Below are 113,377 nucleotides of genomic sequence, written 5' to 3' on the forward strand. Positions count from 1 at the left end.
CTGTAGGTTGGAGAGCACAGATAATTGCAATATGAACGTATTCTCGTCAAGTTGAGAGTACAGGAAGAAGAAAGCATAGGTGTTTAGGCTTGCTGAGAACATATTTTAGCATCTTTTTTTTTTTTCTTTTTAGTTAACTACCTCCTATAAAGGACCATTATATTTTTTCTGGGTTCCAATGCCAGAATATGTCTCTTCCATAGTTTGCCACATCAAAAATATTTAGTAAAAGCTAAAGCAAATATGGATAGCTAGGTATAGATAAAATAAGATTTTATAGGAGTTCCTGCTATGGCACAATGAGTTGAACACCTGGTGTTGCCATCGTGTGGCGTAGGTCTCAGCTGCAGCCCGGAATTGATCCTTGGCCTGAGAACTTCCATATGTCGTGGGGGTGGCCAAAAGAGAAAAAAAAAGATTTCATATATATATATGTATATATATATATATACATATATATACACACACACACACACACACACCTATATAAAGCAGCCCCAGATTATGTATGTTATAAGACTATATACATAAGATTTGTATATATAAACATATATTGTACATAAATAAGATATATATAAAAATTTTATATGACTATGATTTAGATTTAATAAGATTATATATCTTACATATATCTACCTATCTATCTTCTAACTGTTATGGAGTAAGGACAGAGAAGCAGTCATTACAATTGGGAGGGTATTAGAATAGTGATGGTATTGGGGAAGCCTACAGTTATCCTCGCCATGGGAATTATGTGCCATGAACTTCTTTAGTGGTCACTCTGGCTGCTGGGTAAAGAATAAGAGTATGGATAGAAGGGACTTCAGTCAAGAGTACAGGTTAGGGGAGTTCCCCTGTGGCACAGTGGGTTAAGAATCTGACCGCAGCTGCTTGGGTCGCTGCAGAGGCATGGGTTCCAGCCCCTCAATCCCTAGCCCAGTGCAGTAGGCTAAGGATCCAGCAGGGGGTAAAAAAAAAGAGTACAGGTTAGACCTGATGCCAGCAGGGACTAAAATGGGTGATGATGGGGGAGACAGTGCACACACCCTTTTTTGCCTAAACTGTATTTTTAGTGCCAGGAAGCATGACTGTTTCTGGAATTTTTTCCAGGGAACCAAAACCATGCTATGTAGGAGAGGCTTGGCATCTAAAAGCAGATCTTTTTTCAGGCATGCTCTCCTGGCTTAATGGAGAATGTCATAAGTAACAAAAAAGAAGCCATCCACTTTCCACTCGATGGATAGAACTGAAAAGCATAAGGACATTAAAGGAGGATCTTTCCAGAATTCATTGATAGATTTAAAAAAAAATTCAAAATGAATTAAGCTAGCACTCCTTAACTTCCTTTCATGTATTTATCATTGAATTTCCCACAAGTAAAATAGACTATAGTTCATTAAGGCATACCACTACATATTAATATCTTACCAGGAAAAATGGAGGACTTTTAATGGAAACTCAAGTCACGCAATGATAAATAAGTATTTCAGATGTAGTAGAGCTCCACGAAATGGTGTCTGAGTGGAGACGGATGAGGGTGTGGGTGTTCTTATAATCCAGGAGTGACTTGATGTCGATTTGTACAAGTGTGTTTTTTCCCTTAAGAGATGTGAAAATGGGATATTTACCTCCTTTGGGGATGAACCAAACAGCTGGCAGACCACACAGAGATAAAACCTTACATCACTTGGTTTTTTGTCTTCCAGAGAATTTCTTTATCAACTTTCATGGAATTTGGGAGCTTGCAGTAGAGGCAACTCATGAGTGTCCTTTCTTTGAAGAAGAGTGCCTACCTAATCTCTGATATTGGCAGATCCCTCGATAGAGAGAACAGAGGTAAGATGGTACTTCTCAGCAAGACCACCGGAATTTCCTCGAATCCTGTATTCAGCAAGGCATGGGCGTCTGGAAGCCCTCGCTGCCACTGGTGAGTGTTCTCTTGTGGTTCCTGATGGTGATTTAGAGCCCCACTGACCACAGCCTCCTTCCTCGTCGGCCCCATGCCAGGTACTCTAATTGCACCATCCCATTGAATCCTCCCAACTCTAGGAGGCTGGTATAATTTACATTGGTCCCATCATCCAGAGAAGGACACTGACTTTAGAGACATCAGTGACCCTCTCCAGGACTGGCCAGGACTTATACTTAAGCCCAAGCTCTTCCTGCTCTGCCGTTGCTGACCTCTCTACTTTGGGGGGTGAGTTATGCTTCATTTCCGAGGAAGCTCCGCTGATGGTTATTAGGATTAATGCATTTAATAATCCCTCTCTTGTGACTGTTGTCTCTGACCCCTTGGTACTAATTGCATAATTAAAGTTAATGAATGCTGATGATGGGCTATACATGTGACAAGCACAACTTACATATGCCCGTTATCATTACCCTGTTACATGTAATCTGGCACTGAAAGAATCCATTTGTTCAAGGATAAAAAAGAACATGAAAGCTGGTGAAGATGGGACTTGACTTTTCAGCCCCTCATGCAACACTGTGCTTTAGGATTTGGGAAGTGTTACATAAATGCCTGCATCACTAAACATCTTTTTGCTCTATCATTTCCTGGTTATTTCAGATGTTATGCCACGCTGAAGGTTTTAAACCTAATCATTAGAGTTTGTTTGCCTGAAAGCTCTAAGATGGTCTATTTAAAAGGCACTTCGGGAAGACTCATGCTATTTTACAATTAGTCCCTCCTGAAACTGAGCTCAGGAACTTCTCCCTAAACCCCATAAAAGGTTAGAATTTTATTTTAAATTTCAGTATGGAGAAAAGAATACATCCAAAGACTACTCCAGAGAGTGGTCCAACCCACCCCCTTCCGCCCCGACATTTAATGAGATAGGATTTACAAATTTAAATAAATACACATTTACGATGTATAACGTGACGTTTTGATAAACAGCTACATTGTGAAATGCTTAAGTGATCCAGTTTTGAAAATCAGAAAGATGGCATCAAAGACAGAAAGTTCTAGAGACTTTTTTGGGGCACGGCCTCCTTGTATGACAGGCAAGGGTGGTCACTATGATGAACAAAGTTTCATATCAGTGGTGTTGGTCGACTAACATTTAGTTTGTTCATCCTGCTGGATGTGAATTCAAGTTGAGTTTCAATCTTTCAAGTCCTTGAAGGTTCTTTTAACTCGTCTCCAAATGGGCCAGCTTGAGACAAGGAACAAGTAGTGTTAAATCTCTTCCTTGATGAGGATTATTTGATTCTGGAATGAGTGGCTAAGAGAGGCTGTGTAATGGTCTTTCCTAAAGAGTCTTTAGGAACAAACCTGAGACATCAAATCATGTAACTGAGGGTAACCCCGCAAAGCTGTGGCCAGTGTCTCCCCAGGGAAAGGGCGGCAAGGAGGGCAGACTGTGTGAGATACGCTGCCTTCAGGTCTGGGTGGCCTTGTGTTTGGCAGGCGCAGGGACACATTTCTCACATGATCTCCCTTTGACCTCTGGGGTTCCAGGCACCACTGAGCCTGCCCTGCGAGCGGCGTCAACCTGGCAGGACTGGATACTCAACCGGCCACGCAGCCACGGACGAAGTGTGGTTCCTCTGCCGCTACAACAGCCCTCCAGATTAGGATGAGATCTGAGCGGCTTTAGTTCCTCAGTGGAGCCCAGATTGGACTGACAGGACCTGTGTCTTCTAGCTCCACAACCCTCATCAGGTGCGCCTCGCCTAGAGCCCCGGGATCCAGGGAGGGCCGAGGCCTGGGCTGGGTGGGGCGCTGTGACTCGGCGCTGAGGGGGCGGAAGGAGCTTCACCCAACCCTGTCCCGGAAGTGACCTCCCGCCATCAGACACCTCGCTGGGTGGAAAGGCTCCTCACCCCTGCTTGGCAACCTGGGAGCCTCGCTCCCTTGGCGGTTTCGCTGTTTGAGGCACCTCTTCGTTTTCAGACTTTCAGGGCCTTCAGTGAGGATTGGGCACCAAGGAGGAGCTTCAGCGCCCTCACTCCGCCCACCCCTCACTCCACCCCTGCTTGCAGTGGAGGCTCTGGACAGGGCCAGCCGAGTGGGCCGGGGCCATCCTGAGGTGAGGGCCACACGGAGGTGAAAGGCCTTGGGTGGCGTGGCGCCATCTTGCTCTTGCTGTGGGAGCCCCTTGGACAGACCATCTCCCCTGGGCCTTCGTCTTCCTCAGCACCCCGGGAGGGAGGGTTGGCTGTGAGGGCCCTGGGGTGCCTCTGTGGGAAGCCTGGAGTTTTAAGGCCTCCATAAGGCAGCCATCACAAGCAGCGGGAGGTACTCTTTGAATCTTCTTCAGGAATTTTGAGAAATTTCCCAGCATCAACCTAAACCTCAGAAACAGATTTTGGAAGGAAATGACGGGGTCGCAGAGCCAGACACTCCCCTGGGCAGTTGGCTCCAGTTGGGCCTCCCTTAGCACAGTTGAGGTGGGGTGGAAAGCAAGAGACTACTCACCTTGAGTAGACTCAGCGTGGGCACACTGTGGGACTGCAGACTTTCTGATTTGGAACACCATGTCACAAGGGTAGCTTTTCAAAGGAGCTACTTGAGGGTTTTTTTTTTTAATATTAAAATTTTAATACTGTATCATTTCAGTGGTATTTTCAAATTGAAGTAGAATGGGGTTAAAATATTGTGTTAATTTCAGGTGTACACCACAGTGATTATTTTTTGCAGATTGTGTTCCACCATATATTATGACGAGATAATGGTATAATTGCTTTCCCCTTCCTCACTCCCCTTTGGTAACCACTAGTTTGTTTTCTATGTGCGTAAGTCTGATTCTCTTGTAAATAAGATCATTCCTATTATTTCTTTTCTTTTCTTTTTTTAATAATGATTTTTATTTGTTTCCCTGATAGCTGGTTTACAGTGTTTTGTCAATTTTCTATGTACAGCAAGGTGACCCAGTCACACATGCATATATACATCCTTTTTTCTCCCATTATCACGCTCCATCATAAGTGACTAGACATCGTTCCCAGTGCTACACAGCAGGATCTCCTTCTTATCCATTCCAAAGGCAATAGTTTGCATCTATGAACCCCAAATTTATTTTTTAGATTCCATATATATGTGATATCATATATTTATCTTTTTCTGTCTGACTTACTGCACTTAATATTGTAGCCTTAAGTCCTGCATGTTGTCACAAATGTCAGTATCTCATTCTTTTTAATGGCTGAGAAATATTCCTGTGTATATACTTACCACATCTTCTTAACCCAATCATTAGTTGATGGACATTTGCTTGCAGCCATGTCGTAACCATTGCAAATAATGGTGCCATAACGTTGGGGCGCATATATCCTTTCACACTAGTGGGGCATTTTTGTTTTTGTTTGGTTTTGAGTGCATTGGCTTTGGGGTGTGTCTGTGTGAGAGTGTATCAAAACTGAGACCAGAGAATGCCCGGTCAGACCAGAAAACGCTTTCTTGGAAAAGGGGCAATACCGACATGCAAGCAGAAGCTACATCTGTGGACTTAAAAAGCTGCAGTATATGTGACCGAAGCCTAGAAATAAACGCCCCTATAGCAGTAAGTAAAGAGGACACCATCAAAGTAAACGAAGTCAACAAAAACTAGGTCGACAACTCAGTTTGAGGAAAATCTTTTATGGTTGGTAGAACCACTTATGTTAAAACGGTTTGAGTTATGTAAATTGATGTTTCTGAAACCGTCCATCTTTTGAAGAACATAGTCAAGTTGGTTGAGAGAAGGAAGGGACTCTTGAAGTTTTGAATTCTCTTTTCTGTCCGGAAAAGAAAAGAAAGACCTGGTTGTAGGGGGGAGGGCTGCAGCTGTGGCTTTCAACTCTTCTATGAATTTAAAAATTGGAGTTTTTATTTAATAATTGGATCCGATGAACCTACTATATAGGTAGCTAATTTACTTAATGATTTTGCCAGCAGTCTGGTCCCCAGTTTTATTTTGTTACTGGCAAACACATACTGGCTTCATTCTATGTGTTCAAATTCTGCTTGTAAATACCGACATAGTTTTTGACTCTGAAAGTAAAACTACCATGAAGTCATGTGCTAGGGGTTTGAAAATGGGGCTATCCAAAAGGAAAAAAAAAATAAATCGCCATGAAATGTGATCAGGTCATAAACAGGTTAAAACAGGAATGCCCAGGTGCTGGTGTTGGCCAAGGTGGCGGCCGTGGCGAGGTTAGTGGCTAGCAAACTAGGGAAGTATGATAAAAGGTGCTAAGTGATTTGGAGGTTGTGAGCAAGTACGAGAAGCCAGGACTTTTAGGATTTCAAGAAATTTTGCTCTTTCTCAGGTGGAAGCAAAACCTCAAAGAGAAGAAAACAGAAAGCTGTGAAATCTGGCAAGGCTGGCAGAGAAAAAGAGAAGAAGAGAGAAAACTGAGAGGGCAAGGTATGTATCGTTTCCCTGCTGGTTGTCTGGGGTTGGTTCAGCAGCAGATCACTCATTTCTCTGACCACAGACATGAAGAAGGAATTTGAACACGAGAATAATTTTCATGATACCAATCAGGGAAATTTTGCATTATTATTTTTCAACCTATTTCTTTAAACAAAATGAAATAAGAGGATCAACTTTTTCATATAGTAGTCAGAAAGAGAAAGACAAATACCGTATGATATCACTTATATCTGAAATCTCATATACGGCGTGGATGAACCTTTCCACACAAAAGAAAATCATGGACTTGGAGAACAGAGTGTGGTTGCCAAGGGGGGGGAGGAGGGGTGGATGGGGAGTCTGGGGTTAATAGACGCAGACTATTGCCTTTGGAATGGATGAGCCATGAGATCCTGCTGTGTAGCACTGGGAATGATGTCTAGTCACTTACGATGGAGTGTGATAATGGGAGAAAATAGAATGTGTACATGCATGGGTAACGGGGTCACCATGCTGTACAGTAGAAAAAAATTGTATTGGGGAAATAACAATAAAAATAAATAAATAACTTTTTCATATAGTGACTACCCCTCGAAAGAATAGGATGTTACCTTTTTTTTTTTTTTTTTTTTTTCCCCATTTAAAATGGCAGATGAGGCTCCCGGAGTTCCAGTTGCTGGATGTTGGGAGAGCAGTGTGAGCAGGCAGGCTGGGATGGCCCAGGGGTCTGGATTGGGCAACTGGGATTATTTAACGTACAATTGAATTAAAACGAATAGGCCCTTTGCTTATACAGCACAGTGGCTTGAGGTGTGGTTCCCTCCAGGAGACCTTGGGTGGCGGGTGAGGTCAATGGGGGGGCTGTGTGTGAGGACCCACTGAAGGGCAGTTGGCTCTTCTCATCTTGGCTGGTTACTTTGCTTCTCTTTGGGGATCCTTGCCTTTATGAATGTGGCTATTTCTATCAGGAAGATACATTTTTAAACACTGCTGTGAAAGGTTTTCATAGGTAAATAGTATAGTATGCCCATACATTTCTCCTTGTTATTCTTGGTGGAAGCAACACCTGCTTCGGCCCTACTTCTTCTCTCTTATTTTGAAATTGGTTGCTTAACTCTGAATATCATGACAGAGGGAATTCTCAGGCTGAATATCCATCCCAGGCAGTGGTAGGACCGCTTAGTAGGTCTTCTCTCACCCAGGGCTACAGCTGTACAAAGGAGAAAATGTCGTTTTCTAAGTAATCACAAATTCCTCGTGTTTTTATAAAATGCTGCAGGCAAATGGGTAGCCAGTTTATTTTAATTACTCCAGAAGGCATTGGCAGTGATCACACGAGAAATAAATACTGCCAATTGAAGAGCTTGCTGTGGGAAAACAGTCTAATTGTGTCCGAGGTACATAGTGTCATTTCGCTTGTTTCTCTGCCTCTTCTCGAAGAAAAGGGAGGCTCGGGGTGTGGTCATACCGAGGATCCTTTCCTTGAATCTGCAGGGAAGAGTTGGAAGACATTTGACCCATGATTTTGAAAGTACATGGGCCAATGAGGCCAGGTTGGAGAGGCCTTTGGGCTTAGTGATGAGAAGGCCTGGGTACCAAGCCCCTCATCGATCAGTCATGACTCAGAGAGATACCCGCCTCTGAGCACAGGCTTGGTCCTTGCAGAGATGGGAGAGAACCGTACCCTTCCATCGGTCAACAGACTGAGCTGGAAATTAAGACCCAGAGTCGTCGAGGTTTTTGTGGACTCTTGGCATCTCTTTATGGCTCCAGCGTGGGAAAACTGAGTCCTGTCTATCTGCTCTAGTCCTCAGAACTGCTCTGTCTGTCTGTCTGTGACTTGTGCTCTGTCTGAATGTTGGTAGGCGGGAGCTGCATGTGACAAAGGCTCCCCCTGGGTTTGCAAGGTGATAATTCCAGAACGTCTCTTGAGAGACGAGAGCCACATCATTGTCGGGTTGTGTAGTAGAGCACATTAGACGCCTGTGAAGCCGTTCCCCCAGTTTAGACTCTGCAAGAAAACTTTACAGTTTCCCTTCGTCCTTTATCAAGAGGTGTGGATCTCTGTAAGAAACACTGCATAAATATTAAATTGACTTACTAATATTATTTATGGGAAATACTGTTCTTGTTGTTGGATACATATTTATGGAGTATATGTCCTGACCTGAGTCTTGCTAATATCCCACTAGGGAAGACTGCTTTGGATGAGTTTTTCCTCTGATTCTAACAATTAAGCACACTAAGTAACAGGTTGTTCTTTAATTATAGAGTGTGCGTGACCGCTAATAAATGTACCCCATGGTTTAACCGTACAAGTTATACCTCTAGGAGGGCAGGCAGCGTTTCATATGCTAATCCCTGACATCAAGGCACACTAGATACGACTCAATCAAGCTAATATTTAGCTTTGGAAATGAAAGCATAAATTCATCAACTTGATTAGTGTTCTCTCTGGGTTGATGTTTAATCATAATATATGTATGTGCATAAAGTCCCAAGATTTTTCCTTTTTGTTGTTAATTTTTGGCAATGTATGTTTTAGTTACTGCAATATTTGTTGAATTCACGAAGACTCTTGTTTTAAGGAGAAAGCCAAGAGGTGTTGAATTCCCAGTGTGTTTTCCTGCTGTTTTTTCTCCTTGTTAATGTGTGAGCCTTAGACTGGCCACAGAACTTCCCCTCCTTGATGGTATCTAAAGCTCCCAAGAGTGACCTTATGGGTTCGTGAGGTCAGAGCCTAGCACCATTTTACAGGTGCACAGAGAGGCCAGGTGACTTGCCTAAGGTCACACAGGTACTGCAGAGCTGGGACCTGATTCCCTGACTTTGAGAATCTTGTCGATGTCCACTTACATTTTTTTGACTTTTGTATTGAAGAGTATTTGATTTACAATACTATGTAAGTTTCAGGTGAACGACACAGTGATTTAATGTTTTTATGGACTATAGTCCATTTAAGGCTATTATAAAATATTAGCTGTATTCCTGTGTTGTACAATATACCCCACAGCTTTTTTTATTTGGTACATGGTAGTCTGTGCCTCTTCATGCCCTCACCCTTTCGTGCCCCCTTCTCCCTTCCAGGACCCCACTGATAACCACTAGTTTGTTCTCTATATCTGTGAGTCTGTTTTGTTTTGTTATCTTCACGAGTTTGTTGTGGTTTGAGATTCCTTGTATAAATGACATCTCACAGTATTTGTCTTTCTCTTCTGAGGTATGTCGCTAGCATAACACCCTCCGGGCGCAGGAGTGAGCAAACTTGTGCACGCTCTTTGCGAGAGAAGTCTCGGTTTCGTACAGCCTTCCTGTAAGTCCCGCTGGTTTTCCAAGCAGCTCAGGGGTCTTCCCAGTGTCCAGCCCCAGGACCGAGATGCCCATTATGTGATCAGAACTGCCCATTTCCCAGGGAGCATCTCTGAGCCCTAGATATGCCCCCTCCTCTTCTGGGTCCACTCCGAGGTCCCAACCTAATTGCTTCTTTTTCCTTCCTTCCTGACTCCATATGGATCTTTCTTTCTTTCTTTCTTTTCTTCCTTCCTTCCTTCCTTCCTTCCTTTCTTTCTTTCTTTCTTTCTTTCTTTCTTTCTTTCTTTCTTTCTTTCTTTCTTTCTTTGTCTTTTTAGGGCTGCATCCATGGCGTATGGTAGTTCCCAGGCCAAGGGTTAAATTGCAGCTGAGGCCACTGGCCTACACCACAGCCACAACAATGCGGGATCCAAGCCCCATCTGTGACCTAGACCACAGCTCACGGCAACGCCGGATCCTTAACCCACTGATTGAGGCCAGGAATCAAACCTGCATCTTTATGGACACCAGTCGGATTCGTTTCCGCTTTGCCACAATGGGAACTCCCATGCGGATATCTTTTCACAGCCTTGGTTGTAGAAGAGTCTTTCTGCCAGTCTCCGGTGTGTTTTTGGTGAGAATCGCTCCACACGTAGATGCATTTTTGATGTGTTCATGAGGGGAGGTGAGCTCATCATCTTCTTCCTCCACCATCTTGGTCTCCTTCTGTCTGATTTTCCACTAGTTTTGCAACCTCTCCTTGTTAAGCTACTTGATTAATAATATTTTTAAATGAAAGTTTTACTTTCTTTAAAAATTATTTTTCCATTGATTTTGTGGGGGGGGGGGGGCTACAACCCCATGCATGTGGAAATTCCCAGGCCAGGGATTGATCCTGTGCCATAGCAGTGACAACATCGAGTCTTTAACTGGTAGGCTGCCAGGGAACTCCTCAATGAATAATTTTTAAAATGTGGATTAAGCAAGGTTTTTTTGGTTTTTTTTTTTTTAACTTGCTATCATCTTCAGGTCTCCCATTTGGGAGAATGAACTTGCAAGACCGCTGTTTCTTCATGGAAAGCGATACATATATCCTTTAGCGTAGGCATCAGCTGTGAAAGCTTCATCATCCTCCCCAGGCTGGGTCAAGCAGACAGAACTTAGTCAAGGCTGTTTATTCTTCGCCTTCTCTAGTATCAACTCTGTTTGCCGATCTCAGGAAACCTAGGTTTGAGCTCTGCTGTGTGGCACGGACCACACAGCGCTTTGACACGAGAAACCTTAGAGTAATAGGCGGGAGTCTGACTGGGGAAGTGGCAGGGCCCCGCTGCACAAAGGGATTGGACTTGGGGGTGCAATTCCCAAACAAAGTCAATCCACGTCAAGAATCTGGAAACTCTCAGTGCGAGCTGTTTCATTCTTCTGTGCCTTCCGCGAGAAACGAGTTGGAACCTTTCGTGTAAAGTTACAACATATGTGATCACAGAAGGTATTTGAGGTGTATTGAGCGGGAGGATATTGCAGCTGTCAGGGAGGGCACTTGCAGGGCTTCCCTTTAATGTGGCTGTGTCTTACCCATCAGCGTTGAGGAAAGGGATTGCGGAGCTGGGAGGAGGGCGTCTGGCCTGGGCAAAGCCAGGTCAGCAGCAGGGATTCCAGGGAGAGCCCCGGAAGTGAGGTGGTCCATGGTTTTTCATTCAGGAAATGGAAGATTTCTTTGGGCCCTCTTCCTTCCTTCCTTTTTGTGGCACCCACAGAATTTGGAAGTTCCCAGGCCAGGGATCAAACTTGCGCTATGGCAGGGACAATGCCGGATCCACCAGGGAACTCCATTTTTTGTGTGGCCCGTCTTTCTAATTTGAGAACTGTGTAGCTAATAAATTGAGAACCCTTTTACTAAAGTGGTGTATATTTTTTGATATTTCGTGTGATATTGGCACATAAGATCACATGTTGATCTTAAATTATTTTTGCTGCTCGTGGGTTTTCCGTAGTGGATATGGCCCCTTTTGAAAAAATATTCACAGATTCTGGGAGACACTTTCCCTGATTTTTTTGGGGTAAGGCAGCCTAGGGTACACAGAACAGTGGAATCAGATTTTGGAAAACGGAAGGTTAAGTTGGGAAATTACCTTAAGTTAAGGGGGTTAAAATAAGTTAAGAGAAACCCTTAACTTCTAAAGGGCTTATTCCTTAGTTGAAAATTAGGGATCGGTTAGACTTGCCCTGGAAACAAAGTGTATTTACAGCAATTTCACAGCCACATTAAAGGGACTGGAAAGAAATCATCCGAAGTGGCAGTATTTGCCTCTGAGTGGTAGAATTGTTTGCCTTGCGTCTCCGTTCTATTTTGTAAATTTAGCACTCTCCAAAAGAGGACAAGGAAAATAAATTTCCTTTAAAAAATGAAATCAGTGAAAGAAACCAGAAACTTGGGAAATGATTAGACAAGTTCTCCAGAACTTTCCAAGGGGCTGCGTGGTGCTGAAAGGGCCCTGATCTCTTTAGGAAGTACTGTGGTTGGGCTCCAGGACCTTTGTCTCGAGTGATGCTCCAGCAGTGGGCACTCCCTCACTGCACACCTTTTGGGTCTGAGGCTGACAACTGTCCTGCTTTTTTCTGGGAAAGCCATCAGGCCCTCGGGCTGCCAGCTGCATTAGCTGTACCCAAAGGAGGCGGTGCATGCATTGTTTTACTGTGGATTGTCAGCTGCCTAAAGTGGCCCACCACAGCCTGGGGACAAAAGCTCTCCCTTCGGATTACGCTGCCAGGTTGGAGAGTGGCCCTTTCAAGGCTCTAAGGGGCCTCAAATAGGGGCTCTACTCAGCTGACCACCTTTATGCAAATCCCTCTTCTTTGTCCTAAGGGCCCCTTAACAGAGGCCCGCTAAGCCTTTCTGAGCAGATAGGCTTTGTGTGGGGCTGGCAGGGAGATCGCCCAGGTTAGGTTTTCTTAGGAAGAAAAGCGGATTGAACTGGTTGTGCAGAATGCTATTGTTGCTGATCAATTGAACACCGGCAAAAAATCTTCTTAGTTTCAAGATATTCTTGAGAAAGAACAAACGAGTCCTCAAATGGAACAGGCTGAAGTGGTGTAGCGTTCGGGGGCGCAGAGCCTGTTCGTTGACATTCTGCAAACTATCACACATCTTTATCAGTTTCCAGCTCTCTCCTGGTTTCCTTTCGGATCCTGGGCTTCCTCATATTGCCTTGGCATCCCGAGGCCATGCCCTTAGGGCACCCTGGTGATGAGTCTTGCCTCTGGTAGGGTAATGTACTCCCCACGCTGGCTCATCGGGACCTCCACGACCGCATCCGAGTGTCTCTCATGTCTCTGTGGTCGAATGAGTAACTCCTCTCCTGTACGGGGTGGGTTTTCTTCCTTCTTTCATTGATGCCTACCTGTGTAGAAGAACCTACAGCTGGTGAATTTTCTCTCCAAACTCTCGCATAGCCCACTTTGCCTTTGGGAAGGGACATCCTTGGTCTTGCTGCCTTCAGCCACTTCAGCCCCCACTGCCTCCGGGGGCTGTACCGCAGTATCACACCTGCCTCCGCATCATGTTTTGTCTCTTCTCATTTTATTTTATTTTAATTAATTAATTTATTTTTGCCTTTGAGGGTCACACCCGCAGCACAAGTTCCCAGGCTAGGGGTCAAATCAGAGCTCCAGCTGCCGGCCTATGCCACAGCCACGGCAACTCAGGATCCTTAACCCACTGAGCAAGGCCAGGGATCGAACCCGCATCCTAATAGATGCTAGTCAGATTTGTTTCCGCTGTGCCACAGTGTGGCCTCCCTCTTTGAGAGCATGCCCGAAATCCATCCCTTTCTTGAACTTTCTTCTGTTCCTTCTGCAGCATCTCCCTCCTAAACTCAAGCCTTTCCTCAGCCTGTCTGCTGAAGCTCCTGGCCTCTTCGCGCTTCAAGTTGGTTTAACCGTATTAGTCACTTCTCGGAAATTTGCTGTAGTGCCCAGCTACTTTATACATTAAATGAGAATGGTAAGATCTTCAGTTGAGAGAACCCGGCCTGTTTGACCACATCAGTTTCCCCATTGGATTCTTACACTTTGCAGTATCCCAGCGTCTCAAGTTTTAGAGAATTATTTTGACACCTATGTAGCTCTTTGAAATAATTATTGTTTCTCTGTGGGTCTTTTAGCTTTAAGGGCTGATGACGACAGCAATAAAAATAGCCAGCACAGTGCCTGGCCCAGAGTAGATAACTGTTTGGGACATAACTAACTAACTAAATGAATAGAAGCACTTGAAATGGGCTGAAGACACCCAGGAGCCAGAGCCATAGGACTCAGTGTCCTGAAAACAGACTTCTTGCTTCCTTGGTAACTTTCTATGGCGTGCCAAGTCGAATGAACTTTAATAAATATAGACCCCCAGTGGCTAAAATACTGCAGTGTAGCGGGTAATACTTTCAAGTTTTTGACGCAAAGTCAGAATTTCTGTGCGTTTGTCTGTGTGAATCTTCCTGTTTAAAAAGTGCTGCTGTGAGGAGGTTCTTGTATAATTTCCTTTGGTCTGTCTCGCCAGTTGATTGATCCTCATGCAAATGAACCGAAACCAAAGCGAACTGACTTAGCAGATTCTTAATTAAATGGTTCACGAAGATCGCTCGCCGTCATAGTCCAGTGGGAGAGACTGACGAGGGCTCAGATAGTGGCCCCATGTCCTAGAAAGTGGCAAAGTGCCCCAAGAGGGTAGTGGACCATGAGCTCTAGAGGGTTCGGTGGGGGGAGGACTCTGAGGACAGCACGTGCGAGAGAGCATGCTGCGTGATTCTGGAAAAACCTGAGAACAGCGGTATCTTTTTGGACACACATTCCCATGTCAGACCTTCACATACCTTTGGGCCTCATAGATGCTGCAGACTATGTCTGGCAAACATCAGAAAGAGATTTGGGTATCGTGTAATTTGGCTTCAGTGTCTGTTAGTACCATCCAGATAGCGCAAGGCTTGTGTGCCGCCTGGAAGGCAGGCATGCTCCCTGCTGAATGCAAAGAAAATCCAGAACACTTGCTGGAAGACATGCACTTCTATGTCTATAAACCAAGTCAAGTCAAGGATTGCAAGTAAAAAGGTTTTTCTCTAACTGCACAAAAAGGAGAGTTTGTGTAGCGGCAGATCTTAGCGTCATCTCCAGGGCTTGCTTGTGTCAAGGCAACTGGACCAGTTAGCATCAGAAAGCTCAGGGCCTTTGGTCAAGTGGGCTGCCATTGTGATTGGAGGGGGCCGAAATTAGGGGAAGACTAAGGCTATTTGACTTCATGGAGAAGATGAGGGCAGTTTAAGAACATTGTTGGGCGAGGAGCAATCCCACTTTCTCCAGCCCATAGCGCTGCTCTGAGAACCGCAGCACTGTGTGGAAAAGTCAGTTCTAACCTGGGAGGTCTTGGTAGTTGACAAAGCTTCTCTTATCTTTATTTTACCTTTTTTTTTTTTTCACATATGGAGGTTTCCAGGCTAGGGGTCCATTCGGAGCTGTAGCCACTGGCCTACGCCAGAGCCACAGCAACGCAGGATCTGAGCTGCGACTGTGACCTACACCACAGCTCACAGCAATGCCAGATCCTCAACCCACTGAGCAAGGGCAGGGATTGAACCTGCATCCTCATGGATGCTAGTCAGATTTGTTTCTGCTGAGTCACGATGGAAACTCCTTATCTTTATTTTAAATGTGCAGTTAGAGGTTCCCATTGTGGCTCAGCAGTAAGGAACCTGACTAGTATTCATGAGGTTGCGGGTTCGATCCCTGGCCTTGCTCAGTGGGTTGAGGATCTGGCATTGCTGTGAGCTGTGGTGTAGGTCACAGACAGGGCTTGGATCCTGAATTGCTGTGGCTGTGGCGTAGGCCAGCAGCTACAGCTCTGATTCAACCCCTAGCTTGGGAGCCTCCGTGTGCCACAGGTGTGGCCCTAAAAAGCAAAACAAATTAAAAAAAATTGAAAAATAAATAGATGTGCAGTTTCATGATTATGGACTTCCCTTGTGTTCCTAGGAACACTATTTTTGATCTAGAAATATCTCTTTCTTCAAAGGTCAGCTGGATAGACTATCTGGTGTCCACAGACAGCACTCACCAGTTCCTTCAATTCTCATTCTTGGGTAAGAAAATGGCTTTTATCTCTTAGATTTTTCTTTTATTCTTACCTTTTATATTGTACTGTGTGCTTCTAACCTAATATGAAGTGAGAGTCCCCTGTAAGTGGTTGTGGGGGAATCTAAGTAATGAGCTGCATTTTAAAATTATAACATTAGCCCCTGAATTAGTCGATAATTCATCCAGTCAGGACATGCTTAGTTAGGAGTTCCCTGGTGGCTTAGTGGTTAAGGATCTAGTGTTGTCACTCCTAAAGCTTGGGTCACTGCTATGTTGCGGGCTCTATCCCTGGCCTGGGAACTTTCTCATGCCGCAGGCATGGCCGAAAAGGAAAAAAGGATATGATCAGTTAGTTAAAGCACAGGTCAAGATATAATATCAGAAGTTTCTGTTGTGGCACAGCGGTAACAACCCAACTGGTATCCATGAGGACTTGGGTTCGATCCCTGACCTCGTTCAGTGGGTTAAGGATCTGGTGTTGCCGTGAGTTGTGGGGTAGGCTGGCAGCTGCAGCTCTGATTCGACCCCTAGCCTGGGAACTTCCATAAGCCATGGGTGTGGCCCTAAAAAAAAAAAAGATGTTAACATCATTCAAGTAGTCACAATTAACGCGAGTGAATTGAATACACATAACGCTGTGTCACACAAATAATAAAAATATCTGTTTAGAGTTGTTGGCTTTTGCCAGCTATGGATGTAAAATGCAAATCATATTTTATTCTGCTTGGACCCTCCAAAGGTAGCACTCTACCCATGTCCCTGAGAGAATTATAAAACCAGGTGAAGGAAAGAAAAGATATCTTGGTTTTAATTGGAGATTTTCAATCAGTGATTGTGTGTGTGTGTGTGTGTGTGTGTGTGTGTGTGTGTGTGTGTAGGCATGCATGTAAACTCAATTGTAGAGCAAATGCAGAAGAACTGAACTTGAATGCTGGTTTTTGCATCTAATTTTATATTTCTCTAGGTGTATATATGATGGTATATTCTCATAAATGAAAAACAACCTGCATATTTCCTATGAACTGTGATGTATAAAATAAAACGTAACACATATTTATTGTAATGCCTGTAATTTGGTATTTAGGTTCTCTGGCAACCTTGATACTTGTCATGAAAATATGAACAGATCTGAAAAGTAGGTTTATAAATCTTCGGATGTAACAATGATATTCATTCTCACCTATTTCTCCCCAAGGGGGCATTTCCCCAAGGATACAGTTGGTCAGTTCCATAAATATCTTTGCAAAAACTGCCTGGGACTTAAAGGTCTCTCATGCCAAGTTGCTCATTTTATGACAGTATCTCAATAGATACATGGATTGTCCTGTGCACCCTTGAAATTCTATATACCAGGAATATTTCCTTGATATGGGAATTTCAATGTGATGAGACACCTGGTCAACAGAGTTTACCTTGTTTCTGGCTTCAGAGTTATTTAGATGTTGGAGATTAAGGTCATATTAATTTATGGTTCATATTGTTTGCAAAAAGAACATTACCCTACATAGCGAATTCTGAGAAACGTGTGTAACACTCAGTCATTGCACTTGCTCTTTTTTATGTTGGAAGAAAGGCTTCTGTTTTCCTTCTTTAAAAAAAAAAAACAACACAGCTTTATTGCTCCACCTGTACAAAAATCTGGAAGGCTTCACAAATTTGTGCCTCATCCTTGCAAAGGGCCATGCTAAGCTTCTCTGGATCATTCCGGTTTTAGAATGTGTGCTGCAGAAGCAAGCACTCCTTGTAACTGTTCTTTAAAACAAAAGGTGACCTGAGAGCGCTTTATCTATCGAGCTGTGTCCAACGCTATGGGCAGGCTGTGCCAGGGGTGTCTTGGGGAGCACCTGGAACTGAAACCAGTCAACCAGTTGAAAGCGACCTGTGTAGTTACCACATTCTTCTTCCCCTGGACCCTTTTCAACTTTGGGGGATCTCAGACTGGTATTTTTGGAGTTCCCTGGTGGCTTAGCAGGTTAAAGGATCTGGCACTGTTACTGCTGTGGCGTGGATTCCATTCCTGGCCCAGGAACTTCTGCGTGCCACAGGCACAGCCAAAAACAAAAACAGCAGAACAGACTGGTATTTTTATCCTGGAGCTCATTAAATGTTTATTGTTAGGTTTTCAAATTTTCCTTGCTGTCACTCCTAAGTGCAGATGCTTTTGGCCATTGAAGGTGCTTGCGGATGGGAGGGCAGGCATTGCAAAGACACGTTCCCAGTGACCCTGAACCCATGGAAAGCCCTGAGGGGTCTTGTCATGAAGAAAAAAAAATCTACTTCACTGTATTCTACTCAGCATTTTCCAAACGTACTCGCCCAAGGAACACTTCACTTTGTGTCTTCATTTTTTCAAGTTTTGTTGACATACAGTTGATCTATAATGCAGTGGTAACTTCTGCTGTACAACAAACAGGAACTCCTCACTTTTATTTTTGCTGCCTGCCTATTAACACCTTTGTGGCATTAGTGTTCTGCCGAGCAATGGCCTTTAGGAAAGTCTGGGCAACGCCAGATCCGAGCCGCGTCTGCGACCTACACCACAGTTCACGGCAACGCCAGATCCTTAACCCACTGAGCGAGACCAGGGATCGAACCCAAGTCCTCATGGATACCAGTTGGGTTCTTTACTGCTGTGCCATCCCGGGAACTCCCAAAGTCTGGGTTACTTGTATCAGGCTAGTTCATGTATGTGAGCACCAGCATCTCGCTTGGTTCTCTTGAACTCCCCAGGAATAAGATTTGCCAGCCATTCCTGAGCAAGAAGAATATCGGGAGTTCCCGTTGTGGCCCAGTGGGTGAAGAACTGACTAGTATCCATGAGGATGTGAGTTCGATCCCCAGCCTGGCTTGGCGAGTTAAGGATCCGGTGTTTGCTGTGGCTGTGGTGTAGGCCAGCAGCTGCAGCTCCGATTCGATCCCTAGCCTGGGAAACTCCATATGTCCAAGTGAGGCTGTAAAAAGAAGAAAAAAAAAAAAAAAAAGGAAGAATATCAGCAGTTAATTGCAACTCTCAGGTCAACAGGCTGTGAAGTTTGCATTGACTCAGGGTCCAGCAGGTGTGCAGGTAGCAGAAACTGCCCTTCTTTGCCATGGAGATGAGGACAGAAAACAGCACAGCCTCCCAAACCGAGACTGAGATTTGTTGACATAGTCCCTCTGCTCTTAGCAGCTGCTGCACGGGGACAATATTTGCTAGAGATCTTTCCCCTGTCCCTCTCCACTGAGTGGCTTTGAGAGGATGGGCCTTGGGGACTGAGTCCATGTCTCTGGAGAGAAGGTGCAGGGGGACCAGCATCACACCTGTGGCCAACAAGGAGGCTCCACCTCTTCCCACGAAGCTGGGAGGGTACGTGGCTTCAGAGAAGAGTTAAAGAATCATTTGCTGAGCCACAGACCAAGTCCAATTCCATGTTTCTGAGAACCCATCTTTTTCCACTGTAGAAAAGGGAGTTTGCCTATGGTTTGACAAATTAACTTTTCTTTAAAGAAACAGTAAAAAGTAATTTTCCCATACTGCAAAAATTGGAAATGCTTGGCTTCAAGTTTCAGTGAGTTTTCTTTTCAACAAATATGATTGGAATTCTATTTAATACGTAATTTTAACAAATTAGCATCTGTTCATACTGTATATAAAGTAGATCTAATGTGGACAGTTTCATACCAAATGTTTATCTTATGAACCAGTAAAAACTCGTAAATAGGGAGTTCCCTTGTGGCTCAGTGGCTTAAGAACCTGGTGGTGTTACCACAGCAGCTGGGGTTGCTGCTATGGCTCAGGTTTCATCCCTGGTCTGGGAACTTCCACATGCCAGGGGTTGGGCCAAAAAAAAAAAAAAAAACCTAAAAAACCAAAAACTTGTAAATAAAATTTGGAAGTTTAACATAAGCCTTTTATTTAGTTGAGGTGTATCTTGGTCATTTTTATAAAATCTAACGGAAGGAGACATAGAATTTACGGACCGGATGGACCCTGGCAGCCCGGAGGTAGCTCCAGATGCTCCTGCCTGTGGCCCAGCCTGTCCCTGCGCCCTGCAGATGCGGGACCAGTTCCCGGGATCCTGGAAGCCACGCCAAGCAGCGTGAGCATGCTCGGTTGGAACGCCTGCCTTCGAGCCTTCGGGCTTCCGGGACCACTAGGCCTGTGTGCACAGGGGCCACCTACCACCAGAGGCCTATCTGCTTAGGGCCAGTGCTTCCCTGAACTTAAAAAAAAATGAGCTTCTCTTTTCCTGGAATTTTGGAGGCTGTGCTTCAGTGCTTTACAGTTTTTATTGTAAAGTAACATTATGCAAGTCGGTTTTCCTCAGTGATGTGAAATTGAAGTTTCTATTGAAATGAGTCAAAATCGTTTTTCTTCAATAATGGTTTGCTCTCTGATCCGCTGCGGCAGTTTCAGGTCTACTTTCTTTCTTTTTTTTTTTTTCTTATATTCAGAGCGGATTTTATTTATTTTTTTAATAGTTCTTTTTTATTACTCAAATGAATTGATCACATCTGTAGCTGTATAATGATCACAACAATCTGATTTCACAGGATTTCCATCCCACAGCCCAAGCACATCCCCCCACCCCCAAACTGTCTCCTCCGGAGATCAGGTCTACTTTCTTTGTGGTTCTAAGACTGACAGTCTGAGCTTTCCATTAGTCAGGGAACCCTGAGCTTCACTGTGGCAGAGTTCAGGGGGCTGCCTTTGAGAGGAAGTATGATTGCTTTAGCCAGGTGCTCCCTCGCTGCTTGTAATATCCGATTCCAGCGTCTGTGCCTCTGTCTAGTCCTGTGTCCACTCTCTATTCCTCCTCTCAGCTTCTAGAGCACTTGTAGTTAGTTAGTTATCTGTTTACAGGTCTGATCTCTCAAAAGGCAGTCCATGTCAACTTATCCTTTAGCCCCCAGATTCTGCCATAGAGTCTACACTTAGAAAATGTCTCTCACACGTCAAATGAATAAATAGAATTTGACTTAACACACAGCTCTTCAGGAGAGATGTTATCTGATGAGACGGAGCTTACCTTTGCCTCCATAATTTAGGGTCCACTTTTTACATAAGAGCTACCTGGAAAAGAGACCCAGGATATTAGGAAGTAGATTTTTCCCCTGTTGACCTTTTTCCCTTTAACAAGTTCTCTTTTTTTTGTCTTTTTGCCATTTCTAGGGCCGCTCCCGTGGCACATGGAGGTTCCCAGGCTAGGGGTTGAATCGGAGCTGTAGCCACCGGCCTACGCCAGAGCCACAGCAACGCGGGATCCGAGCCGCGTCTGCAACCTACACCACAGCTCACGGCAACGCCGGATCCTTAACCCACTAAGCAAGGGCAGGGACCGAACCCAAAACCTCATGGTTCCTAGTCGGATTCGTTAACCACTGAGCCACGACAGGAACTCTAAGTTCTCTTTATTTCTTAACGTTGAACTTTCTTTCTTTCTTTTTGTCTTTTTAGGGCCACATCCTCCAAATATGGAAGTTCCCAGGCTAGGGGTCAAATCGGAGCTGCAGCTGCTGGCCTACACCACAGCCACAGCAGTGCCAGATCCTCAACCCACTGAGCCAGGGCCAGGATAGAACCTGCATCCACATGGACACTAGTTGGGTTTGTAACCCACAGAGCCACGGTGGGAACTCCTTCTTACCGTTATACTTTCTGAGTTTCTCATTTTTCATTTTTGATAAATTCTTAGGTCGATTCTCTTAGAGATGAACCAGTATTGGAAAGTGGGGACTAATTGATGAAAAGGGGAGAGGAAGAGAATAGGGTAGAGGCAGAGAGTGTCCATTGACCAAGCCTGTAAAGAGAGGCCGTGTACAGCCAGCTCTGTTAGCTCAGTTTTGCACATTGTTAGTGAGTGACCGAACTGGTACAGAGATGTGATGTGTCAAGGAAAGACCGAGACATTTTTCTCCTTCCATATCTGACTCTAGGAGAGGTCAAGAACTATTCTCAGCAACGTGTCCTTAGATATTGAAGGAGTTGAGTCTCGGCCTTGGTTTGAGTCCTTGAGCCGCTTGCATAATGACAGCAACAAGCACCCAAGGGGGTTCTGGGAGATCTCTTGGGTGGGAAATGGGGCTTGGAACCCATCATCTCCAAGGGCTGGAGGAAGGAGAGGGGGAAGGAATGAATGGAATGCACTTCGAGATTCTTACCACCTACAAAGCCTGAGTGCTGCTGCACTTCAGCCTTGATGCTGTCTAGATCACTCTTTGCTATAGACCAGAGATTCTCAAATACTCAAATCTTGTGTCTCACAAATCACTCTCAAGGGACTGGGCTCTCACCGGGATAGAAACCAAACTCCTCTGTTTTTCAGCAAAGGACACTGATGTGTTTAGACAGTTTGTCAGCATATTTATCATTTTTGGTGAGTTTCACGGACATGATCAGTTGCAGAAAGGTTACTGGACATAAATGTGGTCGCTACAGAACTTCAAAGTAATTTGTTGATGTAGGGCTAGGGAAGCAGAATTGGGAGAAACATGAGATGTTCGCGCTTATCCCTAGTCAGTTAGGAGGTCACAAGTGGAGAACGGAAGAGGGGAGGGTGCGAAGAGGGTAGGTGGGACACGTGACGTTTGCAGATGGGTAAAATGTGGAAAGAGGGCCAGTATGAAGCCGTGGAGCGAGAGTACGCTAATGAGTGAATGCACAGAACCTGCCGCCGACTCTCAGGGTAGCCTCTCTGGACCCCATTTTCCTCATGTGCAAACTGGGGAAGATAATAGAGCCTGGGATATAGGAAGTGCTTAATGTCATCTACTGTTATTCCTATGTTTCACTTGTATGAAAAGCCTTCCATCTTCCTACTGTTATAAAGCTAAATTCAACACATACGGTTGAATCAGAGCTCTAACCCAGGGGAGGGTTATTGCTTAAATATAAGAATAAGGCCCATCGTGGCTCAGGGGTTAACGAATCTGACTAGTATCCATGAGAACGCAGGTTCCTGGCCTCCCTCAGTGGGTTAAGGATCCAGCGTTGTCGTGAGCTGTGGTGTAGGTGGTTGCAGATGCAGCTCAGATCTGGTGTGGCTGTGGCTGTGGTAGAGGCTGGCAGCTGCAGCTCCAATTCGACCCCTAGCCTGGGAACCTCCTTATGCTGCAGATGGGGCCCTAAAAAGCAAAAAAAAAAAAAAAAAAAAAAAAAAAAAAAAAAAAAAAAAAAGAGTAACAATGAGAATGTCTTCACCTCCAAGGAACTCTTATAGCAAAAGGGGCCTGAGGATAGATTCCCAGCAAGTCACACCCTAGTGCCCTGGTGATTTCCAAGAGGAAGGATAGCAATATACTCTTGGTAACTAAATTGAAAAGTTTAAGGTATTTTTCAGTTGTACATTTTTGTTTGTTTGTTTGTTTGTTTTTATGGCCACACCCTCACCATATGGAAGTTCCCGGGCCAGGGATTGACTCTGAGCCACAGCTTCGACCTAGGCTGCAGCTGTGGCAACACCAGATCCTTAACCCACTGTGCCCAGGTTGGAGGTGGAACCTGCACCTCGGCAGCCACCTGAGCTGCTGCAGTTGGAACTCCACTGCACCACAGCAGGAACTCCAGACACAGACTGTTTTAACTTAATGGAATCCTTTTTTAATTGAGGAGTTAGAATGAATGGTCTAAATGCTTCCCCTTGTTGATGGTGAACTTTCCTAGAGCAGAGCCTATGTCAGCCTCGTCTCTGCAGATACATTGGGAATAGGAATAAGTACCCAGTGCTTTGTGTGTGTGGAGAATAATTCTGGGTACTTGAGGTATAGAAAGCAGAGTAAAAGTCCCCTGCCCCGAGGATGCCTACGTTTTAATACGCACAGGGCACAGTGACATGGGGATGGAAGGCAGCGTACCAGCCTCTCTGGATCCAGATCTCGGATGTGCCGCTTACTAGCTGGGTGCTCTCGGGCTCCGTTTCTGTGCCTCGGTTTTCTGAGATGCTGAGACGGTAACATTCGCATGTTGCCGCCTAAAGATGTTGCAAGAATCAGCTGAGTTACTTACTGTGGAGATCGGGGCCGCTCCGTTAAGTTTGGGACGGCGGAGGACCCAGGGGAGGGCTTTGGGAGGCGGGACAGGATCAGGCTGGCTGACAGGGGAGGATGGACTGGAGAGGGGCAGGAGTGGAGACGAACGAGGGGGAAGTGGCCGCAGGGCTTGAGGTGAAAGGGGCTGAACTTGAGGTCTGGCTTGGGAGATAGACTGGAGCAGTGGGGTGTGAGCCACGGTGCAGAGGCAGGATCCGCTGTCAGGCTGTGGATGCTGCTCACATGGGCCCAGACGGGGGCAGAGAAGGGAGAGAAGGGAGAAGGGCAGAGAAGGGAGCTTAGCAGCCTGCATTTGCAGGACTAGCTGGATGATGCTCGTACTGGGGAGTTTGGTCGGGCAACTGGGATTTTTCTCTGCTCATATCTTGGTAAAGATGAAGAATTTGACTTCCTGCTTCTTTAGAGAACGATCGCACAGTGGATGTGGAAGTTAATGCTGGAGAAGCCCTGTTGGTGCAGCCCAGGGAAAGAAATGTTGAGTTTGTTGAGAAATGAGGAAGGGGCAGGAGTGGACTTCAGGTTACCTCCCTGTTGTTGATCAGCCGAATTCCTAGGTGGCCTTGGGATTCTGGAGGACACGCCTGTGGCAGGGACACTCAGTTTGCCCATGGACGAGCATGCAGTTTACTTGGGAGTTTCATGTGCCACCCAGGCAAGGGCTGGAGAGCTCGGACGTGTCCCCTTTATTCATATGCTATCTTCTCCGTCGGGTGGGGTGGCCTCCAAAAGAATTTAGAGAGCTTTCAGGGTAATCACCCCGGAGTTTAAGAAGAGAGCGAGCAGGAGTAGCACAGCGAGGCAGGGAGCGCTCATCTTCCCTGACGTTTGAAAGGCAGTGCAGAAGGAGGTGGTGAAACAGTTGTGTAGACTCATTGGAATCCCAATTCTGGCCGTGTAGCCTCAGGCAACTACTTCAGCTGTAGTTTGAAAACATTCTTTTCAGCTTTATTGAGACATAATTGACACATAGCATTGTATAAACTTAAGCTGTACAGCCTAATGATTTGATATATGTATAGATTTGTGAAAAGAGGACCACAATAAATTCAGTTAATATCCATTACCTCTCATAGTTAAATTTTGTTTCCTTGTTATGAGAACTTTGAAGAGCTGCTTATTAGGCAGAGTGCCCATTGTGGGGCAGCGGAAATGAATCTGACTAGTATCCATGAGGATGCGGGTTCGATCCCTGGCCTAGATCTGTAGGCCGGGGATCTGGCATTGCTATGAACTGTGGCTATGGTGTAGGTTAGGTTGGCAGCTGTAGCTTGGATTCGACCCCTAGCCTGGGAACTTCCATATTCCACATGCGCAACCCTATAAAAGCAAATAACAAACAAACAAACAAACAAACAAAAAACCCAAATTAACCCCCTCCCCCCACAAAATCCCTACTTATTCGGCAGTTTTCAAACATCCAGTGCAGTATTACTCCTGTTGCCGCCCTGTACATCCCATCCCCAGAAGTAGGGTAGGCACTTGGGCATCCGTTATGTCAGAGAATCTTTGCAACAGCCCCGTGAGGTGGTGCTGTTATCATTCCCCTTTTACAGACGAGGACTCTCTGGCTCAGAGAGGTTAAATAACTTGCTCAAGTTCACATGGCAAGAAGCCCTGTAAGCATGTGTAACCATGTAACCACATGTTACCGTCTTGCCGTCTCACCTGGATGCCCTTTACTCAGGCTGTGTTTTCTGCTGTGGTGTTCTTCCGCCCGCCAGCTCAAGTCCTCCATGCCCATTACACAGCCATCTCCGATACCACCTGCTGTGACGCTTCTAGTCCAGCAGGGATTATTCCCTTGCATTGAATCAGTGGGTGCATGTAGATGTCTGTCCTGTCTGTATGCTGCCCAGGTACAGTGGGGACTGGGATGAAATGAATTCCTGACATTTCCAAATGGGCAGGACCATGGGAAGGTTTTATAGGAGATCCAGAGATGTAATTGGAATAAAACTAGGGTGAGGAATGCAATGGATTGCCAATCTCTTTCAGGGCCAGGGTCAGTCTGGATTGTACCATGTCGAATCGGGAAATATTCTGCCAGAATGGTGAAGGTTATACGAATCTTTTGCCTTTTCGTATTCCTTATTGCCTCAGGCTGAGAGAACATGCTGGACAGAATTCCCCAAAGTGCAAAACCAATAAGAGATGCACTTTTAGATCCGACTTTGTTTCTCTGAAGACCTGGGTTTGCCTCCCCCCCCCCCCAAACCTGTCTTAGGAACAGGATTAGCTGGGCGAGAGGTGCTCAGCAGCCTTTGGCTGCTCACCAGCATTTTGGCAGGTAAGACTCAGTGTTTCTCCATTTATTCCCTCTCCAAACATTTCTCCAGCCTGCGCTTTCTGCCAGGAACAGCCTGGGGTGCTGGGAATACAGACTCAGCAGTGGACACCATTGACTTGGCCTTGTCCTCAGAAGAGGCCATAACCTATGCAGAGAATGAGCCTCAGCTTTGGTCCAGTGAAGAGTGGGCATTTCCGCTGCGTAGGCGTGCGTGCCCTGTGCCGTCCAGTCATTTTCTTCATTGCTTGGCTTTTTGCCCACCACCTCACCCAGGCCAGCACCTGGGCCGAAAGAACTCATGTTTGAGAAAAGCGAAGGAGTCAGGAAGGCTGATTCTGGATCTCTTTTTGACTTTGCCACCTGCCTTTCTGGGCTTATTTGGCGTGGTACGTGGCACATACTACGTGGTCCACTCTAGGTTATTTCCAGTGTTGATTTTCTCCTTTGGAAAATTCCATTCCCTTAAGATGGATGAATAACTGATGAAATGTAATCTTATGAGCTTATAATTTTTGAAGAAGGTTGTGATCGAAAATAAATTGGAAAATTCCATTGACTTGGTTAATATGTTTTTGCATTTAAAGTCATTACTGTCTATGTGAGAATTTTAAATATTTCATTCTTTATTGCTGATTAAATATCTTTAATCAACCTTATATGAGTAAGAGAAGATGACTTCATTCAACTTAAAGGAAACCCCAGCATCCTATAGAGATTTGGAAGACCGCTTTTCTTGAGCAATTGTTTATTAAAAAAGAAAAATGTGTGTCTCTCTGTATAAAGAAAGAGTTGATCCCTGATAATACTCAGCAAATTTTATAACTACAAATATATGGTGGGTTGTCTTCCGCAATGTCATTTTAAATACTTTGAGGTTTTTACTTGAAAATAAACAAATAATGTAACCACTACATTCTGCTTCTCCTCAGACCCTCTCTGGTTTTCTTTCACATTCTGTATAAACATTGGAAATGATGTTTACATGAGTCAAACACTTTCTGGCCATTATTGCGTGGTGGAGGCCACAGGGGTTTCCTTCTCTCTGTCAGTCTGGCTGAACTGACTGATGGACTGGCAGGGCAGTGGGAGGGGAGTGCCGTTCTGGCTGCAGCTGAAATAGGACTGAATCTGCCAACATGCTCACCAGGCCTCCCAGGGACTGCCTGGGATTCAGGCAGCCCACAGAGGGGGCAGCTTTTCCCGTGGGTATAGAGCTCGTACTGGTTCACCTCAGCCTCTTGGGAGGTGGAAGGGTGAAGACAGGCTCGCTCGTGTTCTCTCTCTCTCTCCCCATGAAACAGAATGGTATTCCTGACTGTCTTTGGTATTATCAGAAACTCCTGGAGTCATTCTCAACTTGGTTGTGCCCAGGGACACCCCAACCTCCTCTTCTTCCATTGTCCTTTCTGCAGTACCCTTGCTCTTTGCTCTCCTCCAGTGCACTCCAGCCACTTGACAGCCGAATTGTTTTTGCTCCGTGAACCTCCCCCATCCCTGCCCACACCTTCTTTACTTGGTTAATCTTTACATTATGGTCCAACAAGTCAACTTCTTTTTCTGGCCAACATCCTTCGTACCTCTGACCATCCTTGGGGCCCAGAAAAACTCCAAGAAAGGATCAGTCTGACCATGCCCTCATCCCCATGCCTTCAGATGGGCCGCTGCCTGCTGCTGAAGAAAGTCAGGCTTCTGTGCAGCCAGGAGCCTCTGCAGAATCCTGTTCTTCCAGCTCATGTCGCTCCTGTGAGGATATCCATTAGGCATCCTGATGACCTGACTGTACCCAGACCCGAGACACCACTTGTCCATGACACATTAGGTTCACCAGCTGGCCCACTGCACAGTTCTCTCCTTCCTCCCCAACAATGGCATCAAGAAACCTCTCTGTATTGCCAAGTTTTTCTCATTGCTTCCTTCTCTTGAAAAGACTGCAGCTTCCTCACAACCTTTAGATTTTAAACTGCTATGTCGATCTCAATAGCTCTACCTATCTGAATTGAATGGCTACTGTGTCCCAGACATAGTGCCAGCCACTTTATGTATATTAACTTAATTCTTACAAAAACCTTGACATGTAGGTGTTATAATCCAGATTTTATAATTGAGATCATTGAGACTCACAAGAGTTAAAGAACTCACCAAAGGTCACACAATTATAAAGAGATAGAATAGGAATTTGAAGCCAGGTCCTGTTGATTCCAGAGCCCAGACTCTTCACTGTTCAACACTGGCTCTCCTCTTATTTTTTGAAAGATGTTTCTCAATTTTGAATCTCACACATACTAACTAGACAAACTTTAAAAATGCCAAAAAAGAGAGGACTCAAATCAATAAAATTAGAAATGAAAAAGGAGAAGTTACAGCAGACATCACAGAAATACAAAGGATCACAAGAGACTACTACAAGCAACTATATGCCAATAAAACAGACAACCTAGAGGAAATGGACGAATTCTTAGAAAAGGACAATCTTCCAAGACTAAACCAAGATGAAATAGAAAAGACGAATGGACCAATCACAAGTACTGAAATTGAAACCGTGATTAAAAACCTTCCAACAAACAAAAGTCCAGGACCAGATGGCTTCACAGGTGAATTCTATCAAACGTTTAGAGAAAAGCTAACATCTATCCTTTTGAATTTATTCCAAAAAATTGCAGAGGAAAGAACATTCCCAAACTCATTCTATGAGGCCACCATCACCCTGATACCAAAACCAAAGATACCACAAAAAAAAAGAAAATTACAAGACAATTTCACTGATGAACATAGATGCAAAAATCCTCAACAAAATACTAGCAAACCGCATCCAACTATACATTAAAAGGATCGTACATCATGATCAAGTGGGATTTATCCCAGGGATGCAAGGGTTCTTCAATATCTGCAAATCTATGAGTATGATACACCACATTAACAAACTGAAGAATAAAAACCACATGATCCTCTCAATAGACGCCAAAGAAGCCTTTGACAAAATCCAACACCCATTTCTGATAAGATCCCTTCAGAAAGTAGGCATAGAGGGAACCTACCTGAACATAATAAAGGCCATATATGACAAACCCACAGTGAACATCATTCTCAATGGTGAAAAGCTGAAAGAATTCCCCCTGAGATCAGGAACAAGACAGGGATGTCCACTCTCGCCACTACTCTTCAACATAGTTTTGGAAGTCCTAGCCACAGCAATCAGAGAAGCAAAAGAAATAAAAGGAATCCAGATTGGAAAGGAAGAAGTAGAACTATCACTATTTGCAGATGACATGATACTATATCTAGAGAATCCTAAAGACTCTACCGGAAAACTGTTAGAGCTCATCCATGAATTTGGCAAAGTCACAGGATAGAAAATTAAGACACAGAAATTGACTGCATTTCTATACATTAGCAATGAAAGATCAGAAAGAGAAATTAGGGAAGCAATCCCATTTACCATTGCATCCAAAAGAATAAAATACCTAAGAGTAAACCTACCTAAAAAGAAGAAAGACCTCTACTCTGAAAACTATAAGACTGTGATGAAAAAAATCAAAGATGACACAAATAGATGGAAAGACATACCATGCTCTTGGATTCGAAGAGTCAACATAATCAAAATGACTATACTACCCAAGGCAATCTACATATTCAATGCAATCCCTATCAAATTACCTAGGACACTTTTCACAGAACTCAAACAAAATATTTTAAAGTTTGTTTAGAAGCACAAAAGACCCAGAATAGCCAAAGACATCCTGAGAAAGAAAGATGGAGCTGGAGGAATCTGGCTTCCTGACTTCAGACTATACTACCAAGCAACAGTCATCAAAACTGTATGGTACTGGCACAAAGACAGAAATATAGATGAGTGGAACAGGATAGAAAGCCCAGAATTAAACCCATGCACCTCCAGTCATCTAATCTATGACAAAGGAGGCAAGACTATACAATGGAGAGAAGACAGCCTGTTCAATAAATGGTGCTGGAAAAACTGGACAGCCCCATGGAAAAGAATGAGATTAGAACACTCCCTAACACCATACACAAAAATAAACTCAAAATGGATTATAGACCTCGATGTAAGACCGGATACTATAAATCTCTTAGAGGAAAACATAGGCCAAACCCTCTCTGACATAAACGACAGCAACATCTTCTCAGATCCACCTTTTAGAGTAATGACAGTAAGAACAAAAATAAACAAATGGGCCTTAATTAAACTTAAAAGTTTCTGCACAGCCAAGGAAACCCTAAAAGAAATGAAAAGACAACCCACAGAATGGGAGAAAACATTTGCAAATGAATTGACTGACAAGGGATTAATCTCCAAAATTTATAAACACCTCCTACCACTCAACACCAAAAAAAACAAAAAACAAAAAACCAAACAACCCCATCAAAAAATGGACAGAAGATCTAAATAGACAGTTCTCCAAAGAAGACATACAGATGCCAAAAAACACATGAAAAGATGTTCAACATCACTCTTGATTAGAGAAATGCAAATCAAAACCACGATGAGGTACCACCTTACACCAGCCAGAATGGCCATCATTAAAATGTCTACAAACAATAAGTGCTAGAGAGGGTGTGGAGAAAAAGGAACACTAGTACACTGTTGGTGGGATTGTAAATTGGTGCAACCACTGTGGAAAACAGGATGGAGATTCCTCAGAAAACTAAAAATAGAACTACCATTTGATCCAGCAATCCCACTCCTGGGCATCTATCCAGAGAAAACCACGACTCGCAAAGACACATGTACTCAGATGCTCACTGCAGCACTATTTATAATAGCCAAAACATGGAAACAACCTAAATGTCCATCGACAGAGGAGTGGATCAAGATGTGGTACATATACACAATGGAATATTACTCAGCCATTAAGAGGAACAAAATACCAGCATTTTTAGCAACATGGATGGACCTAGAAATTATCATGCTGAATGAGTTAGCCATACAATGAGACACCAGCATTAAATGCTATCACTGACATGTGGAATCTTAAAAAAGGACAGAATGAATTTCTTTGCAGTACAGATGCTGACTCTCAGGCATTGAAAAACTTATGGTTTCCAAAGGAGACACTTTGAGGGGTGGGGGGATGCTCTGGGGTTGTGGGATGGAAATCCTATAAAACTGGATTGTGATGATCATTGTACAACTACAAATGCAATAAATTGAGTAATAAAAATAAATTAAAAAATTAAATAAAAAATGAAAAAAATAAAAATGCCAAAAAAATTTAACCTCCCAAAGTTCCATCACCCCAAGACACCTCTGGATGTTTCCCCCCCTACCCAGTCCTGTTCCCTATACAATATTTTATTTGTGAGTCTCAATGATCTCAAATGTAAAATCTGGATTGTAATACCTACTTGTCAAAGTTTTTGTAAGAATTAAGTTAATATACATAAAGTGGCTGACACTATGTCTTTTTCCAGTGGCCTCTGCATTGATTGAACACATGAAAAATCCACTGGGAAGTGTCAGAAAACCTGAGACTTTCCAGGAAATAAGCAATGTAGTCTTGGGAGGAAGGCTAAAGGGAGCTTGGACTCCTAGTCCTGGGCAAATGTTACTGTTTTTCTGACCTGAAGACTGCAACAAGTGTAGACATTTCACAAGGAACATCATTAAAATTGGACTTTATAAATCCTCGAGCAGAGCAGGCAGCCCTGAGATATGCAAGTAATTCCTTTCATCACAGCGTTGGAGTCTTTATTCTAAGCCTTTCCGCTGCCCTAGGTTTGCAGCGGGAGAAAGCCAAGCTCTTGCTACTCTGTTGCTCATCAGCCTGTTTTCTCCTTTCTCCAAGTGCAGAGTGTAACAACTCAGAGAGTCTTTAAAGCAGGCCAGGGATGAGCGAAGACTGAACACGCTGGCTTCCTGGAGTCCGGGAATACTTCTCAGGACGTGCTCACTTGGATTCTAACTGAGCATTAAGCCTTTAGTGTCATTTAGTCCTGAACTATTTGTCCTGGGAGGTGATGGCCCATGTGATGTGTGTCACCTAGAGCCCACACGGGACACCTACACAATGTTTCAAGGGCATTGGCAACAGAAGCTCAGATTTGATTAGCAAGTGACTTGTATCCAGAGAAGATTGATACAGAACCTCAACTGTGCGTGCAGCGATGTATTTGCTTCTGGCAGTTATGACACTGAGAAACTGAGTGAAGATTCCTTTGACTGTGGACCTTACCCCAGCTGAACACCGATGACTTCTGCCATCCTAATTGTCACACTAGAAAGTATCTGCATAAGTGATTCTCAATCTCGAAGAGCCAAGGATTAGTTGCAGAAATCAGTTTATCTTCTATTCTCATAATCCATCTATATTCAGTGTGTTTTCTTGTGAACTAAAATAAAATTATGTGTGTAGGTGCATGTGCATGTGTGTGCGTGCACACACATGCACACACACACACACACACACACACACACACACACACACACACACACACCAGAAAACTGAAAGTAGCCTTGCCTTCCCCCAAAGAAGAAATCTTTGCAAGCATCACCCTCGTGACCATTTGACCTCTGTTTTGTTCTGTTTTGTTTTTGCTTTTTTAAGGGCTGCGCCCGTGGCATATGGAAATTCCCAGGCTAGGGGTCAAATCAGAGCTACAGCTGCCAGCCTACACCACAGCCACAGCAACACCAGATCTGAGCTGCATCTGCGACCTACACCATAGCTCACGGCAGCGCTGGATCCCCAACCCACTGAACGAGAGGCCAGGGATCGAACCTGCATTCTCATGGATCCTAGTCAGGTTCGTTAACCACTGAGCCCTGAAGGGCACTCCCTGACCTTTGTATTATACTTAAGTAATACAATTGTCGAGATTTTGGAAAAAGGCACTCAGCACATTCTGCTATTCTGAATGAAATAATTATTATTTTGCATAGGAAGACTGGCTGCTTTTGGCCTGAGAACTTTTAATTAATTAACCATTTTCTTTTTTCAGTCTTTGCATGTTCTTTCCTGGGTGTAAGTTTCGAAGTCTTTTTTGTTGGGAAATGAATTACTAAGTGGAAAGGACTCAGTAATTAACAGGTGTCTGTGCCTACCTTTACTAAGGGAAAAGAAAGGTCCGCCGATATTTAGTGGGGTTTTTTTGGGGGGGCACACCCACAGCATGTGGAAGCTCCTGGGCCAGGGATTGAACCTGCACAACAGAAACAACCCAAGCCGCTGCGGTGACAATGCAGGATCCTTAACCCGCTGTGCCACAAGAGAACTCCTAGTGTGTGTATGTGTGTGTTTTAATAATAATTAACATTTATTTAGTGCTGGGCATTTACCACTGTGCCAGAGTAATTTGCACCCTCATTTAATTTTTACAACAAGCCTGTGAAATGATGGGTATTATTATTATCTCCATTTTACAGACAAGGAGATTGAAACTTCATTTAATTTGCACAAGGGCATGTAACTGATAAATGGTGGAGCCAAAATCGAATCCTGCCCCTTATACTTCATATAATCTGAGAATATATTTGGAGATTCTGGCAAGAGAATGGAATGGTATGTTTTGAATGTTTCCTCTGTGTAGAACCGGGTGTTGTGGGAAATATCAAAGATATATAAAACTTGGCTCCTGTGTCTGAATAGCTTTCAAGCAAATTTTGTTGCCCCAGTATACAGAAAGGGCTCTATTAAAACACACGCATTCCATGGTAGACATTTCAAAATTTTAATGCTTCTCTTGTCACAAGTTTCAATTTATGCGTGGGTCTGTTCCTAATGGGTCTCTTCGGTCCCATTATTCTCTACTTAGCTTTTACCCCATCATCCATTGACCTAAACACTAAATAGCTTTACAAGAAGGCTTGGTGGCTAGTTCTGACTTGTTGCTTTCCATGGGAATTTTGTAATCAACTTGTGAAGTTATATAGAAAACCAAACGAAAACAAAAAATCTGATGGCTTTTGATCAGTTACATTAATTTGTAGATTCGTTGGGGAGATTCTGACAAATTTACGAGATTGAGATATCCTGTCCTGGGATATGACATATCTTTCCATTTATTTAGATTGTCTTTTATATTCATCAGTAAACACAGTATTTTCTATGTAATGATTATACACATTTTTGTTAACTACTAAGCACAGTACAGTTTCTTTTCTATATGAAGAACATATAAATCTTAGGAAAATGAAAAAGTGATTTGAGTAATTATAAAGATATGACTTTTCTTGATGAAATATATAACACCATAAATATGCATAATGCAACTTTAATAAAGTACAATTAGATTATTGAAGTTGTGGGAATTAAAAATTAATATTCATTATCATTCCGTTAGAAATACTGTATAATTGTCCTTGTTTAAACCTTTTCCAAATGCTTCTTCTTTGACCCAGAAATTATTGAGAAGTAAGTTATTTAATTTCCAAGTATTTGAGGGATTTCCAGAGATTGATTGATTGATGGATGGATTATTGATTTCTAATTTCATTCTGTTTTGATCAGAGAACATAATCTGTATGATTTTAATGCTTTAAATTTTCTGAAACCGGTCTTATGGCCCAGTACATTTTGGTCCGTTATGACTGTTAAAGGTAGAATGAAAAAAAAAGGTGTGTTCTACAGTTGCTGGGCCCAGTGTTCTGTAAACCAATGGGGCCAAGTTCGTTGGCAGTGTAGCAAGTCTTCAATCTCCTTACTTATTTTCTCTTTACTTGCTCTGCTGATTCCTGATAGAGGGGTGTTTTAGCTCACCGGCTGTAAATGTAGGTTTCCTTGTGTCTTCTTTCAGTTCTTACTTTGTTTTGAAACTTTGTACTTAGGTGTATAACCTATTTAGGATTAATATGTCTTCCTGATGGACTCCTCTATCATGAAATATCTCTCTTTTTCTCTAGTAATATTAAGTCTTTGATATTCATTAGTCCTTCGAGCTTTATATCATTAGAGTTTCCCTTCTTTTACTTAGAAGCTGTCTGTGTCTTAATAATGAAAGCGAGCATCCTGTTGGTTTGCTCATCTTTTGTGCCCAGTTTTGACAACCCCAGGCTTTTGTGCCTTTAGTCCTTTGACAGTTAATGTAGTTATTAGTATGGTTAGGTTTAAGTCTGCCATCTTGCTGTATGTTTTCTATTTGTCTCATTTGATCTGTTGTCCTCTTTGTCTTTTTTATTTTTGCTTCCTTTTGGATGAAATGAGTAATTAGTATTCCATTTTATCTCTTTTGATTGATAATCTATACTTCGTGTGTGTTTTATTTGTAGCTCAGAGTTTCTATCTGGCATCCTTTTCCTTCTACCTTAAGGCCTTCCTTTGACATTTTTGGTAGTGCTGGTGTACTGGCCTTGACTTCTTCCAGATTTTGTTCATCTGAAGATGATTTTATTTTACCTTCAATTTCTTTGAAGGGTGTATTTTTGCTGGATATGGAATTCTAGGTTGCTTTTTGTCCCCTAACTTTTTTTTTCTTTTTTCTTTTTTATCTTTTTAGGGCCACACCTGCGATATGTGGAAGTTCCCAGGCTAGGGGTGAAATCGGAGCTGCAGCTGCTGGCCTACACCACAGCCATGGCAATGCCAGATCCAAGCCACATCTGCAACCTACACCACAGCTCACAGCAATGACAGATCCTTAACCCACTGAGCGAGGCCAGGGATTGAACCCGCATCCTCCTCTGTATTAAATGTGTCTTTTATTTGTCTGCTTTTAAGACTTTTCCCTTTGTAATTGATTTTCAGCAATCTGTTTATAATGTACCTTGGTAAGTTTTCCCCTGTGTTTATTTTCTTGGATTCATTGAGCTTCTTGAATATGTGAGTTTATATTTTTCATCTAGTATGGAAAAAATTGGCCACTACCCAAATATTACTTTTGCCTTCCCCTTCTAGGAATCAAGTTACATATATTTTAGATTGCCTGATATTATGCCATGCCAAAAACTCATTTTTTCAGTCTTTTTCCTCCACTCTGATGGATGAAACTCAAATGTCTTCCAACCATGTGTAAACTGTGATTTTTTTTTCTTTTTCAGCTGCACCCACGGCATTTGAAAATTCCCAGGCCAGGGACTGAATCCGAGCCATAGTTGCAACCTACACCACAGCTGAGGCAATGCTGGATCCTTAACCCACTGAGATTGTTATTTGAATTTACAGTATTTGTTCTTCCTGGTAGTTATTCTTTGACTGGTCTTGTACAGGCAAGCTTAGTATTTAGCCGAGGATTCAAGAGAACTGTATTCAGATTTCTGGAGGTACTTTTTTTCTTTTTCACAGCTGTTGTTGTTTTTTTTTTTTTTTTTTTTTTTTTGTATTCTGTTGCACAAATTCCTGCCATCTTGGCCTTTCTGAACTATTATTTCTATCTCCTATTTTTTTTTTTTGTCTTTTTGTCTTTTTGGAGCCTCATCCGCAGCATATGGACATTGCCAGGCTAGGGGTCGAATCAGAGCTGTACCTGCCGGCCTACACCACAGCCACAGCAACATGGGATCCAAGCCAAGTCTGCGACCTACACCACAGCTCGTGGCAATGCCGGATCCTTAACCCACTGAGCAAGGCCAGGGGTTGAACCCACATCCTCATGGTTCGTAGTCAGATTCGTTTCCCCTATGCCATGATGGGAACTCCCTATTTTTTATTGTGTCATTTTTGGTCCTATGTTTATTATTTCCTTGCTTCTCCTTTCTTTAGTTTTACTTTTTTTTTTTTTTTTTTTTTTTTTTTTTGCCACATCCATGGCATGCAGAAGTTCCAGGGCCAGGGATTGAACCCACACCACAGCAGTGACCCAAGCACAGCAGTGACAACCCTGGATCCTTAACTGGCTGAGCCATAAGGGAACTCAAGCTTTACTCTTATTTTTTACAAATTGTCTTGATGACTGCTTACTTAGCTCATTTTTTTTTTCTAGTAAGCATTTATGGGTATACATTCCTTGGTACTGCTTTAGCTGCATTTTACAGGTTTTAATATGTAGTATTACAGATCTTCAGTTCTGAATATTTTCTGATTTTCAAAGCTGTTTAGGAAATGTTGTCTCAGTATGGTCTCTGGGTGGGAAAAGACAGACAAACTACCTCGTTTCCTGGCATTATTGATGGCATGATTCTTTAAATGAAATTGTAGCCTCTGGGAGTCTGGGCTATACCTAGGGAGACGGTGGTGGGTTTTAGTTTCAATTCCCTGCTCAGATTCTCCTTCACCAAGAGGGCATTTAATGCCTAAGCTCCCTTGTTGCATAGTTGTGCTTTCCCATCTCCAGTGTTTGACCCCTGAGCTTTCTTTTACTTTCTCGAGAGCCTTTAGAAGCTGTTTGCTATATTTTAACTGTCCCTTCTTGTTTAACACACATGTATTTGAAAGTCATTGACATCTACCTGTAGGTTTTGACCTTGAGGTGATTTGTGAGTCTAATTATCCAATTCAAAGCAGAGAACTTTGGTGATTTCAAGGTCATTTTTATATGCCAAGGATTTCTGTGATGTCAACGGTAAATGCAGATTTTGCCTATTGTGGCATGATATTGTGGCCAAATATGGAGCTTTCAACCCACATCTTCTTTGTCTCCTTGTGTTCTTGAAATTAGTGGAACTTAAAGGAATCCAAGGGTATGGAGTTAAACCTACAAACACTTGACTTTTGGATTAAGCAGTGCAACTTCACAGAATGTTTTTTTAACTTTTTCAAATATATTCATTGGCAACGTTATTGTGACAAACATTCACTGGAGATCACACAATAAAGCGAGTCTTCAACATCTACAGAACCTATGGGAGGATTATTGGTACTTAATGAAATTCTGTCTTTAAAAGAAGTAGGCATTCCTTGAGGGAAAGGTGCTATGCAATTGAGAATTTTGATTAGCCTTATTGCTTTATGTGATTCATCATAGATTTGATTTTTAGTAAAATGTTGCTCTACTTTGATTTCAGGATCCTTTGTTACATCACTGAATAATGGATGAGGATGAGAAAGAAAAAGAGAAAAGGTATGAATTCATAACTGACTGATATTTCCGTCAAAGACCTCGCCCCTATCCTCTGTCCCCATTTCACGTCAAGCAAAATTTTACTTCCCCGGGGAGACCTGACTCACTCAGGGAAATTTGAGCTCTCTGGTGGGGGTTCCATAACCCCTAGCCCCAACTCTATTACAACACTTAGTACACTGCCTTTGTTACGTGACAGCTTCCCCCATCAAACTGTGTCCTCCATGCCTGGCACAGTGGTTGCCCAGAGTTGATACTAAATACATGATTTATATTCTCTGGTAGGTTGAAAAGCCTGTATGGGGGCCTTGGCTTGCCTGGAGTTTCAATTAATTTACATTTGAGAAGATAAATTGCCTTATTTTTCCATTCTAAGAATCTAAAGTAAATTCCAGTATACTGATCAAAAAGTTTTTGTCAGATTTTTCAGAACTGCTTTTTAAAAGGTTAAAAAAAATAAGATCTCGATTAGCATTTCAGTGCTCAGCCTTCTCTCTGAGAAGGAGCATTAGCTTTGAGGGAGCCTCTTGAGTAATTATAGATCATTTTGACACAGTTTTCTTCAATCAGAAGTACTCTTCTAAAAGCAGGTAAGAGTATACGGTGGAACAAAAGACCCACCGTTAAATTCAAATTATTTTGGATTTATTTTATAGAATTCATAGGCCATCATGCCAGACACTGTGTGGGCTTTGCTCCGGAAGACATGAAGACAGATTTGGTCCCAACCTACCTTCAAGGGCTTCACAGTCTAAGGGACACGAGATTGGCTTTCATTTCCTTGTTTTTATATTGACAGTTTTTGTTGTCCTGAGTTATCCAGGGACTAGATGTTTTGCTCAAATGTTGACATGAACATCTCCCTTCCTCCCCATCCACTGTTCCATCATCTGAATTCCCAGCCCTATTCTTACCATTAATCCTCTTGATTTTTTTTTTTTTTGTCAACTAGGGATGCATCAGAGGTATCTGAAAATAAAAAGAAGGAACACGTCAAGGCCTTCTTTGCAGGACTGCGTGCCTTGCTGCAAAGGCATGGCTACCCTGTAAAAGGAGACAGAGCGAAAACACAGAAAGAAGGTGTGGACTGAGCACCCTGCCTCAGCATTATAGCTTTTCATCTAGCCGTCAAATATCTTTGGGAGGGATTCATCTCCTGAAACACTTTCCAATACATAGATATTTCGTTTCTCTGTATTCATAAGTTTGTTGATGGTTGCTGCTGAAAATGTTATTGAGGTTCATGCAAAAGTGGAACAAGGAAATGGGAATTACTAGAAGTACACTGGACAATGATAATGTGCGTTCATGTCCGTACCTCAGACACTTGAAGGCACGTGGTAAATGTTGCTAAGGGAAACAGGGCCCCAAGGGTGTCAGACAGTACCTATAATACTTAAATAGGTTTAACTTAAAACATCTGAGCTGGTTCTGCCCATAAGCATGTGATCATGCAATAAATATCTCTTAACTTAAAAAAAATTTTTTTTCTTGACCTCATGATGCCTTCAGCTGTTGCCCTACCTCCATGACTCCCTCCCAGCAGAACTTCTCGAAATGATTGTATAAACCCTGTACCCACTTCCTCATGCCCCATTCTTTCCTCAACCCACTTCCCTGAGGCTGGCGCTCCTGCCACTCCAGGACAAGTCCTTTTGTCAGGAATAGCAGTGGCCTCCACATTGCTGACTTCTTTGGTCCTTTAACTGTCCTCATCATTCATGATAGTTCAGAAACACTGGGAAAATGACCACTCCCTCCTCCGTGAAGCATTTTTCTCTTGGTTTCCAGGGTAACTGCAGTCTGGTTTCTCTACTCACTCATTGGCCATTCTCTCTCTCTCTCTCTCTCTCTCTCTCTCTCTCTCTTTTTTGCATCCCCTCTTTCTCTTTCCAACTTCTAATCACTGACATCCCCCAGAGCTCAGTCCTAGGACCATTTCTCTCCTATATCTACTCATTTCCTAGGAAATCTCATCGAGTCCTTTCATTTGAAGTGCTCCCTAGTTGTCAATGCCCCCCACTTTTAAAATCTATCTGCAGCCTTGACCTCCTACCTAAGCTCCATACTTGAGAATCATACTCATTGTTCAATCAGCAAGAGAGTTTCCTATGTGACTTGTTCACTTGGTTACCTTATAGGAAAGGTAACATGGCCCTTAAGGAACTCTTCATTCCTCTCCACTCCATTGCTTCTCGCACCGTCAGCCCTGGTGCCCCCATTCTTCTAGCTGCTCAAGATAAAAATCTAGACGTCATTCTTGTGCCTTCCATTTCTGTCACCCCCTCACCCCATCCATCAGCAAATCCTTTTGGCTTTACCTCTAGTCTATATCCCCAATCCATTCACTGTGCCCATTACCATGGCCTTGGTGTACCAACGTAATACAGGCCACCACTATCTCTTCTTTTCGAAGAAGCTTTCCAACGAGACCCTCGCTTCCACTCTTGCTCCCCCATTTGAACTATTTTTCGCAAACAACCACAAGGATCTTTCAAAACACATGTCACTTTCCTGCTTAAAACACTTCCTGTTCTGCTTGGAACAGTGCTGACTCTCTCATGTTCCTTACCGTGAATGCTACCTCATCGGGTCCTGCCTGTCTCTCAGACCTCGCTTCTTCCTGCTCCATCCCTTGGTCACCCTGCAGTAGCCCCCTTGGCCTCCTATTATTTCAAATATGCCAAAGTCTTACCTGCCTCCTTTTTTACTTGCTGCTTCCTCTGCTTGGATGCTTTCTTTGCTCCCAGCTTTCCACATAGCTGTCTTCCTGTCCTTCCTTACCTTTTCAGGAAGGCTTTCCCTAAGCACCCAGTTGAAATTATTGTACTAAATGTATATCAAATGATCGCTTCTACTGTCTATGTGTTAGTTTTCTGTTTGTCTCCCCTACCAGTTTGTAAGGTACAAAAGGACAGTCACCTCATTTGTCCTGTTCGTGCTCTATCCTGAGCTTCTAAAACAGAGTTGGATAAATAGTAGGAGCCCAGGAAATGTTAGTTACATAAATGAATGAATGAGGTTTGGGTTCACAAGAGTTACTGAGACCCTGTTGTGAGTCAAGTATCATACTGGACACTGGGGCTTTAGTGAAGAATTGGATATGGTGCCATCCTGGAAGCAAAAATAAGAGCAAGTTCATGGGTAATGGTAAGGTAGAAAAGTCCTTTATGGTTGATTTATAAAATACATTGGTTTTACTTCTTGGAAATATGTGGACTCTCTTCTGTCTTTTCCATTTCTTTGCAGGGAGCATAGGAGATGAAAGTCACTAGGTGGAGCTGAAAGTCAATGGGGAAATGATCTCAGAAATCAGCCACAGGAGCGTGGCGTTTGGGGTGTTTCCCAAGTTTGAGGAGATGTGACCAGAATTAAGTTACCAGGCGGGGACAGTGGTCAGGAACACTAACTTTTTTGTCTTTTTAGGGCTGCACCCATGACATGGGGAGGTTCCCAGGCTAGGGGTCGAATTGAAGCTGCAGCTGTGGGCCTATACCACAGCTGCAGCAATGTGGAGTCTGAGCCGCATCTGTAACCTATGCCACAGCTCATGGCAATGCCAGATCCTTAACCCCCTGAGCGAGGCTAAGGATCAAACCCGAGTCCTCATGGATACTAGTCGGATTTGTTACCACTCAGCTATGATGGGAACTTCCAGGAACACTTATCTTGAGGCAGCTGTGCATTTGGTCTGGTTTGTTTTTCATAGTATCTCTACTTCGCATGTAGCTACACAGCCTCTCCTCATGCTCTCTTTAGTGAGGCTTCTCGGGTTTGTGTGCTCATGCTTGACCCCCTTCCTCTCTAAATCTACGCATAGGAAAGATCCTGAGACTCCTACCAGCCAAGAAAGCAAGCCCTTCTACTATAATTGTCCTTGTCAAGGGAGTTAGTGTTTTTAATACAGATCAAAGTTTTGGAGTTCCCGTCGTGGCGCAGTGGTTAACGAATCCGACTAGGAACCATGAGACTGCGGGTTCAGTCCCTGCCCTTGCTCAGTGGGTTAATGATCCGGCGTTGCCGTGAGCTGTGGTGTAGGTTGCAGATGCGGCTCGGATCCCTCGTTGCTGTGGCTCTGGTGTAGGCCAGTGGTTACAGCTCTGATTGGACCCCTAACCTGGGAACCTCCATATGCCACGTGAGCGGCCCAAGAAATAGCAAAAAGACAAAAAAAAAAAAAAAAAGGTTTTATGCCATGGATCTCTAACCTTTTTGTGAGGAGAAGAAACGAACTTGAATTAACATGCATTGCAATAACTGGAGATTGGAGGGCTGTGTTAGTGAGGTCCCTGGGTTAGTGAGGCGGGTGAGTAGGTGGAATTGGGGGAGGTGGAGAAGGGCAGAGGGTGACAGCAAAGGCTCTGAGTGAGCACAGGAGTTGAAACACTGCTCATTGGGGAAACTGGAAAACCTTGAAGGATAGTGAAGAGGTATGAGAGAGAAAACAGTGTCAACAGCCTTGGAGGAGTTACAAGATATGTTGGATTTTCTACCTAAAGGCTAAAAGCTTAATTAGATGAAACTAAGTCATGGAATTCCTTATTTTAGCCAGGGGTTGGGGAGATTTTAGGTGTCTGAATACACCTAGAGCACTTGACACAGCCCGTACCTTATCTGGCGTGTTAGGAGTACTGGGTTTGGGTAGAATTCAGAAGACTTAAACAAGTCAAGAAAAGGAAAGAAATAGGGTTGAAAATCGTCAAGTTGTTTAGAGAGGTCATGATGTGCATAGTAGAAATTGAGTTGGATGATCTTCAAGGTCCTTTTCAATTCCAATCATTTCTTTGTTTATGATACTTTATAAGCAATTAGTCTACATCAGGTCCTTCATTAGCACTCAACATTTTCTCCTGAGAGTCTGTTCTATACAATTAATTATAACTTTGGAAAATCTAATACCCATAAGCTAATCATTTTAATGTGACAATTTTTATCCTTTCTTCCTTTTTTTCTAAAAAGGCAAAGTCAATCCAGAAACTTCTAGAGAGATATCTAATTGGACTCCATCATTCCATAGCTATGAAGATTTCAACCGTATGACACTACACGTAAGAGGGATTTTGCTCTTTGATTACTTCATATGTAGAATACGTGTGATAAAAGATAAAGAATAGTGTTTCGCAAAGTGTGGCTAGGAGACCATGCAAATCAGAATCACCTAGGGAGCTTGGTAAAAACATAGATTCATGGGACCCACCTTAAAGTGTCTGAATCAGAATCTTGATCTTGGTAGGGCCAGGAACCTGCATTTCTAATAGGTTCCCAGATGTTTCTTATACCAAATGAATCCACTGATCTTGGGTAACAATAAAAATGTAGTCTTTGTATAGATTAGTGGCGAGTTAAGAAATTATCTGGTAGACTCATTCAACACAGATTTTCAGACTTTGCAGAATAAGCCTTTAAGCCGTTACTTTTTTTCTCAAGGACATGAGATGTCTATGGTTTCTATCTCCAGAGGAACTGGTAAGTTCCAGTGAGTTCAAAGGCCACAAACTAAGTCCGAATGATCATGGTCTTTTGAGTCAGACACACAGAGAGAATGCCCATCTCTGAGCTTTGATTTCTTTCTCTGTAAAATATCTCTGTTTCACAGAGTTGTGAGAATAAAGTGGACATGTGTAAAATATCTAGAACACTTTCTCCCTCTCTTCTCTGTGTCATTTAATTTCTCTTACTTGCCATTCACTACGTTGCCTTGTGCTACAGTCTGAGTCATTTCTTCAAGCTCTGTCTTCCAGTTCCAATATTCTTTCCAGCTATGTTCTAACTTGTTATTTAACCTACCTATTGAATTTTTATTTTGATGATATCATTTCCAGACATTTTGTTTGATTATGTTTCACATCTTCCTACTCAGTTATAATTCTCTTGTCATCATATTTTCAATACTCTTTTAAATTTATTTAAGCATAGTAAGCATGCTTAATTTTATATTCTATCTGTGATATTTCCAGTATCTGCAGTTTTTGAACCTGCTTCTGCATTTTATTATTTGTACTGCCTCTTGTCCATGATATTTCGTTTTTTCCTGTGTTTGTTAATCATTTATTATAAGCTCATGTTATTTGGAAATGTATATGCATGAATTCTTTGAGCCCTGGTTTTAGAAAATCAGAGCTGTAGGCTGGCAGCTGCAGCTTCAATTCAGCCTCTAGCCTGGGAACTTCCATATGCCTTGGATGCTGCCCTAAAACAAAAGAAAGAAAAAAGAAAATAAAGTCATTCTCCAGAGAAGATTCCAATTTCTTTTACTGGATATCTTGAGTCAGGACCATCTAAAAGTAAATAATAGGCTTGGGGTGTTGAGGGCTATGCAGGCAGTTTACGAATTCCAGCCTTGAATCTGTGTGAGTGTGGGCTTCTGTTTAGCAATTCCCAGAAGAGACTCATTTTCTTCTTCCCTTTTCTAGCCTGTGCTGAGGCTGAGGCAGGATGGGAGGATGCGAGTTTCCTGGCTCCCTTTGCTGGATAAGATCTTTCGATTTTGCCTGCTGAAAGTGTTACCCTTTGGGAGGCGTGGCTTTATGTCCGAGTCTCTGATTTCACCCCCACCTTGTACAGTCTCTGGCTTTGCTTTCTGTGCAGATATTCCCAAGGCACATGCAAGCTTTGATAGCTCCTTACTTCTGAATTCTCATGTTCTAGTCATTTCTGATATGACATTGTTTCCCTTACTTTACCATAAGCTTGGCCTGATTTTGAAATAGAAGTTTTTCTGTATTTTATTCATCATTTTAGGTGTTCTCTACCATGAGGCCTTTGTCTGGATATCTAATCCATTACATTGCAGGAAAGCGACGACAATATCCATATTTATAAATAGATGACTACACTAGCCACAAATGAAAATGCCCTCCAAAATATCCTCACTGTCTTTGAAATTAATTTTGAATTAAATATGAAACAACCTGCCCATGGAAATGAATCTTCCTAGCTTGTGTTGGAGAGTTCTATGTTAATTGGGTGTACGTTGAAATTTGTTTAAGTGACACATCATTTGATAAACATCTCCTGCTTAAGGTTAAGTAGATTCTGTGTAGGAGGCAGAATAATGGAATTTTAATTAAGTCTGTGCCTGCCTTATTGATATTTAAGGACCACAATACATTTTCGGGGTGCAATTACAATTATTTATGCATTTAGAAATAAAGCTATCATTTTATTATTGTTCCACTATTTAATTACATTATTATTTTCTCTTCATTAGTCATTAGATGGCTTTATGATAATAGTGAGCACAGATGGAGTGATAATTTACGTGGCTGAAAACATCTCATCTCTCCTTGGCCACCTACCAGTAAGTTATTCCACCTTTGGGGAAAGGATATTTGCTTTGTAGTTTGCGGGTTCATTATTTGTTTTCAGGAGAAGATGACTCACCAGAGAAGACATTCTCAATGTTGTCAAAACGTGCACCTATTCCATTGTCTGCTCCATTGGTTTCAGTTTTAAATCTATAAAAACAAACTCTGATATAAGGTAACAAAACACTATGTGTCTGTGTTGTGGTATGTGTGTATGTGAGAGAGAGAGAGAGAGAGAGAGAGTGTGTGGTTTGTGAACTGCCCCAAAGGTGATCTCTAAAGAGGATGCATGTAGCTGCTTTGCAAGGTAGCCCTCAGAAGATGATGTGTTTGATTTCACACGTTTCTTAAGTCCACCACATAATAATTAAACAATGAATATCATGATTTGGTCATACTGGCTCAGGGTATCCATTGCCAGGTCTGATTTGCTTTTTAATTCTTTATGTTGAAGAACAAACTCTGATCTCATTTAGACAAAAAATAGAAGTGATCATGTAATTTAACAATGTTATAAATATTGCTGGAGACACTTATACATGTGTTTATAGTCTGAGTCCCTGGTGTTTGAAATTGTCACTCATTCCTTAGCCCTATGGTGTTACTATATCCCTCGCAGAAAAGCTTTCTATATGTTCATAGCAACAGTAACTTAGAATACATGACTTCCTAAAATTATACTGGATCTTCAGGCTGTGCACCTACCAACTATATCACTTAACTATGAAAGCACTGCATACCTTTCCAATCCAGCTTATATTTATAGGATAACCAAACAGCTGAATAAAATACAAATGTTAGAGATATTGATTGGATTGGACTCTAGAGGGCTTATATCATAGAAGAATGGTTCTTCTTAAATGTAGATTAGAAGAAAGAATGCAGGAATATAATTCCTTACAGATTAAATTTTGTTATAGGGAAGACCAGAAAACTACCCAAGTTCTTACGGTATTAGATGTTGCCTAAACTGAATTGGTCATTGACTGAGACTGGTGATTTTTTGCTATCACCTGAGGATTTTTCACAGTGATGGTGTTAGTTATAATATTATCCTTGATTCTTTATGTATTTTGATTCAGAGATCCAAACTGAACCTAAGAGACTCAGCCTTCAACATTCGTGGTACCATCCCCCCGCCCCATACGCATACACAGTCACTCTACGGTAGAGGGGTCTGGGACATGGGTTTGAACCACTAATCTTAAACCATAGACTTGATAACCTGAGATTGGTGTACCTATAAATGAGACTATCACTATTACATCTGTACATAAACACTGAATAGGAATGAATTTATATATTCTTATAAAACAGAGTTGGAAAGGACTATACCTGAGGCAGATTCACACTTTTCCTCATTAAATCCTAACTCTTCTTAATTTTAACAATATGCAGTTTTTTCCCAGGCTTTGATTAAGAATATCATTTTACAAGTTACCTGTCTTATATTAACGCAGAGACCAAACCATTTCTAGAGTATCTGCCTGACTCCGGGAATCTACAATTTCATTAAAAATTAAGGCACCTCTGTCCATTGGGCAACTCTAAGCCAATAAGATGGCGGAGTGGAGAGATCTTTGTCTTTGGAGTCAAATAATCTAGAGATTAAAAGTTATTTTTGTCTTTTTAGAACTGCATCTGCAGCATATGGAGGTTCCCAGGCTAGGGGTCAAATAAGGGCTATAGCTGCCAGCCTACACCACAGCCACAGCAATGCAGGATCCTTAACCCACTGAGCGAGGCCAGGGATGGAACCCAGATCCTCATGGATGCTAGTCAGATTCATTACCTCTGAGCCATAACAGGAACTCTTTTTTTTTTTTTTTTTTTTAAGAAAGTGTATTTATTTATTTATTTTTGTCTTTTGTCTTTTTGTTGTTGTTGCTATTTCTTGGGCCGCTCCCGCGGCATATGGAGGTTCCCAGGCTAGGGGTCGAATCGGAGCTGTAGCCACCGGCCTATGCCAGAGCCACAGCAACGCGGGATCCGAGCCGCGTCTGCGACCTACACCACAGCTCACGGCAACGCCGGATCGTTAACCCACTGAGCAAGGGCAGGGACCGAACCTGCAACCTCATGGTTCCTAGTCGGATTCGTTAACCACTGCGCCACGACGGGAACTCCGGGAACTCTTATAGATTAAAATTTAACTTAACTCTCATGAGCTTTAGTTTCTCATTTGTCAGTGGGGGGAAAGCATTACTTAGAGTGCCCGGAGGTGGGCTATTACAAATGGTGGGGTTAGCGAAGGCCTGTCTGATAGGGTAACATTTGGACAGAGACATGGAGAGTGTATATGAGTCATGCAGGTAATTGGAGTGAGTGTGTTCCAAGCAGAAGCAAAAGCAGGAATATACTTGGTGTGAAAAGCTGTGGAAAGAGGCCACTGTGACTGGAGTACTGTGAGCAAAAAGAAAAGTAGTAGGAGGTGATGGAGTCAGAGCCACAACAGCCACCTTGTTTGGGGCCATTATAATGACTTTGCCTTTTCCTCTGAGATGGAAGGAAGCCGTTAGGGGTTTGGAGCAGGAAATGATCTGAATGTAAGTTTTATCAGGATCACTCTGGCTCTTGTATTAAGAATAGGCTATGGCGATAGGCATGGAAGTAGGGGGTCCACTCTGAAAGCTATTGCAGTAGACGGTGATTCTTGCATTAAGGTGGATGTGGAAGTAGTCAGTGTTTTGTAGGTGAAATAAGGTTTATTGATGGAGTGGATGTGTGGGAGGGGAGAAAAAGATGGCAAGAGTCCAAGTTATGATGTGATCAAACATACCATGACTAAAATGATGGCTATTATCATCATTATCATGCTATTAAACTTATGTTTGAAATCTACCATCACGTTTTGCCAATCATTGCTGTCCTTGAGAGTTCCTTCCTTTGGGAAAACTTGTAGTAACTTGTAGTAGTAACTTGTAGTTACTTAGTTACCAGCCCCTGTCTCAGAAGACTGCCTTCCTACTCACCCCTACTTCATCACCCCCCCACCAAATGCATATAATTGAGGAGTTCCCATTTTGGCTCAGCAGCTTAAGAACCCAACTAGTATCCATGAGGATTCAGGTTCAATCCCTGGCCTTGCTCAGTGGGTTAAAGGATCCAGTGTTGCAGAGAGCTGAGGTGTAGGTTGAAGACAAGGCTCAGATCTGGCATTGCTGTGGCTGTGATGTAGGCTGGCAGCTACAGCTCTGATTTGACCCTTAGGCTGGGAACTTCCATATGCCACAGTGTGGCTCTAAAAAGAAAAAAAGTATATAATTGTTCTCTTTTATAATTCTTGAACAAATTAAGCTTTTAAAATCCTCATTTCATCATGGACAGAGTTTCTCAGCATTGAGTTTTTAAGAGACTAGCAAATTTTCTGATAAGTGTGATGAGTTTTGCTCCATTCTCCCTTGTGAAGCTTATAGTATAGCAGAGAATCACTAGTAATGAGTCTTGTTTGATTCAGGATGCAATCCGAACCTCCTACAAAGGCTCATCCTTCCTGGCGCCCTATACAGTTGAACAGTTTTCTAATGCATGTTTAATGTGGATGTCTCTGCCAGAAAAAGATGCTGCTTGCCCGGATTCTCAGTAAATGTCAAGGAGTGGAGTAAATTCCTTTATTCTTTTTTTGGCAAGACTGAGGCTCACCTTACTAATATTTGTAGGACAACTAATAGGTATTTGCAGACTTGGCTTTTAAAAACCCTCCTTAATTTTTCACTGGTATTTATCCTTGCTTCATTAAGCTCTAAGTACCTTGATCTTTCTGCCTTGTGTAATAAGAAGAGCAAATGCCAAAGATTTACAAAAATAACATGGTGTTGATAATGGTTTCAGGTCTCTGCCCTTTAACTATAAAGCAGGGTCACTGGAATGATACTTCCATCCACTGTTTTTATTTGGTGGTCAGTTATAAGGCATTCATTGACACGCCCACCTTAAAGAATGTAGTTGATTAATAAGAAACTCATTGCCACTATTTCCATCCAGGCGAATGTATGTTATTTTAATGAAAGAACTGGTGAGTCTTAGCACCTTGTACCGTGCCTCTTGTTAGGGTATTCTTTTATACTTTGCATCATAATTGTGCATGTGCCGTCTCCCCTACTGAACAAAGAGTTCATTGAAATTAGAATGAATGTGTCAGTTTCATCTTTTTAAACTCTCATAAGTCTCAGAAAAATAATTATTTCCTGGAATGTCCAAAATGAAGAAACTGGCCCAGTAGCAAATCTGCTGCTCTTGGTGCCAGTTGGACTCAAGGTAGCCTTGGAGGAGTGGAAGCAACAGTGGATATGGACTTGGATGGAGCTGGGTGTGAATCTCATCTCTGAACTTGTGACCTGCCAACAATTGGACAAGCCTTAACTGCCTCATGAATACAATAGAGGAGATTTTTTCCTTTCATGGGGCATTAAGTGAGCTCATTTGTGAGAACGGATGTTACACAGGGTTCAGGCATGGAGCAGTTGTTAATCACATATTAGGTAAGTGAATGAATGAGTGGTCTCTACTGACCAGAGATAACTTAATTTGGTGCCTAAATTATATTTTATAATTAAACCCATGAAAGCATTTTTATTGAAAAAGTTAAGTTTAATGAAAATATCTGTTTCTTTTGGGAAGTCAGTTTCCTACTATGTGACTTTCATTGTCAAAATCTACTGCCTGTTAATTTCATGATTTCTTTGCTAAATTATGGTTATACTTCTGCCCTGAATTGAGCCAAGGTTTTTCTTGATTGAGACAGGATCCATCTGCCAACTTGAGCATTGGCCAACTCATAGCCTGGCTTCTACACATGGGCCATAAAAATATATTTCTAAATTTTGACTGTAGGTTATAAATATTAGTCAGATAATCATTTGAATTTGTGGTTCATCACCCAAAACCATTATTAAACTACAAAGAATACTTTATGATTTTGGTCTTATCACATTAAACACTCATCACTTAATGTCTGATATTCAGTTTTTTTATTGTGTCACCATGTTTCAACTACACGGTCTGATGTGATTCATTCATTCAGCTAATATTTAGTCTTTTTCTTTCTTTTTAGGGTCATGCTTGTGGCATATGGAAGTTCCCAGCCTACGGGTTGAGTCAGAGCTGCAGCTGCCAGCCTATCCCACAGCCACGGCAACGCCAGATCCGAGCCACATCTGTGATCTATGCTGCAGCTTGTGGCAACACCAGATCTTTAACTGAGTGAGGCCAGGGATTGAACCCACATCCTCATGGATACTAGTCAGGGTTTTAACCCAGTGAGCCACAATGGAAACTCCAATTAATATTTATTGAGTGCTCACCTGGGCCAAGCTGTGTTCTAGGTGTTGAGGATGTAGCAGTGAATAAGACAGTGAATAAGACAGCCAAGTTCTCTGTCTCTATCTTGAGGGAGATAGATAATAAACAGGTAAATGTATACATGTGGCTATGATGTCAGGTAATGATAAGTGGTATGGAAAAAAGGCAGGAAGAGAATGTCAGGGAATTGATGCTGTTTAATACATCACATGAGATCACTTATATGCGGAATCTAAAAAAAGCATACAAATGAACTTACATGCAGGACAGAAATAGACTCACAGACTTTGAAAACAAACTTATGGTGACCAAAGGGGACACGTGGCAGGGGGATGGATGGACTAGGGGTTTGGGACTGGCATAAGCACACTGAGGTCTATGGAATGGTTGGCCAGCAGGGACCTGCTGTATAGCACAAGGAACTCTACCCAGTGTTCTATGACAATCTATTGTGGGAAAAGAATCTGAAAGAGAATGGATGTGTATATATGTTTAACTGAATTACTTTCTTGTACAGTGGAAATTATCACAACCCTTGTAAATCAGCTGTACTTCAGTAAAACTTCAAAAAATGAAAAAAATACTTTTGAGTAGAGACTTGAATGAAGTAAGGCAGAAAGTCATTGCAAATATCTGGGAAAGAGTCTTCCAGTTTGAATGAAGAGCAAGTTCAAGGGCCCCAAAAATGACTGTTTGCTTGGTGTATTCGATCTTGAGCAAAGGGTTCAGTGTGCCTGGAATGCAGTGAGCAAGAGGGAGAGTGGGAGGGGCTAAGATCCATAGGCAGCAAAGAGCCAGAATATAGAGCCATCAAGGACATGGGAAGTACTTTGGCTTTTACTCTGAAAGACTTGCATAGCCATGGAAAATGTGGAGCAGAGGAATACCCTGATGTGACTTATATTTGAAATTGATCACTCTAGCTGCTCTGGAGAGGAGAGTGGAGTGGGACATAGGTATGGCGAAGATAGATCCAGGGAGACCAGTGGAAGCTCTTGGTAGTAATCCAGGATAGCAACGACAACTTAAACCAAGTAGTGACAAGTGGCTTGATTCTGTATGTATTTTGAAGGTAGAACCAACAGAGTTTGCTGATGGACTGGATTTGGGGCTTGAGAGAAAGAAAGGCAAGTCAAGGAAGACTGAGAGGAGACTGTTTGTGAGGGAAAATATCCAGTGCACTTTTTTGGATGTCCTAAAATTGAAATCCTATTAGATATCAAATTTAGTTCTCAAGGGGAATCCATGGAGAAGTCTGGACTGGAGACGAGAAGTTGGGCGTCATTTACAGTTAGATGGTATATTTGATGAGATGGGACTGGAAAAGACCACCTAGGGAGACAGGAGGGTAAGAGAAGAGGTCCAATGACCAGGCAGGCCCTGGGCACTCCAATGCCAGTTACCCAGTGAGAGGAGAAAGATCCACCGAAGAAAACTGTGCAGGAGTAGCATTTGAAGCAGAAGGATATCCATGTGTGTGCGGTGTCCTGGAAGCCAGGTAAGGCAAGTGTTTCAAGGACAAAGGAGCTATCAATGCCAAGATGTTAGGCAAGATGAGAGCTGAGAATTGATGATTGAACGTGGCAATGTGGAGGTTACTGGCAACCTTACAAAGGTAGAATGAGTAGGATACAAATCTGATTAGTATGACTTCAAGGGAGAGTGAGAGGTGAAGAAATGAGACAGCAGGCATAGTTCCTTTCAGGGATACTTGTTCTAAAGTGGACCAGAGAAGTAGTTAGAGCCAGAGGAGAGGATGCAGTGTCAAAGAAAGTTTTGAGTTTTTGGAATGTTGTGTTGTTTTGGCTTTTAAGATGACAGATGTTACACCATTTGCATGCTACGGGGAAGACCCAGCAGAAAGGGAAAGCCTGAAGATGGGGCGGGTAGGGGAAGAATTTCTAGAATGAGGTCCTAGAACAGTCGAGAGAGGATGAAAGACAGTGCGCTAGACTTAGGAAGAAGCTTATTCAGTACAGTAGGAGAGAAAGCAAGTCTCTGGCCACAGGGGCAGAAGGATTGGTGAATTTGGTGCAGGAAAATATTGACATTTCCTTTTCCCTTGGTTTTTTATTGAAATGAGAAATGACATCCCCAGCTGAATATGAGGAGGATGGCGGGGGTGGGTGGGTTTGCGGGTTTGAAGAAGGAGGGAGAGGCAAGAGATAGTCATGTCAAAGAGTAGGAGAGCGAATTGTCTAGGGACATGTGGAATGATTTCTAGGCAGAACTGAGTGCCCACAGAAAATAATACAGAGTGTGTGTGGTGGTGGTGGTGGTGGAGTTCCATAACACATTCAGTTGCTTGGGGAAGGTATAGGGCAGATGATGAGTTGAAATCAAGCAGAGCTGTGATTTTCCCCAGCAAATAAGAGCTCATGGCATTGATTAGAATGCTTGACTATAGAATCTGAACTGTAAGGAGGGATTTGATGAGTTAAAGGAGATCACGCACAGTGAGAATGGGTTGGGAATGGACTGGTGGTCTCAGTGGGTGGGATCATTTTTGGAAAGGTGGAGTACTTGCATGAGCACCCTGGAAAGGTTGGAGGTGATGGGCATAGAATGGGGTCATGTGAACTGGGACTTTTAGAAATCCAACCACCTCAGGATGCGGCTGAAGTGGGCAGATGATAAGCGTAATAGAGGTAGGGAGGGAGAGGAAGTGAATACAGTAGCACTTATAGCAAAACTTGTTCCCTCCTTCCTTCTTGAGGATGACATCATAGGTAAAAAATTATTAAGCCTTCTGCCTGATGAAGAGAAAAATGAAGTCTACCGAAAGATTGCTATCAAACTTCCTTTATCAATGTCAGGTACAGATTTTTTTTTCTAATAGTAAGTTCTTAGATTTTAAGAGACAGCTAACAATCACTCAGAGGAATGAGAAAGATATTAGAGCCTATATAACTGCTGATCATATGTTCATTTAACTTAATTTCACCAATTATATTTCTAGTGTTAAAAAAATCTATCCTCCATTAAATCTTGTTCTTTATCATGAACCTTGATTATTTCGGCTCCTGTATAATTGCATAATTATATAAATTATGTTCTAGCTGGTACACCCACTCTTCAGATACAGCATAGCTATATAAGTGCTAATGTTCATGGGAAGAAAATATTTTTGTAAAAAAATCTAGTCTAAGTAAGACAATGGCTATAGGAAATAATCCCACAGAATGTGGCTCACAAATGTAAACTTGTTTTGTATATTTTCTTTTAGTAGGAAAACATATTAATTTTTGCTGTCGTTTAAAAAGAGGAGATGCTGAGCATTATAGTCACCCTGCTTATGAATGTGTGAAATTCCTCCTGACTATAAAAGATATTTCTGATGGTAAGCAATTCAGTTTGTAATCCAACCTAGATGAAGTCCATGAGTTATGCAGCCCTTCATTGCTAATATAAATGCCCTTCTACAGTCAGCTCTCTCCAACTCTGATATCCCATGACCACATGTTTTGATTACAGATATGAACTAGACTTTAAAAAAATTCATAGCAAAATTTACAAGGTGGGATCATATGGCAACATGGTGGACTGAGCTGACAAGGATGGCTCTTTCCTTCTATGAAAACAAGGAAATTATTGTTAAAACATAACCTAGGAAGTTTAATACATAGCCAATTTTAAAAGAAAGGGAAATCTGTGGATGCCAGAAATTAAAACATAAACAATAAGACCCAGTAGTTACAGGGAACTGATTTTGTGGTGGCTTAAGTGAGTTTTAAATCATACCTTGGCTTCATTGGCTTGGATCAAACACTCATTCAATGGCCAACACAAAAGACCTAGAGAGTTAAAATGATCAGTAGAATTCTGTCCACTGTGTCTAAGGGGTCATGTCCTATGTATGTCCTAGTGTTGTTTGTGGTAGGAGGGAGCTGGAGACAGACTAGTTGTGCATTGTTAGGGAAATGGACAAGTAAAATTTTGGGAAATATACGATATGGAAAACTTTGTAATAGTTAAAAGCAAGGAAACCTAGATATACGTAGTACCGCATGGTTAGACCTTACTTTAATTGTTGATTGAAAAAACAGAGAGATAGAATCAGACCTCTAGCACAATGCTACTTTTGTATATTATAAAAACACAGAGCACATAAAACCAGACTGCATATTTTACAAGGTTATGTAGTAAAGGTGGTAGATGACTTTGAGTGCCTGTGGGTGGGAAAGGAACAGAGAGAAAAAATAAAAACAAGAGCGAGAATTTTATCTGTGTTCACAATAGACCATGAACTAAGAATATACTTAACTCAGTTCTTTGCCACTGAGGTCTAACGATATAACAAATGAATGAATGGGTAAACAAATAATGAAAATTTGTTGTCTGATAAAGCAGTGGCTGTCTGATATCTTTGTCACGTGCCTTGGAAACTAAAGATCAGATACCTTTAAAAAGACGTTAATTGACTACACACACACACAGATTACACACACATATTTGATACCCACATGGTCTATGTAAAGAATGGGAGCTAATTTTTTTTTTTTTTTGTGGAGACTAAATGTCCATTCGCAGAGTAAGAACAGAAGACTGAAAATCACCCTGAACTGACAATTATTTCTCAGTAATGACTTCATGTTTTGATGAAGACCAGGGTGGGGAAGGTGGCTGGGATGGAAGGGAAACAGGACAAATTGGTGGTTCGGAATTCGGAAAACTGTCAGTGGGCTGAAGAATGGCAGGTTGATGTGGCGGGTGCCAGCCTCTCTATTAGACAGTCACTTGTGTGTCTCTGCCCCCTTAGAGCCTTTGGCGCTCCTCCGCAGCTTCTTCCCCAGCCAGCCATCTTCTGCAGAGCTGCCTTTGGAGGATCGCTTTTATCTGGTGGGGACCGTTTGCATCCTCAGGGCTCAGATTCTACGGGTGAGTATGTTGTGTGTGTGGGCTACCGCATTGCTGCCACCTGGGCTCTCTGAAGGGACACATGAATGAGAAAAGCTCAGCTCCTGTGTTTCAGAAGGTGACCATCGGAGTGGAGATTTGGACACACCCCAAAGAGGCACACACTCATTTAGAGGTGGACTTCCTGTAATGGTATAGAGCCTACTGGGGCTGGCAGCTGGGAAATATTAAGAGAAGTGACCCTTTTGGCAGGTGGATAAAGGAAAGCTTCTGTCATGAGGTGGGTTGTGAGGCAGCCCTCCTGCCCATGCGCCCTTAACCTCCTAACAGAGAACTCACGGATCTGGTCTCTGCAAAGAGTAATCGGTCTTTGGAATTCATCTGTAAGATTCAGGCTAATGAATTATTCACTAAGCAACATACTTAGTAAGTACCTCCTGTGTACCAGGCACTGTGCTAGATGCTGGGGAAACAGCATTAGACAGGTGATATTGACATGTATCATGGAGGCAATAAAACAGAATTGTGTACACATGACTGGTGGGGGCAGGGCATTCAACACAAGGGTCGGGGAAGGTCTCTCTCCGATAACTTGTCTTTTGAACTGAGTCCCTGAATGATGGTAAGCTGCCACCCTTGATCAACGATGACCTGTAGCTTTTAGGCCTGAGCGGTGAATGGAAGTGCCACCAACTGACGAGCAAAACCCTGTGGCTTGGGCGGTGGGGGGGCCGCAGAGGCAACAGCAAAAACTCTGTGTTTTGGGCCATGTTAATATTGTAGTGACATTGTGACATACAGCACATTCAGCTGCCTTACAAGAGAGGGCCCTGGATCCAGCTCACATCCTTTCCCTGCATGACCTTACCCAAGTCACAGCTTTTAGCCTCAGTTTCTTTTTCTATAAATGGCGATCATAGCACCTCCTTTTGGGGCTGTCGTGAAGAGCAAGGAAGACAGCCCCTCCCAAATGGTAAGACTCAGTAAATGCGGGCCTTTACAGGCATCGTGGTCATTGTCATTCTTATCATGAGCATCATTACCATCCAGAGAGGGCAAAAGACCTGCTTTCACTTCTCCTCTCTGCTTTCAAATCTGGGCTTTAACTGACCACATTTCAGAAGCTGTGAAGGACGCTTTACCTTCAGTTTTAGACGAGTGATCTATGTCATGATTTTTCCACATTTAAGACAGTGGGAAAAGGGGCAGAGAGAAGGGCAACTGAAGGAACTTGCTTGGTCCAAGGGCACCCTCAGTATCCCTGTCTGGGCTTTGAGCTCCCATATCTGCTGTGAGAAGGCAGCTTTCCCATCTAGAGGGTCCCCTCCAAATCGCCTCCCTTCTCTGTGAAAAAGCAAAACCTCATGGCAGGGTCTCTATTTGTGATCTATGCCACTTTTTCTCTGGGTTTCTAGGATATTTGTTCCATATCCGTGCTCCTTTTAGAGAACAAATCTTGTGAGAACAGAGGGTTTTGGGGAGGAAGATATTTTTTTTCCCAGTGTGGCTGTGCAGCAGTGGAAGAGCCATGAACTTGAATTTAGCTTTGAATTTGAATGGATCTACTTTGATCCTGCATCTACTAGCTCTACATCTTTGACCACATCATCTGTCTCTAGTCTCCTCAGCTTTCACATCTGTAAAATCGAGTACCTTTCTCACACTGATAGACAGATGAGGTAGAGATGAGATGGCTTTCAATGCAGTACATCCTGTACACATGTCAGGTATTTTTACTATGTACATACATTTTAAGTATCTAAAATGCCAGTTTTTCTGCAGGAACTTTTCGCCATAAAGGAGGCGGGGAAAGATGGTCCACCTATGGTTTCAGATTCCCCTGAGGGTCATCTCTCTTCAGACCACAGGTGAGAGGCTAATGTTGACGTAAGTAATGGAGAAATAACACCTATGACTATTTTTTCCATCAAAATGAAAAAAAAAATTGACTCCAGATGAGCAATCTACTAGTTTTGAATTTCCTTTCCCAGCTGGTATAATTCATATTTTTCTAGCTGAATATAAACACAAGTGATTGGCTTTTTATAAAGAAAACAAGCAACCTTAACTGACATTTAATTACTTTCAAATTAAGACAATACATTTCATGTCGCAACAGAAGAAAGGGTGGGGGAAAAAAACTGTAACTGCAATGTATACATCTAAGGATAACCTGACCCCCTTGCTGTACAGTGGGAAAAAAAAAAAAAGACAAAAAAAAGACAAAAAAAAAAAGACAATACATTTACAAATACACTTGATTGCTCCTTCTTTCTTGAAACACTTTACGTGGTAGAAGAATAAATAAGCATCATGGTAACTGCTATTGTACAGGTGTCCCTTTTTTGTGTGAATCTAATCTATTCTTTCACATTTGTTTGTTAACAAATTTTCAGAGAACAAAGAGTCATTCCACTCTTTTGAGTGGGAAAAATAAAAATGCATTCCTAACCCATAGGACAATGCCAACTTGGGAGATATCATGAAAACCCTGAGTACACTCATTGAACAGTCTACCAAGAATCTTTGCAAAATAGAAATGATGTGTAATACTATCTAGTCATTTGCTAGTTGATAAACTCGTAGTAAGTACTAAACACAGAGTAAGCCATGAATCTAGACACCGCTCAGTGTAGAATATTGAGACTTGACTATGTTTTCCTTCTCCATTACAACGTATATGGCTGTGTAAATAAATAACAAAATAATACATTAAAAATGAGCACTACACGCCAGCAAGACTTAGCAAAATAAAACAAACAGGCTGAGTTTTTCAGAGGATTCTTCTGATTGCAGGCATGTTCGTGTGAGGTCTGGCAGGGTGAGGGACATGCAGGCTGTGGTCTCTGTTACTCTTTGGTGGTGGGAGGAGGTGAGGAAGAAGAAGCTGGTGAGGAGTGGAGTTAAACAGGAAATATCTGAGGTTCATCCTTGTCCAGATCTGAGGAACAGGGCAGAATTTTCCCTTCCTGGTAGGAGAGCTCAGAGAGTATTGGCTGAGAACTGTTATCTGAAGCTACACACAGAGAAACAGGACGAAAAACAGAGCTGGCGGACGGTGGCAGTCTTAGCCTTCCCTTTGCTTGGCCTTGTGCAACTCTTGCCAACACAACACTGCATTTGTAATTGTGTGTTGAATGTCGCAGGTTTGTTCATGCCACTATCACCCTCACTCGCTCCAGCAAGATTTTTATTTTATTTTTTGCAGAATCTCAAATTTCTTGTAAATCTTCACCCTTGTATCTCTTATATTTGTGGTTCTTAGGACTTCAGGACATGGGCATGGCCAAGCTTAAGACTAATAGCCTTTCAGTCCTCTTAATGGGCTTTTTTATTCCCAACTGTTCTTGTAGTTCATGCTGTTCTTGTAGTGCATGGACCTCTTAGGCTTGTCCATTTCCTTCATTAGTTCCTCCACTTTGTTTGAAGACCTTTTATTGACTAGCGTGGGAGAGAGGGTGTCTATAAAGCATGACATGTCTAAGCCACGTGAACTCAGAGACACTATTCGACCAGCATGTCTGAGATACAATAGCAGCAAACCACATCTTTTCACCCAGGAGCGCATGACTTAAACATAGCCTTGCATGCAGCCTGAAAGCAGATTTATTTGGTGGGTTTGGGTAATGAATTTTGTGTAAATTAGCAGATCATTATTCCAAATATTCAGAGAGTGAGAGTTCAGAGACTGAGGAGACCTGCATTTTATTTCTAAGTAGAGCTTAATTGGATGAAAAATGTTCTGATGCGGAAATGAACCAGCGATTACATCTATGCCGCTGATCTTCACACAAGATAAGAAAAGTGTTTTCTTAAGCCTTAAAATCATATCCTTTCTAATATAAAAGGAAATGATCATTACTGGATGCATGTGGTCTAGTTTTATACATTTTAGACTTCAGGAAAATATTCCTACTGTTTCTTCCAAAATTATGCAATAGATTGTTTAGCATGTAGATAGTAAGATGGAAAAGTGAGACTATAGGAAAGAACTGATGGATATGATGAAGAAAACTCTGTATCCTTCCAGCCCTCCTTCCCTCTCCTCCAACACCCTGGTCACTGTTCTGGTCCCAGCCATCTCAGCTCTCACATGATGGGTTGCTGGTGGACCTGGCTCATCCACTAGTCTGAGGACCTGTCAGCCTCACCCCTGTCTAGCACAGAGTTTGACATTGAGCAGGCAGAAATGGACGTCTGCTCAGGGACTGACTGATTCATTGATCCTATCGAAATGATAATCCATTCTGTGCCATGAGACCTCTCAAACTTGGCGCCGTATTGTTATAGATTGGTGACAGCCAGAATGGCTTTATTTTTCCATAGACTTATTCTTTGTCCTCAGAATATTTTCAAGTAACAAGAAGAAGAGATTCAGGCATTAGTCAGACATTAGTTTATAGGCACCCTGCATGGTTGTTGATAGTCTGGCTCCCACTTTATTGTCTGAGGGGTGGGGGTGGTTAAAGAAGTAACCAGGCACGAAGGTCATAGGGACCTAGAGCTCTGAGTGCTTTTGGAACTTCCTTTGGTAATTGTAAATGTTCTTTGCCAGTAGCATCCTCCTAAGAGGCTTGAAAGCTTTGTGGGCGCTTTTGAAAGAAACACAAAAGAGGGTAATTTAAAATGTTTACAAGAAAGGGTCTGTGTCTGCGTACGATGTCCTTGTATGTTTCAGATTTGAGGCTAAAGAACCTTTCATTTCAGGAGAGGGACTCAACAGCTGAGTTTTCCACTAGAGCTGCAGATGCCCTGGAGTGGGGGGTCTTGCTCGAATACAGAAAGAAGCAAGGAACATTTCAGAGTTGGCAAGGGGCAGGCACAGCACTGAATACTGTGTAGCCCTTTCTCATCTCCTTACTGCTGGGCTCAGGAAGCACTGTGCTCCTCTTTCAGTTTGTGTGTAGACATGAGACCTTAAGTTCTGTCATAGCATCATCTTCATATAAATGCATTCTGTACTTCATTCTTCACGATGGGATTTCATGTTTATCCACTCTCCACAAATTGATAAGGTAGATTTTAGATCCTAACTGTAGTGATGAGAAAATGCAGTCACTTACACTTTATCCAAAGTCTTGCAGATTGTCTTGGGTTCCTTCCTGTTAGGACGCTGGGTTTAGGAGCTGTGGCTGGTGTGGGATTGCAAGGAGAAAACTCAAGGAGTCTTTGGGAAGTACTTGATTGGGGATGTTTTTGAGAGAAAACTTTTCTTTAATTTCATCTTAAATTTAGAGGGAGGGAAGAATTAGTAGGGAAGGAGATTACACCGATGAGCCCTAATGCTTTTTACAAAGACAGCATCTTTTTACCCAAAAGTCGAGTAGACGACACTGGCGAATCCAATGCCCAGGGTTTTCAAGGGTTCTTATAGCTCTGACCTTTGCTGGAGGGGGGTCGCTGGGGAGACTGTACCTGTACCAAAAAGAATGTTCCTGGCTAGTTCCCCCTTCACCTTGTTGCAGTGAAGAGTTCTCTTGTACAAAGGTGTGAGAAGGATTTTGCAAAGATGTCCGATGGTGCTAATTAGGGAGGGTTGGTTGTATCAGACCGAGCTGACTTCATTCCTTGCAGCTGCCATTTGCTTTGGTTTCTCCACCACTAGATCCCTAGCTTGCCCAGTCTCATCACTCCAGCCCAGTAAAACTTAGTCATACAGCAAATATTTAGCACCTGCCATGTGGGTGTTTCTGTTCTGGGCTCTGGGGATACTTCACTGAACGAAAATCCGTATCTTCTTGGAGCTTCCATGTTCTAGTGGAGGAGAAAGAAAATCAAGTGATAGACCAGAGTAGGTTGGATGGTGAGGAGGGCCAAGGGAAAATATTTAAGCATTGAAGAGAGACAGGGAAGGTTGTAAGGGGAGGTTAAATTGTATTAGATTTTGCCATATGCAGTTGACATTTTCTTTTAGTTTACAAGATGGTGTGATAGTTCCTGTTGTGGCTCAGTGGGTTGGGGACCCAACATTGTCTCTTTAAGGACACATGTTTGATCCCTGGCCTCACTCAGTGGGTTAGGGATCTGGTGTTATCACAAGCTGTGGTGTAGGCAGGTCACAGATTGTGGCTCTGATCTAGTGTTGCTGTTGCTGTGGCTGTGGTGTAGGCTGGCAGCTGCAGCTCCGATTTGACCCCTAGCCTGGGAACTTCCACATGCCACAGGTGTGGCCCTAAAATAGCAAAAAAAAAAAAAATGATGAGTTACTGTCAATTTATGATGGATTTCTGATGGTTAATAGAATAGATATGGTGGCCAGCTAAGGGCTCAGCAAGAAGGTGACTTTATAGTTAAGCCTGAAAGGAATGGAGGAACAAGCCATGTGGATTTGGGAGGAAATATTGCAGATGGAAGGAAGAGCAGATGCAAAGTCTCTGGGGCAGAAGCAATGTCAAGTGTGTTTGAGGAGCCGGTGTGACTGGGGCAGGTTCAGGACGGGCTGACTGGTAGGAAAGGAGCTCAGAGAGGAATGGGAATTAGAACCCAACGAACTTGGGCATGGGGCCCTCTGGTCAAGACAGTGTGAGCGGCTGTGGGGGAAGAAGTGCGAGCAGGTCAGCCAGGCCCTGTGCTTATGGACTCCTGGAGGAGGCCATGCTGGCCTCGTCTGCCCTGACCCTGGCTCTTCAGTCCAGACTCCCTGCTCTTCTTCTGCAGGCTGCTTGGCTGATCCTGGTCCACACCACCTCCTGTCACTTTGGGCAAATACTGTGGAGGACTTGTGTGATGTAGTTACAACCAAACAGAAACAAAACCCTGGGAGTGGGATTTTGTAAGCTACAATATTTGTTATTTTTTTCTCTTAGTTTGGTCACTGCCAAGTTGTGTGATCTTGGAGATGCTTCATTACGTCTCATGCTCCTTAGCTATAAATAATAAGGATAATTACTGCAGAATATGTATGGCAATGAAATAAGGAAATGAGATCTATCTACCTTGACAAGTAAATGAAATCTATATGCTTTGTAAAATACTGTACAAAGTCAAGTTATTATCAGTTAGGAAGTACTTCCAAATATAGGATAGTTACAATTTAAAACTATCCTCAATTCTTACTGAGCTATAAAGACATTAAGTGCAAAGGGCTACCTGTGAAGCTGGTTTATGGACATGATTTGAAGTCTATGTCTGGTGATTTCTTCAACACTTTTATTTATTTTTCTATTCATTTAAGGTTGTTCTCCTTTTCTGGTTCAAGCCAGTACATTTTAAACCTCCATCTTTATGAGATGGTTCTGTCATGGTCCATGGACACAGGTTGGAAAAAGAATTTCCAGCATAGCAAGGTGAAGAGAAGAAAGATACTTCTGTCTTTCAACTTAATGCTTTTTGCGTTACCTTTTTAATTTTGTAATCCCAGAATATTCTTCACTTTAGTTCCATTAAACATTTTTTTTAACTTTTAAACCCTTTATTTGTATCTTGGCAGGAACTACCCTGTGTGTCTGTCTTTACTCACAACTGTTTATTTGTGGGGCCATGTGCTTTATCATTATTCTCTCCTTCTCTTCCCCTCCCTCCCACTTCTGCCCTGCCTGCCTTCTCTCCCATCTCCTCCTCTGCTCTCCTCCCCCTCCCCCTCTTTTCTCCCTTCTCTTCTTTCTCCCTCTCCCCTCCCCCGCCTCATTCATTCATTCATGATTTATTTTTTTTCATTTGTCTATTCAGTGGATTATGACATTTTGCTGTTATTACTTATTTAAATGCTCAAACTGTCCCGGACTAAATGAATGGCATCCCCTTCGATGTGTCTTTCTGATGATTTCCATCATTCTTGAAACATTTCTTCCTTTCTGGCGCTCTGTGATGTTATGGGTTCTGTTAATACTTTCTCCACCTTAGCAATGAAATCAGCTGGTTCTCTGAGACTTAGTCAAAGGGGAACCCTGGCTTCCTTAAGAGCAGCTGCTTAGAAACTGAGATCTGAATACTACTAGGTTCCTTCTTATTGATTTTCTTACTGCTTAAAGGTGTTTTCTTAAGTGGGAAACAAATACACATATACATAGGCATAAAAATTTATATCTACACTTATTTCCATATCTATATGTGTGTGTACCTTTGTGCATTTGTGTATATAAAATAATACAAGCCATGACCTCCTAGGGATACCTGCAAGCCTAAGCCAACACCATGAGGTTCATTCCAGTCTTCCCATTTCCACTTTGGCAACACTCTTCTCCACTTGTCAGAGGGGCCTGGCCCCATTATCCTCAATAGATTTACTTAGTTGCTCAAGTCTAGAATGCACGGAAAGTAGTTGTAGAGTTGCCAAGTCATGTTGTTGTGAAAAGCAAACCTCCTCAATTGAGTTCATATTATTTGCATATTTAAGGTCAAGTTTACATATAATGGACAGCACAGCTCTTAAGTATGTCATTCCTTGAGTTTTGACAAGTGCGTAAATCCACATGACCCACATTCTGATCCAGACCTCCAATACTTTCACCTCACTAGATAGCTCTTTTGTACCCCTTCCCTGTTATCCCCTCACCTAGAGGCAACCGCTGTTCTGATGTTTTTCACTAAAGGTTAAGTTTTCCTTTACTAGAACTTCATAAAAATGGAACCATATAATACATAGTCTGTTGAGTCCATTCTCTTAAACTCAATGTCTCTGACATCCAGCATGTTATGTGTATCAGTGGGTCATTCTCTTTTGCAGCTGAGGGGTATTCCATTCTAGTCCATGGATAGACCACAGTTCATTAGGCAGTTTCCTATCAATGAGCATTTATTTCTAGTTTGTGGTTAGTATGAGCAAAGCTGCAGTGAACCTTTTTTTTTAATGAGCGTTTTTGTGGACATATATTTTCATGTTCATTGTTTTTTATTATTATTTTTTTTAATAGTTATTTCCCCAATACGTTTTTTTCCTACTGTACAACATGGTGACCCAGGTACACGTACATGTACACATTCTATTTTCGCACGTTATCATGCTCCATCACAAGTGACTAGACATAGTTCCCGGTGCTACACAGCAGGATATATTTTCATTTTTAAACTATTACACATTTATTTGTTAAATTATAGAGTACAATTGATTTGTTTTCTCTTGGTGTAAAGTTCTATGGTTTTTAGTACATGCGTAAATTTGTGTAACCATGACCATAGTCAAGATAACAAACAGATCCGAAAAGTTCCTTGTGATGTCCCTTTATATTCAATTCTACCTCATCTCACCCCTGACCCCTGTCAACCACTGATTTTTTTCTGCATCTCTATAGTTTTGTCTTCCTGAGAATGTCATAGAAATACAGTCGTACAGTGTAAAATCTTTCAAAACTGCCTTCTTTCTGGAGTTCCTGCTGTGGTTCAGTAGGTTAAGGATCTGGCATTGCCGCTGCTGCCATGTAGGTTGCAGCTGTGGCTCTGATTCAGTCCCTGGCCCAGGAACTTCCATATGCCATGGGTGTGGCTGAAAAAGCAAAAAGAAAGCAAAAAAAGATTGGCTTTTTTCCCCCAGCATAATTCCATTGAGATACGTTGGAGTGGTTGCATGCATCAATAACTTTTTATTGTTCAGTTGCATTTCATTGTATGATGTCTCACGGTTTAGTTATTCACTTATTGAAGGACAACAGGGTTATTGCTGGGTTTGGAAGTTATTAATAAAACTGCTGTATACATTGGCGTACAAGTTTTTATGGCCATAAGTTTTCATTTCACTTCTCTAAGGTGTTGATTTATGGTTTTAATTTGCATTGCACTAATGACTGAAGATGTTGAGGGAGTTCCCCGGTGGCTCAACAGGGTAATGATCCAGTATTGTCACTGCTGTGGCTTGGGTTCAGTTCCTGGCCCAGGAACTTCTGCATGCCATAGGCACAGCCAAAAAAAAAAAAAATAGACATTAAGGATCTTTTCATTTTACTATTCAGATGTTTTGCCTATTTTAAAAATTATGCGGTTTTTTCTTATTATTGAGTTTTGAGAATTTTTTGTATATTCTGGATATAACTCCTTTGTCAATTATTTGATGTACAAGTCCTTTCTCCAAGCTGTGGCTTCTTTTTTCATTCTATTAACAGTGTCTTTGTGCAACAAAAGTTTTTAATTTTGAAGGAGAATAATTTTACCATTTTTTTTTCTTTGATGGATTCAGCTTTTGTTACCATGTCTAAGAATGCATAGCCAAAGAAAAAGTCACATAGATTTTCTCTTATTTTTTTCTAAACTTTTCAGAGTTCTGAGTTTTACATTTGTGTCTATGATCCATTTTTCATTTATGTTTTTATGAAGTGTGAATTTTAGATTGAAGTTCATATTTTTTAGCCTATGGGTATCCGATGGTTCCAAAATCATTTGTTGTAATACGATCTTGTTCTTCACCTGCTCAAAAGCTTTCAGTGGCTTCCCCTTGCTCTTAGAATAAAATCTACAATCCTGTTGTGTGATCTGTGAGGCATACTGCTCTTATGCCTGCCTAGTCCTGGAATCTAATTTTGGGCCACACTCCCTCTTATCTGTCCTTCTCCAGCTGTACTGGCCTCAGCCTGAAATACTCCTCTGCTATGTTGTCATGTGGTTGGCAGGATGTTCTCTCTTAGGTCCACTTTGGGCTCTATTCCCCTGGCACCCTGCCCTTTTACTTTGTCATGCTTTTTGCAATTTGTAAGTGTATAGTTATCTTTGGACTATGTGTTCATTGTCTGGATTCCCCATGAAACTGTAAACTGCATGAAACTGTGTTCTCAGGGTCCAGTACTGTGCCTGCCCTCACAAAACTCACTGCCTAGTGGAGGTGGACAAGTAAACCAGAAACTATAATAAAGCCACCATGCCACATAGATGCCCTGTAACCCTGTATACCTGTGTTCCTGTTTTCTGCATGGATTAAAATGCCTCTTCCCTTTCTACTCTGTGTGCTCACATCCCCCTCCCCATTTGGGAACCAGTTCCTTCCTCCTCTCAGAGGTCCTTCCTGCTGCCCACGTTGGAAGAGCTCTCCCCTCTCTGCTTTTTACCTTCCTATTGCCACTCTCCACTTTGCCTTGTGATCATAGGGACTGACTTAGCTCTTCAGCTAGAGAAGCAAAAGCTCCACATTGCATTCAGCTTATGTCGCTCTCAGTTCAGAAAGTAGCTCATCTTATTCAATTAACTCACTGTCTGAATTCTAGGAGACAAGTTGTGACTAGCTTATGCGTGGACCTTGCCACTAGAAGCTATGGGGTCTGACTTGTAGAATGAAAAAGGAAAAGAAGTCCATATTTAAAGCCATAGCTCATATCTGCACATCCAACACTTAGGCAAAGTAGCAAAGACACATAAGAAGTTATTTTTCTTTTAACATGTATTGGGACTTGACTGGTTTCTGTTGCTCCATTTCCACAACTGGCTCAGTAGTAGTCCTCTAAAAGTGACAGAAGAAACACACAGAATGTCACCTTTGAGAAATGAGTAAGAGGGGATTTTAAAGTAGGAAGATCGGGATGCCAAATAAAACATGGGCCATTTAGCAAAACCTTACCATGAACATATGTACCCAGGCCAGGCCCCTGGAACCACTGGCTGTATTAAAAAGAAGTTGGTCTCGCTCTGCTTTGAGATGTAGAAATGTGTGCATTTCCTTCCTTTGAAGTGCTACATCAGGGGAGTCCTTTTGACTGAAAAGTGATGAACTTTAATTTTAAAAAAAGTTTTTAGACCATTTTATGCTAGAGGACGTTTTTGATAATAGATCAGTATTTTTGATTATCAAATATTTGATAATATGAAAATAATGCTGTCTGAAAGTAACCATGGTAGCAGATGAACTACAAAAACACATCTGAGCTGTCAGTTCCAGTTCGTCAAATACTTGGAGAGTAGGACATACACCCTATGGGACGCTCTGAGGGAAGGCTTGGCCTAAAAGGCTTAGTAGCTAGTGGGAACAGAGCAAACTCTCTTTATATCTTACCACACAGTGCTGGTCTTAGTATAGTCTCTAGTCTGATTTATGAATTTCTCCTGGAATGAATTTTCCACAAATATATGATGGAGAACTGTGTAGCCTTGACATTCACTCTGCCCATGAATGTCTTTAGTGTTAGCAGCTGGCATCCAGGCTGGGTTCCAGGCATGTTCCAGTGACTCACCAACCAACACTATATGTTGCCTTCTCTACATTTGAAAAGGGGGCAGACCACAAAACACTAATCGGATTCTCAAGGTGCCTTCTTATTTGCTTAATATTTCTATGCTGTTCAGAAGAGGCCAATAACAGCAATATTCTTTTCAGGATGATAAAACCTTGAAAAAAAGTTTTTGTGGTTTTTGATGGCCTATGGTATTTTTTTTTTCATAGCAATAGGGTTTTTGTTTAATTGGTATTTATCTGCTTTCTTTTTATTCTTTGATCTCAGGGCACTTCTCATCATAGATTACTTGCCCTTTGAGGTACAGGGGACATCAGAGTAGTTTTACCATGTTTATGATTTGTATGTGCTTTCGAAGTGTTATGAATATCGTGCATTTCTTGTTTTTCCATTCTGGTGAGGAAATACCACCGAGTGCCATTAGATGTTTTTTGTGTGTTTGTGGAAAACTGGTGTAACCAAAAAGCACATTAGAGAAGTTCAAACTGGCCCTTTAGAGAGTGATGTTTTCTATGAAATAGATGGAGTAAAGCCTTTGGTGGAAATTTTCTCATTTGGATGCCATCCTTTGTAAAACATCGAAATACATGAGGGTTGGAGCATTTGAGTTTTATTTCTTTTTAGTTGTGTATGCATGGTGGTTGGAAGCCAAGTCTCTTAACATATAACTAAGATAAGGGTCGAGTTTTCTTAGCTATGTGATGAAGGTCATTACCTACCAAAATATTTTTAAAAGGAATTCCATATTTTAAGTAGTTGAAACTCAACATTTTGCTTTAAATCTTCATATTCTAATATGTAAAATCATCTGAACTATTTTATATAAGATCAGTTATATATCTGCCTAGATATATTAGCTGCAGGTATATCAATTATTTATCAGATTTATATCAGCCCACACAAACAGTATGATTTTGAAAGCCACAAGAATCCATGTCCATGGCTTGAGCAGGAAGAATGGAAGATGCTGTTGGGAAAGAAAGTACATTTGGTTTACAGACCCTACGTCATTGTCTACGGGTACCAGTCTGCTTTGCACTTTGCCCAGGGAGCAGTGCGGGATGTGACACTCAGAGTAGGGAATCTGAGAGAAGAACTCAGTATTTCTTAAGCCATCTTATTTCATTGTCTGCCTTTCTCCCAACCCTTGCACACGCGCAAACACACACACAGCCCAATCATTCCCCTCCTCTGTCCTTCTTGACCTTGGAGTAATGGATCAGAAAATGCATATTCTTTTTTCCAGAGCTTGAACCTGAAAACTGCCAGGGCCTTTAACATGAGATAGTCTGGAATTCAGACTATCCTATGTTAGGATACATAGGATAGTATGTAATATGTAGGATACATTTGTATGAGGTACAAAAATGATTAAAGGGAATCCCACAACAATTTCCTCAGTGGTTTTGACTAAAAGGGCAAAATGGCCATGACAGCTCTAAAGCAAGGGTATACCCCCATGACACAGGGTCCACTTGCTGGCTATAATACCCTGATAGATGCTATTACAGATGGTATTGATAGGTGGTCATCTGTTTGGGGGCGAGTTCTCTTCCTTTTCATATACAATAGGAAAAAAGGGAATCTGGTCATTAGGATGCCCAAGGGTAAGTGGGTTCACTCAATTCTAAGGCTTTGAAGCCTATACCGTCCAGTTTATCCCACAAAAGTGTGTCAGGGGCTTTATTGTTGAGTAGAACATCCAGAGGTTTTTCTTTAATCCTTTGTTCATTTCAGTTAATTTTAAAATTTTATTTTGCTGGGGAGGAAATTTTTAGACTCCTGACAACATTGGGCAGCCTCAAAATACCAATCAAAATCAGCCTTCCAGTCAGTTCTGAAGATTTTTGAGCTATCACAGTCCAACTTGTTTTTAAGGAAACTAAGTCTGGGTATTGCCAAGTTCTCCATCCTGGCCATTGATATTCTAAATTGCTTTTGGTCAGGTCAGTCCATTCAGCTAGAAATGTGCCTAAGGAAGGAGCAAGGGTGTTTCCTCCAGATGGGCTGGAGTCTCTGTAGGCAGCAGCAGGGTGCCTTCAAAATGCTTAGATAACTGGGACCCATTTCTTAGAGTGTTTTCCTCTCAAGAACAATTTTCCATCAGCTTAAAAAGCTTACAGCACAAATGGCTCAATTCAAACAGTTTACAAGCCAATCCAGCCAATCCTAAGGAAACAGCTTGGTCTTGGAGGAGCCAGGCTGAAGGCCTTTTCCTTTAACCAGCCTGCAGAAAACAGCCGTTTTAAAGGAACAGGCTGAAGGCCAAGCCTGCCTGGTGTTACTGCAGGGCCAGGGAAGGAGCACACATTTATAGGGAAAGGAAGCTGGAGGGCGCTGGGGAACAAAGAGGCCAGTGCTTGTCATTGGCTGGTCCTTGCCAGGAAAGAACAGCAGCCTTTCTTCTTCTTGTCGCACCCTGCTATCCCCACAGGGTGTGACAGCGCCGCCTTCTGCTCTCCCAACACAATGTAACTCAAGTTTCTGCTTATTAATTTTTTTATAGACCTTACACATTATTCACCTTATGGAGCCTCATCTTCCTCATCTGTAAAGTGGGGATAATGACAGGACACATCATTGAGTTATTTTAGGATCCAAAAGGATAATATATGTACGGTACCTACCACACAGTAGGAACTCAGTAAGTGATGGTACCTCCCCTGCCAGATGTGAGATTGGTGGTGGGTAGGGTGTACGGTTAGTTAGCAGTTGCCACATGATAAGTGAAAGTGATGATGGAACGCTCACTTCAAGTTACTGATTTTTCTGAACTGATCAAAGTCATCTCCTTTGCCTATCTGCCTTTGGATGAGGTTCCTGAAATAAACTAGTTCCATCTTCAGATAATGTAAGGCTGTTAGGATGATATTCTCCAATGATTTATTTATTGCAAGGTGTTATATTGAAAGAGGAGAAATGTTTTAAAAGTACAGTAGTTATTTTGTATTAGGAGGGATCAGTTTGTACATTCATTTGGGGTTATTCGTAAGAGTGCATCTTATGCAGTGTCCTGTCACCATAAACACCCCTCTTCCTCTCCTAAAGGAGAGTATTGGTCTACGTGATGTATAGCAATAGCAACTCTTTTTCTTTTTCTTCTTTGGCCACACCCATAGCACATGGAAGTTCCCGGGCCAGGGATTGAATCCGAGCCACAGCTGCAACCTACACCACAGCTGCAGCAATGTTGGGTTCTTAACCCATTGCACCAGGATGGGATCTCCAGCAATAGCAACTCTTGTGTGAACACTGGAGAGTCTGCCTCCTGGCTCTGAGGAACAAATGATAGCTCATGCAGAACTCATCCCCGAGGAACACATTTTCTGGGGGAGAGAATTCAAATCATTAAAGAACCTTTTTAAAGCAAAGTACACTATTCTACATCCCCAATCATATATTTCATTGGAGAAGAAACTTAGAGGCATATGGAGCCATGCAAGGGAGAAAGGCTAATGAGGGCATTGTCAGGATCATGTTGGACTGTAGAGATTACCAAAACACTTTTTCCAAATATTATTTTATCTTTACAAGCCCCTGACAAGATACGTAGTATGAGTCTCACTTTAACAGCAGGAGACTGGGGTTCAGGGAAGTTAAGAGACTTGCTCTAGGTCTCACAGCTAGGAAGTATCTGAGCTGAGGTTTGAACCAAGTGTGGGTGACCACACGTTCTCTCCATCTTCCATGGCAGCTCTGACATACCGGGCACAATGGTGGTGGCTGGGAAAGCAGGAGGCCATCACAGGCATGATCCCACTAGAGAGCATATTGACTCTTGGGGAGAGTTAGGCTCTGGAGATGCTAGTACCGGTGCAGTTGTCAGGGACGACCGAGATGTAGTTGGGCTTGAAGGAAAAAAGGATGCCCCCAACTTGACTCAAGATTTCACATTTCAGACAAGGAGAGGTACAGGGTTTCCTCTGTGGGCCTACAGACTAGCTTTGGTTAGGATAACCTTAAAAATTAGCTCCTTAAACTTTGGTCATAACCTGCAACCAAGAAGGGAAATCTGATTTTCCTTTCTTCCATCGCTTCAGATTAGATCATCTGAGCTGTAAGTTAAACAAGCAGAGACATTTAGGATTATATTTTTACTGTCATCAGTTTCCTGACTCTCTGCCACGACTATTCAAAACACACCTTAGTTTGTACTGCATTGACGTATGAAAGGACAGTATTCATTGGATGTCTTTTTCATATTTACAGTTTCATTTATATAGCAAGTAGAAGTCGATGCTTTTTGGAGCCAAGAACAACCTTCCATTAAAGTAATTCAGCAGTGTTGAGTACTTTACCAATGAATATCAAACCTTGGGAAAAGATTTAAAATGGAGAGAGGGCGAAAAACATTACGGGCCCAATTTCAGAGTAACATTTTGAAATTTTGCATAATGAGACGGAGGAACTTTTCTTTGTAAAATTAGAAAGTGTCCTTTTCATGTAAATACACGTAGGAAAGGGTTCTTTGACCATTTTCATTCTTTCTGAAAATTAACTGATGCAATTTGGAAAAGGAAGGTTCCATTTGTATCTGTTCTGATCCAGAGACCAGCAATGGATGTGACTGGTTAGGTATGAAAGACTCCTTAATGCTTTTCGTGAACAATGGATGTGTGTATTTGTTATTTGTACATTCTGATTTGAAGTCAGATATTTGCCATCTATTTTGACATATATAGAAGCATGAAATGTAAATTCATGGAAGAATTGGGAAAACTTTGCTTTTCTTTATATTTTTAATGTTCAAACCAATGGATTTAAAGCAAAACCTAAATGCATCACAATGTTTTGTTGTCAAATTTAGTGTCTTGTGAAGTAACTCCCACTGCATCCTTTGAATATAAAACTGTTGCGTGATGACAGAAATACTCCTTAATCTGTTCTGTTTAATACAGTAGCCAATACCACATACAGCTACTGAACAGTTAAAATGTGTGCTGTGAAATGAAGAATGAAATTTTAAATTGTATTCAATTTTGACTTAAATTGAGCCACATGTAGTTAGTGCTACCATATCAGACATTCATTCACATGCTGTTTATCTCAGGTATAAAGATGTTTACTATTCAGAAGTCAATATGGAGTCATTTAATTGCTTTTAAGGAACAGATGGAAGCCTCAGCTTGTCCTTGGAAATAATTGTGTCAAGCCACCTAGGCCTGGGGTGAGGGATGTGTGGATATTTTAATGAGTGGACTGGTCAGCTTGTTTGTTCCTTTATGTACTCAGCAAATATTCATGAATACACCTAGTAAGTGCTCTTCATTGTGGTAGGTGCTGAGGATACAAGAAGTTCAAAGGATACGCACTGCCATCAAGAAACTCACCAGGTAGCAAAGGCAGGCAGAAAATTCCAACAGACTTTCCTACAAAACGAAAGAGAGTTAAGAGAGAAAAGTCAAAGATACGTTGCAGGTTTTAGTCTTGAATGACCAGGTGGAGGGTAGAACTATTCACCAAGATAGGAGACACTGAAGGAAGTTGGGGGGTGAAGAGAAGGAAGAGGAGCTGGAAGCGGAGGAGTCTGTTTGGACCATGTTGAGTTGAGGCATCTGTTAGACATCCAGACTGCATGTCCTAAAGGCAGTTTGATCTATGGGTCTCCAGGTCAAGGAGAGGTTTTGAGATAGAGATGTTGGCATTGCCCCTTGTTGAAGCCAATGGACAAAATGCGGTTAGCAAGGGAGGTAAGAGAAAGAAAGAAGAGAATGTGAAGAACAATCTTGAAGAAATACCAACTCTTATTAACTAAGAAAACATTCTGTTAGACTAAGGCTTATAAATTTAGTTAAAGACAGAAAACACTGAAAATGTAAAGAATAACATTTTAGGAATATTATTTTTAAATAATGTAGGGTTAAATTTATAAGCAACTCTGTTTATGTCTAAGCTACTTGATGCTGAAAGTCTAAACAGTGAGAAACACCTGTTAGATATTTTGTAGCCCCATCGTGCACACAATGACTGAATTTTCAAGCTCATTAACTAGCTGTTTATTCTATTTAAATCAATACTTCCTAAATATTACTTTGATACCAAAATATGTTTCAAACTTTTCATAATTTTCTACCATTATAAATAAATGATAGAAGTAAAATGAAATTTTTGGCTGTGTCCTGTGAAATATAGAATGGAGAATTTTCAGGAGTTCCTGTCGTGACTCAGCAGAAACAAATCTGGCTAATATCCATGAGGACAGAGGTTCGATCCCTGGCCTCATTCAGTGGGTTAAGGATCCGGTGTTGCCCTAAGCTGTGGTGTAGTTCTCAGATGTGGCTCAGATCTGGTATTGTTGTGGCTGTGGTATAGGTGGGCAGCTGCAGCTACGATTCAACCCCTAGTCTGGCAACCTCCATATGCTGCATGTGCAGCCCTAAAAAGACAAAAAATAAAATAAAATAAAATAATGGAAAATTTCTCTCCATTGGATCAGTATTCACTTTTTGAAACCATGCAGAGTAATCCAGTTATTCTATTCATTTTCTCCAGGCACACCTTGGCGATATTGCAAATTTGGTTTTGTACCAATGCAGTAAAGAAAATAACACAATAAAGTGAATCACACAATTTTTTTGCATCCCCAGTGCATATAAAATTTATATTTACACTATACATCATAGTCTATTAAGTGTGCAATAGCATAACGTCTAAAGAGTAATGCACATATCTTAATTTAAAAATATTTTATTGCTAAAAAAATGCTAACCACCACCTGAGTCTTCAGTGAGTTGTAATTGTTTTGCTGGTGGAGGGTCTTGCCTTGATGTTGATGGCTGCTGACTGATTAGGGTAGTGGTTGTTGAAGGCTGGGGAGGCTGAGGCAATTTCTTAAAATAAGACAATGAAGTTTACCACTCTGATTGACTTTTCCTTTCATGAACAGTTTCTGTATAGCATGAATTGCTATTTCATAGCATTTTACCCACAGTACAACTTGTTTCAAAATTGGAGTCAGTCCTCTCAAACCCTGCTGCTGCTTTATCAACGAAGTTGATGTCATATTCTAAATCCCTTGCTGTCATTTCAACAATCTTCACAGCATCTTCACCAGGAGTAGATTCTGTCTCAAGGAACCACTTTCTTTGCTTATTTCTAAGAAGCAGGTCCTCCTCCATTGAAGTTTTATCATGAGGTTGCAGCAATTCAGTCAAATCCAAAGGCTCCACTCCCGATTTTAGTTTTCTGGCTGTTTCCACCACATCTGTAGTGGTTTCCTCCACTGAAGTTGTGAATCCCACAGAGTCATCCATGAGAGTTGGAATCAGCTTCTTCCAAACTCCTGTGAATGTTGATATTTTGACCTCTTCCCATGAATCACAAATGTTATTATTGGCATCTAGAATAGTGAATCCTTTCCAGAAGGTTTTTTATTTCCTTTGTCCAAATCCATCAGAGAAATCACTATGGCAGCCATAGCCTTATGAAATGTATTTCTTTTTTTGTTTTTGGAGTTGTTTTTTGTCTGTTTGTTTTTTGGCTACACCCATGGCATGCAGAAGTTCTAGGGCAAGGGATCAAACCCATACCACCACAGTGACCTGAGGCACAGAAGTGATGATGTTGGATCCTTAGTCCCTGGGCCATCAGGTATATTTTTTAAAAAATAAGACTTGAAAATCGAAGTGATTCCTTGAACCATGAGCTCCAGAATGGATGTTGTGTTGGCAGGCATCAAAACAACATGAACCTCATTGTACATCTCCGTCACAGCTCTTGGGTGACCAGGTGCATTGTCAATGGACAGTCATATTTTGAAAGGAATCTTTATTTCTGAGCAGTAGGTCAGAACAACTACACTGTTGTAGGTTTAAAATATTCAGTAAACCATGCTGTAAACAGATGTGCTATCATCCAGGCTTTTTTGTTCCCTTTAGAGAGCACAGGTAGAGTAGACTTAGCATCATTGTTAAGGGCTCTAGGATTTTCCAAATGGTAAATGAGCACTGGCTTCAATTTAAAGTCACCAGTTGCATTAGCTCCATCTTAGTGATCTCATATGATATTTGTCTTTTTCTGTCTGACTTACTTCAGTCAATATAATTTCTTGGTCAATACATGTTGCTGCAAATGGCATTATTTCATTTTGAGTAGTATTCCATTGTATATATGTACCCAATCTTTAGTCATTCATTTGTCGATGGACATTTAGGTTGCTTCCATGTCTTAGTTATTGTAAATAGAGCTGCAATGAATATAGGGATGCATGTATCTTTTTGAATTATGACTTCTCTGGATATAAGCCCAGGAGTGGGATTGCTGGGTCCCCAAACAAAAGAATCAACCTGTCTTTTGAAGCTTTGAAGCCAGGCATTGACCTCTCCTCTCTAGCTATCAAAGTCTTAGGTGGCATCTTCTTCCAATTTAAGTTTGTTTCATCTGCACTGAGAATCTGATCACTAATGATCTGAGCTAGATCTCCTGCATAACTTGCTGCAGATTCTACATCAGCCCTTGCTGCATGACCTTGCACTTTTATACTATGGAGATGGCTTCTTTCTTTAAACCTCATGAACGAAACTCTGCGAGCTTCAAAATTTTCTTCTGCCGCGTCCTCACTTTTCTCAGCCTTCATAGAACTGAAGAGTTAGAGCCTTGCTACGGGTTAGGCTCTGGATTAAGGGAATGTTGTGGCTGGTTTGATCTCCTATCCAGATCACTAACGCTTTCTCCACATCAGCAATGAGGCTGTTTCACTTGCCTACCATCTGTGTGTTCACTAGAGTGGCTCTTTTAATTTCCTTCAAAACCTTTTCTTTTGCACTCACAGCTTGGCTAATGGTTTGGTACAAGAGGTCTACCTTTTGGCCTGTCTCAGCTTTCAATATGCCGTCTTCTCCAAGCTTAACCATTTCTAGCTCTTGGTTTAAAGTGAGAGATGTGTGACTCTTCTTTCACTTGAATGTGTAGAGGCCATTGTAAGGTTATAAACTGTCCTAATTACAGTATGGCTGTATCTCAGGGAGTAGGGAGGCCCAAGATGAGAGAGAGAGAGAGCTGAGGAACAGCTGGTCAGTAGAGCAGTCATAACATACACAGCAGAGTTCCTGTTGAAGTTCAGGGGATTAAGAACCCCACTAGTATCCATGACGATGCAGGTTCAATCCCTGGTCTTGTTCATTGGTTAAAAGATCTGGCGTTGCCACAAGCTGTCTTGGATTCTGAGTTGGTCTGGGTGTGGTGTAAGCTGGCAGCTGTAGCTCTGATTCTGACTCGACTCCTAGCAGGTGCAGCCCTAAAGAAAAAAAAGAATATACACAGCATTTATCGATTAGGTTCATCCTCTTATTTGGGTATGGTTCATGGTACCCCAAAACAATGACAGTAGTAACATCAAAGATCTCTGATCACAGACCACCATAAAAAATATAATAATAATGAAAAACTTTCAAATATAATGAGAATTACCAAAATGAGACACAGAGACACGAAGTGAGCAAATGCTGATGGAAAAATGGCGTCAATAGACTTACTCAATGTGGGGTTGTCGCAAACCTTCAATTTGTAAAAAATGCAATATCTGTGAAGCGCAGTAAAGCAAAACACAGTAAAATGAAGTATGCCTGTAGCTTCTGAATGAATTGACAACACTTCACAATTATCATCTTGTCACCGTATTGCTAGTCTGAGGTCTTTCTTTTGATCATATCTGTAATTAGGCTCCAGTTTCTCATTTTGCAGGGCAATAAGGGCTTTTCTTGGCCTGCAAAAGAAAAACTCTTGAAAACAAAAATTATTTCCATAACAAATATTCTGTTGGTTACCAAACTGAACTTGGGTCCACTTGCCCATGCACAGCAAAGCCAGCCTACTGACACTGGGTTGTGGTGAAGGAAAGTATAACATTTACTGCAGGACACCAAGCAAGGAGAATGAGCATCTTATACTCAAAAGACCTGAACTCTCTCATGGCTTTCAGGGAAGGGTTTTTAAAGGCAGCATTTGGGGTTAGGGTTGCAGCTTGTGAACTTTCTTCTGATTGGTCGGTGGTGAGGTAACAGGGCAAAGCCTTGGGAATCTTTTTTTTTTTTTTTCCCTCTTCTTTTTCACCTGCACCTGCCATATTCGGAATTTCCTGGGCAAGAGATTGAATCAGAGCTACATCTGAGACCTACACCACAGCTGCAACAATGCTGAATCCTAACCCTACTGTGCTGGACCAGGAATCGAACTAGCAATGCCACAGAGACAAGCCAGATCATTAACCCACTGCGAGGCACAGCAAAAACTCCTGTTTGGGGAATCTTGACCATCAACCTTCTGGTTCCGACTAGTCTGAAGTCTTCCTACATGTTGTCAGCATGGAGTTACCTCCTCCACCTGGGTGGGGGTCTTAGTTTCTGCAGAATGACTCAAAGACATGCATCAGCTTGTTCTGTATCCCTGGAGAAGTAGGACTCTGTTTTATTGCTGGACTATTATCTAAACTCTCATTATTTCTCTTGCTTGACTGCTTTTCCTTTGTTTCTTTATTCCCTCACTTCCCTAATTAGTAACTGCTTGAGTCTACTCTTTGGAACTCAGGAGAAGCCTAGGAGACTAAAGCTTTTTTTTCTTTTTTTTACAAACAAGAAGTGAGAGACACGGAGTGGCTGTTGTACCTGTGAAGGCCCTGCAGGGAACTGCTCACTTTCAAATTATGAAATTTTTGAGGCTTAAAAAAATAATCTTAGTATTAAAAACAAGATGGTTATTCATTTATATTCTCTCTCTCTCCCACTTTTTCTTTCTCATCTTCCACTTATTCAATGAAAAGTCAGCTAGTATTTAGACTTGACTGTGCCATGAAGCTGCATTCTCACCCTGGGCATCAAAATTCTAATTTTGATAGACATTAATTGTTAATGATCCAGAGAAAGGAGAGTTTCTCTAATTATAGGAAACAAAATTAAATTTCACCTGAAGGCATTTTTATAATTGCAGTTGATTTAAAATTTAAGAACATTCACTCATACACCTTGGCTTCTTTTTTCAAAAAGAGGCATTGAGAGAGTTCCCGTTGTGGCTCAGTGGAAACAAATCTGAATCTAACGAGTATCCATGAGGATGTGGGTTCAATCTCTGGCTTCGCTCAGTGGGTTAAGGATCCGGTGTTGCCGTGAGCTGTGGTGTAGGTCGAAGACGTGGCTCAGATCCCACATTGCTGTGGCTGTGGTATAGGATGGCACCTGTAGCTCCAATTCAGCCCCTAGCCTGGGAACTTCTATGTGCTGCGGGTGCGGCCCTAAAAAGCAAAATAAATAAAAAATTTAAAAAAAGACAAAAAAAAAAAGGCATTGAGACCTGCAGCAAACTTCATTATAATGAGGGTCCAGATGACTTACTTTATAGATACGATGCAGAACAACTTTCTCTGTAGGAAAAGTGACACCTCAAAGGTTGATGATGTTATATATTAAGAAAAATAGGTTTTTTTCTTGTTTGAATTGTTAGAAAACAAACTTTAACTGAGTAAATTTGAAGATCTAATTGGCTCTATTACACAACTCATGAGTCGGGTATCATCCTGTCTAGCAACTAGAGTATTATTTTAAAGCCAGGACATCTTTTGTGGGGAAAGGTAATGGCAAGGGTTTTATCCTTCAGGTTGCCTCTTCTTTCTTTGGGGGACAGAGAGGGCCCATGTGACAAATGACCTCATTGGTGCTGATCAGGAAATTCCAGACTGGTTGATTAAGACTACATTTCTGGTGAAAGTCAGAACTGCAATGAAGTCAGGTATTAAATCTAGGTTTGGTATCATAGGCTTTAGCATGAGTGATGCCATTTGGGGCTCATGAATTTTCTAACAGAAACTTGTATTTCCTGTGTAATAGAGAACTTAGATTTAAATGGCAAGTGAGATGTGTTTACCATCTGTCTTTTCACCTATTTATAGAAGTGTCCAAGGCCAAAGAAGAAGTTCTAGAATGGGACTCCTGAATGCTGAACCTGATGGCCCTGCCTCAGAAGTACGTACATTAAGTACATAGAGTAAAAGCTCAGACCTTTATTCCCACAGTGTTGATTCTTTACCCTTCTAGGTTCTTGGCTGAGGTGCCCCTGTAATAAAAAAGACAGGATTTGCAGGGGAAAAACAAACAGAAGTTTAATAACATGTACCTCTCCTGTATACATGGGAGAGCCCCAGGAATGCTGAGGAACTCCCCAAAATGGGTCAAGCTATCCCCTTAAATACCCTTTTCAGCTAAAGATAAAAGATGTTGGGAGTGGGGTATCAGTTGTGGGGACACAGTAAGCAAGGGTAAGATTGTCATGCAGATTTAAGTCCTTGCCTTCTGCATTGATAAGAGTTTTTAGAAACTTCAAGTCATCCTTTTCTTCCTGATACAGAAAGGGAGACACCCTTACACATTTCTATAAATATAAATATTTCTTACAAAAGGGTAATTTCTGTTGGTTTTCAGAGCTTCTCCTGAAGCTGCTGTTTCTTAAAAATATCCAGCTCAAAATAATCCTTATGCCAAGGAGACGTATTTTGCGGAAACAAATTCTGCTTCCCGTAATTTACATAGAAAGGTGTTAATTTCAAGAAGTCTCCCATATGGGCAGATCATGTGAGCAGTGTTCCACAGTTGCCATTTTGTAGCCATTCCTTATTGGGAGCCAGTAATGGCCATGCTTAGAATGGTCCCTGTAGTAGCTTTAAAAAGAATTAAGCTGAGCTCAATGCCAGATACTGTTCAAGGTCTTTTTGATGTGTGAGTGTATTGCAAAATTAGAGGTTACTGACCTGCCTGCCAGTGGGCAGAATCCAGTTCCTAATTAATCTGGATTGTTCCCCCATCCTCTCCTTAAGCCATTGGATGTATCATCCAATTATCTATTCACAAGACGTTACTCTAAAGAATCCTACAGGGATACACATTAATAAAATATGAAACCTGGGTTCTGCTCTCAATGATCTAAATTCTAGCCTGGGAGACAAGATCAAAGTGCAAGAAAAATAGATATAGGTCAACAGAAAAAGCATCTTAGAAAGCCTTCCCAATGGATAGTCTTTCACCTTCCCTGCCACTCCGTGGGTACATGTAACATAGCTGTTAAGCTGTTTCACTGCCGTGATGATAGTACTACAGAGAGAAAAGATGACCTAGACATGAGAACAAAAGGGTTCAATTCCTGATTCTGCCACTTACCCATTGCGTGACCTGGGGACTCTCATTTTACCATGGAGAGCCTGGCTTTTGTTATCTGTAAAATGAGAGTGGTAATAGTCTCTGCCAGTCTACCTCATAAGGATATAGTAATGCTCAAAGGAAACTCGCTTATTAATAGATCATATTCCTGCAATAGAATGAAGCTTCTCTGAGAACAGGGGCTGTCTTGTTCATGAGCATATCACCAAATGTCTTGAACAAGGCTGGCCACACATAGTAGGTGCTCATAAATACTAGATGCATAAATGAACCTTGTATGTTCATGCACTCTATTTTTTTTATAGCTCTCTTCAAATATTTGGTAAAGGGATTTCAAGAGCAGTATCGATAGGTTGAATGTGTGGAATCTTACTTTGGTTTTCAGGCTTCCACGTGATTTTGCCTGAAAGGATCTGCATGTTCCTGGGGACTATGCAAACAGCAGGCTTTTTAGTATTTAAGTTCTTCTGTAACACGGAGACAGTGTGAACACATATTGTAATTATGATGTACTGATTTTTGGATTGTATTTTCCAGTTCTTGCTCTTTCAACAAGGTACTTCCATGTAGACAAAATTTTCTCCCTTCTGAAGACATACCTCTGCTTAACCTAACATTCTGTTCAAGACAGTGTGAAACAGTGAGGAAATTAGGTAGAAGAAGGTTAATTGAAACAGAGCAATGTTCTGTTTACACACACGCTAATTTCAGTTACACTAGGAAAGAGGCCAAGACATCCATATAGCTCTGGCCATTAGTCTGACATCTACAGTCAGTCAATAAATATTTACCCAAGAGCTGTAGTGTGCTGTGTGTTAAGAATCCAATCCTTCAATATAGTGTTTTGGGGAAAGTTGGATTAAAAAATTCTCACTTTATAAAATTTACAAAACCTAAGTAATTATAACATCTAAAGGTAAGTTGTTTTTTCTTTTTTTTTAAAGAAACTCATAATCTTATCACTGTGGTACAATGGCTCTTTAATTTTGCTTATTTCCATTCAGTCTCGGTCCACCATCACATCTATTTTTTACTTGTCATAATGATTCCAGCTTTCCTGGTATTCCATTCCCTTTGGCTTTCACTTATCACTAAATTCCTTCTTTCTACTGTCCCCAATTTAATCATTTCAGTAACTGTACAATATACTATGAAACTGGGGGATTTGTGTTTCCAGTTAGGATGGAGTGACAGGGACCAGATTGACTTCACTGCCCAAAACTAAAACAGAAAAAAATATATGAAATAACAGTTTTCAAGATAATGGAAATCAAGGCAATAAAGGACTGGGACTCTCAGGAGATGGAAAATGAATGAAGTAAGCGTTACCATCGCCGTAGCTTACTACCTAGTGGGTTTCCAGGCCATGTAGCTGAGAGGGAGAAAACACAGGGATCCCAGTGGAATTCCTGAGTTGAGGAGATTGGGGTGAGAGTACAGGTAGTCTAAGGGAGAGGGCGGCATGGGATCTTTGAGGGGAAAGAACCCCCCAATACCCTGCAAGGTAAAATTAACAATATTGGGCATTCAGTCAAAGATTACCAGATGCTCAAAAAAAGCGGTAATGTGTGACTCTTACTGGATAGAAAACCCAATCAATAGAAACTCACCCAGATCAAATGCAGATTTTAGAGTTAGTGGACAGGGATATTAACATATGTGTTACATATGTCCAAAATTTTAAGTGGAGATATAAAAGATGGGGAAAAATCTCAAATTGAAACTGGAGCAATGAAAACAGCACTGGTTGGAATTGATGGCAGATTAAACATTGCAGATTTAGTAAATTAGGGGGGTTTTAAGACAAAGCAGTAGAAATTCTCCAAAATTAAACCCAAGGGGAAAAAAGTTTAAAAAGAACAAGAAAAAAAGAATAGAGCATCAATTAGCTGTGGGCAACTCTTCAAGTGGCCAAATGTATGTGTCAGTGGAGTCTCTAAAATGTAGAGGGATGTACAGAAAAATATTTGAAATATTAATGGCCATAAAATTGTCCATACTTGATAAAAGCTATAAACCCAGAGATCCAAGGATCTCAACTAAACGTAAGCAAAAGAAACATGAAAAAAACCACACAAAGCATACACTGGCCCCTCCCAGTTCTGTCAGCTGTTACTATAGACAATGCTGTGTTCAAAAAAGCATGTTCTGTTGATAACAGCTGTTAACTGGCAAGGAGTTGAGAGCAAGGCAATGTGTTAAGAACAAAGTTCTTTCCACAAAGCCACCATTTGAATGGCAGTGTAGTTTTAAGTAGTAGCATTGATGCCAGTGCAAAGCAAATTCTTCCTAATTGACTCTGTCCCAAATATTTTATTTTGATGATGAGTTTAGGTGACTCATGTTGCCTGCTACTGACATTCTGGCATCTGTCCCTAGAGATCTATTGCTCCTGGACAGTGTTGCAGCACACAGGCATTTTGGCAAAATTTGAGCTTGTACATTATCAGGTTGCCTTTTCACTCAAATCCATTGTTCCTGGAGGTAGCAGGCAGTTCTTCAGAAGAAGCTGGCTTTGAGCATGTGCCAGGGGCTGGGTGGGGCAGGAGAACCATAGTATACATCAGACCTGGAAGCACTCTGCCCAAGCTGATTATGTATTAATGAAGAGGCAGGGCAAACAAGACTTAAGGACTGATCATGAAAGTATCTTCCATTGATTTTACAGCTACCGTGTGGTAGACACTTAATTGTGTTCATTCAACAGGTACTTAGGAAAGTGTCCAGAAAATAGTCTAAGAAGGTCAGTGGGTGCTTGACCCCCACGGTAACTCTCTGAGGCATTATTATTCCAATTTTACAGGAGGTAAATCTTGGATTCTTGTTATTGAGTAATTTGCCCAAAGTCACAGTATAAGTAGCAGAGCCAGGATTCAAACTGAGACCTGCCTGGTCTCAAAACCTGTGTTGCTTACTATGCAATGAAGCATCTACTTTCAAAATAAATCTCTTTATTTTCTTACATTGTCCTAGTCTTTGTTTTATGACTTCTCTTTCTTTATATTTCTGAACATTTTAAACATATTTATTTTGTAAACACTATTTTAGATTCATTTATTGATTCATTGAACACGTATTTATTCAACACCTTTGTAACATACACTGTTTCAGCGTGAGGGGAGCAGATATATCAGTTAGCAAAACTGAAAAAGTCTTGTTCTAGAGGAGCTTACATTCCAGTGGGAGGAGGCAGATGATAAACAAGATAAATATTTTAAATAAATCAATCATATATTGGAAGGCGAGGAGAGCTATTGGAAAAAAAAGTAGAGCAGGATGAGAAGGATTGGGAATCCAACAGATGGGAGAGTGCAGTGTTAAGTATGAGCAAAGATTGAAGGGAGGCGAGAAAGCTAGCCATGGGGATATCTGGGGGGAGATTGAAGAAGAGGGAAAACCAATGCAAGGCCTTGAGGTGGAAGTGTCCCTGGTTTAGAGGCATAGCTGGAACAGAGTGAGCAAAGGCAAGAGTAGGTTTGAATGAATGAAGTTGGAGATGTAATGGCAGCCGGGTCAAGTAGGGCGTTGGAAGCCATTGTATGGATTTGGGCTTTTACTCTAAATGAAATGGGAGCCACTGGAGAGTCACGAGTGGAAGAATGGCATAAAATGTTTGCTTTGTTAAAAGAGTCACTGTGTTGAGAATAGGCTGTGGGAGCAGAGGCAAGAGGGAAAGCTGGGAGCTCAATTAGGAGGTTATCTCAGCAAATCCAAGTGAGGAGTGGTGCTGATGGCTTGGACCAGGGGAGTAACAGTGGAAACTGTGAGAAGGGGTCATATTCTAGAGCCCTTTTTGAGGATAGAGCCCTTGGGTTTGCTGACATTGGATGAAGTATATGAGAAATAGAAAGAAGTTAGGGATGACTTTAAGGTGCTTGACCTGAGCAACTGGAAAGATGGTGTTGCGTTGACAGAGATGGAGGAAACTGGGAAAATTTTGCAGGCTTAAGGGTGTTTGCTGGGAGGTGTAATAACAGGGTCTCAGTTTTGAAAATGTTTGAGTTGCCTATTACATACTCAATTGGAAATGTCGAGCTAGACTGGAGGTAGGAATACGGGAACCATCATCGCTGAGTAGCATTGAGAACTTTGTCTAGATACTCATGCTGCAACAGAACAAAGGGTGGGGGAAAAATGTAATTGTAATGTATACATGTAAAGATAACTTGATCCCCTTGCTGTACAGTGGGAAAATTAAAAAAAAAAATAATAAATAAATAAAAAACATGGATTGTCTTAAAGCTACAAGTGTGGATGAGGTGACCAAGGGAGTAAGGTTTTTGGTTTGTTTTGTTGTTGTTGTTGTTGTTGTTGTTTGCTTTTTAGAGCTGCATCCACAGCATATGGACATTCCCAGGCTAGGGGTCAAATTGGAGCTGCAGCTGCTGGCCTACATTGCAGCTGCCGGCCTATACCACAGCTGCAGCAACGTCAGATCCAAGCTGTGTCATCACACAGCAATGCCAGATCCTTAACCTACTGAGCGAGGTCAGGGATCAAACCCTCGTCCTCAGGGATACTAGTTGGATTTGTAACCCTCTGAGCCACCATAGGTACTCCCTAAGGGAGTAAGTATTGATAAGAGATAAGAAGCAAGGACTAAGCCTGGGGCACCTGCAGAGTTAAAATTAGAGACAAGAGAAGGAATCAGCAGTGAATAAAAGTGAATCCAAAACTCCTCTTGAACTTGTTTATGGATTGCCTTCCTGTCCCCATGGACGCATGTTCATTTCATCTTTCTTTTCAGCTTCTAGCTGCCTTTCTTGAAAGACTGTCTTCAGGCCTTAGTCCTAAGTGCATATTAGACTCGTATCTTTCTACTTCCGAAATGGTTTCTTTGTTTTGTTTCTTTCCCAAGCCGATTACCATACCTGCCCATGACTCTGTCATTTTAAGATCATTTAAGCTCACTGCATTTACATTGATAGGTTAAAAATTATGAATGGGGAGTTCCAGTCGTGGCTCAGTGGTTAACAAATCAGACTAGGAACCATGAGGTTGTGGGTCTGATCCCTGGCCTCACTCAGTAGGTTAAGGATCCGGCGTTGCTATGAGCTGTGGTGCAGGTTGCAGACGCAGCGCGGATCCCACATTGCTGTGGCTGTGGTGTAGGCCAGCAGCTACAGCTCCGATTCAACCCCTAGCCTGGGAACCTCCATATGCCACCAGTGCGGCCCTAAAATGACAAAAACAAAATTAAAAATAAATAAATAAATAAAAATTGTGAATGGACAAAAATGGACCTCTTCATGCCCAAGTATATACGCTTATATTGAAAATCATCCAGAGAGCAAGGAGCTAGTGATTAAATTGATATATGGCTGTGATAAAAGCAGAAAGAAGACTGAGAGAGGTTGTGTCCCTTCTCAATGAATACACACCAGCAGAATTCTTTCTAAATTGTGAAAATATTGCCACATCCCCAGCAACATATTGCTTATTTGGAAGAGTACAAAACACAGTGTACGTGAACAGTAAAGTTGCCTAGTTTCCTGAAGTTGAAATGCTGGGATTTGATCTGGATGAGTATGCTCCAACAAACAGATTCCTGGAGGAAAAATCAGCATGGGTCTATGTCTTAATCCAGTCCCAAAGAAACAAATAAACAAGCAGACAATCTTTTGGCAGATGTAAGAGATTTCACTGATAAACCAGGTATTTAAATTTCATCTGAGCAGTGAGCCCCAAACTATGCAGAAAGGATCCAGTTGTTATGGAAATAGAAGTGGATCACTAAATTGGAATATAATATACATGGCTGAAAGCAGCAAATGCCTTAAATTGAGGTACCAGGGTTATGGAAAGGGGCGCTGTATGTCATTGGATTATAGCTCTCACTCTGCTCCCTACTTGCTGTATGACCTTCTTCTCTTTAGGTACTTTTGCTAATTATACTTTCAACTTTAATTTGCATAAAAACACGGAGTAGGGTTAAATGGCCCCCAGTTGTCCTTTCCTTTCTCTAAGCCTGGGCTGCATGTGCAGGACCTTTAGAAAAATGGCCCCATCAATGGGGATGCATTTCTCCTACAGCCTTCCCACCTCACTGCATCCTACCAGCATCCTACCAACACCTCTGTAATATATGTTTGCCACGGCCTTTGATAGGCACATGTTTTTCTTATGCTTGTGTTTTCAAAAGCACATCTACACTATGTTTCTTTTCTCTGTTTGGACATCAGATAGCATGTGGCACCCATAATCTTTGCTTGTTGTTATCCTCCAGCAATTTTTTTTTCCAAGTAGATGTTTCATGATGGCTTTGTGTTAGGTATTCGATTTATTGAAGCAATGTTGGAAATGATGTGAAATGCTTCGAAATTTGTGTTCTGCCCGTGTTTCCTGTTGTTTATGGATCCCTTTGTCTCCAAATGAAATGTCATCTTCTCCTTCCCCTTTGGAAATTTCTAGGATCAAGTTAACACAGTAGCAGTCGAGCAGTATGGACCACAAGAATCTGTTTATGTAATTAACATAGAGTCAGATACGGCTTATGACTCCTGTACATCTTCCTCGGAAAGCACGTCTAAATCTTCAGGTGGGTACATGTGGACATTTGGGTGGGGCCTATCAGAAGAAAAATAGTGGCTTATAGAGGAGTTACAGTTTTTCAAATGAAGATAGTGTTCTATTTTATAATGATGTGAAATTGTGAGAGTGAATTCTAACTTTCTTCATCTTCTGTACATTTTTTGAGATAATGATTTAAGAGCAATGAGAATGAATATCTCATGGATAGGTCAAGTGTTTGGAAGTTGTATTATTATCTTCCATTTATTTTTTTTAATTTTTAAGAGTTTTTATTGAAATATCATATGTGGAATCTAAAAAATGATACAAATGAATGTATTTACAAAACTAAAATAGACTCACAGACATAGAAAACAAAGGTTGGGATTAACACATACACACTACTATGTATAAAATGGGTAATCAACAAGGACCTACTTATAGCACAGGGAGCTCTAATCAGTATCTTGTAATAACCTATACTGGAAAAGAATCTAAAAAAGAACATATATGTGTGTGTTTATCTTAAATGTGTGCATATATAAATGAATCACTTTACTGTATACCTGAAACTAACACAACATTGTAAATCTCCCACATTTAATTTTCATCTAAGGATTGGTGCTAGATCTTAGTTCTTGGAGGAGTAGCCTCTTATCTTTTCATATTTATGTAGCCTTTTCTGCTATGGCATAACAAGTGCAGTCCAAAGAAACCTCTTGTTTTTAAAAACTGTACTATAAAAAGAATTGTTAGTAAAGGGCAAAGGATAGTCTCTCAAAAACAGTGGTATTTACTATAGAAATTTTGATATTAAATACATTTCATAAATATCATTGTATAAAAACACACAAGAGCAATTTAGCTTACACAGTAAAATCCACTCTTAGGGGTGTACAGTTCTTGACAAAGGCAAAGAGTTATATATCCACCACCACTCCCTGAATTCCTTTGTTCTGCCTCTTTGAACTCAAACTCTGTCCCCCATCCTCTGGCAACCACTGATCTGTATGTAGTCCATCTCTGGTTTCCATCTATCAGAATGTCATGTACATGGAGTTACACCATATCTAGCCTTTTTGGTCTGACTTTGTTAACAAAATGCATTTAAGATTCATACACGTGTGAATCGATGGTTCATCCCTTTTTTCTTGCTGAGAAGTACTGCATCTCATGAATGAGCCATGGTGGGTTTTTTTTTAATTAATTCATCTGATAAAGGACCTCTGGGTTATTTTCAAGTTTGGGGTGATCATAAATAAAGCTACTATGGGCATTTGCATAGAGGTTTTTGGTATGAATATAAATTTCTAACTCACTTGGGTAAATTCCTGGGAGTGGGACTACTGGGCCATATGGGAAGTGTGTGCTTTTTGGGGTCATTGAAGGAAAGTGAAGTCACAACACTTCCAAGAGGACTTCAAGCACTCCTAAAATCCCACATTCTGGGGAACTTAGTTTTTCAGAAGTGATTGATGAATAGGTTTGATTTGGCTTTATCAGTTGGAAAGTACCAAATTCCAGAAGGAGAGCCAAAAGAATTTTATAATGACAAGACACTTAACATGCATGTGTTGGGTGCCCACTTATGCTTGGGTGGGTGGAGGTAAAGTTAGACATTCCCTCCTTTTATTTCGTTTGGAAATGTGAACAGATTTTCAGTAATGTTCTAAATTATTCCTGATACCTGGCACATCTAATCCTTAACATGTAGTAAAAATGGACTCTCCTCTTTTTATAACTTATTACAGAAAATAAAGAGAGAAATCTGTGTAATCTGTTTGATAGTATTTTTGCTTTTTTTGATTATGAATTCCACTGTCCTTTCTTCCCCAGCTACGTCATCTTTGCAGAGCTTTGAATCTGATCCTGAGTTGGGACATGTGAATTATATGGATGAGGTGGAACAGACGGAGCATATGGACCAGATGTATGAAATGGAGGAGGTGGACCAGGTGGATGAGGGAGATGAGGAAGACCAGTATGTTCAAGAGGACGAAGAGGGCCAGGTGTACCAGGTGTTCCGGGATGAGCAGGCAGACCAGGTGTACCATCTGTACCATGACAAGCAAGATGACCGGGTGTACCAGGTGTACCAAGTGTACCAGGAGGACCAGGTGGACCAGGTGTACCTGGAGGACCAGGAGGACCAGAAGGACCAGGTGTACCAGTTGTACCAAGTGTACCAGGAGGACCAGGTGGACCAGGTGGACCTAGAGGACCAGGAGGACCAGAAGGACCAGGTGTACCTGGAAGACCAGGAGGACCAGGTGGACCAAGTATACCAGGAGGACCAGGAGGACCAGAAGGACCAGGTGTACCTGGAAGACCAGGAGGACCAGGAGGATCCAGAGGACCAGGTGGATTGGGTGTACCTGGAGGACCTGGAAGACCAGGAGGACCAGGAGGACCAGGTGGATCGGGTATACCTGGAGGACCAAGAGGACGAGGTGTACGTGGAGGACCAGGAGGACCAGGTGGATCGGGTATGCCTGGAGGACCTGGAGGACCAGGAGGACCAAGAGGACGAGGTGTACCTGGAGGACCAGGAGGACCAGGAGGATCGAGTGTACCTGGAGGACCAGGAGGACCAGATGGACCAGCAGGACCAGGAGGACCAAGTGTACCTGGAGGACCAGGAGGACCAGGTGTACCTGGAAGACCAGGAGGACCAAGTGTACCTGGAGGACCAGGAGGACCAGGTGTACCTGGAAGACCAGGAGGACCAGGTGTACCTGGAAGACCAGGAGGACCAGGTGTACCAGGAGGACCAAGAGGAGCAGGAGGACCAGGTGGCACAGGAGGACCAGGTGGCACAGGAGGACCAGGTGGAACAGGAGCCCCTCCTGTCCTCCAGCATGGCTGCTGACATCAGTGATGAGGTACTTCTGGGAGCCTTGCTCCGCATATTTGTCTGTACCACTAACCCTGCAAAGCCCCAAATTTCCACTCTTGTGCTCAGTTTCACTTTTAGCACACTCTGGTTTTTTAAACTGTATTGCCTTTTTTGTTGTACTAAATTTTCGGATGCAGCTGAGAATCCAGTGCCCTAACAAACAGGGAGATGGGAGTTTTTCTAGGTAGGACCAAGTCCTGTTCTCTTACTGTGACATATGCAAAGACACTTTGTGCTTGAGAGACAGTTTGAGCCAAATGGGAAGCTTAATTACTAAAAAAAAAAAAAAGGTGGCATTTTGAAGATCCATGCTCCGCATGGCTTGTGGGGGATGCTATCTTGTGAGAGGATGGCTGCCCTGCCTGCCCACACCAATACTTCCCCGCTGTGTGCTGGAGTCCCTGATGGAATCAGTCCTAGATTAAGTGCATTCCTTTCAGAATGTTAGATATACCCAACCTTCAACTGTCAGCACCAGTGTATGGTTCAAGGCCACATCAAAACAATTGGATGAACTTCTTTGTTGCTCTTCTACTCCTAAATTGGTATACATAGCACAGATTTTGGAGATCATCTCTTAGATTAGACAGGATTATTATAATCAGGATTGGCAGCCCAGATAATGAGTTTATGGTCTGTTAGGTGGAATTGTATGCATTAATCACCAAGCCTTAGGGAGTCTCTTCATTCCCAATGCCAAAGGCATCCTCTCCTAATGAGAGGAAATGGGCGCTAGATAACAGTTGTTTGAGATTGGCCTCAGGGGTGTGACCTTGGCACATCCCTGAGCCTCAGTTTCTCCACTTTGAAATGGTCTGCTTGCCTTGCAGGGAGTCTTAGACCACTATCAAGATTCTTTGAACTATTTAAAAGAAAAATTCTGTAGAAACACCTTTGTCTTTATGTCCCCGTATGCTGAAAACTTGTGGTTCCCCTTTCACTGCTGAGAGATTTTTCTTCTCTGCAGAGATCCAGCAGCTCAGGGCAGGCAGTTTTCTTGCTCCCTACAAGGAAGCCCTTCTAGAAGGATTAGGTTCCCTCCCTGCATTGTGAACCCCTCCTCCTCAACAGAAAGGTTTGAGCCAAGGCTTGGTGGCAGCTCCTCTGCCAGGGACAGCAGAGAAAGAGTCCTGCCTGGGTAAGGGACAACCTGCGAGCCTTGTCTCTTCGGGTCCTGAGTTGAGATTTTCTTTTGTCTAATGAATGCTTGCTTTCTTATAGGAAGATTATCTATCTATCTATCTACCTATCTATCTATCTATCTATCTATCTATCTATCTATCTATCTATCTATCTATATTACATAGTGAAAGAAGGACAGTGGGACAATTTTCAATGGATTAAAAATGACACATACAGTGTTTTATTCCAAGTGAGAAAAAAACCAACTTGCAAGTTTTCTCTCTCTCTCTTTAATAACTCAGCTACGTGCTTCCACTAATCCTAAAAGAGGTTGAAGGACCACAGTATGTCTTCTTTCTGTCTTTAGCAATTGCCATGTCCATGTACCTTTTTCTCAACATTAATATTGGGTTATGGCTCTCTCATCTTGTTAGACACTCACATTATCTAGCACCGGTCAAGGCAAGCAACAGTTGTTTCTAGGTCCCGCTCACAGCTTTGACAGATAGTTCTTTTCCAAGAATCTCGCGTCTTTACTGTCAACCGCAGCCAATCAGGTGAGAAGTGCTATCCACTTTCTTATTTCACTAAAATGTGTCCCTGCCTTTGGATGTTTTATTTTATTTCCTTCCAGTTTTGTTGAGATGCAGTTGACATAGAGTGCTGTAAAAGTTTAAGGTTTACAGTGTAAAGGTTTGATTTACTACATCATGAAATAATTACCAGATAAGTGTCGTCTCACACAGATATAAAATTAAGGAAATAGAAAAAAAAAGATTTCTTTGTGATAAGAACTCTTAGGATTTACTCTTTTAACAGCTTTCTTATATAACATACAGCAGTGTTAATTGCATGTCATGCTGTACATTGCATCCAATTCCCCCACTCCCCACCTCCTCCTGTGATAACCACAAATCTGGTCCCTTTTTCTACAAGTTTGTTTGTTTGTTTTGAATGTAATTGACTTACGAAGCTATGTCCAATTTCTTTCACCAGTGCCTTAGAGTTTTCTGAGTACAGGTCTTTAACCTTCTTGGGTAGGTTTCTTCTTAGATGTTTTATTTTATTTTTAAAATTAATTAATTAATTTATTGCTGGTGGGTGGACTAGGTCCTGACAGGGCAATCTGTGGGCTATGGTTGTCCTGGGGCTGGTATCTGCCTGCGGGTGGGCAGGGCTGGGGCCCTGGGGGTTTCAGGGCTAGTACCAGCCGCTGGAGGGTGGAGCTGAGTCCTGTGGCCTCTGGCTGCAGGGCCCTTGGGGCCTCTGAATTGATGTTGGCCTGCTGATGGACGGGGTGGGGGCCCAGGAGGTCCTGTGGCCAGTGCTGGCTCACTAGTGGGCACGTCCATGTCCTGAGCCCTCTGGTAGGTGGGGTCAGGTCCTGGGGTAGCTGGGAGCTCAAGTGATCCTAAGGCAGCCAATTTGCTGGTGGTTGGGGCCAGCATTCCCACCTGGCTATGTGCTTGGCCTGACGCATCCCAATACTGGTGCCAATAGGATGGTGGTCGGGGCAGGTCCTGGAGCCAGCAAGCTAGAGGGAGCATTCCAAAATGGCAGTTGCCAGCACCAGTTCCACGTGGCAGAATGAGCTCCCCTAAGTGGCTGACGCTAGCATCTATGTCCCATGGTGAGCTCCAGTCGCCTCCTGTCTCTCTGGAAGGCTTGCTAAGATCAGCCAGTGGGTCCAACCCAGGCTCCTTTCAAATGACCACTTCTGCTCTGCTCAGTGGGTCAGGAATACGGCGTTGCCGTGAGCTCTAGCGTAGGTCACGGATGCCACTCAGATCCTGCCTTGCTGTGGCTGTGGTGTAGGCCGGCAGCTGCAACTCCGATTCGACCTTTAGCCTGGGAACCTCCATAGGCGGTGGGTACGGCCCTCAAAAGAGGAGAGATCTGTGCGGTAGAATTTAGAGGACCTGGGGGCCCTGAGTGTGGACCATAAGCGATTCTTCCCCACGGCCATCACAGCTGCCACCGGCGATCGTAGCCTACCTCGAGAGACGAGAGATGGAGCTGATGAAGAAGTTCAGGGAGCAGCTGGAGGAGGAGAGTCAGATGCTTCAGGCTGACATCAAAACCCAGAGGGATGCACTGGAAATCTTGAAGGAGCAGCTTCAGGCCATGCAGGATTCCATGCTTCAGGTCAGACGCCAGTTCTGTGTAAGGGGCAGAAGGGAGGGGAGAAGGGGACCTGGACAGTCTTCAGGGCAGCCTGGGACATCTGGAGTCGTCTTCAGTAGGAACCTATGGCTTTGCCCCTTTTCTCTTGGCTGCATGAACCGAGAGGGGTCCAGCCGGGCTCTGGCCGTGGCTGATGTGGCTCATACAAAGCCAAGGCTTCCTGTGGCCTTGCCTGTAGGTAGGTCTTGCTCCCTGAGCAGTGCGTCTTGTGCCCTCAGGAAAGGTGTGGGCCCCGAATAAGACCTCGGTGACACTGAGTCCTTTCAAATGCAGGCGTCCACCTTGCGCCACGTCCGTAGCCCTGAGCTCCAGTCTTTGGAGCCAGTGGCCAAGAAACAACGCATCGAGCCAGTAGAGAGTTCTTTCTGGGATCTCAAGGAGGACATGTATTGTTGTGGTTCGTGTTCATCTGAGTCTTTCCAGTTCCCGGAGGAGCTTGAGGAGCCCTGTGACCTCTCTACCCAGGTATGGAAAAAGCCTGTTCTACCTGTGGAGCCGAAAGGGGATTTCATTTTCATGAAAATGTGGGCTCTCCTGTTTCTCCTGGGAGGGGGGTGCTGGCTACTCCCTTGCCTGCAGCTCATTTGCCCGGGAGAGAAGAAAATCCTGGCGACGCATGTGCACACGTACATGGATGCATGCTCTGGACTGCAGCTTCTCCCAGCCGGGAGCGTGGCTGCAAACCAAACAAGCAGACAGTCACCCAGACGGCCACACGCAGGGGGGCAGGCTTCCTGTCCTCTTCTGCTGTGGGAGAATGGAGAGGGTGTGGCTCTGGCAGACCCCGAGGTACTATTAGCTCTTTCCTTGTGATGCAGCTGCTCTTTCCGGAGGAGGACAAGTACCTGCAGCAGGAGGAAGAGCAGGTGGAGGACGAGAGGCTGCAGGAGCAGCCCCAGAAGCCTGATTTCATTGTGGACAACCAGACGCTGCAGATATGCCTGCCCGGCCAGACTGGCCTTTCTCTGGCCATGTTTGAAGATACACTGATGTTTATGCAGAACCAGCCCCCCGTTGTTGCTGCCCCTTTACCAACTGATGAAAACATCGCGGGCCAGGAAAACCGGAGTCCTGGGTAAGAAGCGCCTGGAATGGGAACAAGGGGGCTGAGGTCACTGCTTTCCCCTTGTGGCTGGACCCCGTGCCTGAAACCACAGGTCGCTTGCCCACAGGGTGCCACAAGTCCCCGCATTCAAAGCAGCGTGCCCCCACTCATCTTGAAATCGCCTGGCTTCCTGCACCCAAGCCCAGTGTCACCGCACAGGGTGTCGATAGGGAATATCCCCCCGCTGAATAACTCCTGGCTTCTAGCTTCCTGCTGCCACTTTACTGGGATCTTCCCAGTAGACCAGGCACAGGGCTCCCCATAGCACTGGTGATCCATATGGGGGAAGCAGGTGAGAGGAAGTTCCTAGGTTGCCATTGGACACCTAAAGAGCCAAGGACACGAAAGGACCAAGCCCTGGGAGGCGGTGTGAGCACATGAACACATTTTCTGCTCAGGGGGGCTGAGATCTTTGGTCCCAAATGCCAGAAAAAGAAGGCTCTGCTCAGCAATGAAGGGTGGCCTAGCACATACTTGGTGGCCAGTGACTTTGAATGAATGCCACTTCTCTGAGCAGGGCTCCCAGAACTTTCCAGATTTCCTTCGGGGCCTTCTTTTAGGACCAGTGACCTGACACGTGGGGCGGGTCAGTGCCAGGTTTTGAACTGGCCTGCTCATCAGAATCCACCCGAGGAAACAGGCCTTGCAGCCTCTCTCGGCCACTAGGTCCTTTAATGATGGAGGGCCAGTCACTGACTTCGGGGTGGGCTGAAGGGACCCGCACAAGGCCCCAGAGAGCACCATCGTGGCGGAACCAGGACTGTCCGAGTAATAGAAACAAAACTCACTTGATACAGGTGACTCTCTTTTCTCTGTGTTTGCATTTGCTTTACTTTGGCAAATTGAGACTCATTCAGGGGCCTTGAGCTCCTACCGATGAGCAGGACCGTGGCCCCTGGGCCCTCGTGTCTAGATCCATGTCACTGTCCCATGGCTCTTCCATTACAGTTTCCTTCCTGAGGACCAGCTGGGGCCCAGCCTGAGTCCACGGCCACTGTTGCCACACAGCCCCAGTTCGGAGACTCTCTCTTCTACCAGTTTTCCTCAGTCTCCCCCAAGTTCCGAATCCACCTTAACCACCGTGGAGACCCCCGAGGATGACACCCAACTGTGGCAACAGCCCCAAGATCTGCAGCATCACCTGTACCTCCGAGGGAGCGCTTGGCCCTCCGGAGAGGAAGCCACCTGGCAGGACCACATCACCTGGGCCCAGGTAGCCCCGTCCAGAGCACCCCTTCCCCCTACGCGCCATGCGTGAAACCCACACTTCAAAGCTCAAGCAAATCCGAGGGTGATTTACTCAAAGACGGTAGCGTGGCCCCTGGGAACCGCAAACTCCCAACCTTACAAAGGCTGTTGGCATTCTGACTTTAGAAATCCTAACAGGGCTTAACCTTTTTTCTTTCTTTCTTTCTTTCTTTTTTTTGTTTTTGTTTTTGTTTTTTTTTGGGGGGGGGGTCTTTTTAGGGCCACACCCACGGCATATGGAAGTTCCCAGGTTAGGGGTCGAATCGGAACTGCAGCTGCCAGTCTGTGCCACAGCCACAGTGACTCCAGATCTGAGCCATGTCTGCGACCTGCACCCCAGCTCACGGCAACGCCAGATCCTTAACCCCCTGAGCGAGGCCAAGGATTGAACCTGCATCCTCATGCATGCTGCTCAGATTCGTTTCCGCTGAGCCACGACAGGAATTCCTTAACCTCTTTTTATAAAACCTCACAACAAAGAGGAAAAAAAGTCAACTACGGCAGAATGAAGGAGTTTGTATGTCTTAAGTGGCTAAAGGTCTGATCCCTTTTTCACACACACACACATCTTGACCCGCTGGGCCGCTGGGCCGCCAGCCCTCCAGAAAGTTGACCCCTTTGAGGCACTGGCCTACATGAGGTCAGATGGTCGCTGGACGCTGGGGCTCAGTGACCAAGCCAGACTCTGCCAAGCCCCTTCCTCAAGCTGAGAGATACCCCAGGGCAGTGGGAAGGGGGGCTGGGGTGGCAGAAGGCGGCCCAGAGGGGACAATGCAGTGGAGCAGCCGAGGGTAGGATGGTGGCAGCGTGTCCCTGTCCACAAGACTCCGGGGCTCCCCACACCATTGTCTACACCGCCTGGACCCTCTCTCTTGCCAGGTCCCAGACGCTGGCAGCTTTCTTCCCAGAGCCCAGCGTGGCTCCTTCTGTTTCTCCCGCCTTCTCCTCAACCCCCTTGAGTTCCACCCTCAAAACCCCGCCCAAGGGGTCCCTCTTCCTCTAGCAGAAAAGACTCCCACAGCCCACTTTTTGTACCCTCATCTGTGCCACTGGCCCTCCTCCCCCGTCCACCACCCGGACTGGGTTGTTCCCTCTCCCTGTCACCTGGCTCAGGCGAGCCAGGTGGCGGCGAGTCAGGCTCAGTGTGGAAGTTGCTTCGTCGGAGCAGAGTGAGGGCAGAGCCCGAAGGTCGGGACAGGGGGAGGCTGTCCAAGGCCTCGGCTGCCCAGGGCCAGGCCCAGGACTCCGCACGCAGCCTTAGCGTTAAGACAAGCCTGGGAGAGCCCGGGCCTGCTTCTGCTGCTCTTTGAGCCAAGATGCTGTTGGCAGAGAGAGCAGGGATGAACCCCATCTTCCTGAGGGCTGGCCTCGAGCGGCACCTTGCAGGCTGCGGCTCCTAACACGTGCTTCCCAGCAGCCTGCTGATTTGAATGAAAGGGACCCCCCTACCATTGCCAGACGGGCCTGGGGACTCCAGCAAAGGACCCACCTTGTGCCCCTTTTTCCCAGCAGGTGCCCACGCCTGAGGCAGACGTCCAGAGCTCTCTGGATGGAGACACTGTCCAAGAACAAATCAGCTGCCTCATGTCTGTCGAGCAGGCCGACTTGGACGAGTAGCCGCACCAGCTGTGCTTTCATATCCAGCCTGGAGAGCAGAGGGGGAGGCGGGCTGAGGAGGCCCGCTTGGCCAGGGCTCACAGAGCTCCCTGGAGGCAGGGGTAGGGGGTGGGGTGGGTCCTTATTTCCTTTCCTGATAAGTTCTCTTTGTCATTGTTAGTGGAACACAACCTGTGTCTCAGAATCCCACAGGGGCAGCCCGGGGTTCCTGGGGGGTGGGTGTGCGACAGCCGCCAGGCCACAGCAGGAGACCGCTGTGCCCACCTGCCCCGACCAGCCTCGCACGCACCTCCTCCACCACTGGCGGGCTGGCTGCAGAGTCTGCTCGAGTTTGAATACCCTTTTTCTCTGCCAAGAAACATTCTCCAGCACTGTTAGCAGTCTCGTAAGAAGCCGTTCCCTCTGAAGCTGAGGAATTCCGAGGCCTTGGCCTTGGCCATCAAGACCTGCCCCTCCTCCGCAGGCTGTGCTGGGGAAACCCATGGGGAAGAGCAGGCCAACTGTGGGAAGCTGGAACTGGTTCAGCAGAGGCACTGCGTGCTAAAATAATCACAGCTCCACTGTCTAATAAAAATTGTTATTTACTACAAGTCTCCGCGAACTTATAACTGACTTTGTGGAGCCTAGAAATGGTCCCTGTCTTCCCACGTGGCCTTGTGCCCTGGCCCTCTGGGTAGCTGAGGCCCAACCCAGTGGTCCTGGGACCACCCACTCTGTGTAGACCATGCTCATGCCTCACGCATTCCCACCAGCCTGGTTGGGGAAGGACACGGTGCCCAGGTTGCTTTGCATGCAGGTTCCTTCTCCTTTCGGGCAGGTGTGCTCCCCGGTGGAAGAGTGATTTGCTCTCAGTTAAGCACCAAGGAGAGCATCTGCCCAGCTGTCTGCACAGTGGAGAGAAGCAGGGGTAGAGGGTGCTTGGGTAACCGAAGCCAAAGTCATCGTGCACCTTGAATGTCAGCCTTGGAGTTATGAGGCATTGCTGGAAGAAGACAAAGCCCCATGTACCCACAGGAGGAGCTTGGCATTCCTCAGGCAGCTTGATCTCTCCCAGGGGGCTAGGGACTGAATGGGTTCATGCTCAGTTCATATGTTAAAGCCCTGTGGCCCCCCTTCCTCTAACCTAGGGTGCGCCTGGGCCGGGATTGGTCTGATCTGGTCCAGCTTAGGCTGGCTTCACCATTCCCGGATTTCAGATGAGGATCCTGAGCTGGGGAGGCCTCGGGTCCCCAGACTCTGCCTCCAGCAACTGCTCATCTTCTGGCTTGGCCTGCAGGCCGGGTTGCCAGAGAGTCAGAGGGGCAGGTGCCTGGCCTGCTTTTTTCCAGGGATCCCTGCGGAAGGAGCTGCAAGGCACCCCATCTTCAGATGGGGGCGGCCAGGGCACAGGGGCTAAAAGCCCAGAACCAGTGTTTGCATGCGGGATGGTCTAGTCACGAGTTTCAACTCAAACCGTGCCCCTGCGCTCTCTTGGGCAGTTCTGGGCCCTCCTGGCCGAGACTTGGCTGCTCGGGCAGCCCAGCAGCTTTAACTGGGCTGAGCTGGTGCTCATCTTCTCCCTCGTTTTCCCAGGTGTGGGCTCTCCCCCTAGTCCCCCAGGTCCAGAGCCTCTCCTGACATTCGCAGCTCCAGAGAAAGTTGTCTGTTCTCAGGCCAAAGGCTGGCAGTAGCTCCGTGAGGGGGAGGGGCAGCTTTAGCAAAAGTGGGTGAGGCTTGCCCGGGCTCTGATCGTGAACTGAGGGGCGGGCTCTGTCCCAGCCTTGCCCAGGGCAGGAGGTAAGTCTGGCCATGACTTGTGTCAAGAAGACCGTCACGGGACAAGCGTCCAAGGCCACAGCCCCAAGTTTCACCAGGGATATCTTTGAATGGATTTTGCACCTGGAACTGCTCAGGACCAATGTTTTCTGTCCCTCCCAGCCTCACAGGCTGCACGCACAGCGCACCTGGGGCAAGCCACCTTGTCTCTACTCTCAGACTCTTCTGGGGTGTGGGAGACGGGCAGATCCCAGGGAAGGGGCCGGCAGGGAGAAGCCATGCAGAGGCAAAGCAAGCCCTGCTCCCAGGACGCCTGTCCCCAGCACCCCAGCCTCGGCCTCTCGGCTCTTCTTCCTGGGTAGCCCCAGAGAGGCAGCAGCCCTTGGCCTCAGGCCCTGAGCACAGCCACTCACATGCTTCTCCATGGCTTGGGACACAAGGGCTGCCTGTCCCCCGAGTTTTCTGACCTTGCTGTGTGCCTCTGCTGGGACAGCTGTGGCCTTGGCCTGAAGGGCAGAGGCACAGAGTGGCCAGGGCAAAAGTGGGTCCAAACACAGTTAGTCCAGGACCCCAGAGCCTGGCCTTCCTTCCCTCAGTGCGGCCACCAGCAGCCCCAAGGTTCCAAGAGGGCAGGCCCTCACCACAGTGGCCCAGAGCATTGTCACCTTACGTCACCCCACAAGCCCCGATGGTGGCTCGGTGAGGATTTGTTTCCCTCCTTTGTCACTGAGGGAGGACAGCAGCACAGCCTTGTCACTGAGCAAGACTTGGGCTGGACGTAATAGAATATTCTAGGCACAGACCTAACCGCTGAATATTCATGTGGTTTTTATGGCATCAAAAATTTATAAATGTTCCTAGTCTCAAATGACTTTGATAATAAGGAAGAGCGTTATTAAAACCCCAGCCCTGGTCCGTGATCTTCCTGGCCTGCATTCGCAGGACACAGCACAGCCCTGGCCAGCAATGAAGCTTCTGGGCCGTGAGCGTGTTCACCTCTGCCAAAAGCCCAGCGTGAGAGATGCCTCCCGCCTCAGGAGAGACCACAGCAAACGCCACCCCAGCTCTCAGAACAGGCTCTGAGCACCATACCAAACAGCCCCATTTCTTAGCAGATAAAATCCGAGTTCTCAGCCCAGCGTGGCCCAGCCGCACCCTTCCTCCACCAGCACACGGCCCTCCATTCTTCCTACATGCTGTCCCCAGCCTTGGGGGACCGCTGGGTTTGACACAAGCCCTGGCCTTCCTGCCTCATAGACTGGGCCCTCTTCTCTGTCCCCGGAGTGTCTCTGCCTCCCAGCTCTGCCTTTCCCACCCCCACTGTATCTTCCAGGCTGAGCAGGAGGACATCAGCCCATCTCTTTACAACCAAAGTCCTTCCAGCCTCTTCTTGGGCAAATTCCTAGCAATGGGGATGGCCAGGCTGTCCCTGGGGCCAAAAGGCAGCCCACTTTCCCAGCCCCGGGCCCCAGAAGGGGACTCAGAACCTGCAGTGGGGGCACCGCCCTGGCCTCTGAATTGCCACTTCCCCATGGGACCGGGGGGAGGTGCTTGGTGGGTGACAAGGCACTGCACTCAGGGTGGCACATCCCTCTGTGGCTCCCACCAGGCAGAAACCCTGTGGGGAGATGGGGAGATGGGGGAGGCATGCAGGGGGGATTGGCAGTGACAACTAAATGCCAAGAGATCCGAAACTCCTGGAGCCGTGGATGTTTCCTGCCCAGATGGAGGCCCCGACCCCGAAGGTCAAAGGGTAATTAACTGCACGGTCACCTTGTTGATGAAACAAAACCCTCAACCCCGTAGAATCAAAACATGTCAAAGGCATAGAGGCAAAGGTCAACAGACACCAAATTGCAGTATTTAGAATCTCGCATTCAAGTGTTTGTGTAATCTATTTAGAGGTTAGCCCACCAGCCTGGGGTGGGGGAGGAGGTAGGAGGGAGAGGGGCTGGAGGTTCAGCCCAAGTGGGGCAGTCATTGCAGCTGAGAACAGGACTCAGGGCTCCGGGTAAGAGCTCGGCTCACAGGGAGACTTACACCCAGAACCTTGGAGCCTGTGGTCCGCCGGAAAAGCCAGACTTTGTGATCAGAGGGGCGGGTGTGGACAATGGGGACCCGGAAGGAGATGGGGCCATCCAGTTTATACTGCTCTGCCATTCTCTCCCCTCATCCGTTTCCATCCAGGATGTGGTGCTGAGGAAGGCAAGACACTGAACTCTTCCGTTAGGCTTCTACTGGCCACCCACTCGTTCTGAAACCCTGGGAAAATCATTTTACCTCCACGTGCCTCTGCAGACTCGCTAGAACATAGGAGCAAGGATAAGAAGCCTGTTCAAATGGGGCCAGAACCAGGAGCCCTCCTGGATGAGGAATTGATGGAGGAATGAGCAAAAAACAGTCAGTCTGTGCCTTGGCAATCTGGCCCTGTGCTCCCCTTCTCAGCCTAAAGAAGACACGGAGGGACTGGTGGCTGGTCCCAGAGGAGGTGGACAACCCTGCAGAGACCACCGTCCCCTCCTTGTTGCCTTCACGCTCACCCCTCCAGTACCATTGGGTCCTTTCTACTCAACGTCCAAGCAGGCATCCTGGACGTCTGCCCACAGGGCGTCCCCAGGCACCCCAGTGTCAGCGCAGCCCAAGACAGGCCCTTCAGCATCTCGGGAAACCAACTCGCCTCTCACCGACAAGCACCTTTCTCCCTCAGTCGCCCGCGCCCACAGTCAGGCACCGGCCTTGACTCCTCCCTCTCCCCTGGGCTATCCTAGTGGGCATTGCTGTCTGTTTCCCCCACTAGCACACAGTAGGGGGGTGGGGAAGGTGTGACTAGATGAGAGAGTGAATGGACCAAGACATGACTGGATGGTCCGCCTGGTCCTGTGTTCCCAACGTGAGCCGGACACACAGGCGGCATCAGGGAAGACTTGTTGAGCCATGGGCTCTCGCCTCTCCTCCAGAAACTTCCCAGGTCTGCTTCAGCAAAGCAGCTTTGCAGGCCCTGGGCGTGTAGCTCTAGGCCCGCTCTAGGTTGGGGCCAGCGTGTGAATCTTTATGTCATGGTACGAATCTCAGCGGGGAGGTGCAATGGCTCCTCAGGGCCCACACCTTGGCTGGGCTTAATGGTAGCAGTTCTTGGTGCCCAAGGAGACCCAGGAACACAGAGAGTCTGTTTCCTGTGACCTGCTCAGAGCACAGGTCAGGTCTGCATGGAAGGAGGTTCCCTTATCTCTGTCTTCCGGCTCATGGTTTCTTCTGTTCCTGCCCCACACCCTCCACCACCAGCCTCTTGGTGATGCCTACAGTGGACTCCAGCTTTCGTAGGCAGCATCATTTACCCCCACGGCCAAGGGAGGCTGCGAGCAGGCAGGAGGGCCATGGAGCTCCAGCCATACTGCCCCCAAATTTCAGGTGGGGCTTGGGCTGACCCATTTCTTGTCGTCTCTTGCCCCCTGGTGTATGGTTGCAGTATTGCAGCTCTCCAGTGGCCTCCCTTGTGACCAATTCAATTAGTATTTCCTGAGCACCTACACTGGGCCAGACTCCATGGTGCACAGAATCCCCTTCTTAAGACTTCAGTCCAGCCCTGGGTCAGCTCCCTGGTACATGTCCCTTATCTACTCTCCAAGTGCCCTCAGAGTCATGATCCATCATATAATCATTCCTGTCCCTCATTCCCTCTTTCACAACTGGGCAAATCCCCAACTTTAATGAACCCAGCTATTTGTGCTCTGTATGCCTGCACTTAAGTATCTCTCTGTTGCCAGAAGGAATCACACAAGCTGGCAGATCATATACCCTTATCGATGTAGGATCTCCAGCCTCACCTGGTCACCCCTCACTGCTCAAAAGAACTTCTGTGTTTTGTGCTTTTCTGGTCCATTCTCAGAATGGTGATTGGCACTCTCTCCAAAGTCTCCATATCTTCCCACTTCCCTCCTGCTGGCCTTGCCCATATTCATTTTAGAAATTAGAACATACGGAATGGAAATGCTCTCATCACACCGTCACCAAGCAGATTAACCTGCCTTCCTCTATAACCAAGCTTTCCTCCTCTCCTCGAGCCAAAACAGTGGAAATCTCCCTTCACTCTTCTAGGGCTGATGCCAGCTCTGCCCTCTAGATCTCTTCCGTCCATCTGCCCTTCAGTCCAGCATCATTGGATCCCCTCCTTCTACTTTGACCAGTCTCCTCATCATGCAAACATTCTGTCCTAGTTTTCATCTAAAAAAAAAAAATCATCACTCAAGTCTCACATCCTTCCCCAAAAAGTGTCACATTGTTCTGCTCCATTTCAAAGTACTTGCCTTCAGGTACTGCTTTCAATTCCTCTCTCTTCCCAGTGTGGTCATCAACACACTTGAATCCAGGCTCAGCTCCTCCCTCTCCACTGAAATAGCTCCTCCCATGGTCGCCCATGAACTCCATGTCCTCAAGTTCCCCCCTCACCTCTCTGCCCTGGTGTTACACAGGCTCTCAGATGTGTTGATACACTAGACAGCCCTTCCTGTAAATGCTGCCTTCTTCTAGATTCTATGACCTCGCACTTCTGTTTCCACATCTACCACCTCACTGGCTGCTCCTTCTCACTCTTCCTTGCTGATTCATCTCCTGGGTCCAAAACTTGGGGCTTGGATTTTTCTTTATCTCCTTTCACAGCCTGGGTGATCGCACTGAGTCCCATAACTTTTATTTTAAATTAAAGTATGGTTGATTTACAATGTGCCAGTTTCTGCTGTACAGCCAAGTGTCGAGTCCCATAACTTTAAATCACGCCCACACACCTCACCCCACACCACCCCACATTTCTTTACAGAACTACACTCAGATGTGCCACAGCCCACGCTATACCCCTGAACTTAGCATTGGCTTTTCGAGTCTCATATATTAAAAAACTTTTGATACCCCCACAAGCCTGCCTGCCCCACAGCCTTTCCTCTTTCAGGAGATGGAAGCTCTCCTTCACCTAGTTCTCTAAGTCAGAAATCTGATGTTGTTGCCGGAACTTGGCCTCTGCTCACCAGTGCTGAATAGAAACTCAGAGACAAGAGTTTGGGGCCAAGGAGAAAATATAGCTTTATTGCTTTGCTAGGCAAAGGAGGGTCACAGCAGGCTAATGCCTCAAAGACTGTGACCCCCTTAGGAGAGATTGGGAGGTGATTTTATAGTTTGGGGAGTGAAAAATAGGGCTGCAGATAAGGATCTTGGTAGAGGCAAGCTGGCATTGTTTTCAAAGCTGGTGGTCAATGGTCTGGTGGGCTTCTTTCCAGAATAAAGAAGGCTTCACTAACACCTTCCATTGGTTGGGGGTTTCAGTTCTGTGGAAGGACTCAAAGATACTGTTCTGTATATTCCTTGAGGAGGAGCCAGGACCTGCCCCAAAGCTGCACTATTGTCTCTTGACGGCTCCTCCCTGGTCTCTGCATCCCCTCCCTGCCCTTTGGAAGTCAGGGCAGGTCTTGGAGGCTGAAGTTTATTCCCTAAAAACAAGAAACGGGGGACACAGCAAGGCTTGTGTGCCCAGGAGCCCCACAGGGTCCTTCCCGGTTTAAATTCCCCCTTTCCTTTGATACTCCTCAATCTTGAGGAGCTCTCATTTCGGATAAGCGATGTTAGTCATAAACTCAGCAGAGGAACTCAGTTTTAGGGGGACTTGGTTTTAAATCCTCATTTCTGGTTTAATGTTATGGGCTGAGTTGGGTCCTCCAAATATTCATGTGGGGAAGCCCTAACCCCCTGGGACCTCAGAATGTGGTCCTATTAGGAAATAGGGTCTTTGTAGACATATTAGTTAGGATGAGGTCACCCTGGGGTCGAGGGGGCTCCACATCCAATATGACCGCTGTTCTTACACAAGGGGAAATATCCATACGGACACACGCACACAGGGAGGACAGCGTGTGAAAATGTAGGCAGTGGTTGAGGTGATGTGTCTCCACGTCCCCAGAATCTAGGGCAGAGCAGAAACGAATCTGACTAGCATCCATGAGGATGCAAGTTCGATCCCTGACCTTGCTCCGTGGGTTAAGGATCCGGCGTTGCCGTGAGCTGTGGTATAGGCTGCAGGCTCAGATCTGGCATTGCTGTGGCTGTGGTGTAGGCCAGCACCTGCAGCTCTGATTCAACCCATAGCCTGGGAACCTCCATATGCCACAGGTGCGGTCCTAAAAAAAATTTTTTTTTCTCATTTAAACCACTGTTGTGAACTGAATCATGCCCCCCCCAATACATATATTAAAACCTTAACCCCCCAGTGTGACTGTATTTGGAGATGAGGTCTTTAGGGGAGTAATTAAGGTTGAATGAAGTCAGAAGTGTGGGGAATGGATCCAGTAGGACTGGGATCCTCATAAGAAGAGGAAAGAACACGGAGGATTCGTCTCACTGAGCTCACACAGAGGAAAGGCCATATGTGAGGACAGGTGTGACGAGAAGGTTGCCATCTGCAGGTAAGGAAGAGGGCCCTCGCCAAGAAGCAAATTTGCCAGCAACCTGATCTTGAATTTTCCAACCCCCAGAACTGTGAGAGAATAGATGTCTGATGTTCAAACCATCCAGTTTGTGGTACTAATGCACTTGGGATCAGCCTTAAGTATTTCCTTTGCCTAAACTCTCCATATGCACTCAGTACCCACACCTTGATGGCTCTAGCTCCATCTATTTGGAATCCATCTACTGCTCTTTATCTGAAACATTCCATGTCTCTCTGCTGTGCTTTCTTCACTAGTCTTCTTACTTCCATGCTTGCTCCTTACAGTCCATTCCCTATATCACTTCCAGAACGGTCTTTACAAAATAGAAAACGGATCATGTCACTTGCTTAAAACCCCCAATGCATTCCATTGCACTTTGAAAGCTTGTGAGCCCCTTGCAAAGTCCTCTAGGGCCCTGCATAGGTTGGCCCCTGCCCTCTTTTTGAACTCGTCTCCTCTCTGCCCTCAGCGCATGCTCACTATGCCCCAGCCACACTGGGCTCCCTTATGGCCCATGAATATCAAGCACTGCTGTGCCTTGAACCTCTGTACTTGCTACTGCTCCCGCCAGTAATGCTCATCCCCCAACACCTCCTTCCCTGGCTGACTCCCTCTCTCCCTTTAGGTCTCGGTTTAAATATCTCTTCCTCAGAGTGGAGGTTGCGATGGGAGTGGGATCTTTTTCTGTTGTATTTTCTAGCTGGGTATTGCTGCTTAATTAAAAAAAAAATCATTTTTTTTGTGTAAATTGTCTTGTATCCCTTACTCAAAAGATTGGTTAGCGAGTCATCTTTAGCTTTTCTACGAAGGTGACCATCGAATTTGTGATTAACGATACACCTTTGCAACACATCATTTTCAACGGGGATGCCTCTCTTTTCTTGTTGAATCTTACTACACTATTTTAAGTAAAATCCCCACCCTTGTCATAAACTCTCATAACAACACATATTACCTCAATGTGTACTTATATATTATTTTACTGAATACATGAGTAAGTAGATGGACTTAAACATTTTGAAGAAATAACTATTTAGCTTCTGCACATACTTCTGAACTATAAAGAAACAGGGTGGACAAGCATTACATTGAAAAAAAAAAAGAGTGGTGTTCCCATTGTAGCTCAGTGGAAATGAGCCCAACTAGTACCCTTGAGGACGCGGGTTTGATCCCTGGCCTCGCTCAGTGGGTTAAGGACCCGGTGTTGCCGTGAGCTGTGGTGTAGGTCACAGACGTGGCTCGGATCCCATCCCGTGTTGCTATGGCCCTGGTGTAGGCTGGCAGCTACAGCTCCGATCGGACTCCTAGCCTGGGAACCTCCATCTGCCACAGGTGCGGCCCTAAAAAGCAAGGGAAAAAAAGCAAAAAAAAGAAATAGATCCATATTTTCTTTCACATGAAAAGACCTTCAAAGGCAGAGAGATGCTAGGTAAAATCTGTCTTTAATCCATATCATCTCTAATTCACAAGGAGCACTCAGTGGCTATTTATTGAGCTGAATTAAGCTGAAAAATTAATAGAAGTCTAAAAGATAAAAATTAGACGACTCTTCACTGCACTGGCTACTTCCTACTCACTCTAAAGAATCACCAAAACTTAGCTTCTGGAGGTGGCCCCCAAATAATTCAGGCATGGATGAGCCAAAAAGACCAGCAGACCTGAGACTCCACCCTAACACCAGGTTCATAGGAGATGCTTGACAATCTTGGTCACTGGCTGATCTTCCTGCTCGTGTTTTTTTTAAAAAAGAGGCATATTTATATTTTAAAAAATATATTGATTTGCAGCATCATTTGCAATAATGAAAAAGAGAAAAAACCCCAGCCTTCAATTTCCTGAAGAATTAAGTACATTTTGAAAACCCATATAATGAAATAATTTGTATCCATTAAAAATACTGCAAATAAGTCACTTAATAAAACTCAATTTCCATTTCAGTTTAAAATAGCAAGTAGCGTTGAACTAGGAATAAAAGGATTCTTCAGATATATTAGGTGCATCTGAACCAGTGCTAAGTGAAACACCGCTATGCATCGTGAATCCTTACAGGTGTTGCCATGAAGGCCAAGAACTGGACATTGCAGTGGGATCAGAGCAAGAAATAAATAGAAGGCTTACTGGAAAGAAAGAGACACATTTATCATCCTTTGAAAAGAATATATGTATGTGACTGGGTCACTTTCCTCTACAGTAGCAAATTGACAGAACACAGTAAATCAACTATAATGGAAAAAATAAAAATCATTAAAAAATTCTACAATCACCTACTTGAATACCTGTAGATGAGTAAGAAAAATTTTAGTAAGGCAGATGGATACAAGATCATTTTACAAAAATCAGCACCTTTCTCATAAACCAGCAATAACTATCCAGAAAAAAAGACCCCATTCACAATCACAACAAATATATATATATATATAATACATTATATAATATATGTTAGCATGTAATATGTATAATATATCATGTAATGTATACACTATATACTATTATAGCATTATATTGTTAACATATATGTTTTATATATATACACACACACACACATACTACACAAAAATATTTTAAAATATATAGAGCCTATAAGAACAAAACCAGAAAACATGACCAAGGCACATCATGTAAGATTTAGAAAAATAAAGAGAAATACCATGAGCTTGATTGAAAAGATTTATATTGTAAAGATATTAGTTTCCTCCAAATTTAATGTGTAAATTTAATGCAATTATAGCCATGATATCAATGGCATTAGTTTTCTTTTGTAACTTTATGAAAGTATCCCAGAGTTTTGATAGAAGGGTAAATAAGTGATCATGAAATCATGGAGGCAGGGAAGTAGCTATGACTGGGGGCAGAGGGCGTTACAGGCGTGTTAGGGCTACACTGGCCTTAACGGTGTGTGACTGCCCTAGGAGGAGCTGGATGGACTAGACCAGTGGACTGGACCAGAAACAGAGGCAAGGATATATGGGAAAGAAATGGTAGGCCCCAAACCTCCATCAGTGTGGCCTAGCTGTGGCTCCAGACTTGCTTTGGAGAAGAATCTTCAGGGTGGGCCTCTGGCCAGTAGACAGGGGCAGATTTTTGAAGGCTGAGGGAATATTAATGGTGCATATCAAATAAGTGCTGGGGAGGGCACTTTTAGTAGATATTATAGCGGATCAAGGCCCCTAAGCCACCCTTTCTCTCCAACCCCGAGGGAGAAATGACGATGTCTTGCAAACAGATTAAACAATTAGGAAAATATAGCTAATCCCCAGCTTAAGTATTAAACCAAATTCAATTCTGGGCAGATTAAAAATTGGCATGTTCACTAATGAAAACCTCAGAATGGTGAAAAGAGTCACCTTTTCAAAACGTTGAGGATGTGTGGACCGCCACGCTGCGGCAGCCTTGTGTACAACAGAAAGAAGTCTGTCTCTTCCTGACAAGGACAGATCTTGTTAAGGGGGAAAAAATCAGTGGAAGGCTGGATCCCAAATAGTAAAGTGATTCTCACCAGGTGGTGGGATTAAGGGTGATTTTTAACTTTCTAGTTTGTGTGTGTGTGTGTGTGTGTGTGTGTGTGTGTGGTCTTGACGTTTTTATAATGTGCGTGTTGTGACTTTTGTAATCAGATAAAAACAAAGTAAATTTAAAAAAAATCTTTACATCACATAAACTAAATGATGTCAAATTGGATTTATGGAGTGAAAACCAGGAAAGCAATATATACAAATTGTAATAATAGCTTTTCTCTGGCTAGTGTGAATGCGCCACAATGGGGGAGTATTATGTTTATAATCAGAACTGAAAAAAAAGTACCATCTTCCTAGGCTAGGTGATGGCAAGGATTAGAAAGGCAGGAAGGAGCTGAGGCTTCAGGGAGGAGCTGGTGGGGCAAACAGACCACCAGGAAACATGAATGAATCCAAAAAAATGGCGAGTGGCAGAAGCAGTAGGTTGGGAAGTAACCGAGGGGGGAGAGGTGGTCCTGTGACCGCCCCCCGCCCCCCCGCCCCCCCGCAGTCCTTAGTGCTGTGTTTGGAGGAGCCGATTCCATACTCATGAACCAGGAGAGTGGATGACAGACCACTGTAACTTCTAGGAACCCATGGCCATGGACGTGGTGCCAAAGTCAGGGCCCGCAGGCTTCAAAAGAGCACATGATTTAAAGGGAGGTAGCCTCACCCACACACCTGATGATTCAGGAGAGTTGGCCTCGGAATGTGAGTGAGTTTACTTTAACAAATAGATTTTACTTATATTTTCCTTTTTATGCAGACACCAGAAAGGCCTGTGACAAAAAAAAAAAAAAAAAAGCAATGACTGATGAAGTCTAAAAGAGCTCTTTCAATAGGTACAAAATAAAAATTGTACTTGCGAAGAAAGCACTGTACCATGTCTTAATTGGAGGCATGGCTTAATTGGTTGTGCAATTGATGACTTCTTAGATTTGATGGAATTCGATCCATATTGTCCTTATCTATGAGCATGTTGCCTGTTTTCCCTGCTGTAACGTCCCTGAAGACGAGAGCTTCAGCTGACTTGGTTCACTGCCGCACCCTTGGCCTCCAGAACATACCTGTGCAGAGTGAGTGCTCAATGAACATTTTTTTTAAAAAAATCGTCATTTTATGGCCGCACCATATGGAAGTTCCTGGGCCAGGGATGGAATCTGAGCCACAGCTGGGACCTGTGCTGCAGTTGCAGCCGTGCTGGATCCCTTAACCCCCATGCACTGGGCCAGGGATCAAACCCACAGAGACCCTAGCCACTGTAGTTGGTTTCCTAGCCCAGTGGGTCACAGCAGGAACTCCTCATTGTACATTTTGAACAAAGAGAATTCCAGGCAGAGTGAACAAGAGGTGCAAACATCCTGAGGCAGGAAGGTGCTCCTGGTGCTCTCGGAATAGCAAGCATGCCACTTTAAAGTGTCTAACCCTGAAGACCGGAGGCTGGTGGCTTGTGCCCCCTCTGATGCTTGGTGACCCCGCCAGTCAAGGCACTGGCTCCAGGAGGCTCAATCCCTTCTGAAACCTGGCGTGCTTTTGGCGCCCCACCTCCAATCATCAGAGTCAGGGGCAAGGCATGTATTTGGACTTGACTTTGGAGCCTCAAGCACGGTGAAGGCAACTTGTGTGATGATGGTATCCAGAGAGGAAAGGAATGTGCTTGCCTGGGATCCTGGCGGTGGCCACAGTGCCTGCAGTGTCCAGGAGAGGGCAGCAGGGGAAGGGAGGCGCCCCAGGGCTGAGGTCCCCGGGAGCTTATGTGCTAAAGCATCTTCTTCTTGGCTTGGGGTGCGTGCGTGCGTGCGTGTGTGTTGGGACAAAAGGGGTGTGCGGCTGTGATGAGCTATATAATGGCCACCCAGCCCTGGGTTTTGTTCTTCAGCCCCTGGACAAGCTGGCCAGCCCAGGTAACCCCACTCAGACTGAGGACGTGTCCCAGGTTTTGAGGTGGTCTTGTTGGCTCCTAGGGTTTCTGAATACCTCCTGTGCCTGCTCACTTGACATCCCAAATGTGAGGTTAGTCCTCTGCTGGGGTGGGAGGTGTATGAGGGGGTGGGCGCTGGGGCATTTCCCAAGCAGAAAGTCAGGATCCGAGCAGTGTTTCTGCAAGTGTGGCTCGCCAGGGTCTGTATCCGCATCCTGGAGCCACTAGCACACGGGATGTGGGGAAGCGGGCGGACCTAAGTTCTCCCGGCCAGGCCTACTGTCTTGGGATACAGAGCAAGACATGAGAACTGCCGTGATTAAAAAGAATCCCAGATGATTCAGGTGCATCACAGTCTTTGAGAAATACTGGCCTGGGGTGCTTCTACCCCTAGTCAGGCTGGATGACCAAAGGGAAAACAATCGCTCAGCGAAAGGGAGGAAATGCCAGGGCAGGGGTACCAGGGTACCAGGGACCTTTCAGCCACCGAGGGATTTTTTCCTTCCTCTTTACAGAAGACCCAGCCTCTAATGTCAGGCAGGACCTCGGAGCCTCAAACTCTTGGACCACATGGAGCAGGATTCTCGGCACTGGAGCCAATAGATGGGAGGCAGTCCAATACCAGCTGGGGAAGCAGAAGCAGCTCTGATGCACCTAGTCCTGCAACCTCAAGGTCAACATCGCCTCTCCTTGTCCCAATTCCTCTGCCCGAGGTTGTCAAAAGAACCTCAGAGATTGCTGGGAATGTTCCAAACCTCAGGGTGGGGATGATGCTGGTGAGGGCAGAACTTCCCTTGTGATGGTAGGCGGATCTCCAGGCTGGGTGCAGGAAATCAGCCCAGAAGCACCCACCGCACCAGGCCATTTACCCAAGACTGGTGTGTTTTTGCAGTTAGCACTGACTGAGGCCCCGCTGAACCAGGCGCTGCGTTAAACTCTCTGCTCACATCATCTCCTTTGGTCCTTTATTTTTCCAACCGTCCTTTGACCTCCACCAGGACCCTCAACCAAAAAACCTACTGCTTTTTTTTTTTTCACTCTTTCACCTAACCCTGACTCTCACCTTCCCTCTGCTCCTTACCCAAACTAAAATCCACGATCCACGATCCAAATTTCTCTCTTGAAGCCCCACGAGACTCCTCTGCCACATCATCATGTCTTTGTACTCAACTAGCAAAACTCAGCCCTGATAAAATCCAAACTTTCCACCTACTCTGAATCTGCATCCGTGAGATTGAGCGTGGCTGCAGAAAACCATGCAGACATGCTGAGTAATTTCACTTTAAATTAATGGCCATTAAACCTCAAGTGAGCCCTTAACGCAGCCCAGCCATCATGTTATGTGTCCATGGAACATCCAGGCTCCCCATCTCCCAGAAGACGACTTCAAGCCTTGTCTCCTCAAACTGCTGTCACCTCTCTCCCTGCCCCCTCTCAGCTAGTGGCCTGGCTTCTTGTTTCACTGAGAAAACAGAAGCCATCAGAAGAGAACTGCTCTGAGCTCCCTCCCTCCGCCATCACCTCTCCCACCTACCTGCATCTGTGCGTTGCTGACTTGCTTCATCATTTGCTGTCATTTCTCCCATATTTAAAAATATGTATTTTTATCTTGTCCCCTCATATCCCTACAACCCCCAAGCTCCCACTTCTCTGCTCTCCTTTGCAGTGCAACTCCCCATGAGAACTGTCATTCACTACTCACTGTTTCCAATGTCTCTTTTCCCTGGAAATCACTCTTAAAGGTCACCAACGGCCTCCACATTGCTAAATGCAATTCTCCAGTCAACAGCATTTGAGCGATTGAGTAATCCCTCCTTCTTTTATTTTATTTAAGTATAGTTGATTTTCAATGGTGCACCGATTTCTGCCATACAGCATAGCGACCCAGTCATACCTATGTGCACATTCTTTTTCTCATACTACCTTCCATCAAGTTCTATCCCAAGACATTGGATATAGTTCCCTGTGCTGTACGGGAAGATCTCATTGCTTATCCACCCTAAATGTCATAGTTAAGGAGTTCCCGTTGGGGCTCAGTGGTAACGAACCCAACTAGTATCCGTGAGGATGCGGGTTCGATCCCTAGCCTCACTCAGTGGATCCTGAGTTGCCTTGAGCTGTGGTGTAGGTCACAGACATGGCCCAGATGCTGCGTTGCTGTGGCTGTGGTGTAGGCCAGCAGCTGCAGCTCCGATTGGACCCCTGGCCTGGGAACCTCCATATGCTACTGGCGCAGCCCTAAAAAGCAAAAATAAGTGAATAAATAAAGAAAGTATTAAAGTAATAAATAAAGTAATAGTTTGCATCTATTAAGTGCAAATTCCCAGTTCATCCCACTCCCTCCCCCTCCTC

The 113,377-nt window shown here is 43.7% G+C and overlaps 1 protein-coding gene and 1 non-coding gene across 6 annotated transcripts; one reads left to right on the forward strand and one right to left on the reverse strand.

The window, feature by feature from the left end:
* Window positions 1-3,809: 3,809 nt before the first annotated feature.
* PASD1 (PAS domain containing repressor 1) lies at window positions 3,810-97,975 on the forward strand. Of its 5 annotated transcripts, XM_085007586.1 has the most exons (19): window positions 3,810-4,037; window positions 6,259-6,356; window positions 15,691-15,757; window positions 37,958-38,013; window positions 38,966-39,093; window positions 42,973-43,061; window positions 45,224-45,313; window positions 53,338-53,437; window positions 53,848-53,961; window positions 55,381-55,499; window positions 57,261-57,346; window positions 79,443-79,515; window positions 87,115-87,241; window positions 89,050-90,095; window positions 93,203-93,376; window positions 93,689-93,880; window positions 94,234-94,490; window positions 95,469-95,733; window positions 97,278-97,975. In XM_085007586.1, the coding sequence occupies exons 4-19, from the start codon at window positions 37,982-37,984 to the stop codon at window positions 97,383-97,385; spliced, it is 3,000 nt and encodes a 999-aa protein (XP_084863712.1). In that variant the 5' UTR covers window positions 3,810-4,037; window positions 6,259-6,356; window positions 15,691-15,757; window positions 37,958-37,981; the 3' UTR covers window positions 97,386-97,975. The 5 variants fall into 5 exon arrangements, with proteins under 5 accessions (XP_084863712.1, XP_084863714.1, XP_084863715.1 ...); XM_085007588.1 differs by lacking the exons at window positions 3,810-4,037; window positions 6,259-6,356; window positions 15,691-15,757 and adding an exon at window positions 32,674-32,826 and having other exon boundaries at window positions 97,281-97,975; XM_085007589.1 differs by lacking the exons at window positions 3,810-4,037; window positions 6,259-6,356; window positions 15,691-15,757 and adding an exon at window positions 32,776-32,826 and having other exon boundaries at window positions 53,851-53,961.
* Window positions 17,385-17,490, reverse strand: LOC146394827 (U6 spliceosomal RNA). Its single transcript, XR_014835973.1, has one exon. It is a non-coding gene; the product is annotated as a U6 spliceosomal RNA (small nuclear RNA).
* Window positions 97,976-113,377: the final 15,402 nt, after the last annotated feature.

Source organism: Sus scrofa, chromosome X (assembly GCF_054392235.1).
Source record: "Sus scrofa isolate SSC_HxYL_T2T_F1_AM1 chromosome X, Sscrofa_HxYL_maternal_Yorkshire_Landrace_v2.0, whole genome shotgun sequence".
Classification (NCBI taxonomy): domain Eukaryota; kingdom Metazoa; phylum Chordata; class Mammalia; order Artiodactyla; family Suidae; genus Sus; species Sus scrofa.

Bases quoted from the DNA above. Each gene is read 5' to 3' on its own strand.
- PASD1 (XM_085007586.1), top strand. From the start codon at position 37,982: ATGGATGAGGATGAGAAAGAAAAAGAGAAAAG. The intron at 55,500-57,260 runs GTGAGTATGTTG...GTTTTTCTGCAG, and splicing joins TCAGGGCTCAGATTCTACGG to GAACTTTTCGCCATAAAGGA. The intron at 95,734-97,277 runs GTAGCCCCGTCC...CCTTTTTCCCAG, and splicing joins ACCACATCACCTGGGCCCAG to CAGGTGCCCACGCCTGAGGC.